The 134,990-nt window shown below is 31.6% G+C and overlaps 8 protein-coding genes and 1 pseudogene across 12 annotated transcripts; 3 read left to right on the top strand and 6 right to left on the bottom strand.

The window, feature by feature from the left end:
* Positions 1-2,478: 2,478 nt before the first annotated feature.
* Positions 2,479-6,421, bottom strand: LOC129314125 (cation/H(+) antiporter 28-like; annotated as a pseudogene).
* A 22,779-nt stretch (positions 6,422-29,200) lies between these two features.
* On the top strand, positions 29,201-33,986 carry LOC129312557 (peptidyl-prolyl cis-trans isomerase FKBP42). 3 transcript variants are annotated; one of them, XM_054955210.1, is made up of 8 exons: positions 29,201-29,355; positions 29,531-29,613; positions 30,280-30,462; positions 31,348-31,437; positions 32,277-32,461; positions 32,531-32,653; positions 32,735-32,887; positions 33,404-33,986. In XM_054955210.1, the coding sequence occupies exons 2-8, from the start codon at positions 29,577-29,579 to the stop codon at positions 33,737-33,739; spliced, it is 1,107 nt and encodes a 368-aa protein (XP_054811185.1). In that variant the 5' UTR covers positions 29,201-29,355; positions 29,531-29,576; the 3' UTR covers positions 33,740-33,986. The 3 variants fall into 3 exon arrangements, with proteins under 3 accessions (XP_054811185.1, XP_054811184.1, XP_054811186.1); XM_054955209.1 differs by having other exon boundaries at positions 29,201-29,359; XM_054955211.1 differs by lacking the exons at positions 29,201-29,355; positions 29,531-29,613 and having other exon boundaries at positions 30,341-30,462; positions 31,288-31,437.
* A 1,112-nt stretch (positions 33,987-35,098) lies between these two features.
* On the bottom strand, positions 35,099-35,755 carry LOC129314632 (uncharacterized). The gene has a single exon (XM_054958114.1). It carries the CDS (start codon positions 35,558-35,560, stop codon positions 35,198-35,200), a length of 363 nt encoding a protein of 120 aa, XP_054814089.1. The 5' UTR covers positions 35,561-35,755; the 3' UTR covers positions 35,099-35,197.
* A 16,833-nt stretch (positions 35,756-52,588) lies between these two features.
* Positions 52,589-57,935, top strand: LOC129313324 (protein OBERON 4). The gene is made up of 2 exons (XM_054956286.1): positions 52,589-56,098; positions 57,130-57,935. Exons 1-2 carry the CDS (start codon positions 53,062-53,064, stop codon positions 57,681-57,683), a joined length of 3,591 nt encoding a protein of 1,196 aa, XP_054812261.1. The 5' UTR covers positions 52,589-53,061; the 3' UTR covers positions 57,684-57,935.
* Positions 57,936-60,750: 2,815 nt separating this feature from the next.
* LOC129313588 (DNA topoisomerase 2) lies at positions 60,751-67,852 on the bottom strand. Its single transcript, XM_054956828.1, has 19 exons — positions 67,147-67,852; positions 66,393-66,685; positions 66,239-66,305; positions 65,865-66,135; positions 65,534-65,733; positions 65,244-65,453; positions 64,999-65,112; positions 64,814-64,924; positions 64,539-64,703; positions 64,110-64,451; positions 63,877-64,010; positions 63,439-63,787; positions 63,049-63,235; positions 62,911-62,960; positions 62,364-62,819; positions 62,115-62,280; positions 61,936-62,009; positions 61,761-61,851; positions 60,751-61,671 (listed from the first exon to the last, which is right to left on the bottom strand). Exons 1-19 carry the CDS (start codon positions 67,690-67,692, stop codon positions 61,022-61,024), a joined length of 4,476 nt encoding a protein of 1,491 aa, XP_054812803.1. The 5' UTR covers positions 67,693-67,852; the 3' UTR covers positions 60,751-61,021.
* A 7,153-nt stretch (positions 67,853-75,005) lies between these two features.
* Positions 75,006-76,029, bottom strand: LOC129314263 (small polypeptide DEVIL 10). Its single transcript, XM_054957649.1, has one exon. The coding sequence runs from the start codon at positions 75,967-75,969 to the stop codon at positions 75,787-75,789; it is 183 nt and encodes a 60-aa protein (XP_054813624.1). The 5' UTR covers positions 75,970-76,029; the 3' UTR covers positions 75,006-75,786.
* Positions 76,030-88,903: 12,874 nt separating this feature from the next.
* On the bottom strand, positions 88,904-101,182 carry LOC129313469 (uncharacterized). The gene is made up of 14 exons (XM_054956615.1): positions 101,087-101,182; positions 99,782-99,831; positions 99,607-99,660; positions 99,367-99,419; positions 96,513-96,585; positions 96,125-96,186; positions 95,611-95,679; positions 95,043-95,148; positions 94,330-94,394; positions 94,004-94,131; positions 92,979-93,074; positions 90,259-90,326; positions 90,073-90,118; positions 88,904-89,303 (listed from the first exon to the last, which is right to left on the bottom strand). Exons 1-14 carry the CDS (start codon positions 101,141-101,143, stop codon positions 89,223-89,225), a joined length of 1,008 nt encoding a protein of 335 aa, XP_054812590.1. The 5' UTR covers positions 101,144-101,182; the 3' UTR covers positions 88,904-89,222.
* A 17,374-nt stretch (positions 101,183-118,556) lies between these two features.
* LOC129314124 (mannosyltransferase APTG1-like) lies at positions 118,557-121,472 on the bottom strand. Its single transcript, XM_054957496.1, has 6 exons — positions 121,402-121,472; positions 120,419-120,558; positions 120,129-120,285; positions 119,925-120,068; positions 118,736-119,014; positions 118,557-118,644 (listed from the first exon to the last, which is right to left on the bottom strand). The coding sequence occupies exons 1-6, from the start codon at positions 121,470-121,472 to the stop codon at positions 118,557-118,559; spliced, it is 879 nt and encodes a 292-aa protein (XP_054813471.1).
* Positions 121,473-121,482: 10 nt separating this feature from the next.
* LOC129314379 (uncharacterized) lies at positions 121,483-129,458 on the top strand. Of its 3 annotated transcripts, XM_054957811.1 has the most exons (6): positions 121,483-121,589; positions 121,676-121,838; positions 123,714-123,807; positions 124,494-124,693; positions 126,286-126,441; positions 128,963-129,458. In XM_054957811.1, the coding sequence occupies exons 1-6, from the start codon at positions 121,530-121,532 to the stop codon at positions 128,980-128,982; spliced, it is 693 nt and encodes a 230-aa protein (XP_054813786.1). In that variant the 5' UTR covers positions 121,483-121,529; the 3' UTR covers positions 128,983-129,458. The 3 variants fall into 3 exon arrangements, with proteins under 3 accessions (XP_054813786.1, XP_054813785.1, XP_054813787.1); XM_054957810.1 differs by lacking the exon at positions 128,963-129,458 and having other exon boundaries at positions 126,216-126,401; XM_054957812.1 differs by lacking the exons at positions 126,286-126,441; positions 128,963-129,458 and adding an exon at positions 125,681-126,006.
* Positions 129,459-134,990: the final 5,532 nt, after the last annotated feature.

Here is a 134,990-nt window from a genome sequence, read left to right as displayed (position 1 = left end):
ACATATTAGACCATTTAAACCCATTGAAACTTAGATTAAACCAAACGCATATCAAAAAACAGAAAGCAGAAACGCTTAATAATACAAAGGACAGAAACAATGGGCAATTAAATGGAACCCATTCCACGGTGTTCCAAAGAATTAAATTCTATCATGAAGTCCAGAGATGGAAGAGAGCAACGTGGCAGCCTGGCATTGCATTGGCAGCATGCAAACTCTCTGACGTGGCTCTCACTCAGCCTCATTCTTCTCTGCTTCCCCACCATCATCCATATCACATATATGATATGTCCAAATCCTACCCATTCGCCGTCTGATAAACGATCAAAAACTCAACGTCTCTGTCGTTTACCTTCCCTCCCTCGAATACGCGGCAACGCCGTTTGCGTCCCCCTCTGCCCCCTGTCCATCCTCTCCCCTATATACAAACAACCAGCCTCTCGCTTGTTTACTCCCAGCAAGCACGAGCAGCTTCGTCGATCATGGCGTCATTGATGAACTCATGGGCCTTCTTCATCCTTCTGATCTCCCTCCTGTTTACGCGCCCTCTTATGCTAATAGAGGACCCCTTGTGGGAGGGAACTGACATTCCGGACGTCAAGTCCAACAGCGAGGTGCAGGATCTGGGGGCAGATTTTCGGTGAGGAGTACAAACGCAGCTTGAGACTGTGGTGGAATCCGCCGGACGAGCCGCTGGATTTCAGACGAGTGGTGGAGGCACAGAGGCAAGTGGTGTCGGGGATAAAGTACTACCTCAAGATCTCGGCGTCGCAGAACAGGAGAGAGAGGATGTTCGATTCGGAGGTGGTGGTCAAGCCTTGGCTTCATTCAAGCAGCTCCTTCACTTTGCTCGTTCTCGTTCCAGTACAAATCTCAACAGATAGCAAAAAGACTCATCCTTTCAAGTTTCAGGCGCTCATCAACAAATACTGGAAACTTCAGGCCAGGTTCGGATTGTACAATATTATGGGAATTACTTTCTGATATACTTTCGGTCAACCTCAGATCTGGAATCCTCAAGGACCTGTCATAGTTCTACAGAAATGGTGTCATTTTTCACTACTATAAAAAATTTAGAATAGCCATGTGCCAATATGCTCTCATGCAACTTGTCTGCAATGGATCTTTTCACATTTGGCATAGTGCAAACGATTGGAGAAGCTCTTTGTTCTTTCTTGCAGTTTGATGAAGGCAGCTTATAATATGGTTTATGGTTTTGGAGTCATTTTCAATTTAGAAATGAGCCTTCCTTTACAAGTTAGAGGAATAATTTCATAGCCAGCAGGTTGTTACGAAAGGTTGTTTGGATATGTTTCAATTTACAGAGAGTTTTGGGGCATGTTTAGTAGTGTTGTTTCCATCAACGTTCATGGTTTACAACTTTTACTTCAGGATCCATTCATTTTGTGGCTCAGTTTTCTGTCGAGTTGGCTATTTAATTTTTACCTATCTATAGAGTATTTTTTTTTTTTAAAAAAAACAAATTATAGGAGCTTTGTTGCTCTTTTCAACGTGTAATATTAATAAAAATATGTGGAACATTAACTTGTATATAAAAACTAACTCAGCAGTGTCTTTTGTTTAGGAAAAAAGAAAATAATATTTGAAGCAAAATTTTGGGAGGGAAATTTAAGAACATGCAAACGAAGCAAGCTGATGTCATCTACTCATCGAGACCGGCATATTTTGCTTTCAACTTTTTTTCCCCCAAAAGCTTTCAATTTCACTAACTTCACATATTAAACAACTAATAAATTAAATGAAAAACAACAGGAAAATACCCATCCCAGGGAAAAAAATAAAAAAACCTAAGGAGGGTATAGAGTTCTGAAAAAAGATCATTATCAGATATAATAAATTAACAGAAGAAAAGAAATTATGTAAAACATTTTACAACCATCATCATAGATGCTGTAGAAGGAATAGTACTTAAAAGCTAAAACATTATGATTATATATAATATATATATATAAGATGTTTGGATTACTCAATTGTTTGCTTATATGAAATGAGAACTTGGACTTATGGGTATGATTCTCATTAGAAGACATGTGAAAATTCATTTAGAAAAGGCTAGATTTTAAACGCGTTCATAGATTTGCATTGCTTTTGTTCAAGTGTAAAATTAAATCAAATCAAGCCAATCAATTCATACATTAGAATACTAATTTAATTTTAACATGCAAACTATCTATTGTAACATTATGATACTGATCTTTCAAATTTTACATCATCTTTACACTCTGCATATTTCTTTCTGCTACAATTAGTATCTCCTTCTACAATGTCTATACATCTGATGCACTACATGACAACTTTAAAAGCCATATAGTGTACAACTAGCTACAGAGTCAATAAAAATTTATCAAGGCGGATGTATAAGTACCTTCCACTATCTGAAAAACACTCACTAATTGAGTTTTCATGCAACTCACTTGTATAGCCAACTTATAAACTAGATGTACTCAAAAGTTTGTACTACATTACAGAGAAATCTTCATCAAGCCCTTCTATTTCTCCTCTAAGTTTGTGCGGCTGGATTATCAAAACAGAGACGTTCATAGAGAATTCTGGTCCCTGAAAGAACATCTCCAATTGGTCCTAATTCGGGACATTGTTGCCAATCATTCATCCCTTTTGTTAAAATAGAGTTCACTCCTCCTCTCGCCCCACAATCACAAGTGAATATTGACCCTCAAATGACCTTAGAGTAGAGAAGGTCTCTGCTGAATTTGCAAGATGCTTCTCCATGTACGAATCCGACCTCCAACCACTGTCTTTCATAGAATTGCGCGCGAAGTACTCGTCATCTAGCTGGATTTCTTCCTCCTCCTTCACTGAAGGGACCTTGTGGCCTGCATATATTAAGACAATCTGAACCAGTATCTACCAGAAACCTTATCACTGTGAGTTTAATTCCTGGATGCTTTGATACTCTAGTAGCATAGGCCAAAGCTTCTCTATCATCTTGTCCTCCAACAAAAATGACTGCCACTTGTACTGATACACAAGATTTTGAATCTTCTCAATGGATCCATTCCTCTGTCCACTAGAATCCCCACAGAACAAGGAGCATTTGACAATAACTGTTCCATAAAATAGCTATGCAGTGAGAATTAAGATAGAAATGTAGAGAGTAAAAAATTTCTTCTTGTGTAAAAATTGAAAAAAAAAAAAAAAAACTTCAGTTAAAGAAGAAGATGAAGAAGAACCTAGGACCTTTAATTTTCTATTGATTCTAACAGTTGAACAAACTCTTGTCTTGGATATATTATACCCGAACTAATATTACTTCCTTTCTTCTTTTAAACCAACAATTCTGTCTATTTTATTTATCAAAGTCTTAACTGACTAATTCTACATATTGTCTTTAATTATTTGAACCATACGGGGAAAGAACATCTTTTTCAGGTTCTTCAAGTTCTTACATTATAAAATAAATGTTCTATATTCTATGGATTATGTTACACATAACATGTTATATTATTCAATATAATGCATGAAAATATGCGTCTAGTCAAATATTGTGAAGCATGTAAAGCTTGGTTTTGATTACATTACCTTTTTATTCACATGTCTGAACCCTGGATTGCCTGAATCCAATGTTCCATTTTCACGCTGTGTCCTATGAAATGGTATTATGATGAGGGCAATCATCAAGTCCTCTGCTAAATTGGCTATATCTTGGGCCATATTGTTGAAAGTTGAGAGAGCCAAGGTTCTTCTAAGTGTTATCCCATCACCATTCTTCTACATAAGCTTGGAACAATAAAGTCACCTTGTCTCTCATTTCCACCACACCTTTGTCCTTCACAATCAACGTGTCTGCTCCTTGAACTTCCTCTATTGTCGCTGCGATTCCCCCTGTGAGCTCTATCATGTCTGTGACGTATACGAGGATTCCAGGATCTGCTGTGCCTCTTGTGATCTCCATCAAGTTAATCGCCGATCGAACATGTTGGGGTCCATGGACGCATAGAAGTATCCTTAATTCCCTCATTGGATCGAGCAATTGAAGAGCCATTCTATGGGTAGGTGCTCTTTTCTTTGCGCGTTTTATGATCTGTGCTACTACTGCTGGGGAAGGCAAAATTGTGAGGAATATAACGACTATCATCACTATTCCGGTGGATGTACTGATTCCACATTGCATCTGATTGCACAAGACCAAGAGTAAATCAATGATTAATGCATGTGTTTTCTGCTGTGTTTGTCTTAACTTCATAGAAAATTGATGGGCCTACTTGATGCGGTGTCAGCTTATTAAAATGTGCCTTCGGCTATGACAAGATACTAATTTCAGCAATAGACGATCATTTGCGGAGAAATAAAATTGAACTTTTGAGCACTTGAATGTATAGAAGCAGTGGAGAAGCCAAAGATACTAAATCACGTTTGCTTATTAAAATAGAATGCAATAGAATGGATTAAAAAATAAAGATAAAAAAAAACTAAATCACCCTTTTCCCCATAATAAGCATGATAAAACTCATTAATATATATTATAAATGTGGGAATATTATAATTTCAAAAATCTTATGTATTATAATTCTTAATTCCATGAACTAAATTACTCCTCCCCCTCATGAATGTGCTCATCTATCTCCTTTGATTATCTTAGTTTTACATTTATTTTTTCAATCCATTCCATTCTAACAAACAAACTGATCTAAGGATATCTTTTGGAGGACCAACAGGTGCTAATGTTCAAGTCTTGAATTTTCAAATGAATGGAATGAGTTCCTACTTGCAAAGCAGGCAATATTTAGATGTGACATTCTATCATTGGGACTTTGGTTTGATTCCTATTGGTTAAATCTCAGAAATTGTATATCCATGCCTCTCTCAATCTTAATATGTAGAACCATTTTTACCCTCACACATATACTGCAGCCATTACTATTTGAGTCCCACCATTTAGTCGATATATCCTATTAATAGTTTCAATGTGAGTCTTAAGATGTTGGATTTTTTAAATTTCACAAGGTCCCGATTCAATATACTTGTACATTAATGCTAATCAAGAGAATGCTGGAAATACCAATTTACAATCACAGAGACTTCATCTTTTGCAACTTTGTAGCCCTGGAAACTGAGAAAGAGGAAAGAAACCATGAAATCAAAATTCACTTACTGCCTTGATGGCCAAATAGATATGAAAATGGCCCTTGATGGTGAGGAGCAACCCATTGCAACTGAATCATTCCAATTGAATCCCATTATTATCCCTAAAAGAAGTATTCCTGCAACTTTACCTAACTATAACTGTCCCAATAAGTAACAATAGTCTTGCCCATGTATCTAATTTTCCAGGCTCAAACTTCCTTAGATCAGCTGCATAACCCATCCACAGGAAAAATATGGGGAAGAAAATGTGGTCAACAATAGTTAATTTTGCTGATAACCCATTTGGAAACTCTTCCTTCTCTAGGCAAACATATCCCAGCCATGAATGCACTTAGAATTGCATTATAACCATAAGGGGGAGATATGGCACATGCTAAGACCATGAAGGCTATAACAAGCAACCAAATGTGACCCTTCATGGGTTTCCCTTTCTGGGTTTTCATTATTAACCCAGTTCACAAACCAGGGCGAAACCAAGGAGTAAAAAGCACCTGCACTAAAAGTGCACAACTTGTGGCAATGATCCTTCTCATGTGATTCTTCTCATTCAAGTCAATGCAGTAATTGTGCATTGGTATAGCAATGTAGCCAATTGAAATGATCAAAGAGCATATGAAATCTGAGTGCATCCCTGCTGCAATGACAAGCTTCCCTATATCAGACTGCCTATTTTGAGGCTCGTCAATAGACGGGTCAGCACTGGCGAGGCCGTGCTGGAGAGAAGCGTAGAGAAAGAAAGGGTGAATCCTATCTTGTGTTGGTTAGGAAAATAGTGAAGAAATGAAGTTGTAACACATGCTATGATGAATGTAGAGATTATCCCTGCATAAGTAACTTGAGCATCTCTGGTAGGTTTCTTGATGAGCACAAGAGGATCCATTTCTATCCCTAAAGCAAACATGTAACATATCATTCCAATATCAATGATGAATCCAAAGGTCTTGTTGAATTGTTCATATTCATTACGTAGAAACCCTATGTTCCCCACAATCAGTCCTACCTGCATCATTGTGAACAGCATTAGAAGCATTCAATCCCTTTGATTTCCAAAAATTATTGGGAAAAATATGTCCAATTCTGTTGGTAATTTTAATGAGAGGGAAGCTTACAGTATGTCAGAAGCAATGCGTGGTTGTGAATAAGGTTTTAGTAGGTAATGTACACCATTGCAAATAACTACCATCCCCATAAAGATGGCAAAGTTTTTTCCTACCGAAAACATGAGTGAACCCAGTTTCTCAGAACATGGGTCTAACGCAAACCTGAAACTGTTATTCATGGTAGAACTTGACATCTTGGCTGGTTTGATTCGCACTAGCTTCCTCTGTTTCTTTCTTCTTTGAATACAAACTCACCAAAAATTTCCTTTTCTTCTTCACTTTCATTTTTGTTTCAGTTATCATTAATTCTCAATAATTTTTTTCCTTCAATTTTTTTTGTCAAGCTTTTGCAAGGGTGAGTGGTCATCATTTGATAGCTTAGTTTTAGGAGACAGTTGTGGAGAACAATTGTCAATTGTAGGATTTCTAGAGGGTGAGAAGAAGACGGCGAGAAAACGGAAAATATGGATAAGCCAAAGTTATTTCCTAATTATGTTTGACCTTTTTCTTAATCAATTTATTATACATATTATATTCCTTTAATTATTATTCAAAAAACCAAAATCTTATCTTGTTCTCTATTTGTTCTGAAAATTATGTTATTCTTTTTTTTAATTTATTTGTTGTAAATGAAATTAATTGTTGACATAATACCTATTTTATACAATTTAATTGTTAGCTTATCTTTGATATCACGTTAAAAATTAAATGATAATTTCATTTGTATGGAAATTGGAAGAAATTTTTTCAATATATTCATAGAAATAAAAAGTTTAAGAGGATTCAATGTAATTTTTGACATGATTTCTAATGGAGTAGAATGGATAATGAATAATTTGAGTATTATTCCATGCGCGCGTTTTACAATGAATAGTGTATATATATTTATAGTGTGGTCTAATCAATAAGAGAATGATACGTGTTACAAAAGGAATGATCTAGAATTGGTAGTGTGTGAAGATCATGTGATGTGTTTCAACATTCTCCCGCAAGTCAAACTGGAACAGAAGAATAGTAAGACTTGATCTTAAAGCAGCAAAGTGAGAAGAAGGAAGAGATTTGGTGAGGATGTTCGCTAATTGATCTTTGGAAGAGACATGGAAGATGTGGAGCAGGTTGGCTACCATACGTTCACAGGCAAAATGATAATTAAGGGAGATGTTTTAGCCAAGAGTGGAAGACAAGATTGGCAACTAGATAGGGGCACCTAAGTTGTTACAATAGAGAAAGGGTGCTTGAGGCTAGTCAATGCCAAGTTCATAAAGGAGACTTTGAAGCCAGATTAGTTCACTGGTAGTGGTAGCAATAGCTTTGTATTCATCTTCTGTGCTGGATTATGCAACTATTGGTTGCTTGTGTGAGCTCCAGGCAATGTGATTTAGACCAAAGAAAATGGCAAAAGCACCTATAGATTGTAGGTCATCTGGATTTCCACCCCAATTAGCATCCAAAAATGTAGAGAAGGTAAGTGAAGTTGATGGTCGAATGTGCAGAGTAAGATGAGAGGTGCCTTGCAAGTAATAAAGTATTTGTTTGACTGCAGTCCAGTGGGTTTCCTTTGGGTCATGCATAAATTGACAAACTCTATTTATAGCGAACGTGATATCTGGACAAGTGAAATTGAGATATTAAAGACTGCCAATAATGCTATGATAGAGTAATGGGTTATGAAATGAAGGGCTGTCATAAGTGGAAAGATGCATATTAAGTGCCATTGGTGAAGAAACAGGGCAATCTTTAGACATTTTAGCCTTGATAAGGAGATCTTGAATACATTTTCGTTGGGATAAAATAAGACCAGAGTGATTGGATAGTACTTCAACACCTAAAAAATAGTGAAGATTGCCAAGATCTTTAACAGGAAAAGATTCTCCCAAAGCAGAAATCAAGTCTTAAACAACAGTAGTAAAGGAGCTAGTGATAATTATGTCATCAAAATATACCAGGACATACACAGTGTAGAAGGTATTAGTACAAATAAATAAGGAAGAATTAGACTTGGAGGATTGAAAACCTAATTGTTGAAATCGAGAACTCAGCCGAACAATCCAAGCTCGTGGAGCTTGTTTCAGACCATAGATGGCACAATTTAACTTGCAAACATAGTGGGGATAATCCGGATGGACAAACCCAGGAGGTTGTTTCATGTAAACATTTTCTTGAAGAAACTCATGTAGAAACGTGTTTTGAACATCAATTTGTTTGAGAGGCCAACTATGAGAGATAGCAATTAAAAGGATGACTCGAACAGTGCGGTTTTACCACTGGAGATAATGTGTTGGCAAAATCAATGCCCAATTGTTGGTAGAAATCTTTAGCCACAAGGTGAGCTTTGCATCGATCAAGACTACCATCGGCATGATTTTTTTTTGAAGATCCATTTGCATCCCACAACGTTTATGGATTTACAGGGAGGAACCAAGATCCATGTGTGAGTAGAAAGTAAAGCATGAAATTCTTGGAAGAGAGCCTGATGCCATTTTGGAAATCGAAGAGCAAAAGTGACCAAATTGGGGGTTGGTGGTTCAGTACCCGAGGAGTGATGGGCTCAAGAAGGTGGCGCAAGATAAAGGCATCAGGTAGAGCTTTGCATTTGAAGATATTGGCACGAGATCTGGTGATCATGGGATGTTTAGGAGGTTGCGGTGAGGTTGGTGCTGGAGAGGATGACGATGAGGTGTTGGAAGGTGAGGACTAGGGAGATGGGACAGCACTGGTGGACTGACTAGAAGTGACAGCATTAAGAGAAGATGGGGGAGTTATTGTGTTTGGGGTGAGTACTAGGCTTGGTATAGTTGGGCCTGGGAAGTAAGTAAAAATTAAGTGAGGTGTAATAGGGGTTGGTGGGCTGTTAGTGACATAAAAAGAGAAGGGGTATTGGGCTTCATCAAAAATTACATCTCTAGGTGTAAAGTCGGCCAGTGGGTAAATGGAGACAAAGATAACCCAAATGGTTGGAAGCATAGTTGAGAAATACACAAGGGAATGATTGTGGAGCTAATTTGTGAGGTGTATAAGGTCTGAGATTGGGCCAACATGCAAAGCTAAAACTTTTTAAGATACAGTAGTTTGGTTTTTGGAGAAAAAAAAAGTTCAAATAGGCTTGAGCCTTGTAGAGATGGACTTAGGAGTGTATTAATTAGATAGGAGGCAGTGGCAAAGGTAAAGGTCCAATAAGTTTGAGGGACAGATGTGCATGTAAGAAGAGCGAGACCTTTCTCAACAATAGTACAATGACGATTTTCTACTGTTTCATTCTATGTATGTGTGTGTGGATAGGTAATATGATGGTGAATGCTTAAGGTAATGAGATTTTTGTGTAGTGATCGAAATTCTCCACCCCAGTCAAATTGAAAATAACGTATTGTGGAATTAAAAAAGTGTGAACAAGTGATCGAAATTGATGAAAAATAGAATGAACTTCACTTTTGGAATGGATAGGATAAAACCAAATATAATGAGAGTAGTTATCAACAAAGGATACATAGTAACGAAACCAATAATGGAAATGATTGGGGAAGGACCCCATACATCACAAAAAACAAGTTGAAAAGGTAAATTAGAGCGGTTTGAAGATATTGGAAAAGGTAATCGATGACTTTTGGAGGTGCAGCATGCAGGACACAATGTTGGTTATGATGACTTGGAAAGTGGGGGATTGTATTTCTTGATGACATGATGAACAATGTGTGAGGCTGGATGACCGAGATGATTATGTCAGTGATAGATAGTTGTGCGGATGCCAAAGTGTTCTTGAGGTTGTGATAAGGATGTAGTGAGTGGGTACATGTTGTTATACCTTGGATCGTGAAGAAGTGGGGTCATTATTTGCTTGTCCTTTATAGAGAAAAAATTAGAGTGAAATTCATAAAATACATTATTATCACGACAGAATTTATTAACACTTAGAAGATTTTTTATAGAAGAAGGAGTGTGGGGAAGATTAGAGAGAAGAAACTTGCCATTATTTGTGGTGAGGGTGCCAGAGCCTTGGTGTTGAATGGTCATTGGTGAGCTATCAGTAACACGGACAGCATTAGAGCCATGATAAGGAGCAGCTGAGAGATTAAGGTTGGACAGATCATTAGTCATATGATATGTGGCCCTAGTGTCAAGATACCACAGAGAATCATATACGATAGAGTAATCAGAGTAATGTGTTGTAATGGATGGTGGTGGTGGTGCTTGAAGGGCTTGATTGTACCGTTAATTGCAGGTGTGAGTAGTATGGCCATAGCGATCACAAAGTTAACATAGAGGATCATTGTTAGGTTGGAAAAAGTAAGAATGTCCTCCTTTTCCTTAATGAAATCTATTGCCACGTCCATGAAAGGTGGAGTACCTATTGCTACATCCACGAGCAGAGGGATGATATGATTGTCGACCGTATTCACGACCACCTCGTGACAATAATGTGTTAGGGTAAGACACTCATGATACAACATTAGCTGTGATTTCAACAGGAAGTTGAACAGAATTATGATGATTCATTCAAGCTTCATATTGAAGTAAATGATTGAGGATTTCCTTAACAGAGAGAGCAGAGCATTGAGTAGTTACAGATGTGATTATGGTGTTAAACTTAAGACCTAAGCCAGCCAAAGAATAAGTGATAAAATCGTTATCAGGAATAGGTTTGCCTGCTGCAGCTAGAGAGTCGGCCAATATGGTAGCTCGACGATAATACTCAAATATGGTTTCACCACCCTTTTTGATGGTGGTGATTTGTTGATAAAGGTGAACAAGGTGAGCTTGAGTTTGTTAGGAAAATAGTGTTTCAAGGGCAAGCCACAAATTTCAAGAAGATTTGTGACAGAGAACTTATGGAATGAGTTTTTCAATAATAGAGACTATGAGAATGGAAAGAATGAGTTGGTTGGAACCATTGAAGGTAATCTTGATTGGGAAGTCTGGCAAGAGTTTTAGCCAGAAGTGATAGTATAGAAACATTAATATAGCTAAAAAGTTATTGGCCATAGAGGTATGGCATAATTTGGCCGTGCCATATAAGTGAAAAAAGTTAATGGCGATATTGGTGGTGGATTTAAGAGGAGGGTTAGTGGAGGAGATAAAAGAACCAGATGAAGGTGAGCCAGACATGCCTGACAATCTTACAGCTCTGATACCATAATAGAGCTGAATGGATAATGGATAATCTGAGTATTATTCCATGCACGCGTTTTACAATGAATAGTATATACATATTTATAGTGTGGTCTTATCAATAAGAGAATGACATGTGTTACAAAAAGAATGATCTAGAATTGGTAGTGTGTGAGGATCATGTGATGACTAATGATATTTTTTCTTCTTGTTATTTGACATGAAGTCTTTTACTGAATTGGTGATGGATGTATGCTTATGTGTTTCAACACTTGTGATATCCTTTGATTTGTATGGATTGGAATGAGATTCCCTCAATCTTGGATTGACATGATAATGTAGTGTGTATCTATAATGACCTACTAAATTTCTATCAATGGTCAACTATCAAAGTCTTTTTGTCCATTAAAGGATTAAGGCAAGGATATCCTTTATTGCCTTACTTGTTCATCTAAGAGCTAATGTTCTCTCAAAATTATTGAAGATCTCAGGCCAAAAAGGAAATGGGACACTATATCTTTAGTAAGAGGGTGTGATCCAATTTCACATCTCATATACGTAGACAATATAATTTTCTTTTTTAGAGCAAATTTGGAAAATTATGATACAGTCAAGGTACTTAATATATATAGGAGGATGTCGGGGTTAATAGTTAATATATTTAAGTCAGAAGTAACCTTCAACCAAAATACTCCTTTATCTCTCAAACATAGCTTAGCTGCAAGCTTGGGTGTCAAGTATAGTCCCTACCGAAGGAAGTACTTAGGTGTTATGATTGATGCAGGCAAATAAAGATTACATATATATCATGAACTACTAGAGAGGGTGAAGAAGAAAGTGCAAGGATGGAATGGTTTTTTATTATTGTAGGCGGCCAGAGTAACTTTGATAAATTCACTTGCTCATTCATCTCTTGTTTATCAACTTTCATGTATCAAGCTACCTTCTTTTTAATATAAGCAGCTAGATAGTATTTGTAGAAATTTTTTTTTAGGATTAAAGGATGGCAAAAATAGATATCACCTCCTGAAATGGAAGGATATCTGTAAACCCATTAAATATGGTGGCTTAGGTGTTCATCTGTTTAAACCTTTTAATGATGTCTTACTTGCTCAAAATCTCTGGAGGCTACTTAAGACAGATAATGGAAGTATCTTGAACAAAGCTTTGGGGAAGAAGTTAATAAGTAGTCAAGGAGCTTTCATCTCTTGTGGAGGAAATGGTTTATCTTGGATCTGGAAGGGGATATTATATTCAAGATATCTCATTGAATCACATCTTTCTTGGAAAATTAGATTAGGAGTTAGCATACCTGTAAACCACATCTCCATTGTCAGATATCAAGATGGTGTCGAATTAGATTAAGCATAATTTAAAAGGTTGGAATATTAAATTTTTGTCATGATTGTACTCTCCCCAAGCTTGTGAAAATATATTGTGCTTGTATTTCTCGATATTTGAAGAAAAAGACTCCATAATTTAGGAAATCTCCAGGATAGGCTATTATTCAATTCAATATGGTTATCACTTGGCTACTAACCATGAGGATATGAAGAATCCGCTCTATATCTAGGAGGTCATATGGAAGACTAAACTACTTCACTATATATTGTTGACAATATGGAAAATTGTTAATGTAGCTATTCTAGTTGGGAATGTCATCAAAAATCTCCATGTCCTTGGTATTCATTATTGTCCTTTTTGTTCAGCTACAAAAGAAAGCATGGATCACCTCTTCCTTCATTGCTCCTGGTCTAAGGCAATTTGGTTTTCAAGCCCCTTAGCCATTAAATCTACTAATATTTCTACACCTTTTAATATTTGGCTCAACAATGGTTTTCTAGAACTAACCTTAAAGATGATCATTGGAGGGAATCTATAAGGTGCATCTTAATCTTCCTTTCACTCATATGGAAGACTAAACTTAGTTTATGTGCATACTAATCTTCATCTCTTGTCAAGGAAGAGTGAAAATTGAAAAGTATCACATTAGGCAGAGCAGAATGTGAAATATTGATGGAGATATTATGGAGTTATTTAATGCTATCAATAGCCTTAAGATGGCAAACTTGTCACTTGATGAACTCATTTTAGAGCAAGAAATTATAGGAGAGCCTAGTAACATAATGGAAAATGAGGATGATGAAATGTAATGTATTTGGTAATACTTTATATTTTGTTGAATTTCTATGCACTTTTAATAGTTGACGTGTTACTTACATTTATATAAAAAAATTTATATATTCCCATACCTATATCCTAAAATTTTTAAAATTTTCTACATCGCCATATCATGTCGTGTCATATATGATACTCATACTCGTATCTATACAACTTAGGTTAGAGTTCTATTGGGATGACTACTATCGCAAGATGGAACCAAAGTTTGGAGATGTCAAAGATGAGAATCCTATGATAGCTATTAAAAAAATTATAGATGCAAGACTCAATAGAGGATTATGAAAATTCTTTTTAATAATATCACATAGCCCATAGAAGATACTTTTTAAATTGAATTAGGTTTAGCAGCTAATATAAAATAAAAATGAAAGACATATAAACTTAAATATTGAGTTTTTATCTAAGATAAAATAAGATGTGGTATCAGAACTTTCTTTTTATTCCTAACAAGTAGTATCACAACTTATTTATCATTCCTAATAAGCAGTATGAGAGCCTAATTTTGTCCAAGACATGAATTAGTCTTTTTTGTCCCTCTTCTTCTTCTATTAACACTCATTTTCTTCTTAACTTGTTCTCTCTTTCTTTTTTGTTTTAGTTATCATCTTAGAAGCATGGATACGTATCCAACACAAACACACATTCAGGATGTAGAAACGGTGCATCTATTTTCCTAGATTCTAATGGATAAGGGCCAAACCAGGCTGAGATTGGCAGACGCGGGTCAGACACAGGAAGAAACTAAACTCTACATTTTTCCTTCTTTTTACTCATTCCCACCCCCAAAAATTGAGTGCCTAAGATTCCTAACTCCATTCGTCTCATTTCTCGCATGCGCTGCTCTCTATCGATTGCTCTCTCGTCATCCTTCTTCATCGATGCTTCTTTAGTCACGATCATCTGAGCTTTATCTCAGTGTCTCTTTACTTTAGTCTTTACTCTGAGGTTCAAATTCGACCAAAAATATTTGACTCTTTGATCTAAGTAACTCACGATGCTTCTTGGTCAGTTCATCTTATTCTCTGGCCGAACCTCATTCTGTTTCTAAATTTATGAGATTATGATAATTATGCGCTATTATTTAGGTTTAGTATTGTTGAAATATAAAGATAGGTATTGCTGAACTTGAACAACGATAATTATGTGCTATTATGAGAATGTTTTTGGCTGTATTATGCACTATTATTTTGGTCCATTTTCCCAATCTGAGATGGCTGACTTATTGACTAATTTGAGAATGTTGAACGTCTGAGAATGCTAAATTACTGATTTAATTTTTTTATTTGGATAGATTATTTTGTTGAGTTAAACATTGAATTATTTTAAATTTTTATTAGTTCTCTTCATGTTAAAATTTTAGAAAATTGTTTACAATTTTTCAATAGAAATTAAATCTACAATGGCTTCTAACTCTAGACTCAATAGTAGTTCAGGAAGTATGAATTCTCAGTTTTAATCTAGCAATGAAAGACAAAAAGAGAGTACTCCTTTATGGGCTTATGTAACTTTAGTTCCTCAAGAAAATGAAGGGGAAGGTAAGAATAGAACTTGAAAGTGTAACTATTATAATAACCAATATAATGGCTCTTATTCTAGAGTTAAATTTTATTTATTGAGATGTCTGAAAACGGTATTGCTATATATTTGAAAGTTGATGATAGTTGTTTAGGTGAAATGCAAAAAGCTTAGAAGGAGATTGAGAATAGAACAAAACCAAGACAAGTGCCATTGCCAATTCCAATTGAGAGCTTGTCCCCTTTATGTTAAAAGGGTTCTACTCATGCTCAAAGTGAACACAATCAGGGAAAAAGGAGGGCAACAAATAAAATAGAAAAAGCTTTCCAAGAAAGAACTAGAGAGAATTTAATTGTTGAAATTGCTAGACTATTCTATTCGGCTGGCTTGTCTTTCAATTTGGCATATAACCTATATTTTATTAGTGCATTTTAATATGCTGCCAATAATGTAATTTTTGATTTTAGACCTCCTGATTATAACGTACTAAAATCCACTTTGTTGTAAAAAGAAAGGGCCAATGTTGAAAGGCAACTTGAATCAATCAAAGGGACTCAGAATCATAAAAGGGTAATTATAGATGGTTGGATAGATGTACAAAGAAGGCCATTGATTAATTTTATGGGTGTAAGTAATGGAAGTCCTATATTTTTGAAGGCAATTGATGCAACTAGTGAGTATAAAGACAGATTTTACATGGCTGACTTGATAAAGAAAGTAGTTGAAGAAGTAAGGCTTCATAAGGTTGTCCAAGTAATCACTGATAAAGCACTTGTTTGTAAATCTACTAATAAGATGGTGGAAGATGAATATCCTCACATATTTTGGACACCATTTATGATGCATTGTTAACCTCTAAAATTTTATATCATTTCATCACATTTTCCTCAGATTTTAATCCATTTTGCCTCATTTGTATATATTTTTATTGTCTAAATTAGGAAAATGTGCATTTTGCTTTGGGTTTGCATTCTTAGGTTTAATTTAATATTTTAGGCCTAATTTTGTATTATTTTGGTTTAAGATCTGATTAGATGCATTTATAGAGTTTTGTTGATATTTTTAAATGGCTTTTAAATGAAGAAATCAAGTGCAAAAGGATAAATTTTGTTAATTGTGAAAACAGTTTAAAAATGCCAAAGTCATCAAAAAGTCGCGACTTTCGCCGCTGTCAAAAAAACAATACATTTTATTTATCAAAAATTAGTTAGCTAGAACATATATATGCTGAGAGCTCGACCTAGAACTCATTCTAACACTTAAAGACACTTTGAGAGCTTTGTTGTGTTAAGATTTGAGCTTTGGATGAGTTGGGTTCAAGAGTTAAAGCTTTAAAAAGATTTGAAGCTCCATTTCTTTGGTTCCTTTGCTTCTTCTCCATTCTCTTCTTGTAATCTTGTAATGGCTATAAATATCTTGTGTATTTGTAACTTTTTAATGTTTATGAGTAGTTAAACTTTTTGCTATAAGATTATTTAATGTTTATGACGGCATAATTCAGTAAGAAAATTTCTTTAGTATATGCATATAAATCAAAAGTTTAAGAGCATCCAATATAATTTTTAAGATAAAAATATTGAATATAATTTGATCAAAAAAAAATTGGCAAAATCATTTGGTCAAATTATTCACATGTTAAACAAAAATTATCCCAAAAAAATCTTTTTAATAGTTGGAATGAAGCTCTTAAAAGTTAAAAGAGATCACTGTATACAAGTCTGGTTTCTTCCTCCAAACTTGACAATTGTAAAGAAGTGATTGCTTCAAACATTTTGGGAGAATATATTTTCTCTTATTAATCTGTTTTACATGCATAGATTTATTAACTATTATGTAAAGGAAAAACTACGTTTTAATGTAAGAATGTTTTGAATATAATTCATTTGTTATTATTCTTTTGATAAAAAAATATTTAAATGAGTTGAGTTTTGAAAATTTATTAGGTCAAGATAAATCTTTAAGTTTAAAAAGTATTTATAAAATATTTATAAATCACTAACTAACAAGATTCTCAAATTATCATCTAGATTTGACCATATCATCTTATAAGTTATGGATAAATCCTTATGGATCAACTTTTTTTTTTGTTCATTTATTGTTTTATTATAAAAATAAAATTCAAAAAACTTTTTTTTCCCTCATAAAGAAATCATTTCTGGAGGAAAGGCATAACAATTAAATTAATTAATTGATAATTGACTCTCTAATTTATTTAGATTTTCAATTTAGTTTCTACCCTTGCATCTTTTTTAGTGATTAGTGATATAAATCACCATGATTGAACTCAAAAAACAATGAAATAAAAATATGTTTTGAAGGCAAACGTAAATTTTACCTTTAAAATAAAAAAAATAATATAGTTATTGAGTAATAATTATAAATTTAAAATAAACATTACATAAAAGAGATTATAACAACTCATCTTTTTTTTTTTTTTTTAAGAAAACAGAAGTTAAGCAAATTAATATGAAAGGATTTTTTTTTTTTTTTTATCGTCGTCAAGAATCCCTTCCTATAAATATTACCGTTCGAACTCATCCTTGACAATTAGGGTTTTTAACGATTCAGTTCTTCCCTTTCTCTACTTCCTCGGCCGCCTCTTCTCATGATTTTGTGCTAGTGATGTGATGTTTTCGAGCTTCTCTTCTTTCGTTTGATTCAATTTCGTTTTTCTTTCATGTTCATTCTGGTTGCTAAAAAAAATCCTTGAGAAGGAGTAGTATTTATCTTGATCTGTAATATTGTGAGATGCATTATTCTCGTCATTCATCTACTGGGTCTGCTGATACACTAATAAATAATAAACTGTGGATTTCTGTTTCAAAATTGAACAATTTATTGTACTTTTCACCATCAATCGCTTATTGTTGTTTGGATCTCCCTGTGTTATAGGCTTTTGGAGCCACTTGATCAGTCAACTATGAAGCCACTTTGATTTGTGTCAACCAGACTTAGTCAGGTGTCTACCTTCATTATTAGTCTGGTAGAGACTGTTACAAGTCTGGGAAACAAAATATGGAGAAGGATTTTGATGAATGAGATTCTCATTTATCTCAAATACTTCTCTTGCAGATGTCCATCGTTGCCCAGTAATATGCATTTCTGCATTTCTTGTTATTTGAGCTACATCTGGGCTTCACATCACAAATCCCCCCTTTCCTGGGGCCAACAAAGTTGTGTTAATATTATGTTGTGCATTACAATAAGATAGTGAGATCTTTGTTCTGTGATGTTGATACTTGAAGTTAAGCATTGTAAGTTTGACTTTGTTTTCACATTCTACTGATTTGAACTATCTGGTTTTTGGCCCTTTTGAAGCCATTTTATCAGTCTAGTATGGCAGTATTCTTGTGAAGTCATTTTTGTTGTGATCCAGACGTTGTCAGCTGCCTACTTTTTCTTGTTGAGTTGGTGGGAACTGTTACATCATTACATGTCTAGTAAATGAAATATGGATGAAGTGTCTGGTGAATGGGATTCCCATTTATCTGATAAACTTTATCTTGAAGGTGTTAGTTCCCAAATATATATGCTGTGTGCAATAAGATAGTGACATATTTGTTTTATTGTGTTGGTTTTTTAAGCTAAGCATTGTAAATTTGACTTTGTTTTGACTTTCTACTGATTAGAATTTGAACTCTCTGGTTTCGTTTTGCCCTTTTGAAGCCGATTTTATCAGTCTAGTATGGCATTATGCTTTGTGAAGTCATTTTTTGTTGTGATCCAGACATTGTCAGGTGCCTACTTTTTTTTAAGTTAGTAGGGACTGTTACATGTCTGGTAAATGAAATGTGGAGGAAGTGTCTGGTGAATGGGATTCCCATTTATCTGATAAACTGCCTCTTGGAGGTGTCCATCGTTGCCCAATAACATGCCTTTGCTGCTTCTTGTTACTTGAGCTACATCTGGACCCCACACTACAAAGTACAAACTCAACACCTCTCTCAATTCTTAAAAATTTGAACCTTGAAAATCCCAAATGAGTGTTATGTTGAATCAGTTGAATGTAACTTTTGCATCTCTTGTAGGTTTCTTGAAGGGAATCCGTTTCTGTCCACATCATTCTTAAGACAATTTATTCTTTTACATGAATGAATGAGATCTGCTTTAGAAGCAATGTTTAAGAAACTGGACTAGATAAACTAGAAAGATTGGTGGGTTACTGTTTCCATGGTTTAACGAAAATAGATGACATAATAATTAAAAGAAAAAATATTTATATGCATATGTAAATTAAACATTAAAAATATCAACAATATTATTCACAGTTTAGAGTTGTTCAGATAAAATATATTAAGTTTTAAGTTCCTCAATTTTTTCATGTAACTTATATATGTGTGCGTGTTATTTATATTATTCGTTCTCTTAAAGCAAATAAGTTTTTAACTTTCCAGTTTATTTCATATAATGTTAATAAATGAATCATATCAAAATTTTACTATAATAATTTAGAAGAAAGTTTATATTAATATTTCTAAGTTAATGAAAAAATATTACTAAAATAAGTGTAATAATAAAGGAACACTTCAAAATGGTCTAACTAGTTGTTCATATTTTGGGTTTAAGTGGTTAATGAGTCAAATCAAGTTGGTTTTGTATTCGCATGGGGTTTGCGTCAGGTTGGGTCTTAATTAAGTTAAAACACCGAAAGCAATGAGTGATTGTAATGAATCAAGCCATAGGAAAATTCTTGAAAAAGACCTCAGGGTAAAATTATTTAAGGTTGGATGAGAAATTTCTTGAAAAAGCCAATATCTTAATTCATTTGAAGAATCTTGTTCTTTTTTTGTCTAAATAATTTTAGCATTTGATTTTTTAGCAATTTCTCCTAAGAAATTTACAGGTAATGTATGCCATTGCAAATTATCTTGGGCCGAAGATTCATTACAATTATGCAATACAAAGAAAGGATTGAAAGTTTGGTAAGGCTACTCCGTTGGTCAGTCACCTCCTCTCGCTACCCTTCATTGCGAGTCTGACTAGCAATGTTTCAAGTCCGAAATATATACAAGGGACATTTTTCTCGATACTCTGTCCCTCAAAAAATATAATAAATTTTTAATTAAATTATGCCCTTTAATAAATTAGTTGATTATTTTTAAATTAATATTATTTTTTATGTTTATTTTAATTTAATATGATTGTTACTTAAAAGTGAATGATTGAATAATTTATTTATAAAAAGTATTGCTGGAGAAAAAACTCATTAATTATATATTCAAAAATTAAAAATGCCTTATATTTTTAAAAATTTAATATTAAAAAATGTCTTAAATTTTTTAAGAGAGGTAGTCCTTCTGTCCATCATTGGCCTGCAATAATGAAAGACGTTTTAATAAGTTAAAAATGAAATTTAATAAAGAACCATCATTAGGAAACATACAAATTGTTAAACATGCAACAAATTTGGATGTTTATCATTGGGCAAATTATATATACAAAGTTGTCATTTGCATCGGAATCCCAAAGCTATTGAGAAGTAGTTGCTGAGGATAAAATTGGGTTGGGCATTCAAATGATTCACAATTTCATCTCCTGTCTAGCAAGGAGACAACTTGGATTGCACTGTATTTACCATCCTTGAACTTGCTTAACTTTGGTGCCATTCAACCTTGCAATATTCAAGCGTTCTTCTCCTCCGTAATCACAACAGCAAGCAACTCCAAAGGTATCAAACCTGTCTCTCTAGCCATGACTCTGCTGGAGAGGCAATCCACTGAATGCATTGGCCATCTCGAACACTGTTTGGAGATGCAATCTACTTTTCTTCAAAGCAACCAACAGGTTTTAGAACAACACACCCAATACATTATGATATTAAGCAGATGATGACCTAGACTCCTGTTGATCAACGTATTTGCCTTTTGAGCATTTACTTAGAGAAAAGGGCCCTATATGGCATCTTGCCTTCATCAAACAGAGGTGTTTGTTGGAGTTCTCTAGGGATGACTGCTATCACAAGGCGTAGTGAAGTTTGGGGGTGACAAATTACAGATGCAAGGCTTGTAACGCTACAAAATTTTTAGGTATTTTTGCACCTCATATTTGTTTCCTTTTTCTTGACAATCAACATTAACAAATGTTAGTCAAATCTAATGAAATAGTGATTTGTTGAACTTATCATAAGAAGTTTACAAGTATTCTTACACCATTATTTTAAGAATACTGGGTGCTATTAGATGAAAAGTTTGAAGTATTTTTGCTCTTTAATCTTATAATCTAATTACTTTGTTGTGGAGCAGGAGGCAGGATAGTAATTGCCGCTGCAATGTGATTAAAATTTGCTGGAATGTTACTTTCAATATCAGGAGCTGGTTTCATTTTCTAGCAGTGTTGCCCAATTCCAATCCATGTTATCAAAAATGTTGGCAGAGATGTCGCCCTATATTTGAAATGTCAAGGAAAAAGACAATTATGATAACCATGTGAATTTGAACAAAAGGAGGACGGCGAAATGAATGATGATAGGAGATCGAGAAAAATTTAATCAATGAAAAAAGATTAAAAAAAAGATCGGAGGGATTAATGACAATTGGGGATAGAAAATTTTAATATCAATAATTAAATGAAATGAATTTGAATTATGAACTATTAAATATAATTTGAAAAAGCCTTTTTCCAATGAGGTTGCCCTTACAACTTTTAAATAAAAATATATAAATATAAATATATAATTAAATGTGTATATATATATCATAATATATAAATATGATATATAATAAAAAAGTTAGTTGATTGATTACAACAAATACTACTATTGGGCTTATTTCTTTAGTCTCATTTCACCACTTAACCCCATAAAAATTAGACACCTAATTATATTAACATTAATAATTAATTATTAGATGTGAAATGATGCTTTGAATTACAAACTTTACTTGGAGAATTTAATTACTGAGAGTCCCGAGAAATAAAATTAATTCAGAATATGAGAAAGTAAAAAAATTAAATAATTAAAAAATCAAATAAAATATGAATGTGATAATAAATATAACCAATCAGATTTTTCTTTAAAAAAAATTATCTCTCTTATTATTTTACAAGAATTAATAAAGGTTTTAAATCTGAAAAAGTGTGATGATAAATGTAATTGGCTAATCAAATTCTTGCTACAAGATTTGAAGATATAAATAAATAGATAGATAGATTGTTTAGGGTGTTTTTAGTAATTTTCATTATAAATACATGAATCAAATAAAAATTATACTAGATTCTTTTTGCATAAATAACACACTTTTAAAACATAAGGGACAACATAATTATTAATCTCCATAATTTTATCAAGCTTTGTTCTTAGGCTTCATAATTTGCTTTCAATTCTTATAGTCCCTGTTATTTAATATTGTTAGGGAATTGAAGAACAAATATCACTCAATCTCGCTTAAATTACAAGGACTGAAAAAACTATAGTGATTAAAAATAAAACCCAACAAAATTACAAGAATCAATAAATATGTTTTCCCAAAACTAATTCTATTCTCTTTCCTATTTCAAAGCAGCCGTTGCAACTTTAGTTATGTCATAATCCACAATATTTCAAGTCCTTTAAAAAAAAAAAAAAGCAGAAGATACTTAACTTGTCGTTATCTGATAGTGATATTTTAATCTAGCTTGTTCATGCTTCTCATAAATAATGTCATGGATTTTTGGTCATGTGATTTTATTTTGCTGACAACATATATTGTGGATTATGGTATTATCATGTTAATAACTTGACCTGTATTGCAGAATTTTTAAAAAAAATCATTTTTGATGTTTTGCCTTTTAAACGTGTATTGTTATGTACGCATATAATATTATGTTTATTAAATTATAAGGTTATTGGTTTGTTTATTAAATTATAAGATTATTAGTTTGACAGTTAGTTTGACTCGTGAAATCATGAAAATCATGACTCATTAGCCTTTTCAATTTGACATCCAATCCAAATTTTAAAATATTAAACAGTACATATTTAATTCTTTAACTTAATGTAACGAATTCTTAATTTTATAAAATATTGTTGGGTTCAAATTCAACCCTAGCGTATGTAGCAAACCATATGAGAGGTGTTCACCTCCCTCGATACTTGGAGGAGACAATATATGCGGTTGACGAGAGGCCTATTTCTTAGACTCACAGAAGAATGTCAACATTAAATTTTTAAATAATAACTAAATATTTAGAATTGTTACCATATTAAATTTAATTTTTAAAAAAGTAACACCATACATAAAACCATCATTTGAACTAACAATATTAAGGTTAAAAGATTAAAAATATAATTTATAAAATTAAGGAACAAATTGAAATTTTATATATAGTTAGAGGATCAATTATGCACTTTTGCAAAAAATTAATATTCCTATAAAAGTGTTAAATTATATCAAAAGATGAGATTTTTTTTTTTAATACATGCTTTGCTTATAAAATATTGACAAAAATATATAAAACTCTCTAACCTTTTATTTTCTTGGCATAAACTTATCTACTATTATTTTTTAGTTATCTTACTAACAGACGTTATCATATTGTATTAAAAAAAACTAAATTATGCATTACTTTTTCAAACTTTGAATCACGCACATAATTTCTTAACTTTTGAAATTTTACAATGAATTCCTCTCAACTTTACATTTATGTAGATAATTCTATGTGATTAATTTTATACATTAATTATACATATAATTTAAAATTTAGGGGGTTATTCATGTATCAATCAAAGTTTGGGGGCTTGAAAGCACAAAAAAAGTTTAAGGGGATATATAATTAATAGCTAGGGGTTATTTGCATAAACTTAAAAAGCTCAATGAGGTTTATTATTAAGTTTTAAAGGCCAATAGAGTTATTTATATATGGTTCAAAGTTTATAAGAGTTTTGCATAATTTGGCCTGAGGAAAAAAAAAAAGGCATAGTAGATTATGTGGTATTCAATGCAAACTAATAATAAAAGAAAAATATTGATAAAATATTCATAAAGCTATTATTAGCTTAGATTTAATGCCACATAAGCTGTTACATATTTTTTTTAATATGATATGACAACTTTTGTTAGTAAGATAATTAAAAAATAATAATAGGAAAATTTGTGATAAAAAAATCAAGAAGAAGGTCAAGGACGTTAATGTTAAACTTTTAAAAATAATAGGGCTTTGTACAACTGCTTTAAAATTCAAAAAAAAAAAATTTGTATATTTTAACCTAAAATGTTGGTAAAAATACTTATAATAATATACTTTTTATTTAATTCGATGATTAATTTTTTATTATTTTATTTTTAAGTAAATTATAATTATCAGCTTACGATTATTTGATCTTGACTAAGTGATTATAAATTTAGTTGATACTTAATACTTACATTATTATTTTTTCATTATTTAATAAGTTTATTAAGATCAAATAATCAATCAAATTCACATAAAAGAGGTCTAGAAAGCCAACTTCCACAACATAGCTAATGAAGAGTATAAAAGGATACCAATTAAAGTTGACATAAATAGTAAGAATTTTCATCACTTAAATAAGTGATTTGATCTTTATTATAGGCTATATTTTCATTCATCTTTTATTTGGATCTCTCTATTGGCTCTATATCATTTTTATTTTTTAATAAATCTGATATTTTTAAAATATATTTCTTTGAATTGAGTTTTTTTTAATACAAAAGGGGGACTAGCCCAAACTAAAAAACTAAAATTAAAAGGTAGGGGAATTGAATTCCAAAGTTTCTTGCCGCATCAAGACACTTAAGAAGGAAGGTGCCGTGTCAAATATTCCAGTCTCTAGTGATGAGTGAGAAGGGTGAATGGATAGTTGGTTTTTCACATAATATTGGATACTGTACAATCACAGAGGCAGAAATGTGGAGCCTACTGAGAGGTCTCCAAATTGCCTCTGATATGAGTTATACCAAAGTTATCTTTGAATCTGATTCCTTGTCACTTGTTGAAGCCATCAATGGCGAAGCTTTCTGACCGTCAGATGGGTAGCATGGTTATGATAGAAGTTAGAGAAATGATGCAATCTCATAGGGATTTTCAGCTAAAGTGTACTCCAGAGGCAATTGTGATTTTTATGAAGAATATGAGATGACCCCGTAGATTTTTTTTTTTTTTTTTTACAAGCAGAGAAATGGTCCCCATTCTTTGGCAATGATTGTTTTCACCAAACTATCCTCAGTTAATAATTTTTTCAGCCAAAACTACCCCTTATAATTTTTTTCTCAACACCCCCTTCGGTTCCCTCCACTGACTTCTCTGTTCAGCTTCGTTCGACGGCAGCCAGAGAACTCGCGCTTTCCTCTATACAGCCCCAAAGCCGGCAGCGTCTCTCTCTCTCTCTCTCTCTCTCTCTCTCTCAAAACCTCCGATTTCTTCAATCCATTTGCCTCTTGACCTTCTTGTGCTACCTCTGGAACTTTCTCTGACTGAGCGAAAAGACTAATATCGCCCGACTCTACCGAGTCCTGTCTTTCACCGTCGCTGCTAGAACTCTATCGGCGATCTCATGAACATCGTCTGAGGCGAGGCTTGCCCGCGGTAGAAATACTTTGGCGAAGAACGAAGCCGAGCGCTTGGAGGAATAGATCTGCTGCTTTGTCTTGGATCGTGGGAAACGGAGCAAGCGAATTCTGACCATTGGCACCGTGCCCAATTCTCCCCCGCTTTTTTTGATTGTCTTCCTTGTGTGTTTCCGAACTAGTGGAATCTGTAATTGATTCCAAAGATGCCATATGGATAAAAACAGATCAGTCCTCTTTGTTTGAGTTTTTTTATTATTGTATGTATAGAATCAGATTAATTTTAAGAACACGGGTCGAGGGGAAGAGCCCAGGAGAATGGATGTAGAAAAAAAGAGAGGCGTAATGGAACGGATGATCAAATATAAATAGATGTGTAGAAATTAGGGGTGGGCATCTGTTTTGGTTGGTTCGTGCCAAATTTTTCAAAACAAATCAACTGAATTACATAAAATGTTTGGATCAAATCAAACCGAAATAAAATTGAACTGAATTATTACAGTTGAGTGCAGTTGATTTATTCAATTTTTAGATTCTAAATGCATAAAATCAATAAAACAATCAACCAATGTCAAGCATTCAAAAAGGGATATATTCAGTAAGCCACTATTGCAAAGCGTTCAAAAATTAAAGAAATCAAAGACAAAAATCAAGGCTTGAAGAAACCAAACATTAAATCAGCAAAACTTTCAAACACCAAAGGCAGAATAAAAAAATATTAAAGCATAAAGAAACCCAAAACAAAAACTCAAATGACAAATTACAGAGCTGTAAAAGCGATGAAGTTTTCAAGAACTGAAGCACAACAACTCAATGAGAAAGAGAGAGAGGGCAAGATGGAATGAGTAGAGATTATGAGAGGTGAGAGATGTGGTGAGTTAATCATTGTTAAATCGATAGAGATCAATGGTGTTGGAGCAAGAGATTGCGACAACGAGGGCACAGGAGCTCATTGGTAGCGTGGGTAACAACCTAAGGGAAGGAACTTGTCAACAATATTGAGAGGAATAAATGTCGGCTAGAGAGGGGTGAACACGAAAGAGAATCAGGGAGTAGGAGAGGTCACAGGGAAAGGGAGAACGCGGCAAAGGGATTGAAAATGTGGGGTGTGAGGAGTAAGGTTTCATATATTCTTATTAGTTAGTTTATATATTTACTTTTTTAAGTATAAAATTAAAAAGAATAAAGTAAAGTAAAGTAACTAATAAGCCATATACTCTCTTTGATCCTATTTATACGATATATTTTAAAAGTAATTTTTAATTTAAAATATAGGACGCCTTATAATAATTAAATCATTTTTTTTTAATTTTATTCCTTATTGATTAACATGAAAGTATTTAATGCAGTTATATTATTAGTTAAAGTCAAGGATAAAAATAAAATTACATCTTACTTTTTTATGATATAAAAAATTAATTTTTCTTAATATGCGTCAAACGGTTGAAAGTTTCTTATAATAAAAACTGAAGGGAGTATAATTTATAAATTAATATTATTTATATATATATATATAATAATTTGTTTAATTTGATATATTTAATAGAATCAATCAACCAAAATCTTCTTCAAAAAAAAAATCAAATTGAACAAAAAAAACCTAATAAACTGAATTAAATAGATAAAACTTGATTCTATTTAGTTCGATTCGGTTTTGTTCACTACTAATAGAAATCATACATGTCTTTTAGAGAAAGCAGAGGGAGGAATATAAGGGTATTTTGGTAATTGAATATAAAAACAAATCTACATTAAAAAGAGCTTGGAGTTCAAGGATATATTAACATTTCATGAAATTTTATTGTATTTCATTTCTTTTTTTCTGTGAGGCTTTATAATAACTAACCTGAATTCCTTGCAATGCATGGGTTGGATATAAGAAAATTGTAAAAAAAAAAATATTTAAATAACAACATTTACAAAATTTTAATTTAAATAATAATTTTTATTAGACAAAATAAATATTTTTTATCATATATATTCAATTTCAAAGTTATAAAAAAATGAATTAACTTTAATTTTTTAAAAATTGAATACATTCTATTAATTAATTAATTTTTTTATTTTTTGTCACGCTTCATGTGTGAAAGATATATTTCATGTCACAAGAATCATTTGTATCCATTAAAACAATGACTGCCCTGTACCAATTGTGGTTATAATTCCCATGATAAACATTGATTAATGATTAGAACAAATGCTCACGCTACTAAAGAAGGTTGCTCTTTCCAAGATGAAAATAAAGAATGTGGATGGTAGATGCCTTAGCATCATTATCAATGTCTTTGGAAATATTTGATTATCTGTCGTGCATAATTGTTTCCTCAAAACTGAATTTTAATATAAAAACTTAATGATGAAGGTTTAAACTACCATCAATAGATGATTCTTTTAAATAAAAATTAAAACAGTTGCTGCATTTAAAAAAAGGGTTCTGTATTTTTTTTTAATGGATTTATTGGGTAATTGTTGTGAGTAATGAGAAGGTGAACAGATTGAGAGGGAACACTTCGACAAAAAAATTTCTTTAAAAAATTACACAGAAATTGCAAAACGCTGAACATAATTGAAGGGGGTCTTGATGTATGTCTCTGTTTAAAATAGTCATAATGCAGAAACATATTGAATAATTAAAGACTTCCTACACATTTCACCCCGCGTGAAAACACTGCAAAGATGAGAGTTTCAGAGATAAAAACAAAGAAGAAAAGAGACCTATGAATGAATTGAAATAATAATGAGTCATAGAAAGGAATGAAGAACCTGACTAACTAAAGGAATTGAGAGAGTCGAGCTACACTGAGTGAGATGTGGAGAAATTGAAACCCTCGACAACCAAGGAAATTGAAAAAGCATAAAAAAAAGTATAGTGAATATGAATAGAAAGGAATAGGCGGATGAAATTAATGATTCTTGAAGATTTCACATTCGAAATTTAAAAATGGGAATGCGCCTACCCTAAAATCAATGCTCTTGTAAAGTTAATCCTCACGTAAAGATAAATTTAAAAATATATGAAAATAAGAAAATAAATTGATTGAATCCCTTTGACCAATCCAGACAATTTTTCAATAAAATTAACTAATGAAACAGGAGAATTAAAATTATACTAAAGTTGATTGACAAATGAAATGGAAGAAATTCTAGCTGATGAGTAGTATTTTACAAGTTTCCTTAGTATATATTGATGATAATTTTATAAGATTTGTTAATATATATTGATTGATTGATGATGATTCTCCCTTTTATTTTTTAACCTAATAACATATTGCACTAGTTCTAGTACATTTGTTGTCAAAAAAAATTAATAATACATTTGCATAGGTTTATACTATATAATTCATGTAATTCCTGTAAAAGGGAAATGACAGAGAGGTCCTCTCCAAAAGATTAATTAATTTAATTTAAATTTTAAGTGTTGAATTTTAAAAATTTATAAGTTTAATTTTTAATTTTATAATTTTATTGTAATAAATTTATAACTTATTTTTTAAAATTTAACATGATTAGAGAATAAATAAAATTTTATTATTATCATAATAAAATTATAAAATTAAAAATTTAATTTATAAATTTTTAAAATTCAACACTTAATCCTAAATTCAATTAATTGGTTCATTTTGAAACCATATGTCATTCTCCCTCCCTGTAATTGCAATTTTCCTTGTTGGGTCAACCTTGTTCTAGAAAGTCATTGTCTCTCACTCTCTCTGGCCGGCTCTCTCTCCCTCTAGAATCTTCTTCGATCGTTGAAAATTGAAGCCTTTGGCTCGCAGCTTCCATATCGGATAACGCGAACAGCTCGCTGCCTCAGATCACACTTCCTCTGTGTAGGTTGGTTTGAACAATTTCCAATTTTGCTTGCAAATTTTCTCAGCTTGGCTCCTGGGAAAAAATTGTGCGGGAAAATGGGTTTTAGAACCCGATTGCTTTGAACTTTGAAGTGCTTTCCCAACGATTTTTCTTTAAATTTATTCGCGGACTGGTTTTTTCTGGCCTATGCAGAATTCCAGAGATTCTGGTATCTTTTTGACCCGTAGGATTTTGCTGAATGGAGGAAGTTCAGGAGCCTCAAACTCAACCACTAGGTATTCTTTTTGGCTCATTTTCACTTGTTGATCACAAAATTATTTTCTTATTCGTTTCAAATTTTCAGTTTCTTCCTGCTGCTCATGGCTTGATTCTCCTTTGTTTTATGATCTGCGTGCATTTTCTCACATTCAAGTTCGGAGTTTTGTGAACAATGGCCTATGACTTTTCGCGCTTGAGTGCTTTTCTTTAATTCTTCCCTATATAGTTTCACATTTACTCTAAATTCTGTTAAGTTTAGGCTCAGGTACTTTGATTTGATTTTTATTATTATTATTATTATTATTTTGTGTCGGAACTTGATGTTTTCTGTTTAGTATGCTAAAAATGTAATGTTCTTCGAATAGCATCTATTTTTATTATTAAGAGTTTTTTGCCCTTCCTATTGATGATTGTATCTTTACATCATGTTTTCATTAACTTTGAGAATCTAGATCAGCTCTAGTATTAATCTGATGAAGGATGTTATGCCATTAGTCCATGTGTAGGGTGTTGCTACTGTAAGCAAAACCACGGGATCTGGCGAGGGATATATTCTCACCATGTTTTTTGTTGATTCAAATTGGGTCTTTCTTTAATGATACATAGTGTTAACATGTACAAGTCTTACAAAGAATGTTCTAAATGTTATCCATAATTCATTTTTCTGTTTTTATTCTTTGAAGGTGAAGAAGATCAGAATGAAATAATTACTGAAAGTTCTGCATTTGTTAAAGGGGAACCTCCACAAGAAGTGAGTAATCCCCCTAAAGTTGACTCAGAGGTTGAAGTCCTTCATGAAAATGTTACAAAACAAATAATTAAGGAAGGTCATGGTCAAAAGCCTACCAAATATTCAACATGTTTTTGTAAGTACTGCAGTTCAATTACAGTTTTGCGCTGGCATACTTGTTCATTCCAGAGTTTGAAAAATCCATTATTCATTTCTTGAATAATATAGGAGCATAGTGCTCGATATTGTCATGCTATTTCATACCTGGATGTGCTTATATTTCCATTATGGCATCATGTACATAGGTCGTGGCATTAAATCTTTGGGTTTACAGAAAGTTGCACTCCTTAATTGTTGGTGAAACTTGATTTTTTAAAGACTTGCATCTACGGTCATTTCAAAATTTATCCAAGTGCGACTATTTTACTCTATATTGTTGATGAGCTTCTGTTATTTTTTGATGTTATCTGATTGCTTATATCTCATTTTATTAGTTAAGTGAACTGCTAGGGTGAGGCTAAGAATGAGACTAGTTACCCTCAGTAATAGATAGTAAATAGAGGTGTGTGATCTCTGAACTCTGAAGTTTTGTCTGTGATATGCCATATGTCATCTAACAAAAACGTATCAAAGGCTAAGCCAGCTTTCACCAAATATAGTATGTGTTGGGTGTTGATGTATTTTAGGAGGTGCATGCTAGAGTTCCTTTGCAAAATTATGGTTAAATAGTATGATGTCAGATTCATCCTAGAAATTGATCATGTTTACCTAGGTAGCTACATAAACATTGCTGTAATATCAAAATATAACATATTTGGACATCAAGTGCTGCTTAACCATTAAAAGTACTTATTTGCAGAGTCTAGGTAAGGATAAAAGCAGTGATGGGCTGAATTACGTTGAGCATCTTGTCTTCTTGTATTTATTCTTATCCACGCCTTAACATGCATTTCTTCCATAGGTTTTGTCTTTTCCTGCTTGTCAAATTCATGAATCTAATCTAGATGGCATGTGATGGTAGTTCACTACAGAGCATGGACAGAGACCACACAGCACAAGTTTGAAGACACATGGGATGAGCAACGACCCATTGAAATGATATTAGGAAAAGGTATCTTCTTGGTCAACATAAAACCTATGTGCTCTCTTTTCTCCACTGGTCAACAGCATACGTGCATCAAGACGCGTAGATTTTGGCTGTGTGAGATTGTTCTTATTGTGGAAATTCCCATATTAATTAGGAATTATTTGTTTCCTTTTTCCTCTTATTTGTTTCTCCTATTTATATGTAAATAGTCAGAGATAGAGATAGGTTTTTATTTTGATTTTATTCTCCCCTTATTCCATGCCTGAATAGGTTCTTACTGCTTAGTCATTTGTGTTTGCCCTGTATATGTTTTAATCATATCGGTCAATGAAATATACATCCTTTTGGAACTCCACTTGCACTTTGTTGATGTTTGTATCTTATTTTCTTGTGTGTTGATAACTTTCTGGATATGTGATGTCCAATAGTGTGGTCATCTTCTGGTATTTAGGCATATTAAGAAATGAAAATAAGTTGCCCTAAATGATGGGATGATTTGGGTAATTTCAAAATATTTTAGTTTGTACAATTTGGGAATGTAACTAACCCCACCTAGTAGGATAAAACTTCTTGTTATTGTTGTTGTGCAATTTGGGAAGGACTATGCATGATAGTTCTGGAAGTGATAATATTTTGCTGCTCTATGAAACCTCCCTTAAGGGTATAGTTAGAATGTGCCAAAGACAAATGACTACAAATCCCTACAAACCTCCCTACTACCTTTTACTCATTCCTCCAGCCTAAAAAAGTTCTCTCTTTAATTGCTTTCTAATGTTTGTGATATTTTATTGGCAATCTCTAGTTTCCAAGTGCAATAATGTGCCAATACAATATTAAATTTTGATGGAATTGGTGTGCAACAGAAAAGAAAGAGATGACCGGCTTGGCTATTGGTGTGGCCAGCATGAAAGCTGGAGAGCGTGCCTTACTGCGTGTGGGCTGGGAATTAGGATATGGAAAGGAAGGCAGCTTTTCTTTTCCAAATGTTCCACCTATGGCAGATTTAGTTTATGAAGTTGAGCTCAGAGGCTTTGATGAAACAAAAGAAGTAAGTTGCTTTAGAATTGTTATATGGCGTCAGGCTTCATCAAAATGCTAATAGCTTGTAACTTTGCAGGGGAAACCTCGTAGTGATATGACCGTTGAGGAAAGGATTGGTGTGGCAGACCGAAGAAAAATGGATGGAAATGCTTTGTTTAAAGAGGACAAACTGGAGGAGGCTATGCAACAGTACGAAATGGTTACACACACTTCCTTTGCTCTTCAACTTCATTTTCTTCTTTCTTTTCTGTGTTGTAACAGGTCAATTATTTCTTGTCAGGCCATAGCATATATGGGAGATGACTTCATGTTTCAGTTGTTTGGGAAGTATAGGGATATGGCTTTGGCTGTAAAGAATCCTTGCCACCTTAACATGGCTGCATGTTTGATTAAGCTGAACCGTTTCGATGAGGCCATAGGACAATGTAGCCTTGTAAGTATATGATAATACAAGTCTATAATAGACCCCAAGTTATCAAGTGATTTTTGCTTGCCTTTCTTCTGACACGTTTTTTTCCCCCTCTTGGATATCATGTTACTTGCTTGGGATTTCAATTAACATTATATTTCAGTTCATTTCCCATGTTGTGGGCAGTGATTGGAATATGACCTTTAAAAGCCACGATGAACTCTGATAATGTTAACAATGGCAAGAGAGTAATTTTGGCTGCCAAGTTAGCCTGAGTGATGTTATATAAACAAAGCTCTTTTCACAAATGCAGAAGTGGCTATATCCTAGTTTGACTGGTCCCACCTAAATTCAGTTTTGATAGAGCCAGTTGCATTTAGATAAAGCTAGTAAGTCTGCTGGGGTTTCTCTGGAAAAGTGTATTCTGATGCAAATTGAATTTAACAATCCTGTCAAAAGGAAGGATTTCTCTCTTTGCATACATATATGTAGGTCATGGTTCAATGAATTTTGTTTGATTAGATAATATTGACCCTGCAGGTGTTGAGTGAGGATGAAAACAATGTGAAGGCATTATTTAGACGCGGTAAGGCTAGGGCAGCACTTGGCCAAACAGATGCTGCCAGGGAGGATTTTCTGAAAGCAAAAAAGCATGCCCCAGAGGATAAAGCAATTGCAAAAGAATTGAGATTGCTTGCCGAACATGACAAGGCTCTTTATCAAAAGCAAAAAGAGATATATAAAGGAATGTTTGGACCAAGGCCTGATCCAAAACCTGGGCGAAGGAATTTTCTGATTCTTATTTGGCAGTGGTTGCTGGCAGCACTCCATCGCCTCATTACTATCTTCAAGCGTGAAAGGCAAAAATCTGACTAATCAAAGCTGTTGAATAAACTGAAGAATGGTGACTGACAATGGATGGAGTTGATTCTATAGAGTCCAAGCCTTGTGCCTATGGTAATATTTAGGTGTTAAAGGTTCAAATCTTCGGGGTAGGATGGTCATGTTTGTTTAGAGTTCTTTCAAAATACAATTTACAAGTCATGAACTCTGGTTTGAGAATGTATGGACAAGAATCTTAATGAAATCCAATCAAACTACTGGTTGGAATTTATCTCTTCCATAGCTAAGGCTTTACTTTAAATTGCTGTTATATGGGTAATGCTTTAGTCACAGGTCGCATAGTTGCTCTTAAGTGCAGCTGTTACCATTCAAATAATTTATAAAACATAAAGTGCCCCGTATATATCATCCTTTGGTCTCACTCTGCCCATTTAGTTTGGTTTCATACCTTTACTCTTCCGGTCACCTTTTCTACCAAAAGTGTTAGGGAAACTTGTTGAGAAGTCCCACGGAAAGATTTCAATTATCTTAAAGATTCATAAAATGTATAAATTATTGTTAAGTCTTAAATCTTATACAATTTGAGCAAAGAAAAACCACAATTTGATATTAAACTCATATTAAGTTGTCTTTTTTTTTTTTTGTAATTACACAGGGTTTGAGATTTGAATATATTTTATATATTTTTTGAGATTTTTTATAATTAAAATCTTTATAAGGGACTTTGGAGTGATTTTTTCAAAATGTTAGGTTTCTCTCAAAGTAAAGTGAGATTCTTTTCTTGATCTGATGAATATCCTCAGTAATTTTCTGGTAAAAGCCAGCATGTTTACCTCTCTTTTGTTATTTTTAAAGAAATTCAAATCAAATTTAAAATTTAAAAATAAATTAAAATTAAGAAAAAAAATAAAATAGGGAGAAGCACATTTAAAAACTTGACAAAAGATCTATTCGCAGATAATGATCAATATAAAATAAGTTGATTATTATTATTAAAATAAAAATACAAACTTGTTTTTTTTTTTTTAATACGCACGTTACTAGTCTTTGCCTGTAAATAAATTTTTTATGTGTGATTCTCCCAAAAACCAAAAAAAAAAAAAACCCCGGTTTTGGTAAGAGCTATTGTAATTATGTTCGACGCTGCTTAAATTTGATTAAGTCAGTTTATGTTAAAAAAATTAAATAAAATATCTGAGCTGTAAGATTCATAGATTAACAATGAATAGAGAAGGAATAGAACAGAGAAACAGAATCCAAATAACTGTTTACTTAGGCCACTGAGAGATCCTTGGTTATTAAAATAGATAAATTAAATCACTGTCTCTCTCTGTGTGTCTGTGAGTTTTGTGGGCGATCAAACCGTGAAGAATTGAAACTGCAACAAGTATGTATAGCAGCAAAAGGGAATAAATAAGATCATATTTCTTCCTTCCTGAGATAGAAAATGACTTCGAATCTGATTATAAAGATAAAGAAGCAACAACTAAACTACCATGGTTGTTTGGGGATGGAAGTCCAAGCACAATAAGCACAGACTAGCTTCTGGGAAATATACACATAAACAGCAAAAGATAAACTCATAAGCAACAAGTCTTTCCAATCACCCTTCTGCTGTGGGCTCAGATTCTGCTTCACCCTCTTCCCAAGATTCTCAAAACTGTTCAACAGTTTCAGAAACCCCAATTTCTCTCCCAATCCCATTATTTTCTTCTCTTGAGAATTTGATTCATTCACAGGTCCTCTGCTCTGGTAGGATTGTAGAATCAGAATCCTGGCGCTCTTTCTGCTTCTGAGTTCAGTTATGGGTCCCCCTCTGGTGTGGTAGTGATAACCCACAGGAAGAGCCGCCATGTTTGGAAAAGAAGAAACCTCAAACTTTCAGGTCAATAGAGGCAAGAATTATGAGCTGGTTGGAAGAAGAAGTTATTAAGAGAATTTGAGTGTTAATTAGTGGGGAAGAAGAAAGGCTATTCAACTTTTGTGTGACTGAGTAATCCGTTGGAATCAGAAGATATTTCTTCAAAGAGCTTTATGGATAAGGGACGTGGGAAGGAAGTCTTGTGTGGACTCTGGAGTACATACACGAGAGGTTGCGTTTGGCGTGTGGGATGAAGTTACTTTTTTTGTTTTTTGGGCGAAAGTGATAAAATTATTTTTTTATTAAAAAGTGAGAGAATTATTATTAACAAGTTTATACTTTGAATAACAACTCATCTTGCATTAACAGTTCAGGTAAATGTTTGGAAATTAATTTTATATTATATAGAATATTTGTTCTTAGCAAAACAATAAATATCAAAGGTGTGAGTCTCATAAATGAAAAACAACAAAAGAGTGTTTCTGATTAATAAGAATATAATGTAAAGTATAAAGTCACAATAATCACAACTTAAAAAACTGAAAATAATTCTAAGTTTAAATCATGAATACGTAGTAAATAATTTGGGAAAGTAAAAATGGGTTCGGTGAATACTGATATGATGTTGTCGTTTCTTGCTCTCGATCCTTGCGATCCTCTAGTTTTTTTATAAGCATTCAATCAATACTGTTGTATTCATAATATTTGAACTTCGTTCGCAAAATATCAATGACCATTTGACACAACCTTGTGAGATTTGTGGCACATAAAATGATAATGCTATATCCACTCAATAGTCTATATCGTCCAATTGCCCCAAGTTTTTAGGTTTACATTAAGCTCGTGTGTGGCATGATTGTTCTCTAGGAAACAAATCAGGCTATGCACCCTGGGCTAATCGTGTCATTTTGTCTAGCTCCTCCTTCTTGTCTTTGGGCTCATGCTTCATTTTAAGCCTAAAAAATATTATTTTATTTAGTATAATATTAGTAACTTTTCAATACTCAAGAAATAAGTTGTAAAAAATTGAATAAGTTAATTTTTAAAAATTGACAACTTGTTTAATGAAAATTGAAAAGTCATGTTCAAATACTAACAATTTATTGTTTGGATATTAAGAACAACATATTCAAAGTTAACAACCCATGCAAATACTTGAAAACTCAATTTATAATATATATTAATTTATTTAGCAAAATATTAATAACTTATCAATATTTAAAGAATAAATAATATTTAAAAATTAATAACTTATTTTGTGAATATTGACAAGTCATGTTCAAATATTGATATGTTATTGTTAAGATATTAATAATAACTCATGTAGAATTGTCAATAACTTATATAAATGCTTGAAAACAAAAGATGGGTTTTAAGGGATTGGAAATGTAATTGGGACTAGGAGTGAGGGTGGGAATAAATTTTAAAAAGCTTGTTTAATATAATATGGTAATGCTCAAATAATTTTCATTTAATATATATGATTATAATAGTAAAAGAATATGATACCTTGCTAAATAAAAGGTATTCAGTGTCCTGTGCAAAAAAAAAATCAAATATGCCATAGTCATTCATCCTTTAGGCTTTGTTTGGTTAGAAGTGAGGGGAGGTGAGGGGAAGAGGAGGGGAGGGGGAGGAGAGGTATAAAATCTCACTTTACTAAATATAATTAACAATAAAATTCATGATAATCAAAGGATTAGCTCATTAAGTAGATTACCAAGTTTTAATTCAAAATCAAGAAATCCCAAGTTTTCTTAATCAACATAAGTTTAAATCAATCATAATTTCTTATATCAAAGTAAAAATAAATTACAAAAGCATGGAATATCTCGAAAGAGTGAAAGAAATCAAAAACAATTGAAAAACAACTCATTTGCTGTGAAACAAGGCAATGCGCTATAGCTTGTGTACGCTACATCATGATGTGTTGCTCTGTGTGTCACGCTCTACGACTCAGGCATGTTGCACGTAAATGATCGCAGAATCAGGGAACTTTTAATGCGTCTCGATTCTCTATCCGACATCCAAATGACTTGATCTAAGTATCTACGGAAAGCTCTTTTCATAAACTAGTTAATGACATGATTTTTACTTTCAAAACAAGTCACACCAAAAAGTTGGACACTCAAACACATTTTTATCACTTTTTATAACTTTCACACAAAAAGGGTGTCTAAAACCCACAACAAGTACTAAAAGCCTTTTCTAACATCTGGACCATATTCATTGAATCTAAAACTGTCAATACAACACGTCACATACACTTAAATTTCAGTATAGTATAAAATTACTCCTTAACCCCTTCTTCACTAAAAATAAAAAGGGGAGGCAATTTCCATTGCATTGTATTGAAAACCATTGTAACATATTTAAAACATCATTTTTATACTTGCATTAGTATTTTGACCTTATAAACATATATATTTCTCCATACACAAATACTCAGGGTCCAAAATACAATTCAAACCTTTACAACAATAGAATAGCGCAAGTGCGATGATATGCAAACTAAAATTGGCAATCATATTCCATTACACAAAATAAATATAAACTAGAGGCATACATTAAAAATGAACTAATTCCTAGTCTCTTGAGCCTTCTTCCTCTCTATACCAAAGCTAGAGCCTGTAAAGTGTTAACTGAAAGGGGTGAGTCTAGCCACTCAATAATGAAGGTAAAACTTACCCTATACAATTATATATCAATTATAAATCAAATGCATACATATGAAATTAAGTATTTAAAACATGCTTTAACACATATTATAACTTATTAATCCAATTAATACGTTTTCATCTCACAAATACTAGGTATATAATCACAAGACACTCAGATATGTAGTCATGACCCGCCACAAAACGCGACTTACCACAACTCAAAAACATGTGACACGTCATATATTTATATAAACAACAATCAACCAACCTTACACTCTTCTTATTTTCTCATACTGAAACTGCGGGCTATAACACTAAATAAGGCTCCATCCGTGTGACTGGACTATCCAAGCTCATTAATCATGAGGTATAACTCAACTAAAGATCACATGACTCATTCTCAAACCACAGCTTCCCCCACTCTCGAATCTCTGAGATGTCTCATATCCTAAGCTATTATCCTCATTGAACTGGTGGAGAAAATTAGGTTCTAGTCTCTCGATAAATTATGGGATAAGACTGTACCCCCATGCACCGAAGGGCATCCTAAAATACCATATGAATTTTATCTACTCTCAATCCCTAGGTGAACTCCCATCCATTGATCATGCCATATATGATGCTAACTCATTTTCACATTTCAATTATTTAATATCAAGTCAACACATTGGGCTCACGATCAAATGCTACCCAAGTGAGCATCAATTCTTATTTTCACTTATATCACATAAAACCTATCATTTTTAATCTCATATATTCATCTCATCAATCTCATTATCAATTACTCATCTCAAACCATATTATAAAATTGACAATCATTTCACAAGCATTTTTCACATGTTTCATACTCGTAAAAGCAATTATATAATTATCAATTTTATTGCATATTACACCATTCACAAATCACAATTTGTATGTTTAACACATAATTCACCTCATATTATAATTAATAAATACTACCTAAAATAAGGTTCCCCTGGTTACCTCAAACCTTTGAAAGATTAAAGATTTATCTCTCAATCTAATAGCTTTCAAGTTTGAATTCCCAAGCCAAATAGATGTCCAAGAGCTTAATCTACAATCAACCAAGTTAAATTCCAACAACAATGTCAATCACACACAATTCACAAACTCACTTTCTATCTCTATCTCACCCAATACGCACATTGCTTATATTTAAGCCTACCCATTAGATTTATTATCTATCTTTAACATTATATAGCTTCACTGAATACCTACATTGCCATTAATACCTCAACAACCATAATAATGACAAATTTAATGTCCTTTTTGGATATTAATGGAACTCACCATCCAATAACCACTAAAAATTATTAATACTAGGTTTAAATACTCTAAAAAACTCTCATTAACTCTATTTGAGTTAATAAATTCGAACCCACAACCTATATGAATTGAAATTATCATCCTCATTCAAACCCTAAGTCAAATCCTTAAGAAAATAGAAGCAAAAAGGAGAAAAGGGTTTAGGAATATTATCTTGAATGATTTGAAGCTTAAAACCCTCTCAAATCCTCCCTTATATCGTGCCCTAACAGAGCAAATACAAGTTTCCATCCATTTCCTTTTCTTTCCCTTCTGTTTTTCACATCAGTTCGCGACTTATTTTTGCAGAATTTGCTCCGTGTGCCATGACACATATCCCCACGCCGCAGCATATGGTATAGAGAAATAACTCTTACCTTGTGCGTTGCAACGCACCACACACAAGCTATGGCATATGGCACAGAAGCTTTTCAACTTGTTTTTCTTTGCTTTTTATCTCCAAGTGACCCAATTTTACTTTAGGCCTAAATTATACCTGAAATTTTAACTAAAAACACTTATTATTCTTCTTTATCCACAAACCACGTCACTTACTTAATTATTATAATCAAGCTTAATAAATCAGGAAATTAAAAATCAAGATATTACAGAAAGGGAGGGGGAATTCCTCCAATTTTGAAGGGAGAAAAATTTTTCCCTCCCCTCCCCTCCAACCAAACACTACCTTAGATTTGTCATGAAAAATAGGAGGATTTGGAAAGGCCACAGTCCCTTGACTTTTTAATTTTTTTTGTTAATAATTGGGCTCCTAAATTAGCACGTTATCCTTAAGATAATAGATGAAAATCTCATTCCAACTGTACATGTAATCTTTTATAGTATAACTATTTCAGTAATTTGAAAATATAGTTATCATATGATCTACTTATTTTCAATAAGATAATGCTATACATGTTTTCAAAGCATTAATGTCACTTGATTTTGATTTCATTTATATTAGATGAAAGAAATTATGAGAGTGATTACCAACAAACTTTGTCAAGCATTATAACAAAAAGATATAATTGACATAAAGATTTTTTAACAATTGAGCATTATTACCATATTGATAAATTTATTCACCATAATTTTCAATTAAATTAAATAGAAAATTCAATAACTAATTAATATAACTTCTTACATTGATCATAATTTTAAATACCAATGATGCATTTAAATCATTCAATGCTTGTATGGAAGATAAAATTTTTACCAATTTAATGATAGTTTACATCAAAAAGAAAATTGTTAAAAAGTTTATCATACACATGAAAAAGAAAATTAATGAACAATTCAATGCTTATATGATAATTAATTATTTTTATGCAATGAAAAATTGATGAGCAAAACTTAAAAAATGAATATATACATATATATCTATTATTATATATTTATAAAATTAAATATAAATATATAAATTGAAATATTTATATTACGTGAGTAATATATATAATTTAACTTTTCTTTGGTTATTATGCATGCTTTGCCATCTCAACCTCTCTTAATAAAATTTTTAACTCTATCCTTGATGGAAAATACAAGCGAAGGTGTTGATGGAAGCTTTGCAACAACATTCTAACTTGATGTGCTTGCTTTGTGCTTTGTGCTAAAGACAGACCTATTGTAAGGTAGAGGGGACAGTTGTCCCTACAAGCCCGGAAAAAAAAAAAAAAAAACATATAAATCCTCAATATTTCATTTACCCCCATTTAAAAATGTTAGTTGTCCTTGCCCCCTTAAAAAAATAAAAAATTCATGGGCTCCATAAAAAATTTCACTAATTTTTTAGAAAGTTTATGTAACTGAAATCTTATTTATGTGTTTTAATCTTAAATAATAAGAGTTTTAGAAAGAAGGGAGTAGTAATTTAGAAATTAATTTTCTTTGATTTTTTTATCATAAAAAATTTATACTATACAAAAGAGTTAAGTTGTTTTGGCATAAAAAAATTTAGGTGGATTAGGTTCTAAGGGATTATCACTAAATCCTCACAAATTAAACTCACCTATATTGGTCAAAACTCAAAAGAATTAAGTTTTATTAATTAAAATAAAAGGCAAAATTCTAATGAATATATTTTATGGTTTCATAATTTTATATTCTATTCATAATTATTTAGTATTTAATTTAATAAATTTTATATTTAATATAATCTAATAAGAATTTATAATTAATTTATTAACAATGTTAATATTATCTTATCTACAAATTTTGCCCCCACAAATTAATTTTTGTAGGTCCGTCACTACTTTGTACCCTATGATCTTGCTCTGTGCACGCCATCACTGAATGTTGTCTCATCATGTGTCTTAACATCCAAATTAGAGAATGCCACTACTCTCCATTTTTTATGAGCAACCACCCACCATGCACCGGATTGAAAAGGGAGGAGAAGGAGATAGAGGCTATGTTCTTGGCGAAGGTTTGATGAAAAGGGAGGGTATTTTGGTTTGAAAAGTTTTAATTTTAGAATTAAATTTTTGATACCACCTTCCATGAATTTCTTCAATCCTATCTACATGGGTTAATCAATCGTAAGTAATAATCAATCTATTATACCAAATATTATATTAGTAGGCTAGTTCAATTTTAATTTTAACCTTTCAATACCACCTATCAAATAGGGCGAAAGGGTCATGAATTGAAATGCCTTTGCCTGTTTGCAAAATCAACCATTGTTTGACAACCTTGCTAGCGAAAAAAAGCTCCAAAGACGACTTCAGCAATCTTGGTGAATTTTTTTTTTATAAACTAAGGTAGTGTCTGAACTAATAGATTTAAATTTAAATTTAAATTTAAATTTTTAATTTAAAATCTTACGATTTGAAATCCCTTTGCTTAAATGGTTTAAAAATTCAAGTGAATAAGAGGGATAAACTAAGATTTCAAATGAAAATTGAAAATTAAAAATAATGAGTTTATTTTTATTTTTCAATCGATAAGAAATAAAAAAATATATGAGAGTCATAGAAAATCGATAGTGAAAAAGCGAAAAAAAAATAAATGTTTTGAAGTAATTAAAATTTTAAATGACTATGATGTAAAGGGCATTGAAATTACAAATAAATTATAAATTGTAATGGACTTTCATAAATTTTTATATATCTAAATAAAAAATTTGCTTCAAATTCAAATCTAAATCCTCATTAATTTAAAACACCATGATAAAAATATTTTAGTAATTGAGTCAAACAATTAAATTTTATCTAGAGGCTGGTAGAAAAATTTTAGATTTATTTGAGCTTTAATTTTTAAAAATACAAAATCATGTAAAAATGTGCTAGGAGAAAAATTAGTTCATGTTAGTGAATAATAATTGTGCATCCTATATAGGTGGTTCTACAAAATTGTAATGTCTAAATCATTGCTAGATACACGACCACGAAATAATTCTCACATTATAGTCATTCTTATCTAGATTATATGCTTCATTGGTTTAGTACACACCTTTCATTTTTCTATATAAGATATTTTGTAAAATTTTATTTTTATTACTAAACATAAAGATGTCATAATATTTTTAAATAATTAAATAATTTTTATTCTTGTTTTAAAAAAGAAAAGAGATATTAATTGTGTGTTGTATCCACCACTATTATAATATGAATTATGATATTATTAGGATTAAATTTAAAAAATTATTATGATTTTTATAATCTAATAAATAATAAATTTTTATTAATATATAAAATTTAATTAAAAATATTTTATGCTCCTCTTCATTAAAAAATTTAAGGCATTTTTAATAGAATCTCATCCTCTAATAAAGTAGTTATCTACTTTCAAACTAATCTTATTTTTTCATATTTATTTCTATTAAACACCTTATAATAAATATAAAATCACTATCAATAAAAATAATTTTAAAAATTATAATTATACTTTAAAATATTAAATATTTTATACTTTTAAATATTAATTTTTTAAAAAATATTTTTTATTTTTAAAAAAAAAGAATATATAAAACGAGGGAGTAACTTGTAAGTTGCAAGGATCTTGTTGGGTAGTGCAATCACATGCGGTGATATGCAGGAGGGGAACGGCCGGAGGGGATCAAACCAAACCGTGTGAAAGAGCGTCAACTTGGAAGCGATGAATAATGACGTGACGTGGAAGTCAGTGACAGAGTCAAAGAAAGGCAGCTTTTTATTTCATCCTTCACTTTCATCACGTGTCACCGTCCTTGCTGCTGCTGCAACAGATAATTTAATATTTTCAGTCAAATCAATAATTGCTTCCACGTCAATTCCCATTTTTGACATGGGACCATATCTCCGAAGTAAAGCAATAATTTGAATTAAATCTGACGGACCAACTCAAAACAATGCTATTAAACTTAAGTTTGAACCTCAAAAAAAATAATATTTAAATTATTTTAATGTAATTTGAATAAGCTTGAAAAAATTCTGATCAGCTCAAATAAATAAGAATTTAAAAAATATAAAATAATAATAAATATTATTACTCACTCTATTTAAAAATATAAAGTATTTTTAATTAAATTTTACTTCAATAAAAAATATTTTATTTTAATAATATAATGATAGTTATTTTTATCATATCTTCAAAACAAAAGTACAGTTTACCCAAGAGTTTTTACAAACTTTGAACTAATTCGGACAATAATTTTAAGTTAGTAATTTAATTATGATTGAATTGAGATCAAGTTAATCATAATTAAAATAATATAATTTAATTATAATATATAAAATATTTATATATAATCAGAATAAGAGAAATATTTAAACATAAAAAATTAATTTAACAAGTAAAGAAATATTTATGAATAAATTACGTATAATACAACAAAACATAACAAAGTTTAAATATAAAATTGATAGTTATTATTTTTATTTTATTCTTTTAAAAGTAAAATACTATTTTATACTTAACATAATTATTAAAAATTAAAATTAATTTAAAAAATACAAAAATATTTTTAAAAGTTTTAAGTATTCGAGCTAGCTCGAGTAAACCTAAAACCCAAAAATGCTAAGGTCGAGCTTAGCTATATGAGCTTTTTAAAAAGAGTATGATACTTTAATTTCGAACTAAATTAGCCCAACCTGCCGAAATTACCAACTCTACTCCGAACCAAGCCAACGTATTCACGTGTTTTGTTTTGATTTGGTTTAAAACAAAAATAAGCCGAACCAAATTAATTGGTTCACTATAATTCCAAACTCAACCTATTAGGTTTTTCATCTAATCAATTTATTGATTCAGCTTTTAGACAATTTGATTTAGTTTGGTTTAAAATTCAGATCAAGTTTAAACTATTTTTTAAAAAATATTCTTCAAATTATCAATGTATATTTATATTCATCAATAATTTTAACTATTAATTCTATTTACAATGAAAAAATTTTCAAAAAATATTTTTTATCAATTAATTTGTACATTTAACTATTAAAAATTAATATATTATCTTAAAAACTTGATTATAAAATTAAAAAGCTACCACGAGTAATTGTATATAACATTTAGATAATCGTAGAATAATTTTTTTTGACAAACAGATAAATTAATTTTAATTAAAAGGAAATATTGCAAATATTAATAATTTTTTTAATCTATTCAATGATACAAACCAATTTTAATTATTTTCTTAATCTTTGTGAAGGTAGTTAAACGTATTGTATTTTTGCAGAGGGGGGTAATTTTTTTTCCCAACCTTATGCCTCCTTAATTGCAATATTAAGTTGTGGGCATATTTTTTAATTTTTATGTAAAATTTTCAATGATAATTAATTTTAATGAGAGGGACGTTAGAAAGTCATTCATTTTTATCAAGCTTAAAGTAACCTACTATAGATCTGGTAAAAAAATTACCACATCTTAAAATTGTGAAATTAGAACACACGCAACATTTATACTGGAGAGGGATGATTGATTTAAATTAGTGGGGAGACTTTTTGGAGGGGAGAAATTATGATGTTTGGAGATTTTTTAAAATTAAATTTTAAAATGTGAATAAAAGATTGGAAGTCACAATAAGGATAGGTGGCTTGTGAGTTTTGACCTTTTTAGAGATTGTTATTATTTTAATTTAAAAACATTTTTAAGAGTTAATGATAACATAGATACCTAGATTTTAGAATGGCAGCATTTTCAAACCACCAAGTACATAACTCAATTGATAAAGGGCTATGTTAGTTTAACTAATTGTCTTGAGTTCGAATCGTATATTGTCAAGTTCTTGACTTGTTGTTGGCATAAATCTTCCTTCATTTCCCATGTTATTTAGCAACTTTTGAAGGAAAAAAAACAAAAATTTCATAAAAATAATATATAATATAAATTTATTTATAAGTAATATATAATAAAAACTCATCTATCATAATAAAAATATATATAGATACAAATATCATAATATTTATAAAATAATAATATATGCATGCACTTTTTAAGAAAAGTTTTGAATTTTAAGCTAGAAATGGGGTAAACATTTATTCAATGATTCTATTTAGGAGTTTTGGATGAATTTGAATTCAATATTTTTACATTTATTATTATTATTATTATTATTATTATTATTATTATTATTATATTATTATATCATCATCATCATCAAGGCTCTTATATAGTATTTGATCTTATATAGTATTGATGATGATATGAATGAATAAGTGTAGACATTTTTGAGAATTTAAAGTTTCAATTAATATTGTTCATAAATCTTGAATTAATTAACTATACTTATATTGTGATTTATAATAAACATGTATTTGCTTGTTATCATAAAAAAACATTCATTACAAAACTAATATCTTATGGTTCAATTTTTTAGAAAATAACTATTTACAAAACTATTTAAAGTAATTCAAATAAATTACCCTTTTGCAAAAGATATTAATATTATTCCTAATTATGTCATGGGAAGAAAAGATGGAACAGCCAGCCTGCTTGGTTTTTTCATCAAAAGTCTATTTGATCCATAATTTGAAATGTATTTTTGTCAGATCAAGAAAAAGTTGCTTCATACAAATGAATTTTTAAAAATAAAAATTGAAAATCAAAGATACACATCATAATTTAAATAAAAATTGGTAAGGTAGATAAATATTTCAATGGATATATGACATAATCACATTAAAATATAAGGTCAAAAAAGTGTCATTAAGAAGCTAAACTTAAATGAAGGGGCTAGATTTGCTAGAACCAAAAAAAAAAAAATGAAATGGCTATACTAAAGGTCGATGGCTGAACAAAAAAAGTATAAAAATTAATTAAGCCTTTCTCTTAAAAGTTTATGCCTTTCTCTCACCCCCCAAGGTCTTGAAGTGTACTCATTCCCTACGCATTTTTAAATATAAGTAAATTATAATTAACTAATACAATTTAAGAAAGTTAACTAATATCATAATTGTGTTTGAAATTGAAAGTTTGAATTAAAATGTCCTTATAATATGTGATTAATGTTTATTTTTATCTAATTTAATAATATTGTCCATTTATAAGGGGCAATTTTGGGAAATATAATAAAAGCTTTTTGAAATTTATAGTTTTGCTTATGAAAAAATAATAAAACATATGGTAGTTTATCTTATATTAAAAAATGGGGGGAGCACATAATAACAAGTGTGGATTTTTTTTAAAAAAAAGCAGATTTATACAAAATATTTTTTTTCCATTCACCCTCTATTTTAAAATTCAATTATAAACTTTACCCCATTTATAGAATTCGAATTCACAATGAATGCTTTTAAAATTATAGTGCCCCTCCGGTCCTATTTATTGAAGGTAGAAGCAAAAGGATTTTTTGATGTACTCATAAGACATGTTATTGACTTTGTATTACAAATTTATTCCTTATTTTTTATTAATATTAATAAGAAAAATATATTATTAAAGCATGTATATTTAATAAAAAAAGAGTTAAACTTGAAAACTTATTAAATTAATTGTTTCAAGTGACAAATTAACCTTTATTCTTCAATTAGTAAGAGATGAGAATAAAAGATGACAGAAATGCAAGAAAATTAGAAGTACCAATAATTAATAAAAAATTTCAAATATTTATGATTTAGAGGAAATAAATTTAAACTTTATTAAAGAAATTATAATAAAATATGAAATCAAATTTGAATCAATATATCCAAATGAGATATTTGGTTTAAATCTAAATCCCTAAATCTAGATACTCTATGGATCTAATTAAATTATTAATTATTGACCATAATTAGCTTGATCACCCTATACGTAGATACTCTATGGATCTAATTAAAGTCATCTAACCGAGGTGTAGACATTTCTTATATGGTTTATTTTATTTTGTCAAGCGTTATAATTAACTAATTAACAAATTGAGTTAATCCAATACTTGATTAATTGAATTAAGCCTAACACAAAGTAAAGTTGATTATAGTGGAATCTGATGTTTGATTGCGATTTGACCAACTCTTCTTGAATTCCTCGGCTTTCTTTGTTTTGGCCTTTAACACAACTAATACGCCATTTGTTGCTTGTTAATAACTGGAAAGGCACTCGTGCAATAGGCGGAGGATTAATTTTAGAATAATTATAAAAAACAAAAATCTGAATTATAATATTGAAACTAAAAATAAACACAGTGGATATATTCATTGAATAATTTTTTTAACATTTTTCTGAATTAAGTAAATACTAGATACGGACGAGATGAGAGTGCAAAAAAAAATGTATTATTTATTTTCCCTCAAAATATAATTTACTTTAATAGTTACTAAAATTTAATGGTAATTCTAAATAAAGAAAGTCAATACACTTAATTTATTAACAAAAAAAGCATACTTTCCATCATCTAAAATATTTTTTTAAAGACATAGTGATCAAAAGTAATATTTTCTGAAATGATAATGAAACATTTAGTGTTTCAAATTTATTTTATTTATCAATTTAATTCTTTAAATTTAATTTTTATCAATTTAATTTTATATACTAGCCATTGATAACAGAATAAAAATTTAATTTTATTCATCAATTACATTATATTTACTTTACTTTTTTAAAATAAAGATGATGTAACATGTTCAAAATCTGCTGATATTGATAATGAAATATTCATACCAGCCATGTAGATTAACAAAAAGAAGTGTGATTATATAAAAATTAAATTGATAAAATTAAACTAATTTTGGGTGAACTTGTTCTCATTTAGTTACATATACATGTCAAAATATCAACATACTTTATACATTAGATTAATTTGAAAGTCAATTTTTATTTTAAAATTTAAAGAACTAATGTGATAGATTAAAAAAATATAAAGAATTAAATTAATAAAAATTACGTTTGAGGAACTAAAATTTTTATCATCCCTACTGAAAATATGAATATTAGTATCATGATAAAGAAAAATTTTATATTTAATCAGCATTGATTGATAGGTCTTCATCTTGCCTAACAACACCCTGGAAAATACGTCGCACATTCATATTCATGCTAAACGAATACTGTTCACATTATATATGTCGATAGTGTCATTGATTAATTATATTTTTCACATGAATCAATATAAATCCACTTTGAAATCTACTTGGATTGTGTTTGTTGCAACATGTTTGTGAAAACACACATGGAAGCGAGTGATTTATATCAAAATCAAACATACACCAAAATTCTCAGATCCACTTTGGATTGTTTGTTTATGATCACAGAAACATGTGTTGTCATGTGAATGACATACATGATCAGTATAAATACTTGAAGTAGATCACCATCTCGTGCAAGAATCCACAGGTTGTCATTGGAAAAATCACATCTTAATTAGTCTATGAATTGAGATCGGACATAAGAAAACACATTCATTTGCATAAATGAATTGAAAAACGACAATTTAATTTACACGCAAATGAGGTATTGAAATCGTGAAAGGCCACCCGACAAATTATATGCATAGTTGAGCCATTGGCAAATATTAATCCAATTGTTAAGGAACTAGCTTGTAATACAAGATCATGAGATCAAATTTTATTATTGATATAATATCTTGTTAGCAGGCAAACCTCGGATATTGGGTGGTTCAATTAAAAAAAAAAATTTTAGATTCAAGCTTTAAGTATTTAATTGTGTTAAATACTTATTTGGAAAGTTTCCAATCATATTTTATTATCGTATAAGTTAGTTTCAAATATAGAGGTGGTAATTTGGGCAAATTTTATAAGTCAGTTTGAATAAGCTTGAAAAAACTTAAAGCGAGCTTGGGAGTTTAAAAGATTTTTTTTCACTCCGAGCTTATTTGAGTCACCCAAATAAACTTGAGCCAAGCTTAAACTTGAACGAGTTTAGGTAGAATACTCAAATATCTTTTTTTATTATAAAGATATTATAAAAATTAAAAATATGAATTTTTAAAATAAAGTTGAAATTAGATAAAAAATAAGAAATAAATAAAATAACATTTAACAATTCAGGTATTTGAACTTACTTGAAAGCTCAAGGGATTAGGGTTATACTTGATTATATGAGCTTTTTTTATATTATATGATATTTTAAATTTGATCCAAATAAACTTAACTCGAATTGAGTTCGACCTAAATAAGGCCGTCCTACTTGAATTATCAGCTATACTCAAATGTCAACTTATTCAAATCTCAAACATATTGTCCCTCTTTTTTTTTTTTTTTTTACAAAAGAGAAGATGTAATTTATATAAATCAAGTACAAATTAAAGCCAACCAACACCAACTCTACAAACAAAGTGCATCATTATTTGCAAAAGGAAGATGGTGTTCTTCAGATCCAATCCCACAAACTCATCTCCCTATAGAAAGCTTGGCATTATCAAAGCCAATTTGCTGTTGATAGAATCTAGAACTGAACCACTGAAGGAGAACAAAAGTTCTCAATGGACGAAATCAACTACTTAATTTATATATGTGTGTGTATTATGCCATCATAATAATTCATTGAATTTTGAGAGACACACACAACTTGTTCATACCTTAAAAAGAGTCCAAAAGACATAAAAAAAACCTGTCATATCAAGTAATTTAGTGGTGAACCAAGCCAAGAAGTTCTCTTATCTGCTCAATTCCTTTTATGGCATCTACTTTAATATTTTGGATCCTTTCAATTGCTGAGTTGTTGATGGGAGGAGAGAAATGTAAATAGAGACGGATTGGAATCCATCATTGTGGGTCTCACATGGCTCCCACCCTGTTGTGTCTTTTTAGCCCCGAGTAGGCCATACGGTATTATAAGTCAAAACTTGATTTGTTTATATTGAGTCAGATTTGAATAAGAGTTCTACCACTAAACCTCCCCGTATTTTAAAGATTCAAACTTGAAACATCTAGTTAAGTTGATATATCTCATTTACCAATTGAACCAATAGTTTGTTGGTTTCACTTGAGCAACAAAGATTTGGATTGATTAAGTGATGGGAAGAATTATTGTGATATGATTATTTGATATTTAATATTATCTCATCATTTTTTTATTGTTAGTAGACACTATATTGTATTTTTTTTAATATTTTTTATTTTAAAATATTTAAGTTAAGGGTATCTATTGATTATTTTAATAAAAGTTGAGAAATAAAAATGACTCTTAACATGATAAAAGAACATTTAAAAAATAGGGGCCCATTAATAACTAATGAATGTTAAGTGTTTTTAATGTCAGAGTAACGGCGGAGGAGATCTTTAAAGCCGAGAAATATAATTGACTCATAATTAAAATTAGGATCATTTGTCATATTTTGTGTATAGTTTAAGGTTAAAAATAATCTTTAACCCTTATGAATGAAAACATAAATTATCATTTTAAATAGAAATTACTGATACTCATAAGAATTAAAAATAAAATATGGCATTAAAACTTTGAAGATACGTACATATATTTGTTGGCCCAAAAAGAAAAAAGTAATATATGTTAACATGCTAAAAAAAATGCCTAATTAAAGCCCCTCTTTTTACTTAAACTTTTAAGAATCATAATCATAGAATTGGTCAAAATATTGATTTAAAGATTAATAGTTAAAATTATATTCAAATTATAATAAGATATTTCATGAATAAAATATTTTATTGAACTAATAATGATGCTAATTTAATAATTTATTAGTTCAACAAATTAAATTGATTTGATTTTTCAATATTGTATATGTTACTCTAAATTATCATTAGCCAACTTTGTTTACTATGAATCTAAATCTTTTCAAATTTGGATTGATGAATCTTTATGACATTTTCCTCTTGGGGGGGGGAAGATAAAATAAGTAAAAATATTAAAAAAAAAAGAAACTTCAACTAAATTCACAAATATTAACTTTAGATGACTTAAACCTCCTTTATTGTACTGGACTAGGCCTAGAAAATACAAAAGAATGAAAGGAAACTGTTTTTATTTGTTTATACACATCAATAAAAAGAACTGCTGTTTTTATTTTAAGATAAAAATATATTTTTGTTCTTAAAATACTTTAAATTATAAGTTGAAATAATTTTATCTTTAAATTAATTAAAATATACATTTTTATTTTTAATATTAAATTTTCTAACCATCAACATTAAAATATTAATTAGCTTATTTTAATTTTTAATATTTGAAAATCTGATAGGAGGAGTAAAAATATTTTATTTTAATCATTTTAACAATAAAATAATTTAAGGTGTTTTGTATTGCTTGAATATGAGGGAAAAAGATTAAAAACCTGTTTGAAATTATTTTTATTTTATTTTTTTGAGAATTAATATTTTATAAAACATGTTATAAGAATAAAAAATAATGAAAATAAATATTTTTTTATTTTTTATCCTCTAGAACACCAATACCAAAATATTTAAAAAATATTTTTATTTTTATTTTTAACAATATTTTTTAAAAATACGTTATTAAATTTTTTTATTTTTTATTCTTAAAAATAGAAAATTATTTTTAGAATACGTCGCCAAACATATCCTAAAAATAAAATTACCCTCATTCTAACTTCATTGAAAAACGTTCCACTATCGTGCGCCGGCTACGCGCGATGCGCACACCCTACTGCTTTTAATTTTACCTTCTCGTCTTCAAGAAGTCACACGCGAAGCGTCCTCCGCACTTTGCGTATCCAAGTCCAACTCTCTTTCCCCCTCAGTGGTTAAACTGCGTTGACTGGTATAAAATCTCTCCTTTTTTTTCAACTTCCTTCTCCAATTTTCTTCTTTCCAACGCACCACCCTCCTCTGCCCTAATCTTCCCCTCCCTTTCGCCGGAGAACTGTCGCCTTTACCCTCTGCCGATCAACGCCGGTTCTTATCTCGTCGGCGACTTCCTTTTCAGCCTTAGCTGTTTCTTGATTTTGTTCTCTGTAGGTCCATCTCCGGCCTTGTTACCAAGATAGGGTTCAGGAAACCCTAGGTATTTTCTTTGCTATTGGTGCTGCTGCGGGATGAGCTCAGAGATATGTTTTGGAGTCCTCCAGCTCATTGGCTTATTTAACCTTATATTTGTCTCGTTGGGTGATTACTGATTAGTTGGCCACTTTCCTTGTTTTTTTTCCCCCTTTGTGGTTGCTGTTTGCTTTGGAGAGTTTTATCGATATGAAGAGGTTGAGGTCTAGCGAGGATCTCCATTCGTACGCAGACAAAAATGGCTGCAAGGATTCGAATCTGAATCGATCCTCGTCCTCTTCACACCGAAGCTTTTACTACAAACCTGAGAATGTACGGAAGGGATTACTTTCCTCATCGTCTTCGGCGTCTCGGTATGACAGGGATCGAACGATGGATGAGGATCGGGAAGGCTCCCGGTTGGTCCGGAAGCGATCAGACCATGATTTTGATAGTTTTGATCGGAGAAAGGGGTTTGATCGTTACAGGGACTCTGGAGATAGTAGAGGATACGGAGCTGGAGGGGATAGGGGTTTGATTCGGTCGGAGAGTTTTTGTGGCTCTAGGAGGGATTTTCCGAAGGGCTTTCGGTCGGAGAGAGACCGGTCCAGGCGGGAAGGCAGCGTGTCTTCGTGGCGGAGATTTGGTGGTGGATTAAAGGATTTTGATGACAGTGGCAGGGGTAGCAGGGTCGGACTGGAAGATAGAGTAGTGCGGTCTCCGAAGAGTTTGAGGGATGTAAAATCCCCGACACGGTCCAGAGATTCAGAGAGTGATCAGTCTAAGATGAGGTCTCCTCCGAGAGGGTCAAGAGATGCAAAGTCGAAGTCGAAGTCTCCATCTTGGTCCAAGGATTCAGAGAGTGAACAGTCGAGGAGTGAGCAATCGAAGAGTGTTGAGGTGAAGAAAACTGAGGAATTGCAGGTTGAGAGCCGGAGTAGTAGTGAAATGGAAGAAGGAGAACTGGAGCCAGAACCCATGCCTGAAACAGAACCACAAAAGGCTTCGAATGCTGCACCTAAGGATGAAGACCAGACCTCTATTCCTTTGAACGCTGCTGAGAAGGAGATCCAGACTGAAAACCAGCTCAATGAGACAGATACTACCATGCATGAAATACCGGAGGAGCTAAATAAAGAAGAGGCAAAACCAGAAGAGGATACCAATCCAGCTGAACAGAATGTGGAGAAAGATGAAATACCGGAGGAGTTGCCAGATCTTCAGAGTGATCCAACTGTTAAAGTGCATGACACTGAAAATGAAATTGAAACTTCTGTTCATAATGATAACAAGGAAGAAGACGGTTTGAAAGTCGAAACCTCATGTAAGGGGGAAACAAAGGAAGGTGGCGAGCAGGAGAAGCCATTGCTTTATGAAGAGAAGCATAAGCAGGACAAGGGTAGAGATCTTGAAACCAGCGCAGACTCTGACAAACCAGAGCTACGGAAGGAAGTTTCAACAAAAAATGAAATGCTTAAAGCAGATGGGAAAATGACGGAGACTGTGACCAACAATGTGAAGGATAAAGGCAAAAGTGTCTCTGTTGCCCCTACTGATATTGCACATCCTTCTGAAGATGGTTTGTGGAATGACAGAGGACCAAGAGATCTCACTGCATGCTCTGGCGACGCCATGGAAGGTCCAAGCACAAGGGGCTTTGAGTTGTTTTCCAGATCTCCTGTTAGGAAAGCGGAGCAAACTGACCAATCAAGCCTTAGCAAACATAAAGGTGGAAGTCTTTCAATGGAGGGGCTTGATCTTTCTCTTAGCTTGCCTAATGTTTTGTTACCTATTGGTGCCCATGAGACTACACCAGCCCCTGGATCCCCCAGTCAAGCTCGTAGTGTACAGTCTTTAAGTACATTTCGTACCAACTCAGAAGGATTTACTGCGTCAATGTCTTTCTCAGGTTCTCAATCTTTTTATCACAATCCAAGCTGTTCTCTCACACAAAATTCTGTCGACTATGAACAATCTGTTCATAGTCGCCCATTATTTCAGGGAATAGATCAAGTTTCTCATGGAGGCTGGCAAGGTCAGTCTCAGACTGATCCCAAACACAAAGAAATTCCTTTCTGTCAAGGAACCTTGATTAATGGCACCGGCACTTTTTGTCAGTCTCAAGCAACGTGGGGTATTTTGGATGGTCAAGCTGTGAAAGGTCAGCCTTCTAGGGTTCTAGAAGGTAGCTCAAAAATGGCCAGTGGACTTGACAGGCAATTGAGTTTTCCTAAGCAGCTGTCAGGACAGTCAAGGCGCCACGATGATGTTAGATCTCCTTCACAGAGTGTTGGTTCTCATGACATTGGATCAAGTTATAGTTTCGACAAGAAGAGAGAAATGAGAGACAGGAGTAATGGTAGTTTATATAGATCTGCAAGCCAAAAGGATCAAGAACAATTTCCAATGGGTGGAACTGAGTTTGTTGAAGCAATCATTGCAAAAATATTTTCTGAACCAGTTCTTGTGATGGCTAAAAAGTTTCATGAAATGACTGGGCAGTCTCTATCATGTTTGAAAGAGAGCATTTGTGAGATTATGCTTAATGCAGAGAAGCGTAGGCAAATACTTCCATTTCAGAAAGTTCTGCAGAACAGGTCTGATATAACCTTGGAGGTTTTACTAAAGGCTCATCGAGTTCAATTGGAAATTCTGGTTGCTTTGAAAACAGGTTTAACTAATTTTATTCAGTTAGACAACAGCATTTCGTCTACTGATTTAGCCGAGATCTTTCTGAACTTAAGATGTAGGAATCTTTTATGCCGAAGTCAGTTGCCTGTGGACGAATGTGATTGCAAAGTTTGTGCACAGAAAAATGGCTTTTGCAGGGAATGTATGTGTCTTGTTTGTTCAAAGTTTGACAATGCATCAAATACATGTAGTTGGGTCGGGTGTGATGTTTGCCTTCATTGGTGCCATACAGACTGTGGATTACGTGAATCATATATTCGAAATGGACACAGTGCTACTGGGGTACAAGGGGTAACTGAGATGCAATTTCATTGTATTGCCTGTGATCATCCTTCAGAGATGTTTGGTTTTGTCAAGGAAGTGTTTCTAAATTTTGCAAAGGATTGGTCAGTTGAAGCTCTTTGCAAGGAACTTGAGTATGTGAAGAGAATATTTTCTGCCAGCAAAGACTTGAGGGGGAGACAGCTGCATGAGGTTGCTGGTCAAATGCTGCTAAGGTTGGCAAATAAGTCTAACCTTCAAGATGTTTATAACCACATCATGTCTTTCCTAAATGGTAAGTATTGGATATCTCGATGATTAAATAGTTTTACTGTCTCTTTTGATTCCATGTTTGCAGTCTATTTTTGCAGCAGTTAAATCTGTGCCTTTTTGTCTACGGAAAAGCAAGCTTAGTGATTTATGAGAACCAAATGGGTGTGTTGGTTTATCTTCACTTTGAGCAATTACATTCCATAGTGCTTGGTTGCCTTCCATTGAGTTGGGCCAGTTGAGAATGCATGCCACATATGCCTTTTCTTTTCATAATGAGATAGGGTCAGCACTTGTACTGCAAGCTGTTCTTGCTGTCTGCATAACATACATGAAACAAATTGTTGGTTGAAATCTGAATTGAGTAATTGTCTGAAGTTTTGTATGGTGAAATTGTCGTTCTATTTTTTAAATTTGATATTTTCCTTTTTTTACATTAAAAATTAAAAAAATAATACTAAAACTCCAATGCTGACTGGTGAAGCCTGACCTTCACTTCAGGGGGTATACGGGTACGTCAAACTGAACAGCTTTAATAAGCTTAACTAGTGTTCCCTGTGGATTTCTGGAATGTTCTTGGTGAACATTCCACATTGTTTCAAGACTTGGTAATCTTTTGGCCCTTCATTAATTTAGACCACCATCAACATGCAATATAAAACAGCTTAAAACTTTTCATTAAATCTAATTGAAGGAGCCAGGACTGAGTCGTTTTGCTTCAGCAGGTTTTTCTTTTTCTCTTTCCTTTTTTTGAGTTTTGGGCATTATATGGAATTCATCTACTGATATTATCACGTGTTATTTTCTTTCTATTGAGTATAAATAGGAGTTGAATGAAAATAGGCTAGACAATATTTCGTGGGTGCAACCAATCTTTTATAGGAAATTAAGAAATCACACATCATCATGAAATTATTAAATATTGTTTTTTGAAAAAAAAAAAAAATCTATTGGCATGTATTTCCTTCATTGAATTTTTGCGACACTAGCAACTATAGCATTTGTAGAACCGAGTTTCATGGAGCTGATTTATGTTTATCATTATTGTTATTGCAGATGGAGATTCTTCCAAATCAGCCTTGACACACAACTTTCCTGCGAAGGGACAAATTAAAGAAAAGAATGCAGTTGCTGAGCCCAGTCAGGAAGCTGCCTGGATGAAATCTATTTATTCCGAAAAGATGCCTTTGTTAGAAAGGCCAGCAAACATCCTTTCGAGCTACGACCGGAATGATAAACGGACTCCACCACAAGAGTTGCCGATGAATGTCCAAAAGGATTATTGTTTTGATGAATTGGAGAGTGTAATTAAAATTAAACTGGCAGAGGCTAAATTGTTCCAAACACGTGCGGATGATGCCAGAAGAGAAGCTGAAGGCCTGAAACGCATTGCTCTTGCAAAGAATGAGAAAATTGAAGAAGAATATGTTAGCCGACTCTCAAAGTTGCGATTGGCTGAGACTGAGGAAATGCGTAAACAAAAATATGAAGAACACCAGGCATTGGAAAGAGCGCATGTGGAGTACTTTAACATGAAAATGAGAATGGAAGCAGACATTAATGATTTGCTACTGAAAATGGAAGCGACCAAAAGGAGTCTTGCCATGTGAAAATTTTTAGTCTAGCTCTCAGGTAAATGAAATGTTTGATTATGAAAATTGTAGGTTTTAGTTTTAGTTCATCTTATTATTGTGAGTTTCTGTAGTTCTTGGTTTCTAGGTGTATCTATTTGTTGTAGTAGTTCATTTTAGTTTTGTTCTGCTAACCAGAATCTGCACAGAGATCACAACAGTTATTAGTCTTATAAAAACAGTTCCATTCAAGAAAGCAATTTAAAGAAATGATTATGAAATTTGAACATATGCTTAAAAGACTTCCCAACAGTTATTACTCAATTCACTGCATGGATGTCTCTGTATTGCAAATCCAAGGGGTTATATCTACATTGCTTCTGGAAATGAGAGCCTGTGATATGGTCTGATCCTTGCTATAACTTAATTTAAAACAGCCTGTCAAATGAATATAAACATTATTTTAGCCTCTGTCCGTTTGGCAACGTGTTAGTGTGTGTTTAGATAGCATCTTAACTTAGGTTGGGATGTTAAAAGTGCAAGTAATCATGTTTGGATGACAAAAAACACTCAACTAATGTTAGGATCCAAATGAGTGTATTTCACATAGCTAGATGGGGTAGCTTTTACTAGGGCTGCACAAAAGACTGGACGGCACTGGACTTCACCCTAACCTGAAGTCCGGTCTCTTTCATGAAAAAGATTGGGTTAGGCAACCCGTAGTCCAGTCTTGTCTAGTAATAACCCGAAGATTAACAGGACCGGACTTAGTCCATAGGACTGGGAGACTGGTCCTGTCAGTCCAGTACTCACTTAGCTTTTTTTCCCTCTTTTTATTCTATGAGAGGCAATAATCCATTCCAACATAATAAACTCAATTAAGATAGTAAAAATACTTATAATAATAATAAATTCATAATAATTTCTAACGATAAGAAAAAAAATATTTTTGTTATAGTCTAAATTATTTAAATTTATAAATTTTAATAAAAACAGTACTCAAAAAATTCAACAACACTATATTACAATAACAATTTAGAAACAAACTTAATAAATCTTTATGCAATCATCTCCTTAGCATCAATTACACTTTAAACATTTGTCAAAAATAATTAATTATAATTATAATAAAAAAAATTAATAGGACTGGACTGGACCAAGTGGTCCGGATGCCTGGTCTCTTGTCCAGTCCAACCCGAAAAAATAGTCTGGTCTTTTTAGTCCTTTTGGTCCTGAAGGACCAGTGACTATACAGACCGAACAAGACTGAGACCATCTCGGGTTGGACTGGACCAGACAGGACTGGGAGACTTTTGCACAGCCCTAGCTTTTACAATGAGCGTAGGCAGACTAATGGTCGTTGGGGAGCATTTTATGCTTCCAAACGAGGGTCCGTCTACTTCCTTCCATGCTCCTTTTCAGTTCCACGCAACTCCACTCCTGGGGACAACTTTTTGACTTGTAGTGATATGTTGAGATGACTGTTGGTTGAATGAGAATAAAAAAGAGGACAGGAATAGGAAGAAAATAAGTTTGGTAGTGTTAGACCATAGCTTAGCCCATGTATATCAATTCATAATTTTGCTAGTCCATTCATATCAATTCTTTTAGAGTTTATATAATTTGGACTGGTTGGGCTTATTTTGGTAGATTTAAAATATTTTACCTTTTTTTAAAAAATGTCATAGTTAAGTCTGATTTTAATTTTTTTCAAGTAAGTTTGAGCTGGCTTGTTGGGTTTAACTTTAATTACTGATTCTAAATTCTTTTGCCATCAACTTATAGTTCATATTAATTGAGTATTTTGTAATTTATGAATTTATTTTAGCTTTTTATAATTGAATTTTTAAGATTTTTTACTTATTAATTCTAATTTTAAGTTTAATATTTTAGACTTATTAATTAGTCAAAACAATATATTCAAAAAAATTCATGTTTATTTTTATCATTAAATATTTTAATTAACTTTTGATCAAATCATTCAAATAAATTTTAATTTATATAACTAATTTTTTTAAAAAGGTATTTAAATATAAATTAAATTACATTCACGGACTATTTTATTAGCTTCAGTTGAATTATAACTTCAATTATAATTTTTTTAATTCGAATACACACTTAGTCATTTGACTGGCCTCACTAGGATTTGCGTTTTCTCAAGACAGTTTCATCTGTCATTTATTTATTTTTGGTTTTTATTGTCTATTATTCTCGTGTTTAATCTGAGTTCCATAGCCTGGGCCAGTCACATCGGGTGGGCGTTAGCTGATATTCTTTCCGTTTAATATTATTTACTAAATTTCTAATTGAATTAAATTCAAAAGGTATTTTCTTTTCAAAATACCATGTTAAAAATATTAGGTATTTTGGGCTTTTCATAGTGTAATTATAAGGTGTAATTAAAAATGTAGTTAATAAAATTTTCTAATTAACATTAAATAAGAATAAATATAAAAATTCATTTGGAAGTGTAATTTGATTGAAAATATCTATAATTATGGATGAAGGGAGTATTAATCTGATGGATTATAAGAAGACTCCAAAGGAAATGGGATGAAGGGAGTACTAATCTGATGAAGGGAGTATCTATAATTATATTTTTTTTCCCAATTTCTTTTTTTCTTTTTTTTTTCCCCAATTTCTGGTAATAATAAGTTGTTGACTCACAGCCTGTTCGGTTTTTCGTCAAAAGTCTATTTGATCTTATATTTGGAATGTATTTTTGTCAAATCAAGAAAAAATTATCTATTATGTCAGGTTTAACTTGCGTTCTTTGTATTGTCATTTTGGGATGGCTTGTTCAGAGTTGATTTAGATGGTTTACATTTTATTATTTGAATTAGAATAGAATTATTATTATTGTAAAAAAGAATTAAGGATAGAAAAACATAATTTTTAAAATTGATATTATTAAAGATAGTGATTAAAATGGAAGAGAAGAATGATTCAATTTCAATTTGTTTACCAAAATTTTGCTAATATCAGTGGTACGTATGGGTTTAACTCACTCGAAATAGATGGCTAAAAATGTGTTTTGGGCCTTGAACAAGACAGATTTAAACTGACAAATTAATGAATCTAACTAAAGCTCTTCAAAATAACCATATATTCTAATTCAAGTGTATTAATTGAACTATATTCTGGTATCAAATCTTCGCAATCTGTGAATGTCAAGAATAATGCTCAAGCTCAGCAGACAGACAAATACACGGTTAGGAATGGAATAAGAAATCATTTCAGTTCATGTAGTACAAGGTTATGAATGACAATTGCTAATAAGAAATCATTAGCAAAATTATGTTATTTTTCAGTTCACATTCAGTTAAAAGTTGTCGCAAATCTTAAGAACGAGCTGACAGCTCACTTGAGCAAGATACTCAAAGACTGTCTTCTCCATCAAAGTCAGAATCCTCACTAGCCTCACCATCATCTTCAGGCTCACCGTCACTTTCGCTTTCACTCAATACATATGTTTGTGGTCTGCGAATAACCCTCTGAGGTCTAGCTCTTGGTGCTGCTGAAACTTCAACTACCTCATCTGCACCAGGCGATGTAGAAGCAGAACCAGACATTTCTTCACTTTCAGTTTCATTTTTGTTTGAAACCTTGGCCAGCATGGAACCACTTTTCTTGTTAAATGGGGATTCTCTCATCTTCCTTACTTTCTTCTCCGGTGAAATCCCTGAACCATCCGCTGCTGGCTTCAACATGTCAGTAATAAATTTCTGACTCAGCATCTGAGTTTTCTTGTTGGCTGCCACACCTCTCTTCCTGGTGGCTGCTGCTGGCTGCTTTTTGGCAGCATTCTGAGCAGCAGGTTTCCTACCTCGCCTCTTTTTCTCTGGTTCTGGGACAGGCTGCTTCTGCAACTCAAAATCATCATCTTCTTCTTCATCATCGCCACCAACGTTTTCACTATCAGAGCTATCCAAAACTGTGACAGCTGAGGACTTATTTTTTGCGGCAGCCCTTTTGCCATGTTCTCTCTTTCCAGCAGCAGGCACATGGGGTTCTTCAGTTTCCATGACTGCTTAAAGCAGATAATTAAGTTAGCGTACCACTATATCAGGATAAGCAACATCCTCATACAGAAGCTATCGCATGAGAACATTTTACCAGTAGAATTATTACTCCCAGATGGTCCAAGGTTATATGCAGCAAGGCGTTCTTGAAGGGATAGCACTTCATCATCCTCATCATCCTCGTCCTGATGACAAGTTTCAGGTCAGGTTAATGCTCACAAGGGCCAAGGCAATATACATGGGAAGAAAAGGTAAAATACTTTACATACCTTCTTCTTAGTCTTAGTAGGAACTTTCTTGGTAGCTCCCCTGCCTTTTGGTTTAGCAATCTCAGCAGGTTTCTCTGATGATGCGAATGAAAAGAAACCCAGATGGACATTAGAATTCTAAGCTTCTACTCATGGCATTCTAATATGCGTTCAAGATAATACTAGCAATTAAAACTTACCAACTTCCATTGAAGTAGATATTGTTTCAGTCTCTGGCTCAACGACTTTATTGTTCTTTCGCGGTCCCCGCTTAGAAGGAGCTTTTGTGGGAACAGCCCGACCAGTCCTTTTATTTGCTTGACTTGATCTCTTCTGCTCCTCCTCTGCCTCCTTTCTGTCCAAATCCTGAAAAATACCATCACATTAACAAATGAAACTCAACACTTTCAAGTATAAGAAAATTAATGAGGTTGGATATTGTCCCCTACATCAAGTTTCTTCTCCAGCTCATCCAGATCCGTCAACCACATAGTCGTTGGTGGTGTGGCCTTCAAAATCTCATACTCCCTGGTCTTTTCATCCTTTTCATTTAGTAGCTTCTGAACACTTTCAATAGTCAAAGTTCCTATTGACATTGACAATAGATAATCGTAATCACCAAAACTTGCTCTTTCAGCATTAGCAGCCTTTGAGCCATTTTCCTGCTCTCCAGAACTGTCATTCTCCTGTTCTTCTGAGTTGTCATCATTCGCCCCAGCAATTTGTGGTTCTGCTGATTTACCTTTCCTTGGCATGGGAGTGAAACCTTTCTTCTTCAGCTCCATCAACAAATCAGCCTTTTTTCGGTTACTCACAACAATCTCTCCGCTTACGACCCCTAAGATAAACCTGACTTTGTTGTCCAACACCAACAAAAGTCGTTCAAGATTGCCTAATTTATATTTCTGCATTTCAACCAAATTGAGTATAAGTTCTTCCCTCATTAAAGCCTAGAGATGAAAATATAATCTTATGACCGTCATAATAATCACTTACCTTTCTTCTCTCATAATACTCCAGCCTTAGCGGAAAGAATTCCTCGAGAACTGCATAACAAAACACATGAACAATTACTACAAAGGAGCCAAAAGGTGGGGGGGATAACATTCCAAGTAGATGCTCCGAGTCTCATACTTTGTTCTGGGGCGTCATATTTCTTAATCTTCCCCTCTGCATCAAAAAGGTGCATGTTGCTTGTGCTAATTGTACCAGTCAATTTTAACTTCTTTAGCAGGCCTTCCTGCATGATGGCCGTTATCTTGTCCTGCTTCAACCTGACTTCTATATTTACGGTCGCATCGTCACCATTTTGCCTGAAATCCTGCAGACAAGAAAATATTGTTCTGAATAACATAAAATGAGACAAACAAAATTACTATGAATATGTTTTATTCTTTATCTAGGTTGAGGCATAGACACTTCTAAAAGAAAGAGCCATGCCTGTGCCTTATGCATGGGGTGCTTGTATAAATCACAACAGATGGACAATTAAGCTAATCACACGTCATGATTATGTTAGCTTACCTCGATGAGTGTATCCTTGGCATTAGGTGTCCCATCAGTAACAGATTCAAGGAATTGCTTATAATCTTGAGTCCACCTACGGATAGGCAACTCTGTAATCCTGAAAATTTGCTCATCTTCTTCCTCTATCATACCATTGACGATGTACCCACCTTCCTTAGCACTTCTCTCGATGATTCCTTTAAATCCTTTGTACCATGGATCCATGGGCACAACTTCCTCACCATTCAACAAGCGCCTAACATTAGCGATGATGTCTCTTGGGTTATAATTCGGAATGAAGGAACTCCACCCAGTGCCAATTCCTTCACTACCATTGACAAGAACCATGGGTATAACTGGCATGTACCTGTACACAATCATTAAAGGGATATAATTTGGTTAGCTGGTTCCTAACTCAAAATGATTCATTGCAAAAATTAGGAGAGAATATAATACCAGTTCGGCTCAATGGACTTCCCATCTTCATTAAGATAGTCCAGAAGCTTATCATCATCCTCTGAGAAGAGACACCGAGTTATAGGACTAAGTTCAGTATAGATGTACCTAGCACTTGCATGATCTTTGCCACCCTATAAGAAGCAATTGACCATCAAAATACAAAATATGAAGTTAAAGAAGCCTCAGGTTCTAGGCTGCTAGCACAGGAAGGATAGATTAATTTGCCTTACCATGTTACGAGTACCAAATTGACCGTTTGGTTTAAGAAGGTTGATGTTGTTACTGCCCACAAAATCCTGTGCCATTCCAATAATAGTGGTAGCAAGACTCTGCTCTCCATGATGGTAAGCTGAGTGCTCAGACACATAACCAATGAACTGGCCTACTTTTATTTCTTTGAACAACTTTTTCTTGAATGAGCAAAAAAGAATCTTCCTCTGACCAGGCTTGAGACCATCAACCATTGAAGGAATTGACCTTTGAAGATCCGCCCTTGAAAACAATATAAGCTCTTTGTTGACGAAGTCTCTGTAGTTTATATATTTTGCCATATGATCACGGTGAGTACCAGGCTGCAAGAACAAATGAGGTTGAAATGATATTACCGATGAGCATCATATAATGGACAAAATTAATTGATTAGTCGAATTATATCAAACCTCAAAGTTACGGATCCAGGTCTTCCTATCTTCTGCTTTCTTCTTGCTGAATGCCAGCTCAATTGCAGTCCCATCCTGCTCATCTTCCCAGACAAAGTCTTTCCTGTGCTTATCAAGATCTCTAAAGTATTCTCTTCCTTCCTGGGGAGAACTTGTTCCCAAACCCTGTAGGGAAAAGAAGCAGATCAGTGCACTGAAGCAAAAGCTAGAGCAGATGGTGGTATTTCAGACATTAATGGGGGTTTCATGCTTACAAATCAGATCAGACAACAAACCTTATAGTACTTTATCTTCCACCCATTAGCATTACTCCCCAAGTTTTCTTTCCATGATTCGAACTCTGGCATGGAATAAAATGATAATTTTGTCCCATTTGTATGGAAGGCCTGTCGAAATTAGACAAAATTGAATAACCAATCCAACAAAGTGAATGTACTGCTGCTTTGTCCAGAATACGAACCCTTATAATTGGAGTTGTAAATTCAACCAAGAAAGATGGAACTTTCAGCAATGAAGGCCAGAAAGAATGAATGAAGTTGATCAGAAGCCCTTTGATGTGGGAACCATCATGATCCTGCACCAGTAAAATTTAATTCTCAAACTCCCAAAAAGCGCCGAGACCATTTACTTGCTTGTGTCTAAAGGAACTCTCAAGGTTTTGTAAAGAGAGAACAAAAGACAAACCAAAAGTCCGAAGTGGCTAACCTGATCAGCCATGATCATCAAATGACCATATCTCAAAGACTTCACGTTGTTATACTCCTTATTCTGCTGCAGTCCCAGAATCTTCTTGATATTTTGAATTTCTTCATTCTCACCTATCTGTTTGCTGCTTGCCTCCCGTACATTGAGCAATTTGCCCCTTAATGGAAACACACCATAATAGTCACGACCCACGACCGAGAGCCCAGCCATCTTCACAGGAGTTAAAATAGGTCAGAATTATTGAACATAATGTGTTTAGTACTATTGTTGTTAATGAAAAAAACCCTTACCGCAAGAGCCTTGGCAGAATCTCCTTCTGTCAATATCAAGGTACACTTCTCGGAATTTCTTCCTCCTGCATCATTGGCATCCTCAAGCTTTACAATCCCACGGACTCTCTGAGTCTTAGTTCCATCAGATTTCTTCAGATCTTTGCTCTGCTTGAAGTCTGCCCATGATAAGAGGGTGTCCACAATTCCAGAATTTGAAACTGCAAGAATTTATTTCAACAAAACGCCAATCCTCATCAGTTTTCTTTTTAAATAATTGGTGCCATAGGCCCATAAGCAATTTTTACTTGTCGAAGGTATTGCAAGATAACAGTGTTATATCTTGACGAACCTTCCTTCAGCATTGATTCTGGAACATCACATTTGGAACCAAAACTATTTTGACGAGTGGTAAGAGTTTCTTTAGTTTGAGAATCAAAAGCAGGGTTGTCAATCAGAGCATTGACGAAGACCCATAAATGATTCTTCACATTGTGCGCTTTGACATTGGCATCCTTTTTCTTCTTGTTAACTTTATTCATCACATAATTTGTGATTTGATTAGTAATGTAATCAACATGAGTTCCACCCTTGATTGTATTAATTGAATTCACAAAGCTGACCTGGGAAAACCGATTCCAATTCAAATTACAAGCAAGAATAGGTATTAACAACAACAACAACAACAAAATAGCACGCTTCTTTACTTGATAAATTCTCCAATACCTGTTGAAATTGTCCATCACTTAAACTGGCACAGATTTCCCACCTGTCACCTGCTTTTGCATGAATCCTAACAATATTAAAAATAAGAGAAATGAGTATGGTTGAAATGAAAAATCATCATAACAATTCTCAAACCCAGCCTCAGAAGCCGAACCTTGGAAGGGGCACTGGTCTGGATTTCTCAGCTGATTTCAGATAAAGATCAGCATAATCACGGAACGATTTTAATCGAATTAAGCGCCCATTAAGTTCAACCTTCACGGTCTTTCCAAGACAACCAGCTAAGTCCACCACACGCTTCTTCATTAAAGCAACAACATCTTCTTCCAGATAGCTCATTTTGAACTTTTCTAAGTCAGGTTTAAAGGAAACCTTCGTCCAGTTCTCACCCTCTTTACATTTTGTTATGGCCGGCTCAGACTTCTGCCCCATGTTGTTGGAAAATACCTTTCACAGATAAAGAACCATTTAATTATTTTAGCGACAAACGAACTCCACGCTTGAAAAATTTGGTTGCATACGGAATTATAAAGCTATACAGAACATGAAATATCCATCCACGGCAAATTTACGTAGATCAAGAATTCAAGATGAAAAACATATTAACCAGGAAATAAACTTTGGAACACGAAACTATGTCAACCCAAAGGAACATAAATATATTCTGATTTCACATGTCTCCCCAGCCGAAGGACCTGGTGCAGTTCAAAGAAAGACGACCAAGCTCGACATGTTAAATTGAATAAACAGACACATTGAAGATTTCGAGTTTTTTAACCACAAAATGTTCAAGTTTGTCTGTTAATAGAATAGAACTAAAAATTGAAAATGAAGAAATATGCGCTACAACATAAATTAGCACAAATTTTCAAATTCTAAAAGAAATGATTTATTAAAATCCGCAATACCTGTTTATACTTCTTCTGGCGCTTCCCATCAGCTGTCTCGATCACGAACTCCGTCGAGAATATATTAGTAAGCTTCGCACCATACCCATTACGACCACCGGTAGTCTTCTTCACGTTATCGTCATAGTTACTGCTGGTTAGTAGATGCCCGAAAATCAATTCGGGCACATAGACCTTCTCCTCCTGATGGATCTCCACAGGAACACCATCCCCATTGTTGTACACGCAAATCAAGTTCTGCTCCACATCGATCACAACCTTGATGGAGTCCATCTTCGGATCCCTCTGTTTGTTATCGGCTGCATTGACCAATATCTCATCAAAGATCTTGTACAGACCCGGGACGTAGGTCACAGGGCGATAAACCATCTCATCGTTCTCGTAGACCCAAAGGGTCTGCGTGTGTTTCTCAATAGATCCAACGTAGGTATCGGGCCTGAGAAGGATGTGCTCGAGCTGGCTCTTCTTCTGGTACATCTCCTCGATTGTTTTCCCCATGTTGACATTGTTACTGGTCTGCAAAGGGCGACTCGTTTTCCCTTCCATGGCGATTGATTCAGAGAAAAGGTGTTCGAGATTTGAGCGAAGAGCCTCAATCAGACACAGAGGAAGTGTCTGAAAGAATTGGAGTTGGAGAGAGCAAGCGAAGCGAGATTCAAAACCCTGCGAAGGAGAAGAGAAGGGAATATAAAGTGAGGGTCTAAACTAAAGCGGCCATGCCCAACGGTCATGTCCTCTGACGACTGACGAGTTTAAATTTGAATTTGAATTCGACTTTCGAGCGGGACTCTGCATTTTGAATGCGTAGGATTTTGTACATTGCAGGCATCCAACGGTTGTAATTAGCGTAGAACTTTTTTGTTTTTATTCCAAAAAAGAATTGGGCCTTTATGGGCCAAGTTATTGGGCTATGATTTCTGTGGCTTCCACATCAACTTGAGCTTTTAAGGCCTAAAAAAAACCAACTTGAGGTTAGCCACATTAGATTCTAACTCCATTTTCTTATTTTCTGTAGAAAAAATCACAGTCAAAGATATTATCAATGAAAACTAATAACAAGTCTCATTCAAAAAAATAATAATAAGTTTGTATTTTTATTTTAATAATAATTTATTTTATATTAGTATTTTTTTGTGAATAAGTTTCTTGTCAAATATTTGAATGTAATTATTCCTATTCTTTATGTGGCCTTGGCCAGGAAGGAAAAGGATAAATGAAAAAATGCCAGGTAACAAATTAAAGAATCTAAAAGTTCAACTCAATTAATAATGTGTTAGAAAATTGATAGAAGGATCTAAGTCATATAAAGCCATATTTTAGGGGGCATTTTTCCTTTTTGAAAGTCAAAAGGAATCTTGACAAAAGTGAATTAAAGTGAAAGGAAATATTTATACATATTTGATAAACTCAATATTATATTATAACAGCTCAATTTTAAACATTGATATAGGTTAAATAGCTCTTTCATTATCAACGGCTTGTTGTTCTAGTGACAATGCCATATCTCCTTTTTTAAAAATGTTTGGGGTTTGAACTTGGAGTTGGAGTTGACATGTTTGTATGTGTAAGAAAGTGTATGAGTCTCTCTTTATTACAAGTAAAGACTTAGAGGTAAAATCTAAAAAATAATAATTCCTTTGCAAACTTAAGATAGCATTTGAGAATAGAGTGGACTCAACCCCATATTTGTATACATGTGTGCGCATACAGATCTCAAAATTATTCATATTGTTGAATTGTATGGTCGTATTTCTAGAGCAAAAAAACAAAAAAACAGAGAGGATTAAGAGCTGTTTGAAACTGTTTTTATTTTATTGTTCTGAGAATTGATATTTTATAGAACATGTTTTGAGAACAAAAAAATAATAAAAATAGGTGTTTTTTTCATTTTCCTTATTCTCCAAAACAATAATTATAGAACACTTAAAAGTTATTTTTATTTTTTTATTCTCTAGAACAATATTTTATTTTTTTGTTCTCTAAAATAATTTTTAAAAACACGTTATCAAACAGATTTTTTTGTTCTCTTGTTCTAGAAAATAGAAAATTATTCTCAAAAAAGATTCCAAACAAGCCCTTAATTTTTGTCTTATTTATAGAGTACTTTACTATTTTCTATGTTTATCCTTATATTTCTGTCCTTATTAAATGGTAGGATAAAATTATCAAACATAATTCTTGTTGTCCCTATTAGAGGGTAAAGGTGAAAATTCATTAAATGTTAAGAAAAAATTAATGAAGTTTAAGATTTTACTTAATTTTAGTAAAATATATTAGAAATAATTTATAAATAAAACCAACAGAGACATAGTGAAAATAATGTTAAAATTAAATCTCAAGTTATGCTTATGTGATATTGGTACATCTTCGATCTTCTATAGTTGGATTAATTTACCCAAAAAACTACGTCGTTCAATCCAAGGGAGTTTTTATAACCACGATGTTGTTAATAAAAAGTTATGGATGGAATGAAAATGGACAGCTGGCTTGCCTTTACATTCTTGGATCAGTAGCTCTTGATGTATTATGTAATGTTTTTTTTTTTTAACAATTATTTAAATAGTTATTGATAGAAGATAAAATAAATTTTAAAGAAATTGATATTCAACCCATGAAAGGGTTAAATTATCACTAATATTCATAAATTAAACAAGATAATGCTTGAACGTACGTGTCACTTTTTTAATCAAAAAATCAAAATTAAATGCATACAATATCCAAATTAAATGCTAAGTGTTAACCACAGTCTAAAGATAATTTGAAATTGACTTGGAGAATCTATGTAGCTGACAATTAAGATCTATGTTGATAATAAAGTGACACTAATAGTTGTCTTGTTGGTAGAAGAATATCAAATTAAAGCAAGTAATGAAAATGTAATGTAACGAGATCCTCTCGTCCATTACAAAGTTGCAAAATCAAAAGAGAACATAGCAAAGACATTCATTTGCAAAGAAAGGATGACTATATAATTTCCTAACTTGCCTGCAGGTTTGACTCTACAACTCTTCTCCATTCAAATAAATTGCTATGCCAATCTTATAAAAGGAATGATCTTTGTTTTTCTTGCATATGATAAATCATCCTGGGAGGTGGAAGATGTGAGATATATTAACTTTTTTTCCCTCTCTCTTAAGGATTGGATCATCCTTGCCTTGCCATATTGATAGTGAGACCTTCACCACAATAATTTTACATGATCTACCCTTTGGATACAGGAATTTTTTAAACACTAAAATGAGTTAGTTTGTTGTTTTTAGCATGGCTTGAGTTGTGGTCTTGCACTTGAAAAGGGGGGGAAATAATCATGGGAGTTAAGGGTAGTAGTGGAAATTAGCATAAGGAACTGTGGCAACTCTTCTTATTGAAGTAGGCGTGAATATATAAAATATTTTTTAAAAAATACCTCCAACTTGAATTTAATCCAAAAATATTAGATTATTGGATCTTGAATAGTATAAAAAAGAAACAAGTGTAAGAATAGTCAAGGTATTTGGCTCACAACTTTATTCTATAAGTAAAGTGTAAGTACATGAAATTAGTATGAATAAAATGACTTCTTGACATTTTCTTGTGACAAATGTGTTTTAGATAGAAATGAAGCTAATTAACTTTTGATATTGCTTTCATGGGATAAACTCTTGTGTTATTGTGAATGATGCAATTCCTTTTTTGCCACAAAGTGTGCAAGATTATATTAGAATGAACTCGATAAGTTTATCCTGCATTTTTCCTTTCATAAGATGTTTAAAAAAATAAAAAAAAGATTATTTAAATTTTCACTCACTGTAAAAGAATCTAATCTAATCGAGAGACAATCATATACCATGCCGTCCTTGAGAATGGACAAGTAACAAAAAAAATAAGGTAGTGATTCTACCACTCAACATCCAAACCCACATAGTTTAGAAAAAGGCAGATGATGTTATGATAAAACATCACTAGAGGAAAGAGCATTATGGTAAATTTTTCAAACAAGCAAAACATATCTGTGTAGAATCTTTAGTTTTTGTAAGACTTTCCAATTAAATTCGGAAAGCAAGAGTCACTTGCCAGTTCCTACGCACCCGAGCTTCTCATATTTTATTGCATTTTTCACATTTTTTCACGTTTCTTCCTCTCACATGCATGGACCATATATATATATATATATATATATATATCATCGATCATAAAGCTAACTCATAACTAAGCAACCTAGCAGGTCTTGGAACTTTCCAATATTCTTTGTTTCTCCCTAAAACTGATCTCAAATTTTCAAATATCTCGCAACTATACAAGATTGAATCACAGCTTGAAACACCAAAAATTAATCATATTGTAAAGATAAATTAAAACCATTGAAGAACTAATCTTAAAGTTACGATGTAGGTTTAGGGAACCCAATTTTTATACTCACTTCTTAGCTTAAAATATTCTCTTTTGCTTAGATAGTTGGTATGTCTTTGATCACCCACCTCTTATTGTATTAAAATGGTGGGTGATAAGAGAAACTCATCTTTTGTGAATATTTAGCTGTACTTTGTTACTTTTTTCAGTCCATTTGTAATTCAAAAAAAGAAAAAGTTACCATTTTCAATCAAAATCAATAACATAATATTTATAGCAAACTCAAACATGGTAAGTTTTGAATAGTTTAATTTAAGGGGGAATGACAACTAGGTACCTCATAAAAAAAATTAATATCAAATCATAATATTATCATAATTTAAGTTTTCAAATTCAGTACTTATCATCTTAGGTTTCAGCGCTATTTTTTTTAAATCTTAATTTGATTTTAATCTAAAATTAATCACCTAGTCCCTAGCTATAGCTTATATGGGATTATAACTTAGGCTCTCTAAATTTTTTCTTAGTTCAACTTAATCCCTCAAGTTTTAACTTAATTGAGACTTAGTCTTTAAGCTCTAACTCAATATAATTCGGTTTCAATAGTTTTAGTGATTTAAAACATTACTTCCTTAAGTTTTGAAAATAATTTCAGTCCTTATAATTTATTTTATAAAATATAGGGACTAATATATTAAAAGGATTAAAATTATAAAAATTAAGTTGCATCAAGTCAAAATTATAAGAACCCAAATGATCTATTTTTCCTTGTTTTAATTTTTTTTAAATCCATGTAATTTACATCACTAACCTAATTATTAGTAATTACAAATTCATTGAAGTTTTTCCAAAAAAAAAAAGGGAGAAGAATAAGAAGTTGCAACGTCATGTGACCAAATTTTATCCACACACTTTCCAATTCCAACCTTAGCAAATAATTTTTCCAAACAAACAAAAATAATTTTTCTAAACAAACAAAAAATTAAAAGCAAAAGGAAACATCATGATTGATTCAGATTCCAGATAATGGGAATGGCCATAGTGTCCACTGCCAGATGATGTAGTCCCCATCCAAGAAGTTTCAAAGAACAAGCTCAAGTCATCAAAGTCGGTCATAATAACCTTTAGGATTAGGAATTAATTAAAATTAATTAATGCTAATACTTTTGACCAGACTGGCATACAAATAAGCTGAGCCTTGACCAACAGATACGTAGGCTGTTGAATTATATATCCCCAAAAAAATCTTTAATTGAAACTTAGGCAACTCATTATCCCATTGTTGATTTTTTTTTTTGTTGAGAAAATATAAATATTGATTTCTACACTAGTTCCTATACTTTTTTTTTTATTACTTTAAGTCTTTTAAGTTTTATCTGCCTATAACGTTAGTCTTTATCATTGATGGCGGAATTAAATATACTAATATGTACAAAACTCTGTTCATTTTATTATTGAGTTAATAAAATTATAAGAAGTTTAACATTGCATGAGCAAAATGACTACTGACGTTCCTATTTGTCTGCTTTAATTATCGTGTATTCTTCTTTCTAAAGCCTTATCCATTGCACGTTTAAGTATTCAAACTTAACGTCTTTTTCCCCCCCCCCCCTTTGCCTTCAATCATTTTTTTTTAATAAAACTCATTCTAATTTTAAGAAGTTAGCGGAAAAAGTAACGGAGTTTATGTATACAGTAACCACTATTAAATCCTTATGGTCATATTGAAAGACATAGAAACTAATATTACAGACAAATAAAACTTTAAGGTCTTGGAGTAATGGGGAAAAAAAGTATAAGGACTAAGATCAAAATATGCTAAAAGAATAAAGACTAATAACTATATTTTCCCTATTTTTAAATATAAATTTACTGTTTTTCTTATTCTCATAGTTTTCTCTAAATCTAAGTTTAAGATATAATTTATTATTTCACTTGATTCTCTCAATTAACACCAAAGTTAAGGCCTTCTGTTTTTCTATAAGGGAAAATCACACACAAAGACCACTAAAATATATTATTCCCATATAAAGACCAACAACAAGTTATCATTTCAAGAAAAAATAAGTTTCTGTTTTCATTTTAACAATGATCAATTTTTTATTGTTTTTTATTTGTGAATAACATTTTTCAGCAGTTCTTGTGTGCGCGTTTCCCTTTTTATAATCTCGTTCATCTACTACTTCAAGCTTTTCTTCTGATCTTTCAGTGCTATCCTCTCATAGGCCTATTTTGTGTACATATTGGAGGAGAAATGATTATTTGATCTGGGAAACAACCTGAATTCTGAAACAAGAAATATATAACATGATAATTCCAAACAATGAAGAAATTAAGGTCTTTTATTGTAAATCTCAATCATTTCAGCTAATATGAGATTAACAACGGAGCATATATCAGTACGGAAGATTGATTATAACAGAATGAATTTACATTTACTGCATCTATAAGCCACTCAGTTTTCCCATGTGAGAACAAGTCATTTATACTGTGAGAAGCAATATGGGATTGAATCCATGGAAAGTTATGTATCGACTAAAAAGTAGGGTCAATAATTGATATTTTCAGACAAAAGCCCCCACATGATCAGAACCACATTCAATGCGGCTGTAATTTGGCATCATACATACATACATACATACATACATACATACATACATACATACATTAAAAAAAATGGAACAGAGCAGAAAAACATTGCAGACTGAACTGGAATTTGTGTTAGATTTTGGAGCATTCTGGCAAACAAACAGTATTAAAGCAACTTGACATATCATGGGATTAAATTTCAAGACCCATATCATTGAAGATTGAACATAGACAGGATTCTAAAATTTCAAGTGCGTTAGCAATATGTGGGTGTGAGAAAAACATATGCTTTTTATGCAGATGTTGGGATAATGGGAACTGCAGAAAGAAGTTATTCTTTTTTGTATGTTCATGGTTTACACTTTACACTGGCATTCTGAACTTTTTTCTTTTGACCAACCAACGTTTCAAAATTGATTATCAGAGCTGAGAAGATTGGACAACAAAAGAATGAGATTGATATGATATATGAACACTTGACACGATAAAATATTTAACATTCTGGTGTACTATGAAATGCCTGTCAGTCATATCAAGTAAGAGGATTATGTATAAAAATCAGGTTTATATTCTTCTTACATGAATCCACCCAATGAACAAAAACTAAGAGTCTGAGCAAGATTTTTGTTATTCTTTTTTTGCTCTATTTTTGCAAAAAAATTGAGTTGGCTTAGTGCGTGAGAGTGATGATATATGCAGCATGCCATGTGAGGTCAAGCTCAAATCTTCAGGAAAACACGTGTTTTGTCAGACTTCATAGCATGAAACCAGAGAAATTCATATGGCAAAGAGACATGGTGGATCTAAAAGGCCAAACATCAGTTACCATCACTTTTTCAAATCAAAGTTAACAGCTAAGTACACCAATGCTTGGTAATTTTATAGAGAGAGAATCAGAATAGTGAGATCTCAAATCTCAGATCATTCATGAATGAGTGATGGAAAGCAAATTTTCCCTGCATTGTTGAAACAAGTTAACAGCCATAGTTTTTATTTGGTATTCCAGTCTGGTTTCTAAAGACATGCTCGTGAAAATCAAGCCCTGGTTTAACAGACTCAGAGTATTTCTATTTTCTACCCTCGTGGACTTTTCCTCAAACTAAAATAAGTAAACAAGTGATTAAAGACAATGAGACACTTTGCTTTTAGCTCAACTGAACTGATTTCTTTCAAACAAGATCAGGTAATTACAATAATCACAGATTCACGGCACTACGGATAGAAGACCTCAAATTTGACACTCAAATCAGTTAATTAAGTGCCAACTTCAATTCCCATAAATAGTAAAAACGAAGGGGCAATTTCGATATTTCACTTTCAGACACTCCTCGATTGGCCCTTTTCACCATCATCTTGAACGACTCTATTCTCTATCTTTTGTTCCCCTGTTCTCCGATGACTGCTCGATTCAACCTCATGGTAGAGAACCTCATTCGCATGAACCCTCCATCAAAGAGATCTTCCTCGTCTTCTCTTTCTTCTTTCACTCTCGTCCTTAGAAGCGATTTAATAGGACAAGATAAACACACACGCACACATACACTGTTCATGTGCAATTTAAACTATATCATGTCCTGTGTGAGATGCTTCAGGAATCTCGCCTCGTTGCCGGGATCCACCAATTGAGGGAACCAAAATCCACGGTTGTCAATAGATCCAAATTAACCGAGAAATGAAACTCTTCCAATTGTTGCGAAGCTGAAACGCGACCCAAAGGCATCTCTAATCGGAGATTGAATGATCATGCCAGCAAAGGAGCATGGTGATACAGCGTCCGAAGATGTAGAAACGCGTCTTTTGCTGCTTGGCCATCAGAAAACACCGCTTACGGAGGCTCCGTCGGGATTCCCGGTCTGAAGGATGGTGAGAGAATTGGGATTTTGCAGTGAAGTGGGAGACAGCCATAGCCACAACAGAGAGAGAGAGAGAGAGAGAGAGCGCGCGCGCGAGAGAGAGGAATGAGAGGATGAGGTAGACAAGGCGAAGAGGCAAGCGTGGGTATATATTTATAAAGCGTCGGATGTTCGTTGGGTCCCACTTGCACATTTTACAAAAAAAATCTATTCATGGACTCCAATTTCATAAAAAGTGTTTAGGAAATCAAATTCATAATAATTACTCATCTCGTGTATTTTTAATTAAATTTTACTTTTAATAAATTTTTTAATTAATTTTATTTTTTTATATGTATTTTTATTAAATATTTTATAATAAATATAAAATCATTATCAATAAATCACTTTAAAAATAATAATAATTACACTTTAAAAATTAAAAATATTTTATATTTTTAAATAACTGACTTTTTAAAAAATACATTATACTTTAAAAGGAGGGAGTATATAACTATTACTTTTATAATTAAAGTTCTTAAGATTTATAGGCTCAAATGCATGTTAGAATGGGAAAAAAAATTGGTGATGAGAAATAATGTTTGCTATCTTCTACTCCAATAAAAATAATATCAATAATATTTCTTTTTTATTTAACTTAAGTACATGAATTTCTTCTTCAATAATTATTAGAATTAAATTTTTAAAAAAATTTAGTTTAAAACCCTTTTGATAATAAATTTCTTCAAACTTAGAAATAAATTTTTCATATGAAAAAAAATAATTTGATTAAAATCTTAAAAATAATTGTTACTCCATTCTAGCCACTAAAATTAGAATTAGAAGTAACAATAATAATTGTAATGTTTTTCAATATAGCAATAGTCAATAAGTTTGGGGCTCATATGTGTAATTTGTGCTTTTATTTTAGGCGCACGAACTTAATACTTAATACTCCACGTTGAGTGGTCCCGCTTGCTTACGTCAAGGCCAATTCATGCATTATGTAGCTCCTTGCTTGATTGGGTCTTATAGCCCTATAGGCTTATAGCTTCTGTCAACCTTCCTATCCTGACATGCAAACCGTGTGGTTTTTACCTGTCTACTTCTAATTCTAAATTCATGTGCATCACATTTTTTTATATTAAAAAATTTAGATTAGTTGAGTTTGAAAATTCATTAAATTTTAAAAAAAATTATTTAATTTTTATAATTTTAACTCAATTATAATTTAATTTTTAAATTTTAATTTATAATAATTTAATTTTTAAAATATTGACTTGATTATAATTTAATTTTTAAATTTTAAATTTTAAAATTCAGTCTCTATAATTTTAACAACTTAAATATTAGTTTCTATATCTTAAAAATAAAATTATGTTAAAATTTATTACTAATATTTCATATTACTAAACCTTTTTAATTTTTATAAACATTATAACTATTAAAAGTTTAAAATATTTTTAAACTTTATAATTTATTTTTTAAAAAATATAGGGATTAATATTTAAGTGGTTGAAACTATAGGGATTAAATTACAAAAAGTAAAGTTCAGATATTGAGTTACAATCGAATTAAAACTATAAGAACTAAGTTATAATAACTTAAAATATAAGAATTGAGTTATAACTAAGTTAAAAATAGAGGGATTAAATAATTAATTTTTTCAAGTTAAAAACATGCCTTTAAATTTAAAAAATATTTATAGAGATTCAAATTGTTTACCAACAAGTTTTTCACATTAATAATAAGATTTGCATCGTATTTTTCACATATATCAATATCAATGTTAACTTTCATTTTTTTATGCCAAAAAAAGTTTTTGTCCATAACAATGTGGTAATATAAGATAGATAATATTTTTTTTCAATCAGTATTTAACATAAATTTATGTTAAATTGTAATTGTTCATTTATAATCAGCAATGTAATTCATTCAGACTCCATCCATTCATTATCATAAAATACTTTTAATTGAACTATACTTTCAATAACTTAATTAATTGTCTTTAAAATTATTGTTTTTTCATGTTTACCCTTATTTAATATGGTGTCTCAAATAAAAAAAATATTGTTAATTACAACTTTTAAATTAAGGGTATTTAAAAAAATTATTAATTATATATTAAAGGATTCAAAATATTTTTTATTTTTTATTGTGCTACTACTTTAAAAAATATCTTATAATATTAAGAGGGGAGTACTTATTAAAAAATCATTTTTAGCTTATTGGAAAATATTTTACCCACATGTCTTACGACTAAATTATAAAGTTAATCCTTTAATAATTTACTCCCCCATAATTTTTTTATTGCAATTTATATTTAATTGTTGGGAGAATCGCATCTACGGCTTCTAAAATATAAAAATTTACATTATAGGGCTAATAGAATTTGAAAACATATTACAAGCTCGAGGGCCTTTCTTTCAAATTTGGTTATGGATAAAAAGACACAATTGCCCTTATCTTAAGGGCATGTCCATATATGCACAACACAATATTCATAAAATCTCAACACAATATTTATAAATACACAACATATCAGGTGAACATAATTTAACTTGAAGTGAAACTTGAAGTAAAATGTACAAGCAAATAAATGATGAACAATATAATATTCATAAATACACAACACAATGTCCATCAATTCTCAACACAGTGAATATATATGGACTTGCAATATTTGTACAACATAAAATTCATAATGAATAACATACTTTTATTGGAACAACATAATTCAAGTTAATGCCCACCAAATACGTTGTGCATTTATTAACATTGTGTTAGAATTTGTGGACCCCGTAGTGTGGATATATGAACATTCTATTGAGACAAGGACAAATGTGTCTTTTCGTTTGCAACAAAATTTGTGAGAAGGGAATTCAAGCTCGCAATGCATTTTCAAATTTTGTTGGTGTAAAATCCTTCTTTACTAGATACAATTAAAACCATAAATCTATAGTAATCAAGGGATTAACCCTTAAATAGATTACTAAGTTTGTAAAACTCTCATAACAAGTTGAAATATCTTGGAAGAGATAAGTAAGGTTACCCTTACTAATCCTCCCTAATCTCCACACATCATGGTAATTACCAAATTTAATAAATTATACAAACAGGATTCTAAGATTTCAATACTAAAAACATCCAAAAAGATCTTTACAGACTGTTTATCAGAGTTCATCTTATATGCGAAAGTATGGGATCACAAAAAGAATCAATGCATTTGCTTAAAATTAAAAAACAATGAAAATGTGCAGGAAATGAAGCATGCACCATGGCCTGTGAGCCTTTGTGCCATGCGCTGCGATGCATTGCACACTTTTTAATAATAGAATTCTGCTGTCATTTGACAATAACTGGAACAACTTTCAATGCGTCCTCTTTCTCCATTTGATGTTCGATTGACGTGATGTAGGTGTTTACAGAGAGCTTTCTCATAACTCTAACTAATGGCTTTAGTTTCACGATCAAATTATTTCTCAATGAAAAATTAGACATTCATTTCAAAATATTTTATTTTTCACTATTTACACATAACTTGAGTGTCCAAAACTCATACCAAAAGATAAAAGTTACAAACACCACCCAAATCATATTCAATGGATTATAACGGACCTATACAATACACCACACCACTAACAATACTCATAAAACACATTTTCATTACTCAATTTCTTAATCTCAAAAATAGAAGGGGTAGCTCTAATATTATATTACATCAATTAATCATCATTATTCACATGTCATACAAGACTCTTACTTGCACTAGTATTTTAGCTTTGCTATAGGTCTCACAATCAATATACATACATCCTAGGGCCTAAAATACACTATATAATTTATAAAACACATAATGCAAGTAAGTCCCAATTTGAATTATCCCTAGTTGGTAATATCATGCAAAATATACACATAAATACTCAAAAAGTAAAGGAAGCCTACTAATAAGATCTTAATCCTATGCTTCAGGTTGTTTCCCTCTGTATTGTCCCCTTGAGCTAGTTCTTAAAATATTAAAGATAGTGGGGTGAGTACAACCACTCAGTAATCAAAGTCTATCTAATTCATATTAATGCATGTCAATTAATTTAAATGCAAGATGCAAAGATAATCAATTTCAAGTCATTTAACATATTCAAAAGCATCATTCAAATTTTCATTCATAATACACATGCTCATGAGATAATGATTGAGTAACACATTTTCATATAGAAATAGAATTCATTAGATGATTTGTTTTACTAAGGTCACAATACAAATAACCATGTGTCCTTTTTAATCACTATATGCATGATCACACCTCCTTTATATCCTTTTTATTCCTTTGACATAAAACCGCAGGCTATAACACATTGAGATCGTCTGTAAATTGAGACTACCTTAGCCAAAATACATGTGAAAGGTTATCCAGCTAAGATTTTCCAACTCACTTGTGAATACCATTTTTTTTCATTTTTCACACTATGGGGTGTCATTCTCTATATACTAGTTTCCTCATTGAAGAAGTTGATAACTAGCTTGGTTCAAGTTTTTTTTTGAACCAATAAGACTGTCCCTCGTTGAATAAGTGGGATAATATAAATCATAAATTCAGGCTAACCATCAAACTCTGATGGAAGCCTTAACACGTGAATTTTAATTTTCTATCGGTGAACTCCATAAATATTACTTCATTGAACTCTACAAATTCTATTTCATTGAACCATTCACACATCAAGTTATTGACTCCTTTAGCACATAATTGTTGAACTCCCTACTAACTCATATCATTGAATTCTAAAGAAATCATATCATAGCATTCCACTAACAATGTTTCATATAATTTTACATACAACATGTCATTGAACTTTGCAAAATCATTATAGTCGATTTTTCAAGTAATTAATGTCACATTTTCATTTCATTTAATTTCACACATTTAAATTATCAAATATCAATCAATAAATCAATTAACACACAAAAGCACAAGAAAGAATTTCCCCAATTATCTCAAACCTTTGAGAGGTTAAAGGTTTTATCTCTCAAATACTCATTCCCAAAGCTTCAACAAAGCTTGAACGATGCCAAGTATATTCACTCTATAACTAATCACAATATAATTCATCAATACTCCTTTTTAGATAATTTTCACTATTAACTCAAACACTTCTTCGCTCTTAAGATTCAATCTCTTCCCATACAAGGACACCTATAGAGTTTCTTAGCTTCTTCTAACTTTTATTAACTTCATTGAACTCTTAAATAACCATTAATAGAGTCATATTGTTCCAACCACTTTTAATGATGAATTTTTAGATATTTATGACTTTTAACAACCAAAAGTGCTTAGAGCCATAAATGCTAGGTTTAACTAACTCAAATAATTCCTATTAACTCTATTTAAATCAATGAGTTTAGACCCATAGCCTCTATGAATTTAAAATTATCATTCTTAATCAAACCCTAACTCCTCAACTAGAGAAAATGAAAGAGAAAGGTAGATTTAGGCTTGAGAAACTTACTTCTAGTGTTTAAAAGTTCTAAAACACTTTAAATATTTGAATATTCCAAGCTCTAGCAGAGCTCTTCTGTTACTCCTTCATTTTTCTTTTGTTTCTCTCTTCTTCTGTATCAATTTTTGCATTCTTATTTCTGCAGAAAAGTGACAATGCGCCACGGCGTATAGCACGGAGAAGCCTTGCCCTGGTGCATTGGCACATATGTGTCGTAGTGGATCATTCACAAGTCGTGGCATGTGGCATAGAACCTCACTCTTCTGATTTTCTCTCTCTTTTATATCTGGGTGACTCGACTTCACTTTGAACTCATATTTAAGGTTGAAATTTACAATCAAACATACTCATTAGAACTCTTTAACCACATACCTCACTAATAAATTTAATTACTCTACTTAGACTTAATTAATCAGGTTTAAATTTTAAGAATGTTATAGTTGAGCTTACAGTGTAAATTTTTTTATTTTGAAGATCCTAAGTGAGATTTTCCTTTAAGTGTTCAGTTAGAAAATAATTTTTTTCCCCTCATGAGGATGTTTAGTAAGTGTGAAATAACTTTTGGAAGTTTGAAAAGAACAAAATTAACGTCTAATCGTGGACAAGAGAAGTCAAAACAAAGGTTTCTTGGAAGATAAATATACGCGCAAAGGAGCTTAGCTTTTGAGTCGTGTCAAATCAAACAAACAAACAGTGAACTCCACAGGGACTGGTCCGTTGCATTGTGCCGATATTTAAGCAGTAAATCTGGACCGTTCATAATTAGTCCAAAGATCCAAATTGCTGTATAATTATAATATACTTGTACGTTTGGATTTTTTTTAATTTTAAAATATGTGGAACATGGAGATAAAAAGTAAAAATATTTACATATATAACTCATATTATAAATTAAATCAAACAAACAATCTAATATTTATTATATTTGTCATACTGTTGATATTAGTAATAATTAATAACAAACTTTTTAGATATTAATTGTATATCAATGATAAATTCATTGCATATCAATATAAATTAATCATATTTTTAAATTTTAAAAAAATTGGTCTATATTTTCTGGATGAGATTTTTTTCTGCCAGCCAATTTATCCTAAAATATAATCCATAAGAAAAACAAAATAGAATGGAAATAAAAATATAAATTTTCCATATTAAATCTAAATAATCCAAAAGTACTACCAAAAATACAGCAAAGAAATCGGATCGATATTTATACTTTGAAATTGCTACTTTATTTTTAAACACTATGGGTGTTAATTTTGGCATTTTTTTTTAAATGTTATCTTTCTCAAAGCTATAATTTGAAGAAAATGTATTGCACTCAGAGTAAATTATAGTATTGAACTAGACTTTTTTTTTTTATATCAATATACAATTGACGTATAAGTCACGTAATTTTATCAGTAGTCTTATGAAAACTTTATTTTAAGTGAAAGGTAGAGAGTTTGATCCCATTTATAAACTAAGCCATTAGTACTTTCACCTTTAAATAAAAAAAATAAAATGCAATCCTCAGTAAATTTGGAAATAATTACCATAACATTAAAAAAAGAAAAACCAAAGCATGTAGGCTGAAGCAAAAGCACCCAAAATTATAGATTTTTTTTGGTCGACCCCAAAATTATAGAATAAAGTTATGAAGAATAAATATTTGTAATTGTCAAACAGATGAATAAAAAAGTTGATTACAAGTAATAAAAACTTGAAATGTTTGGGGCGAAAAAAACAAAATAGAAGTTGAAGTGAAATTTGCTTGGGACATGTCATACAAAAATAAATAATGAAGGAAAATGTGGTCAACAAGAAGGGCCAATAAAGTAAGTTGGTCAAAAAGACAGTGGAAAGATGACAAGGACACTACATGGAAAAAGGAAGAAGCCGTGTATGTCATCAACTCTTGTGTTAACTCTGTTCATTTCTTGTCCATATTCAATTTTGAATTTTTCTTTTTAGCCTCATGCCTATTCTTTATTGTTTAATAATTTGATGATAATAGAATTAGGTCGGAGTTATCTTTTAATATTTGCATATATAAAAATTAGATCAGATAATATTTTTATATAACATTAGCATTATATAAGGCTATAGAATGTTCTCTCGTATATTATATAAATTTATAAGTTGTGAAATTATTGTGGTTGGTTATAAATTTTATGCTTTGTATAAGTGTATTGGGTATGGTCCAATTTGCACAAGAAAAAAACTTATATACTTAATATTATATATTTAATGTGCTTGTTTCTAATTAAATTAAGATATGTGAGTTTTGAATAGATTATTTATTTTATAATAAATTCTTGTTATTAATTTTATTAAGATATTAAAATTTAAGTCTTACCTTTTGCATAATGCTAAGATTTTGATTTGGAAAAAATGATTGTGATTGGTTTAAGGCTAAATGGGTTCTTTGCTATTATTTTTTTATAATTTTTAATAATAACTATTGTCCAACTAATTTCTAAGGTCAGATTTTTTAAATATAATTTGCTCATCAATTTATATCAATTGGCTCAATATGACTTGTCCAACCATTAATTTAGATAAACTCGATTAATTATTTCTAGCCCAAAGAGTTGGCCAAACGATTGTTTGTTGTGTCTTGAAAATAAACAAATAAAGGGAATTACTTATTTTATTTTATTTATTTATCACAAATAAAATTTATGACAGAAATTAAATTAAAACATAAATAAAATATTAAAGTATATTTTTAATCCTTTAACTTTATATAAAATTTTAATTTAATTCTTTAATTTTAAAAAGTATTTTTTAATTCTCTAATTCTAACACATTTAATTTTAAATGACTATTTTTTATACTAATCATTATTTTTTTAGAAAAATTAAGATTAATATATCAACATTTAAAAATATTTTGTTAATATCTTAAAGTTTAATACTTTAATATAAATTTTTTGGGATAAAACTAATGGTGTTATGGTTAAAGGATTAAAAAATATTTTATAAAATTAAAGGATTGAAATAAAAATTTTTATAAAGGTAAAAATATTTAAAATATATTTTAACTTAAATAAAATAAAATAATACTTTCTTTGTTTTTATTTATGAGAGAAACTATTACTTTTAACTTATTTTTATATAAAAAAATTGCATTTTTAATAAATATCTATTACAAATTTTATAAATTACTCCTCATAATTTCATCATTCACAATCTTAAAAAATAATTAATGAAATTTAATTAACACAATTGATGAAAGTTGTTTTAATCAGTTTTTATTTTCAAATATAATCAACATAATTAATTAATTTTTTTAATTTATGTAATATACTCCTCTGTTAAAAAATGTAAGACATTTTTAATCGAATCTTAACACTCAATAAAGTAGTTACTTACTTGTAAACTAATTCTATATTTTTATATTTATCCATATAAAATAACTTATAATAAATATAAAGTCATTATCAATAAAAATATTTAAAAAAATAATAATTATATTTTAAAAAATTAAAAATATTTTATATTTTTAATATTTAACTTTTTTAAAAAATATTTTATATTATTTTTAAATGGGGGAATAGTGTTTTACAAAAGAAGCTGAGATTCATCGACATCCGCATATCCCCCCATACAGCGAACACACAGTCCCCACCACCGCGGTTTATAGCTAATGCTTGCGGATTGTGGGTCATCCCACGTGGCAGTGTTGTCTTTATTATTCGGTCACGTTCTTATTTTAATGAAACAGAGGAAAATAATTAAATAAATAAATAAAAACAATGATTTTCGCAGGGCGTAGGTTCGTTTCTCGGCGGCCGATCTCTTTCATGACCGACGTGGAAAGGCGTTAGTTTTGTGATAAGGTGGAGCCATCTTCTGCCGACTTGCTAGTCATTTCCTCATATTCTTCATGCTTTAAGGGGCGCCTCCACAACCACAACTATCGTCATAACATGCTAACAATAATAATATAATATTGTTGTCGTTTTTTTTTTTTTTTTGCTGAAGACGTTGGTGTTTATATTAGTGGAATCCATGAAGGCTCAAGTTTAAGTTCATGTGAACGTAAAAAAAATTATCTGAGAACTATTTTAATTAGGTTTGGTGATGCTCCAACCTTACCCACTCATATGGTCATATAAAAAAATAATATTGATAATTAATATCATCAATATAACAATTAAAGTTGGCATGATAGGATTCTCATCATTTACCCTTCGTTTGAATTAGTAGCAGACTAAATTTAGTAGGTGCAATAATTTAATTTAAAAATTAATAATTTTTTAAAAAATAATATGATTACATTATGAATAAAATTGTAAAATATAAGTAGATTAATCATTATTGTTTTTTTTAAAAAATATATTAAATAGGTTAATATGATCTTTTATGTAAGATATATTTTTCATATCTTTTGTTTATCATTAAAAAATTACATATCTAATAAATTTTAAAGACCAAATATTTTTTTATTTAGTTCAAAGGGTGTAAAATTGCAAAACTTACTCACACAACTTGTAATTTTTTTTTTTTCAAAGTGAGGGGTGCATTTGCCCACCCTCACCAATGAGTAGCTCCGCCACTAGTTTGAATGAATAAAAAAATAAAGATAAAAGAAAACAAAAAGAAAAACTCTTAAAAATGATAAAAATTTAATATTTTTTTTAAAAAATTATCATCACTTTTCCTTAAATCTAAACCAAGTCTTAATAGGCCATTCAAAAATATAAAATATTTTTTGAAAGTTAGATGTTAAAAAATATGAAATATTTTTAATCTTTCAAGATATAATCATTATTTTTTTTAAAAGTGCATGTATTGATAATAACTTTATATTATTATATGGTGTTTAATATGAATAAATATGAAAAATAGAGTTAGTTAAAAAGTAATAATTACTTTATTGGGGGGTAAGATTCTATTAAAAATGTCTTATATTTTTTAATGAAAGAAATATGTATCGACTTAGCTGAAAAAGACTTACCATTTAACTTCAATATCACAAAGAGAATAATTTCTTCTGTTCAGCAAATATACTCCTTGACTATAAAAAAATATCAATCTAGAATTTATTATAACTTTTTACTCATTTCATTAAAAATGTAAGGCATTTTTTAAGTTGTTGAATGTTTAAAAATGTAAAATATTTTTAATCTTTTAAGATGTAATCATTATTTTTTTTAAGTACCCCTATAGATGAATGATTTTATATTTATTGTAGAGTATTTAATAAGGATAAATATAAAAAAATAAAGTTAGTTGAAAAGTATGTAATTATTTTATTAAAAAATAAAATTTAATTAAAAATATTTTATATTTTTGAATGAAGGAAGTATTATATTTGAATTCATATTCTCAACCCTACACGTCATTTTATGTGATTGGGGCAGAGCTTTTTTACGTTGAAAAATTACTAGAGTTGTTGTTATTCCCTTTCTGTAAAAATAAAACATATTATATTGAATGAACAGACCCCAACGCCGTCTCTTGCTCTCCCCCCCCCCCCTCTTTGTGCTCTAGCTTACTCTTTAAACTCAAACAAATGCTGGAGTCACAATCCCCTTTTTTTAATTTAATCTGACGGGCCTTGCTCTCTATTATATTAAAAAAAAAAAAATGCTAATAGCTCTCTTTATGAATATTCAAATTTTGAATAATACACAGCTGATATCGGTCCATATCAGCAAACTCAAGGAGAAAGTGAAATAGGATATCAATAAAGGTTAATGATTCAAACTTTCTAATATAATAAAAAATATATATAGTTTAGTTTATGTTAATTTGTGATCATAATGAATTTAAATTTATAGTAGAGTAAAAATTTTTATACCTACAAAATATTTAAGCAATTGTTTACAAGTGGTTGGGCATAACAATTTAAAATAACATTGAGCTCCTTTACCATATATAAAGGTGAAATGACCTAACTTCATTATCTATTATATTTAACATGGTTATTTATTTATTTTTAATTTTTGCATAATTTATTCTTAAAAACCTAAATTTAATGCACAGACACAGGGCGCTACACATGAAAAGAGAAATCCACTGCCAATAGGAATTATGTCTAAAAGAGAGGGCTAATACTTCATCGTACGATGAACTAAAGTTTTAATCCAAGACAAAGTGTTCACATTTAATATTTGATTGTACTACAAATAAGGTTTTTTTTTTTAACAGTAAAGTTTAGGTGAGTTGGGTCTTTGAAGTTCACCTGGATATACCTTTAAATTCAAAGAACACTTACAAATCGCTCGCCAATAAAATTCTCAGATCAAGAGCGAAATTTGAGGGTGCAATCTTGTGGATTATGGGCAAATTCTTACCAACTGAATCCACATTTGTTGGTCAAACAAGATTATCTTTAATAAGAGGACATCTTTGTCAGAGAAACCCACCAAACAAGCAGAAGTCCTGATGAAACGGTGATAACATACTAAGAAGACAAGGAGCGGAGGCCTATTCGCTGAGTAGTTTTCAGTTATGAATGGTCAAATGTTGTCTCCAAATCGCACAAAAAAGGGCAACGATTAAGGGTCCCATTACTCTGCTGTTTCAAAAGCTAGCACTTTTTTCTTTCTTGTTTGCTTTTTCAATGGAAAAGGCCAAACACTTTTGAGCTGCCTAAGGGTAAAAATTTCCATATAGTAGAAAAGATTTGATTTCCTTGGAAATTCAAATTTGTAAATAAAAATCATGTTAAGAATCACTGCAATAAATCTAACAATACTTGATGCTATTTTATGAAATACCAAATGAGAAAATCACCTACCATGGGTGGTACCCAAGTGATAGAATGTTATTGTACTTACCTTTCTGGCCAAAAAAAAAAAGGTACTTATCTAACAAAACTGGAATTTGACTTGCAATTACCAAATCATATAGTCATAAATTAAATTTCCTTTGGAGTGAAAGTGCAAGGAAAAATGACAATCAAGAATAGCTTGTAAGAACACTTTGTAAAAGTAGGACATGTTTATAACTCAGACCTTAATTTTTATATTTTGCCAGAACTCAGACCTTAATTTACAATTCAAACTTCTATATTTACAATTTAAAGATCCTAGACTCAATATATTCTTACAAGATCTTTCAATTATCATTCTCCCAAGATGTAATTGGCAAAAAGGAATATCGCAATACCCCCAACGTGAACCAAAACTCAGTACATTGGTGCAAGATGTCACTCTGATTGTCTCCTATTCAAGTGCATGAACAGGACTCACCACTTCTGGGTGGTGGTGTCCCACTAACCATTTTAACGCTATCTTTCTTAACGTCTTTTTCCCACAAGGTGGGTGATTGGGGAGCCAAGCCAATAGAGATTTCGATATGTGACTTTTGTTTGCTTTTTAATTAATATAATATATGAGATTTCTTGATTTTTAAGAGAAACGCGGGATGTGACTGAAACAAGATACAAATGCTAACACTTCACTTTTTACTAGAGAATTATGTACTTGTTATCTGTGACTAAATATTTTCCCCTACAGGAACAAGGGTTAGGATTTGCCAAAATACATTAAACTAAGTTTTATGTTTTCTCCCATACCCACTCAACTCCACTTCTATTTTCTTATAACTTAACAAATATTTTAGTTCAACGGAATGCCATCATAATATTACAAATTACTTTTTATTCATGGCATTATTTCTCTTCCCTCCCAACTAGTTCTAGGCTGAGAAGATACTGACATTAAACCTTAGGTCCTTGGAAGGAAAAAAAAAAAAACCAAAAGGCAACCTGATCAACATCAACTAAAGAACCAGATCAACTAGCAGCTAGATTTGAAACCAAGAGAAAATCTACAAAGGCAAAGGAGTCCAATTCATAATTAGACATCAATAGGTAAGGTAAAATGGTAACGTTACTTCTTTTGGTGGTAATATTTGTCTAGCAGCATCTCTGAATACTCTCCAAAAGTAAGGGCAGCATTTGAGGGTATTAGCTGCAAAATAGAAAGAATAAGCACAATCTAGCCTCTAGAAATCCAGTATACTAAACTTATATACAGGAGGAAACAGGTTGAGGCTTTTTGATCCGGATTTGAAAGTGATATTGTATGACATTTTCTGGATAAAATTAGTATGCGTAGTGCTCACTCTGCCAGGTTCAGAATTTGATCAACTAATAAAGGAAAGCCAAATTGGGCATATGGGTTGTGTGAGAGAATACAATAAACTATTCACGGGTCTTCATTTAACTGTTTAGCCCTTAACTTGAAGAGGTACTTAACATGGTGTTACAACCTTTATGACCACGTTGTTTAGTGCTCCATCATTAGTACCTCCAGTTCTCTTAGTTAAAATTAAGTTTTAGCATGCCATACAATAGAATAACCCTTTGTCATTGCTTAAAGTCCGATGGATTTTCGCCTAATAGAGCATGTTAGAGATCATAATAAACTATTTATGGGACTTGATAGTATAAGCTCTCTTAGTTGAAGATGCCTGTGACAGATAATATATTTAATTTAGATGAAAATACTCCCTTTTCCACTTTCCCCTAACTTCAGAAATTAGGGAGAGCCCAAACGCATTTGGTGGCACTGACAATATTATAAGCTGACAATTCCATTCCCTCTATCAAGCATTTTTTTGTCTTAACTGAGCTCTAGACAATCGAGCTTTCACAAGGTCAATTTCTATCTGTTTTTTTAAAATTTAATGGTTAAAGGTAATTCCCGTTGTGAAGGGTCATGACTTCAGAACGCATACCTCCTTATGAATATGAACATCCTCAGGAAAATTGAGCTTTTCATCCCTGAAAAGCAAAAATGTTAAATCATAATTGTAATGATTAAGTTTGGATTCATGGTTAACCTCACTTTGCCAGTTTATTCAAGCAGTACTGACTTCAGCATGGTCAAGTAAAAGATAACTGTAGCATCTGATCATACGTACCAGTCAGGTTGCATGAAGAGTGCAAATGTTGAACGTTCGATACCAGAAGCCTCCTCTCCCTTGGGAGCCTAAAAGTATCAGAAAATCCATATTAAGAGTAGATGCCGGTAGAAACCCAAAATCTATATGCAATGCTACAACTCGAGATACATGAAGGTATCAGATGCCAAAGATATGTTGAACATATAGTCAAAAGCTCATTTACTATCCATCTGTATATGTTACAAAATTTCTTCACATTTATCTTTTAATCAAATCGCAGCATTCAAAATCCTCATGTTTGACTTCTAAGCTGGCTTATCCCATATTCAAGCCCAGAAAGATGACGGGGAAAAAGAAAATTGAGCTCTCAACTGAAAGACCCCAGAAAGCATTTGCACATTAAGCAAATGATAACAAAAATTGACAAATGTTGATGACGACTGCTCTTGAAGAACTCTAAATATACAAAATGAAAGACTTTCAGAAAAATAATAATAATAATAATAATAGGGAAAATACAACTATTAGTTCTTATAGTTTTATTGTGCTTTATTACTAGTCCGTGTACTTTATTTTTGCTGCTCCAAGTCCCCTATAGTTTTCCTCGTGTGTAATGTTAATCCTTCTATTTTTAAATATGCTCAAAGAGACAATTATGTGGCACTAACAGTATTAAATTATCTGACGTATAACTAACAGTGTTAAATTGAATACAACAACAACAAGCCTTTATCCTACTAGGTGGGGTCGGCTACATGGATTGCAAGACGTCATTGTGCTCTATCATTTATCAAGCTTTTAGGAATATTATTAATTAACAGATCGCGTTCAATAACTTCCAAAAGTGTTCTCTTAGGCCTTCCTCTACCTCTCTTAATCGGACTCAAAGTTATATATTCGACTCTTCTTACGGGTGCCTCCCTTGGTCTTCTTTGTACATGCCCAAACCATCTCAACCGATTTTCTACCATTTTTCCTCAATAGATGCCACCCTCACTTTTTCGCGTACGTGCTCATTTCGAACTTTATCTTTACGTGTATGTCCGCACATCCATCGTAACATTCTCATCTCTGCTACTCCAACTTTATGCTCTTGCTATCCCGTTAGAGCCCAACATTCACTACTATATAACATTGCCCGTCTGATAGCAGTGCGATAAAACTTTCCTTTAAGTTTATTAGGCACCTTACGGTCGCAAATAACTCCTTTAGCTTTTCTCCAATTAAACCACCCAGCTTGAATTCTATGTGAAATATCTCCACTGATTTCGCCATCATTTTGAATAATGGCTCCCAAATATCTAAACTTTTCCACTTGAGGTATAATTTGATCTCCCAATTTCACTTCCAAATTATTGTTGAATAGTCCTTTACCAAATTTACAATATAAATATTCCGTCTTACTTCTACTCAGACGAAAACCTTTCGACTCCAATGTCCTCCTCCATAACTCAAGTTTGCAATTAACCTCTTCTCTTGTATCTGCTATAAGAACTATATCATACGCGAAGAGCATACATTTCGGAATTTTCCCTTGAATATGTTCCATCAAAACATTTAAGATCAAGTTGAACAAATAAGGACTCAGAGATGATCCCTGATGTAGTCCAATCTTTATAGGAAAATCCTTTGTTTGACCACTAGGCGTTCTTATACTAGTTTTTACCCCCTCATACATATCTTGTATGGCTTTAATATAAGCAATCCGTACTCCCTTTTTTTCCAACGCTTTCCAAAGCACTTCTCTTGGTATACGGTCATAAGCTTTTTCCAAATCAATAAAAACCATGTGTAGATCTTTATCTTTACAACAATACTTTTCCATTAATCCCTTTAGTAGATAAATCGCCTCTGTAGTTTATCTACTTGGCATAAAACCAAACTGATTCTCAGAAATACTTGTCTCCAATCTCAACCTGTGCTCAATTACTTTCTCTCACAATTTCATTGTGTGGCTCATGAGCTTAATCTCTCTATAGTTAGTACAATTCTGAATATCTCGTTTATTTTTATAAATAGGAATTAATGTACTTCTCCTCCATTCATCAGGCATTTTCTTGGACCGTGTTAAATTGAATGTTGCAATAAAAAAGAAAGAGACAAAGCAATTACAAAATACATAGTAACAAAGATCAGTTGGAAGAAATTGAAGACTATGCCTGATTGCACGAAGACAAAATAAACTCCAACATCAACATTAACAAAAAATTACGACCAATGGCTTCAAAATCAGCAAAAATAAAACAAAATAAAATAGAGCATTTTGGTGTGGTGAACGAAACCAAAGGAGAGGGGAAGAAAAATGTTCAAAGTCTGTAAAAATGAACTATATAAAACCTACATTCGATTAATGTGCAGTGGAATGATATTAGTTACATGTCAGAGAACTTAACATTATTAGTGTTGCATCATCATCCCTATGGGAATATTTGAAAATAAAGGGACTGACATTGTAGGCAGGAAAAACTATAAGCACCTGAAGCAACAAAAATAGAGTACAGGGACCAATAAAAAAATACGATAAAATTATAGCAACCAATAGTTGTGTTTTTCCATAATAATAAAAGAGAAAGATACTAGTACGTAATCAGCAGTTAGCATGGAAAAAAAGAAACCAAAGCTGTACAATATAAAGACAGAAAAAAGGAACATGCAGAACATGGTTTGACATAGTAAGATTACCAGAACACATGGTATGCTTAAAAGTAACGACAAAGTAATTCTGAGGCTGAGTTTACCTGAACACAGTGAGGTGTGGCACAAAGATAACCTCCAGATAATATTTCAGTGGTTTCGCCAATTTGGTAAGCTATATCATCTTTTCCAAACACAACCTACAGGGTAAAAAAATCAAATGAGTACATACAATGTGCTGAAGCATGATAATTCTAAAGCTTCATGAGCTAATTTTATGAAAAGGAACCTAGCAAGCTTCAATTAGTTTCCAGTTGAAGATTCATTCGCACTTAAAACCTAAACAACAGAAAATCTTTTTTTTTTTTTTTGGTTGAGAAGAAAAGTTTAAAATTTACTGGACAGATGCTTTCACAATTTACAAGCAACCATCATTCCTAGTCAGAGTAGCATGTCTGTCAAATATGCTTTTATCTGGAAGGAACTACAACAGATTAGAAATTAGTAATTAGTAATTACAAGCAATCTATTGACATTGCTTCACTAGAATTAGAAATTCTGGACAGGAGACCAGTTGGGGTTAGTAGATCAGACTTCAAATCAAAATATACATAAAGTAATTAACAAAGACCACAATAAATATAAATATGAAACTTATGCTCCATTCAAGCGCATCATATATCAATTAAATTTCTCTTCAAATACTGCCAAACATTTCTTGGAGAATATTATCCACAAAAAGTTTTACTTCTGATATTTATTTTCCCCCATGTCTATTGGTCTTAAAGAGCTTTATGCATATCAAGACCTTCTTATCAGTGTTTCTCACAATTAAAAATCCATTCCATTTAGGTACAATGAACAGCGCAAGTTTTTCTAATGAAATTGCAGTCATTTAACTCTTTACTTTTCTTAAATAAAAGAAATCACCTTCTTGAAAAATTATTAAAGTTCTCTGATATAGACATAACTAGCACGCAATTTTGAGTTTTGGAGAATCAACATTATCTTTAAATAATAAATATCGGAAAATATTCAAATACTTTTATGTTCAGAGAGAAGTGGACCAAGAAGAAATTTTAGGTCTCAATGATGATAATTTTTTATATATTGTGGGATCTTGTATTACTTGCAATTTCAGGAAAAGAATGCATACTTTCACAACTTGGTTACTTCGTGTTTGAATGTATAAGCCAGCAGCACTGTCAGGGCAAGGTACTTCCACGCCATCTCTCTTAAACATACCACAGGTCAGACCTGCAAATTAAAATTTGAATAGAAAGTGGAAAAAAAATGGCACGTGAAGAACAATAATATCAGTTCTCTTCTTGACAATTTAGAATTTTCCCTATGCTTGTCTTATCAATTTCAATAAAGAATATGACGTCTTACTAGATAAAAAAAAAAAACACATTATGTTAAAACCTTTATTACAAAATAACAAATGATGGTCACCTGTTAGTGAACCATGGTCTGTGTGCCAACCACACCAATCAGACATGGAGCTACCATCCAGAGCGCTGTTAAAGCAAGTCATTCACGACATTTTTAATACTGTTATGCATACATAAACTTATAAACTACATAATATTGCTAAATATAAGATTAATTAAGTTTAACTTTATAAATATAATATTCTCTAAACCAAATTTTTATAAGTACAGTTTATACTATATCATGGAAATTCTACTCTGAACTGAAATATCCGGGCCCATAAACAGAACTAGAAGTAACAGATATTTGGGAGATAGTGTTGTGTGGAGAAATTTTGTGCTTTTATCCATCAACCGAAAATGTGCTAGTTCTTCCAATACCGCCAAGGAAGTAAAAAATTTGGCCAAAAAAAGGGAAGTAAAAAAGATAAACCAGTTAAGCTAAAGTGAAAGACAAAACAAATGAATATCTGGAGTAAGTTTTGAACTACAGTTTTCAGTTCTTAAAAATTTGCTGTCTTGTCCTCAATAGACCAGAAATTTGGGCAAATCAAATTTAGCATGTAAAATGATTTTACATTACACCTTTAAAAACTTAAATTTAGCATGTCCTCAGCTGTATCATATATTCATGGGAAAAAAAAAAATCAAACTTCAACTTTCAGCTTACTGCTTTCATCAGATATTGACACGGAGAATTTTGAATGCGCAAAAGAAAAGGAATATCAAAATTACCCTTGCTGTGCAGGAAAATAATAAAGCAAACGCCCTTTATGACAGCGGGAGCGGCGAAGTATTGGCTCTAGACCCTCATCTTGGTGCTTTTTTATCCCTTTAGATACTGACAAGCAAATTGGAGATGACAGAAAATCATTCCTCCACCACATATCAGAATAAATATGTAAAATTGTTAAAAGACCTTTTTCATGAACTAAAGGAAGCATATCCATATCAGTATCATCTAAGATTAAGCACGTCAACACTCATAGATGATCCTCACAAGTGAAAGCCATAACCTGATAAGGGCATGTGTCTAAAATCTTTTACTGGGCCGGTCTTAGAACTGAAGGCCAATTCCCAGCTTACCATGGTATGTTAAAGGGGAACAAAAAATAGGCCAAAAATCCACTTTTAGGAAATCCACATATAACATATCAACCATTTCACATATTATTGGAGATGCTCTTCGTGTAAAGAGATTTTTATTTGATTTAAATGTGCAAAGAATTAGAAGGCTATGGGCTCAAGAGGCCATTCATAGGGTGTTTGTCTGAGGAAGAATATACACTGAAACTTGTTTTACCATATTGATCGCAGTGATATGCCAACATCAGCCCAACATCAAACATCAGCTTCCCAAGTGCTTTGAAAGCTACAAGTTCAAAACAAATGAACATTGATTGAGTAATCAGGTAACAATACGGCAAAACATAAAGATCACAAAAAGTGGACACTTCTCTATCACTATCTCAAGTAGTGATTTACAAGACAAACATAAGCATAAAATGTTCTTAACCAAATTTAAATGTAACATCTAGTAATCTAGGAAAACAAGAGAATAAAGAGGTTGCTCCATAGATAATATGCTGCAACAGAAATTATAAAGTAGCATGTATGGAAAAGTGTCAGACTATCTGGTAGGAAGAACCGCAAAAATGGATAAGGATGCGATCAAGAAAACAGCAGTAGTGCTGCATGCACATGTAGATAGCAAATCCATAAAAACAACTTAGGGTCTACAATCATCAATTGTATGATAATTCAATAATATCACAGGAGCTACTCCCAGCAACATGTAATATCAGTTTAGTTCATACCCACTTCAAGTTCTGGTAATGCATTGCTGGGCCATATGTTTGATCCACAGTACGAGGGGTACCTACAGGACATCAAAAGCTGAGATGATAAATGTGCTCAAAAACTACATATTTGAAAGCACTTCCCATTTTGGTCATTAAGAGTAAACATATGCTTTTTCTGAAGTGATAAGAAAACAGAACTTAGTGTGACTCAGATGATAACTTGAAATAATCATGTAACATATTGGCTATAGCTTAGAAAGAGAATAATAATCACTCATTTCAAAAGTAAAGAGTATAGTAAAGAAAAAGTTGACTCCATATCAACCATTTTATAGATCTTATAAATAGCCTAGGGTAAGAAACAGCTCAATAAACAAAACGGTGTGTTTTTATTCACTTTTACCGTTGTATCAAAGATGCCTCTGTTGTAGGCCTATCTAGTATAGGATTTGCATAGAAAGAACCTTTTAATAGATCTGCAGTTGGGGAAGAAAGAAGTAGATAAAGATAAAAAATAAACCTCTTTTAGTTAAAATATGAAGATAGTTAATTAACAAAATACTAGCTATTACTTTTTTCCAATATACAGGTAACATAACTTTTGAGAGAAACCATATAATTAGAGCTACATTCATATATGGTGGAAAAAAGGTAGATTCACATTCAGAAATCATGTTAACCAGAAATAACAACTTTTGTTGTAGAAATTACCTACCCATATTGGTGTAATAAATTATCTTTTGTGTTGATGTCAGACAGTCAACTCCGCCTATGTTTATAGCCGGTCCCAAGCCCGGGTAAAGGAGAAGGGTTGTGTTAGGCCATCAACAGCCAATGTAAAAATTTGTTGAATCTATCATGAACATGGACAATAGACGTTATAATGTTAATGCTAGGTCGTTGCCCGTAACGCGCTGCATGGCTCGAGTACAGTGATAAGTAACGCGCTGCATGGCTCGAGTACAGTGATAAGTGAGTTAGAGCCGCTGCATCGGCGTCCGAATGTAGTGTTAAATGAGCAAGGGCTACCGCGTCATTCTGGACGCACGCGGCTAAAGAAGTTAGTCCATAAGAAGCAAAATTAGATTTGGTACTTGGAATGTTGGGACATTAAATTGTAAATCTGTAGAGGTTGTAGGGGTTATGATTCAAAGGAAAATCAATATCCTTTGCTTGCAAGAAACAAAATGGCGTGGAGAAGGAGCTAAGGATATTCAAGGTTTCAAACTTTGGTATACAGGAAAAGTAAGTGCACGCAATGGAGTAGGCATCATTATAGATAAGGAGTGGAAGAAGAACGTTGTAGAAGTTAGCAGAATTGGAGACAGAATTATTTCTTTAAAAATGATAATTGGACGTGAGACTGTTAATATTGTTAGCGCTTATGCGCCGCAAGTCGGGACAGAAGCCAATCTTAAGGAATTATTTTGGGAGGATCTGGAGGGGTTGATTCGACACATACCACAGAGTGAAAAGATTTTTATTGGAGGAGACTTTAATGGGCATGTCGGGAGGGAAGTTGGTCAGTATGCGAGGTGGCATGGTGGTTTTGGTTTTGGAGAGCTAAACAATGAAGGGCAAACTCTTCTTGATTTCTCATTGGCGTATGATTTTAAGATTGCCAACACTTGTTTCAAGAAGAGAGATGAGCATCTCATCACTTACAAAAGTGGAGCCTCAAGGTCGCAGATTGATTTTCTTTTGGTTAGGAACACAGATAGAAAACTTTGTAAAAATTGTAAGGTGATCCCTGGAGATGCTGTAACGACACAACATAGGGTCCTAGTCCTTGATGTGTGTATTATGAGTAAAATCCAAAAACGTCGAAAGTAGTAACACCAAAGATTAGGTGGTGGCAATAAAAGGTGAGAAGCAAGATATTTTCAAGCGAAATCTTTTGGATAAAGGAATTTGGGATTCTCAGGGAAGTGCTAACATCATATGGGAGGATATGGCTAAAAAGATACGGGAGGTTGCAAAAGTAGTTTTGGGAGAATCGAAAGGTTCTGGTCCGAGAGATAAGGAGTCTTGGTGGTGGAATAATAGTGTACAGGACAAAATCAAGTATAAGAAGAACTGTTTTAAAGCCATACATTTGTGTAACAATGAGGAAAATTGGGAGAGGTACTGTATGGCTAAGAAGGAAACTAAGAGAGCTGTGGGTGAAGCTCGTTCCAAAGCTTTTGAAGAATTTTATAAGAACCTTGAGACGAAGGAAGGAGAGCAAAATATTTATAAGATTGCCAAGAGTAGGGAAAGAAAATCAAGAGATCTAGAACAGGTAAGGTGTATTAAGGATGAAGAGGGAAGATTTTAGACTTTTACAGATGATGAAATTAAAATAGATGGGGAAGGAGACTTATTTTTCTAAACTTTTCAATGAGGAGAGGATTCATCTATGGGAGACTTATTTTTCTAAACTTTTCAATGATGGAGAGGATTCATCTAATAACTTGGAGGATTTAGTAATTGGGGAAGAAGAACAAAATTTGTCATTCTATCGAAAAATACGTGATAAGGAGGTAAGGAAGCTCTTAAGAAAAATGGCAATGGTAGAGCTAACGGACCTGATTGGTAATAAATTATCTTTTGTGTTGATGTCAGGACAGTCACTTTTACAACATTGCAGACCTGTTAAAATACATATTATTTTGATTCATTTTAAATCCTTCTTCAAAGCCCCATTATTGTTCATCAAGAAGTAGATCTTCATGGTGGTGTTATTTCATGCTGAATAAAGCATGGCGCCTTGCCAGCAACACAAAGCTGCCTTAACCATTTCTTATCTCAGATCAAAGATTAACCCAGCAGGAAAACTAAGAATGCTTTTCTGTTGAGACCGTATAATTCCAACTTGACCTTACAGAAAGTTTTCTATGTGCAATGCTAAAAGTAGACCAACAAACAAAAGACTTTGCAACTTAAAAGATGCATGTGGAAAACAATGTAGGTCTACGCACACATGTAATAGTACATGAGAAGCATAGGTTATTGCGACCTTATCAAGCATCTCTCAGAAGAATATAAGATAGCCTATGCAAATTCAATTTAGTTATGTTATGTTTTCATGTACATATTTTTATCGCAAATCAAATCTTCAAATTTATACTAATTTATATTTCTGACATAAGAAATAAAAAATATAGGTCCTTTAGTTCTCCATTTGACACAACTCAAATCATTTTGAAGCATAAGACTTCAGAGCTCGTTTGAATTGTAAATAGAATTTATTATATTTTACAGATGAAAATTTTTACCAGGCTTCCCAGATTCAAGCTTTTCTTTCCCATGACTCCAGCCAAAATTGTACCTGATAATTTGTGGTGGATAGAAAAAAAAGAGAAAAAAAGGTTATTTTCCTCTGTCAAATTCAAATATCTAGAAGTGAAAGCATTGGACTGATGGCAGATGATAGCAATATGCCTGGATGACTAAGTAGAATATATCATGAAATTGAAAATCAAGTTGTAAGAACTTCTAATAACAGAATAAGTTACCTACTATGAGGATCCTCAAGTTCCTCCTTCACCTTTTCAGGAAGACTAGCCAATCTGACAGAATGCAAAGAAAATCTTCTCAGTTGCAAAAATAGCACGCTTCTATTAATTACCTTTGATGTTAGACTAACACATCTACAATAAAAGTTGTGAAATAGTATTTTGAAGCACTTACCTTGGTGCAAGATGCAAAAGATTAGTCCGTAATGAAGAGTATCCAGGGACCTAAAGTCAATTAAAGGATTATGAGGACACAAAGTACAATCTAGCCAGAAAACAAAATATCCAGTTCCAGCACAATTAACTAAACCATATTAAAATGGATTACTTTAGAATACAAAACAGAAAAATTTATCACGAGAAACAGAAAACTGCAAGTGGTGAGAACAATCCCTAGCCTCCTTTTTCCCCTACAATGATGGATCATATGAAACCACGTACAAAGATAGTCAAAACCAAGGAAGTCCTTTCAACAAAAAGTAAACGTTGCCATTGATCCATATTAGATAGCAATTCATGAACACTAATCTCACAAGTGAATGCACTTTTTGAGCAATGAGAAGCCAAGAAAAAGAATTCATAGTAAAATTTGTTCAGTTGAATCAAATAAGTTTTCGGATTTGTGTCACTGCATCAAGTCATCAACATTCAACAGAGCAGTAGCGAAGTTCAGTTCCCCCCCTAGGACAACACAACATACATATAGCCATCTTAATAACAACATGCGCACATGAAGTTGCATTTGTTTCTCATTTTTATGCATTTTAATATTTTTTAAACTTCATTCAAATTTACTTTCAAGCATCTGATTTATCTCATCCACACAGCTACCTGAGCTCACAGTAAGTTTGGTCAGTTTGAGTCTAGGGAAACACTAATAGGGGGGCAAGAACACTAGAGGAATGAAACTATGATTTAGACATGATGCACCCATTCATTTCCTCTATTTCCTTCTCTTCAACTTTGATTTCCAAAACTAAGCCTACAAGAACACAAACATGTCTAAGTGCAATTTCCACATCAAGAATAGGCATTCTAAGTTCCTGCAGTTGATTGGTGGGTGTTTGACCTCTTAACCTTTTCATTAATATCGTCTATTGTGATAAACTTAGCCAAGAGATCCCAACCCAAAGACTATGTGCAAGAGCCTCAAGGCTTGAGTACCACCCTTGGTCTCAGGTTAACCATCTTAGATCTCAATGGCACCCCATAAGGGGAATAACACCATGGCTAGTCCCACCCAAGTGATACAAGTGAATGATTTCCTAATATGTAAAACCAAGAAATATTGTTTCAGATGGAATAGCCAAACACAATGCCCCAAAAATTCAATGCCAATTTTTGTGCAAAAAAACAACTACAAATAATAAATACCTAAATCCAACTCTTCACCCCCTCCAAAATTTGAAAAAAAAATTAATCTATCAAGGCTGGAAACATAAATACGAATAGATTATATAAAAAGCGGCTTTGCACGGACATCTGTGACCGATAGAATTCCCAGTCCATTGGGCCCAAACCCTTCTTCAATCTTCATCGACAAGTCAGAGTTCTTATCCTGCCATAGCAAATTAAAAAGAACAAAATCAATAATAAACACTAGTCACATTACACTCTTAGAAACACAACTGTATCGAGAATATCTTCCCTATTGCACAAAACTAAGCATCAATACTTCAACAACCACCATAGCATGCTCAGAAACAAACACATTTAACAACCGCTATTTGCATGGTGGCAATTAGAAATCCATTTCATAATTAGTTAACTCGCTATAAATAATCATCACAAGGTAGAGAAGAGAGAGAGAGAGAGAGAGAGGGGATACTTAAGCTCCGAGAAAGATACGCTGACAGTGGTGAAGGTAGGGAGGGAGGTTTGAGAGGAGCAGGACATCTTCTGGCACAGAATCCGACACCGTTTGGGGAAACGGAGCGAGGACGAGGAGGAAGCGGGAATAAGAAAAGGGTCAACACGAGAGAGAGTTTTACAGAGAAAGCACCTCGAAGACGAAGACTCGAAGAGGAAGGTCGCGGAGACGTAGGAACTCATGAGACTGATTATTCTCTGAATTTCAAATCAAAGCGTGAACAATACTTTCTGTGAAGAAACGCGAGTTGAGAAAATGACAAGGAATCGAATAGTAACGAACCGAAGGGAGAAAGGTGTGTGACGTGGATAAAAAAAAGACTTATTCGTCTTTTTATTTCTCATTTCTGAATCTATTCTCCCTGTCAATTATCAAATATAAGAAAAAATATATATTCTCTCTATTAAAAATATAAAATATTTTTATTAAATTTTACTCTTTAATAAAATAGTTACCTACTTTTTAACTAACCCTATCTTTATATATTTTTTTATTAAGCACCCTATAATAAATACAAAGTCACTATTAATAGAGGTACTTAAAAAAAAGACAATGATTACACTTCAAAAGACTAAAAATGTCTTACATTTTTTAACATCTAACTTCTTAAAAATACCTTATATTTTTTACGTAGGAAGTATCTACAAATCCTTATATCACTCAATTTTAAATAATTTTTTAAAATTTAGTTTTTTGATCAATTAAATTTTTAATACCTAAAAATTAAAATCCTCAACTTTTTATTTAAAAAAATAAAATTAAAACTTTCATATTTTATAAATAATTATATAATTTTAGAATTGATTACATAATTTTTATAATTCAAAATTTATGATTGTCCTGTAAATTTTTTTATACATATAGAATTTACATTAAAAAAGTTAACAAAAAATATAAATAGTATATTAAATCATTTTTATTTCAGTTAAAAGTACCAAATTAAGTTTTTTGCAAAGTTTGAAAGTATTTTTATTTTGTAAAATTAATAATTTATTATTAATTTTAACCCCTAAGATTACAAAATTTAATTGATCAATTATAAGGGCTTAATAAAAATAAAATAAACTATAGCGATCTAATTTAAAATTGAGTAAAATGAGTAAGAACCGGTGGGTAGTTATATTTTTCCAAAAAATATTCACTTCATCAAAAAAAAATTCAAACTTACATCTTAAAAAAAATTAAGTAGTAAGTATAATAATTATGTTTAAAACCAAAAAATTGAATTAAATTGTCTAGTGAAAATAAACATTAATTTTATGAGGGATAATTGAGAGAAAAATATAATTTCTAATTTTTCTTATCAACAACAAAGAAATACATGGTAGTTTTTTTTTATAGTTGAAAATGGAGATCAATGGGCATTCGTATTTGATATTGAGTACTCACGGTGGGAGTAATCATAGCCCTTCATTTCACTTTAAAATAATCTCTGTTGTTCATTTAAATTAATTTTTAAAGATATATTTATTAATATAAAAAAATATAAAAAAATAATATTAAATATGAGCTATCTAAAATATATTAAATGGTTAATTCATAAAAACTTATAAACTTTTTAATATTAAATTACATCATTAAGATTATATCTAAACTATTCAAAGTTTATCTAGATAATCGAATGGCAAAATTATAAAATTTTTATATTAAATTAAACTATCTTGATTAAATTTGTATTGGTCATGTTGGTAATAAAAAAATTTATAAAAATTTTATATTTTTCAGAAATTTTTATTTAATAAATAAAAAATAAATTTAAATTTAAATGGCCTAAATTTCATCAAAAGTGATCAGTAACATGGTACTCATTTCTTGATGAATGCTAAAGACAGCCTAGATATAATATTAAATTTTTTATATTAATAAATATAATATAATATAATATTAAAAATATTTAAAAAATTAATTTAAATAAATGACAGATATTATTTTAGAATAAATGAAAGGTCAGGATTGCTCCTAAGCCTAACAAACACTCGATGAGCGCTGAATACATACACAATCAATGGGGGTTGGGTCAAGGTTCAGCAATCAAGAATGGAGGGAGTGCTCTGTGCAATGAATATTAAATTAAAATTAATATTTTAGCCCTTATATTTATGAAAAGATTAAATTATATTGATTCTTATTCTTTAACATTTATCAATTTATTCCTTAAAAATTAACAATGAAATGAGACATTGTTTATACTTTAGAAATTATCATTCTATGAATTTTATTATGTACAAGTGATTTTTTTCCGTAAATACCTTAAAAGAAAATCTTTGAGGACTTTAGGTATTCAAAATCCAATTTATAAAGAATATCTGAGAGATATATAACTCTTATAATCAATTCATTTGTATAGAAAACTATAGAAGATGACAGTAAAAATTAATCCAATAGGTAATGATGTTGTTTATACAAGCATGAGTTTAGACATGAGAACTTGTTATAGTTGTTAATCTCAAACTCATGATTATGCTCTTTGAGCCTTATTAGTTTATAGTATTTGACTCAATAGATTTAAACTTCAATATATATAAATTGGCCAAATGGCCAAAAAAATCTTCTATCCAAAAACTATGGATTAATTTTTCAAAATTTGAGAGTATGGCTAATTTATATGATATACAAAGTTTGTTTGTTATTCATATTCAAAGAATTCATTATTAAAAATTTAAATTTATAGAAAATTTATTATTGATATGCAATATTATACCATTGATAAATAAAATAAACTAGCTATAATATACAATATAATAAATAGTATACTATTTGCTTGGTTTAGTTTTATAACATGGATTATATATGCAAAAGCCTTTAAACTTTTACAATAGGGTACAACTTTTGAAAACAAAAGGAAATGAGAAAATAATTACGAAAAGATTAATAGAACAGGTTTTTATATATAATTAATAAAAGAAGTTCGTAGTGTGTGTTTGGGATAGGGCTGTTTGTAGTACTCAATTGCCCAACATGCCTAGCCCAACCCAATGAATTTTTGCCCTACCTAGCTCTAAAAAGAGCTCGACATGATTTGGGGAGAAAAGGGTTGGGCTAATGTGTAAATTAAACTATCTTGATTTAATTTGTATTGGTCATGTTGGTAATAAAAAAAAATTTATTAAAAAATTTTATATTTTTCAGAAATTTTATTTTAATAAATAAAAAATAAAATAAATTTAAATGGCCTAAATCTCATCAAAAGTGATTAGTACTATGGTACTCATTTCTTGATGAATGCTAAAGACAGCCTAGATGTAATATTAAATTTTTTATATTAATAAATATATATAATATAAATATTAAAAAATATTTTAAAAAATTAATTTAAATAAATGACAGATATTATTTTAGAATAAAATGAAAGGTCAGGATTGTCCTAAGCCTAACAACACTCGATGAGCGCTGAATACATATGCAATCAATGGGGGTTGGGCAAGGTTCAGCAATCAAGAATGGAGGGAGTGCTCTATGCAATGAATATTAAATTAAAAATTAATTTTAGCCCTTAATTTATGAAAAGATTAACTTATATTGATTCTTATTCTTTACCATTTTATCAATTTATTCTTAAAAATTAACAATGAAATGAGACATTGTTTTATACTTAGAAATTATCATTCTATGAATTTTATTATGTACAAGTGATTTTTTTCCGTAAATACCTTAAAAGAAAATCTTTGAGGACTTTAGGTATTCAAATCCAATTTATAAGAATATCTGAGAGATATATAACTCTTATAATCATATGAGTTTAGACATGAGAACTTGTTATAGTTGTTAATCTCAAACTTATGATTATGCTCTTTGAGCCTTATTAGTTTATAATATTTGACTCAATAGATTTAAACTTCGATATATAAATGGGTCAAATGGCCAAAAAAATCTTTACCCAAAAAAACTATGGATTAATTTTCAAAATTTGAGAGTATGGCTATTTATTATTGATATACAAAGTTTTGTTTGTTATTCATATACAAAGAATTTATTATTAAAAATTTAAATTTATAAAAAAATTTATTATGATATGCAATATTATATTATGATAAATAAAATAAACTAGCTATAATATAAAATATAATAAATAGTATACTATTTGTTTGGTTTATTTTTATAACATGGACTATATATGCAAAAGCCTTTAAACTTTTACAATAGAGTACAACTTTTGAAAACAAAGGAGATGAGAAAATAATTACGAAAAGATTAATAGAACAGGTTTTTTTATATCTAATTAATAAAAGAAGTTGGTAGTGTGTGTTGGGATCGGGCTGTTTGTAGTACTCAATTGCCCAACATGCCTGGTCCAAACCCAACAAATTTTTGCCCTACCTAGCATCGAAAAAGAGCTCGACATAAGTTGGGAGAAAAGGGTTGGGCTAATGTATGAGAGAGATATGCCACCCTATCCAAGATTTATATATTGTATAATATTAATTTATATTAAAAAATATAATTATATTTTTAGTTTAAGTCTTAAAATGTGCGTTTTATGTTGCATTTTTTCTCTAATAATATGTATTCCCCATTCATACAATAAATTAGAGATTGTTGTATTTCTTTGAAGATTTAGGATGTTAACATTACCAGCAATAGCATTCCATCTCATTCAAGTTATTTTCCAGCTTACTGCTTTATGTATCATTCATTTTTAAATTATTAAGTTGCATATGTAGCCCTCTCTTTTTTCATTCATAAATATTTGTATTCAATGCCATGGCTAACCCCCAATTGTTTTTTGTTTTGTTTGTTAACTTCTTCTATTTTCAACCAAAACTTGTTATTTTTATTTGTTATATGATAATAGGGTTTCTATCTTTTATGATATGAATTCATGGAGAATGGATGTTATTTTGAATTGAATTATTAAATATATAATAGATATATATATATATCTATATATATTAAAATGATGTCTATTAGGCTTGGTTTGGTTTGGGTGAAATTTTTACAAATATTGGACAATATGCTATTACCTAGACTGGGCGATTCAAAGGTGCTCAACTCTTTTTGTCTAACCCAAAATGTTTGGGCATTTAGCGAGCAGGTTGGGTAGTAGGTTGTACTTTGCAACCTGTTCAAACCTTTGGGTTGGACATTAGACAAGGACCTTATTTAATCCAGCTCTATTCATGTGCCATCATAATTTGAAGAAAGTAAAAAAAAAAAAAAATGACATGTGTATCTTGTTCAAAATTTATGTATTCATCAATGAAAGCACATGTGAAAGTTTGTTTCTAGATAAAATAGTTTGGATATAAGTCAACAAAATTGCATATATAATAATGGTGCATTTAAGACGTTAGGTTAGGTTATACAGGGGAGGCAACACTTAAATGGGAGCACATTTGATGCCCATTAATGCTCATCACCCCTGAAATAATTTAAACAGTTTAAATTTAATATTAAATAATTTATATATTTAAATACTTTTTATTTTTAAAATAAAAAATTATAAAATTTAATAAATCTATTAATTATTAATATGTATAGTTCATATTTAATTAAGTTAGTTCAAATTTAATCTTCCTTATTTTTTACACTTTTTACAAATTGATTGCCAAATCTATTTTGAATTGTTTAAAATCTGACAATATAACAAATTAAAAGTTTTGAATTTGAACAATATAGAGTAAATCTGTACGTTCTATTTATAAAATTATAAAAAAAATTAATATTAAATTTGCACCAACCTAATTAAATAGGAACAGCATATATTGATAATTAATAGATTGATTCAAAATTTATAAATTTGTATTTTAAAAAATATAAAAAATAAAAAAAAATTTTAATCAAGACTATCCATATTAAATTTGGACAGTCCAAATTATTTTAGGGGTGATGAGCACCTTGTGCTCCCACACTTAAATACATTTGAGTTTGAGCACAATGGAATAATGGGCAAACATGGTTGATAATAAACATAATATAATATCAATGAGGTCTAAAATTGACAAATAGTTAGGTTTCTGAAACATGTTGTCATGGATTCGAAAAAAAAAAAAAAACAAATTAGGAGAAGCAAAGCCTACTTTTGTGATCTCTTAATTTCAAAAGACAAAAGATGCTTTGATATTTAAAAAAAAAAAAAAGAGAGAAGAACAACAACAATGAATATATGCGGGAGCAATGGGGTCAAAATATTAGAGTCGATGAAGTTAAAAGAATTATTTGTACGTACTTCACATATAATTATGCAAAAATGAAAGAGGGGAAAATGCCTCACCATAGGTCCGCCCATGTTATTAGATGCCACTAGAAACTGAAAATCTAATATATATATAATATATATATATTAATCTGGTTCCTTAATTATTCTTCGAGTGTGTGTGTGAATCAAAATTAATTGACATTATATCATGATTCCGTTTAAGTCATCAGACAAGCTTACAAGTACTGGACCACCTTGATGTACACATTTTAGTCACCGATGAAGCTTATTAGTGTCGGATTACCAACAGCATGGTTTCTAGTAAAAATGGGTTGTAATATTTTGGTTTAAATATGTATGAATGTTTAAAAAAAAAATTAAGAGGACTTATCTCTAATTAAGTCTAATAATGCTCAAATACAACCTAATCATATAAATAAAGCATCGGAGTGCTCTCCAAGTCATTGTCAAGCTTTCTGGCCACTAATGGCTGACCTTGATGAAGGAAAATTGGAAAAATCCAACCTCTGACTGCATCAACCCAGTAAATTATCTTCTGTTTTCCCCATAATCACTTTCAATAATATTTCATTCCACTAGATTTATCAACTCCAGTTATACAAAACCAAAAGGAAAAATATGATTATAATCCTTATAATTTTAACATGTTTTGTTATTGGTTCATGTACTTTTTTTTTTGGGCTTTAGATCACTATAGATTTTTCTCTATAATATAATTTCTCTATTTTTAAATATACCCAAAGAAATGATGATGTGGTACTAATAGTATTAAATTATCTAGCGTGTAAATTGTCATTGATTGTCAAATCGAGGTTGGGTTTCAATTTGTTTGTTTTTACAAACTTCAAACGCATCTCTTCATCCCTGTTTTGGTTTCATTCACCACATTAAGATACTTTATTTTATTCTTTTTCTAATTTTGAAGCCAGTGATTGTAATTTTTTGAATGTTGATGTTGAAGTTTATTTTGTCTTTGTCTAGTTGAGTATAGTTTTTCAGCTTCTTCCTGTTAATTTTTGTTACTTTGTACTGGTGATTGCCTTGTCTCTTTCTATCTTTTCTGTCTTATTTTAACATTTGGCATCAGATTTAACACCGATTAGTTACATATCAAATAATTTAACATTGTTAGTGCCAGATGGTCATCTCTTCAGGTATATTTAAAAATAGAGAAACTAACATTATAAATGAAAAAACTATAGGTACTTGGGGCAATAAAAACAAATACATGGACTAATAATAAAACATAATAAAATTATATAAATTAATAATTGTTGTTTTTCCCAAACAAAAAATATTTACATTTGATTTTACTTTGGTGTATTGTGAAGGTTTGAAGGAGAGTAAAGCACTCAAACTACACTGAGAAGCATGATAGGAATATGAGCCAACTTAAACTATATAGATTGAAAGAAATGTATAACTTATTTTTATATGAGTTGAAAAAATTTAACCCAACCCTTGACAATTGACGGGTTTAACGAGTAACTTGCTAACCTATTTATTTTTTAATTTATTTTTTCATAAATTTTTAAAAATACACTTAAATAATGAGTTTCATTTTGATATTTCTTTATGATTCATTCTAGATATGCCAAAATACTAATTTATAATGTTTGTACAAAATATATGAATTGGTTCAGTTAAGTAAGTTATGCCCAAATAATTTATACTGACAAAAATTTTCCCTTTTCCCTTTTTATTTTTTAAAAAATAATATGAGTTAAACGGGCCAAATTTAACTCATCAGAGTTTAACTTATATAGTTCACAAGTTATATGGTTCTATTAAAAAAATATTTTTATTTGGATCAATTTTTTTCCATACCCAACCTTTATGATTGATCATTCGGGCTAAGCCATATTCCTAACTCTACATGTGGAGTTGATGATAGGAAAAACGATTAATGTTCAAACTTAATTATGAACTATTTTTCGACAAGCACTAAGTAACTTATCCTATCGAGTGATGCAAAAATAAATCAAGTATAAAAAATATAATGGAGCATCTAGCACCTTCCTTCAATTAGCTTTTAACTGCTATTTACCATCCTCAATTCTCTCTGTTCCTCCCCCAAAGCCTCTTCCTCTCCTGGCCTCCTTCACCATTCAATTCCTCAAATCCAACCATGACTTCTTTGCCTGAGACCAACTCTCATCCCTTGTCTTCCTCTTCACCTTCAATTATCCTCAATGCTTTCTCGCTCCAAGCTTCTCTTTTGCGCTACTCTCCTCATTATTGTCATCCTTATCTTCCTCTTCACCTTCACTTTCTTCTTCCTTTTGAGATTTGATAAACAATAAAAATGTGTGGTGGTGGAAACTAGACATGTAATTATAAAAGCTTTTATTTGCTCTTCTAGTGGTGCCTTCAGTCACACCCTTTATGTGCATGTTTGGATTAAGAATCAGCCCAACTAAGGTTAGAACAAAAAAAGCCCATTTTGTTTGTTTGGATTAAGAAAAAATCTCAACCTCAGTTAGCCATAAACGAGCATTTTTTCGAAAGCCCACTCTCTTGGCTTTTGCGTCAGCGTTCACGTTGCAAACCATTGGAATCATTAATGATGTTTTAAAATTTCCATGCTTTCTCTCTCCTCTTAGCTTTCAACCTACCAAGAACGAGGTATCTAGTTTTTTTTAAATTGCTTTCTTCCTCCCTTGACCTCCTGTGTAGCACCTCTAAATCTACTTCGCTTCACCTCCTGAGCTCCAAACAACCAGCACCAGACATAGTTATAGTCGCGTTCAGATCTGCTTCTCTTCTACCTTAGTTGAAGCTCCAACATCTCCACGTTGAAGCACCAAGGTCTGAGATGAAAGTGTAGTTTCTTGAGCAGTGGTTTCTTCACGTTACAGTCGTGTCTCAATCTCCACCATCTCTACCAGATTTGAGGTTGCCGTCACCGAATCTACTCCTCCTCTACTGTCCTTGGCAAGTAAGGTTCTTCCTTTCATCTCATTCGTTATCTTCATTGCTGCTATGCTGATTTTTTTTCTTCCTTTTCATCATCTGATTTTGCTCTGCCTACGTCGTCTTATTCCTTGCTGTGCCGTCATCGCTCTGGTTCTTTTTTCTTTTTTTAATGAATTGTGAGCAGCTTTCATTTTTTGCTTTGGTTTCTAAAGTTTGAACTATTTGCTCTACTTTCATTTTTTCCAGTCACCTTCCATTTTTTGTCTTATGCTTTGCTTCTAATCTGTGTTGATTCTGATATAGGTTGCATGAGAGATGAGTTGGGTCAGGTCTTATACTTGAGGATGAGAGTGAAAAAGAGAGAGGAATATCGATGAGCACTCTTGCTCACTATGACGCGATGCAGCATCAGAACCTTTTTTAAAGATCTGGAGCCCACCGTTTGGTCGTGGGTCAGGACTTGGGTTTGGGTTTAGTGGAGAATTGTGATGATGGATGTGTCTTTGTGTTATGCAAGACCTATGGCTCGATCTGGGTTTAGACAACTTGGATATGAGTTCATTTGAAGCATTTGGTTATTGCTCTTTACCCATTTCTTCTCTTTATCACACACCCCCAATAAATTCAGTATCATGCCTGTTACCTTCTCTACTACATTCTTCAACTGTTTTTGAATTTCTTTCATTTTTTCACTACACCAACAATATGTATTTTATATTTGCACAAACTCAGCTTTTGTTATAATATTTGTTATATCTCATTTTGGAAATTGATACATATATGTATAAATATTTATTGATTTTGCATGTTTGTGATGGCCAGCTAGTCTATAGAACAACGCATAATGACAAAGGAAAAGCCGTATGGAATTCGACCTTGACAGAGATTTTCATTAATGAATGCTTGGAGCAAGTATACAGGAAACAAAGGAAAGGAACTGCTTTTAACAAAAATGGGTGGCAACCAATAATTAAGGGGTTTGAGGCAAAAACAGGAAAAAGGTATGAGCGGAAGCAACTAAAAAATAAATTGGACAACATGAAGAAAGAGTGGAATATATGGTATAAATTATTTTCTAGTGAAACCAGCTTAGGATGATACAGTGTTAAGAATACTGTTGATGCTCCGGATGAGTGGTAGGAGAGAAAAATCTTGGTATGAATAAGTTATTAAGTGTTTTTTAGATTAGAATTGAATTTGAGAATCTTAATTGTTGGTTACTTGAATGCTTGCAGGAAAATCTCCTTTATGAAAAATTTAGACATAAAGGTTTGAGGTTTGCAAGAGAATTAACTTTGATATTCAGAGATGTCTTGACAACTGGGGAGATACTATTTGTACCGTCTGCTACCCATACCCAAATAGAGGAGGAGGATGATGATGAGGATGTGTACCGCCCCACCATTGACCTTTAAGAAGGATTCAGTGATAGTAAAGAGGAGCTAAATTTATCAAACACTGCAGTACCTATGGGGGTTACTAATGATTTGTTAGGCCTGAATGTCACCACAAATACTGGTAGAACTAATGGTGATGGAAGTCAAAGCAAGAGAAAGAGGGTTGAGGGAGTTGGTGGGAGAAAAAAGCAAAAAGTCCCTGCCTCAGTGAAAATAGCAGATGCGATGAGTGAAATAACTTAGGATAATAAAGTTAGAGCAGAGACAATGAACAAGATTTTGGAAAATGACATAGGAGTTTCTGAGGTGGTGGCTCACCTAAATAGACTTTCAAAAGTTTTTGGTGATAAAGATTTGCATTGGAGATGTGTTAAACTTGTTCTGTACAAGCCTATGCGAGATGCTTATTAGCAACTTAAAGATCATCCTGATCACTTGGTCAATTGGTTGAAGTACCTAGTCTACCATTTACCAAATTTTATCTCGAAGAATACATCTAGATGAATTTTTATATAGACTTATGATGACTTGACTTGTCTTTGACTTGTAGTAGTTGCTTTATTTTGATTTATAGTTTGCTATGCTTATGATGACTTGGTTTGTAGTGAATATTTAACTCTCATCTAATGCTTATCTTATGCTTTTTTTTTATGTTGTTGAATGATATTTATATACTATGAATTTTATATTATATACAAGTGATATTTACATACTATTTTACCTCAGGTTGAAAAATCATGGAAGATTCCAATGAATATATGTTAGGTTGGAATGAAGGTTGGGATGTAGATGTGGCTCATCAACTACTTCCCTTATTACAATAAGATATAACTGAGCAAGAAGAAATATGTCAATTAGTTGGTGAATATATGATGCCATATGTGTGTAAAGAGCCACGAAAAACTAGCAGGCAAATAGGGTAAATGTGGGTCAATGAGATTTTGCAAGGTCATCTTGATCATTGTTATGAAATGTTTCGAATGAAAAAATATTTATTTAGGCAACTATGCACGACACTAGTTAATCTTGGTATAAAGAAATCTAAAAAAATAAGAGTTGAAGAAATGGTTGGAATGTTTTTAAATACAGTTGGGCATGGAGTTGGTAATAGGATGATTCAGGAACGGTTTCAACATTCAGGGGAAACTGTCCATAGAAAATTTCATAAAGTATTAGCTGCCTGCCTTAACCTTTCCAAAGAAAACATAAAGCCACTTGATCCTTTGTTTCAACGATGTCATTCGAAAATTTAAAATGATCCATGATATTGGCTATTCTTTAAGGATGCTATAGGAGAAATTGATGGCACTCATGTGCCATGTGTGGTTAGTGCTGTTGATCAAATCACATTTATTGAAAGAAAGGGATATGCAACACAAAATGTCATGACTGTATGTGATTAGGACATATGTTTTACTTTTGTCATTGTGGGATGGGAAGGTACGGCTCATGATGCTTGAGTGTTTGATAATGCCCTATCAACTCCTTTAATGCATTTCCCGCATCTACTTCCAGGTATATTTTATTAAAGTTACTATAATTATTATATTGATTTAAAGTTGGTAAGGTTTACAACACTTCCTTTTATTTAATAGGTAAATATTATTTAGTTGATTCTGGTTATCCAACAGTAAATGGTATCTTGGTCCATATCATTGTGAACGTTATCACCTTTCAGACTTCAGTTGAGTTGCAGGATTTGCAAATAATAATGAGGTCTTCAATTATTATCATTCAAGTTTGAGATGTATTATAGAAAGAACTTTTAAAGTATGGAAGAATAGGTTTGCAATTATACGAAACATGGCCAAATTTTAATATAAAACACAAGTTCAAATTATTTGTGCAACAATGGCAATACATAACTTTATCAGGAGAAATTCAATTATTGATGAGCAGTTCATACAAGCTAAAGATGAAAGTGTAGATGTCCATGAGGAAGATACCGATTTTGGTGAGGCATCCTTGTCAAATCTACTTGGGTCGTCAAGACAGATGCAACGTATTCGTGATATAATTAGAGATCAACTTATACTTTACATCAATTGAATATTAATTTATTTTAGATTTTTGTGGTTGAATATTTAAGATATTTTACTTATTAATTGTAATTTAAAGTTTAATATTTTTTACTTATTAGCTAGTCAAAAAGTATAAACATCCTATTTTGTCAACTGACTTTTGAATTAAATCATTCAAATGAATTTCAGTTTATCTAACTGACTTTTGAAAAAAAAAGGTATCCAAACATAAATCACATTACATTAACTGACTTTTTTTCTAACCTTAATTTGCTAATATCAATTGTAAATTTTTTAATTCAAACACACCTTATTTCCCTCGCCCATGACCAAGTTACATGGAGGAGGAATCATGCATTATCGACGAGATGATGCTAGTGACTGATCAAGCATAATGACAAAAAAAATTCTACTTTAACTCACTGTGCTGAAATTTAATATATCCTCATTTGTAAAGTCCACATGGAAAAAAGAGAAGAGAAAAGTGTGTCATTCCATTGTTAAAAAAAATCTTAAACAAAAAAAAACTATAAATCTCTGTCTCTATCAAGAAAAAAAAGGGAGAACAGAGACATGAATGATTAGATTTAAAAATCACTCCCTTGTGCTCTGCAATGTCTGTTCAACTACTGGCTGCTTCTTTACTTTAGCAGTTTAGCTGCTGCTTTCATTCAACGTCCATGCTTGTTCACCTTTACTTTCTCGCTTGTACTCTCACTTGTCAGTAGCTTCTAAAAACTAATGTTTTTGAAACAAGATCGAATATTGAATCAAAAATATTAATAGTTTATGATTCGTATGGTTCAATTGAGTTGGATCAACAGTCAAACTGATGACATAATTAAATTAAAAAAATTATATATGTATATAATAATCTAAATATAAAAATAAATATAAAATTTTTATTTAACTTAAAAAAATTAAATATTTTAAGTTTATCATGACTTAACAAGTCACGTGATACAACATAACATCAAATAATTAAAAAATTGATCATTTTCTTAAAAAAATTTTAATAAAAAATAAAATGGGTATTTTTTTAACAGTCCGGTTTTTAAAAATTAAATTCAGTTCTCAGCTTGATTTTGATTCTTGGTCTGACTGTTGGTCCAAAACTATCCAATTTAGCTCAACTTTTCAAAAGGTTTTTTCGGCTCACTTGAGCCGTTAGCCTGACCGATCGATCGGTTTGGTTCAATTTTCTAATCATTGCTAAAAACCTCTTCTCAATCCCACACTCCGCCATTCCTAACCTTTTGTCTGTGGCTTCTGTTGCACTTACACACAACAGTGTTTAAGGCTTGCTTGAAATTGGGGATGTATGGCTTCTACTTGGGGTTGAACATTTTTTGAGTGATCAATATGAGAAGAGAGAGAAGCTATTTGGAAGCCGGTAGAACCAAAGGCCCTATGGTTGTGATGTTCGATCAGTGAGTTTGGACTAGTGTTGATCTTCTTTGGTAATAGAATGATGATGATGCTGTGGTTGAATTGAAAGTTTGAATGTAGGAGGACTAGGTTGGCGGCGAAGGAGAAGATGAGAGGGTAAAAGAGAAAACATGAGATCTAGAGAGAGGGAGGAGGTAATGTGAAATTTGAGTAGACTCCAGACAAAAATAACAAATAAAAAATTAACGTTTGGTCAAATTTAATAGCAAGCATTGGGAGCTTTATATTAAATAGTTGATGATTTATTTTATACTATTTAATAATATAGGTTACATGTTCTTCAAAAAAATAGTTCATAATTAAATTTGCATTTTTCCTCTACAAGAAAATAGTGGCAAGAGATAAGAATAAAATCAAGTAAAATGACATTTTGGGGTCTTATAAAGAGGATTAGTTATTACAATCAAAGATTTTGACTTAAAAATGGTTGAATTTCAATTGGAAATACTGAAATTTCAATGGAAAATTACAAGAGTTTCCGTAATTAGAAACAACCCTTAATCATACTTAACCTTTCTATAAGATTCTTATGTAAATCTCCTTAAAATAAAGTAATACAACTTTAATTTTTAATATAAATCACTTTTAACTCTATCATTAGAACTAAAAAAATTAATTAGCACATCATTAAAATTATATGAAAATTATTTTGGTTTTCCTCTTTACTCATAATAAATATTACAAATTTTAAAATATATATATTCTTTACCTTCCCATTAAAGATTGATAAGAATGACATCTTTGAAAATAAAACAATTAATATCATTCTTATAAAATGACTTATAGATTATTTTAATATGAAGCTTTTTCCCAACCCCTCTGTACAATTGTTAGGGTATTCTACAACATTTTCTATCTTGTAATTAATGCACATCTCTTCACAAATGTATTATTGTACTAGAGGCTAGCACAACACAAAAGTGTGTCCCCCAAAGTCTGGCCATTGGTTTGCTACTCTCCTTCACATAAAATTTCTTGAAGAAAATCTCAAACTATTGACTGATACAAATATACCCGTTCACAAATTTAAATCGAATACACTCATTCTATTTAAAATATAAGTAATTTTTCTAAATTTATTTATTTTTATTTTGCCCTTATGTACAATTGAATATTTTGAATAATTGATGTAAACTAGGGTAGTTTTGAAAAATATTACAACTTTTTCCCATTTTTAAGGTAGAATATCAACAAATGACATCTAATAGAATTTAATATTTGACAAGAACCTTGAACTGATTGAATATTTGTTAAAACAACAACTTCACTTGTTAATTTGTTAATGTTTACTTGTTAAAAATTCTTATTGAATATTAAATTCTTTTAAGGCTTCTTTATTGATACTTTACTCTTTCCATTTTTTTAAATAAGCCAACTTCCATTCATTTACTCTGGTTGGTTCGTGTGCAGATAAGTAAACTGGACCTCTATTGTGAATTGGAGAGAGCATTTCTTTTGCACGTATCCCATTTACAAGAATGCTGCAAGTGAGGTCTCATTTCAACCATTAGAGACATAAATGGGACAATTTCATTTACACTTCAATTCCAGATTTTGTTTTCGGGGGTGTTAAATAGACATACAGTTATATTAATAAGTGTAGCTTTGGCAAGGCTAGAAATATTATCCTCGACCAGCAATAGAGACTAATCTCCTTCAAGATATTAAAGGAAAATGGTAGGGGGATAGACAGTTTTATTAAGTGTAGCTTTGGTAAGACTAGGAATATTCTCAGCTGGCAATAGAAACTAATTTCTCTCAAGATACTAAGGGTAAATGGTAGACTACAATCAATTCAGTTTGCTCTATACACAAAGATTAGGAATTAAACTTTCAATTACTTACTTAAATGACAAGAGCTCTTACTACTTATTTTATAGTTAGTACCAATGTTGCCCACTTCTTTGTTTTATAGGAAAGGTTGTAGGATCAAACCTTGGGGGTATGCGTTATGCCAAGTAGAGCTAGGAAAACGGGTTGAGCCCGCAGGCTAGCCTGTTTAACTTGCACAATTTGATGAGTTGAGTTGAAAAAATTGGCCCATTTTTTAAAACAGATTGGGCTAACTCAACCTGCAAAAATAGCGGGCTAAAACGGACTAGCCCGTGGGCTAAATGGGCTAGCTTACGGGTTAGCATATTTTTTTAAAAATATTTTTTTATTTTTTAATTACATTATATTTTTTTTATAAATTTACAATAATAATAATATTTTTTAAATATATAATTTATGACTTTCAAATATGTTCTTTACATTTGAAATATAGTGTAAATCTTTTTTACAATTTACAAATAAAATTTTTGTTATAGTTTGTGAAGATGATTTATTAGTTTTTATAGAAATATTTTGAATATATATTATTTATTAATCTCATAAGATCTATTGATTGAAATTATAAATATAAATTCACTGAGAAAAATAATATGGATTTTTATTCAAATTTTCTTTTATAGTGACAAAGATAGCACACCTAGGCAAGAAGATGATTGATAATAAAAATCTAGCAAAATAAATTTGTTTGGTTGAATTTTATGTTTATTCTATTTATTTACAAGTTTTTTAATTGCTAATTTGCTTTAAAATATGAAATAAGTATATATATATATATAAATATATATATATATATATATTATATTATATAAATTTTGAATTATTAAAAAAATTCTGATAATTTTTTGCGAGCCAGCCCGCAAGTTAGCTAACCCGCTAAAAAATAGGTTGGATTGAATTTTTCAGCTTGTTTTATCTAGCAAGTTGGCCCAACCCAACCCGCAAAAATGCCAACTCGTGTGGGCTAGCCTGCGGGTTGACCCATAATCCATTTGTCCAGTACTAACGCCAAGCCCTTAAGAATTCAATCATTGGGAAGGTTATACTATTAGTACACCCTTGAGTAAACGGAGCTTGAGAAGGTCTCACTTTTCACCCCATCAGGGACACCTAGGAGGTAAATTCTAAGAAGAGGGGGGAGTGAACAATAGCAACCAGAATTGTAATATTAAGTCTAGCTTTGATCATTCTATGGTGTAGGAAAAAACATAGCTGATGAACCAAACTCATGCACAAGGTCATGGGAATATTGGTTGCAAGCAAGAATAAGATATAAACTCCGAACTTTATAGGGAACTTGCTATACTTCTTCAGGGATCCTTTTTACCAGAAGCGTTCATAATGGCTAAAGAATAACCAGAGAACATAAGAGCTATAGCAAGAACTGGCAAGACAAACCTGAACTCCATGGTAATTACTATGACAAATCAAACAAACCAATGGGTCAACTGCATGTTGAGATGCAGATGTAGACAAATCAGAGATATACCTGAATTCCTTGTGACCTAGCACACTGTAAAATAGTGAAACCCAGGTGATAAGGCCAGAAAATTTCCGTTGTTTGGAATAAATTATGCCAGCTAAGGAAAATGGTAGGTGAGTGAAGATCATGACTGTAAATCCCTGAATGAAGTACCAGTGCCACTTGTGGGTTCCATAATAGTCTCCTGAGGAAAGAAAATTGAATTTTAGAAAATTAAGAGGTACCAAAATCCACTTGCCATACATGAAACGATCTAGCAAGCAGGTTAGTCCAAGCAAGAGGGCCCTGATTTAAAAAAAAAATGAAAATAAAACTATTATTGAAAGATGGATTTTAAGGAAAAGACAAGAGAAAGGAAATAAATATCAGTAGTGTTAAACTCTGGTTAAAGGGGTAGATAGTACCCAACAGCTAACAGTATTATAACGGCTTTCTTTTATTCACAACCATCAAGATTTACACTCAAGATTTCACACATTCATGAACATTATTCTGTACGATCTAACTTATATAATTAATGTGTTGATCTCAGTAACGAATTATTTGATCTTGCTAATGCATAACTTCATTTACTAGAGTCACAAATAACCCCAAACTAGAAAAACCAATAAACATCTTTGACTTTGCAGGTAAGTCAATACTTTGTTAAAAAAAAAAAAAGTGAATGAATTTTTCCCATATAACTTGTGGGAAGATTTTCTGTGTATTCAGCATGAAATATAGAAAGACAACCAATCCACCTTAATGCCCATGCTATACTAGAGAGTAACTAATGTTAACCTATACCCAATAGCCTGCTGTACTTTGATGAATGTATTTTCTGATTTTAGAAATACACAACTGCATTCACCAGAGGTTAAAAATATTGTGAACTAGAAAAACAGAAAAATGTACCAAAAAAACAAAAAAATTGACGGTGGCAAGTCAATGCTTCAGAGGAAAAAAAGTTAATGAAATTCAACACCCACAAGCCATATGAGAAAGTTTTTCATTTATTTAATGTGAAACATTGAGAAGGCAATCGATCCTTCTTAACGCAGAGGCCATGCCATAGTGAGTAAATGATGCCAACACATACCCAATGGGAGCCATCTCTAGAAGGAGGAATCACAATCTGTCATGTAATGTTAAAAGGTAATCGATCCCTCTTAACGCAGAGGTCATGCTATAGTGAGCAAATGATGCCGACACATACCCAATGGGAGCCATCTCTGGAAAGAGGAATCTCAATCTGTCATGTACTGTTAAAAGCTTAAGAAGGCCAACATACAACCATGTGATTGCACTTGTTGGCCGAACAGCAAAAGCTAAAGCTGCTAAAAGTAAACCCCACTTCCTTGAAATGAAGGATCATTTTCCAAAGGGTCTCATGCTAGGCGGCCAAAAGTATCTGGGCTACCCAAAAGCAATGCGATGTGCAACTTCAGGCCCTTGCCAGTGTTCATCCGAATTGAAACATGTCTGCAGTAATAGAGCATTAAGCGTCCGGAATGCCAAGCAGAAACAAAAGATTCTCTTCTCTGACGAGAACAGAGAGATGGAGAGCAATCCCGAATCTTTTGATTCAGAAAAATTTGGGAATATTTAGCTGCTGATGGACGTGCCGCGCTCTGTCTCTGTCTTGTTCCCGAAGAGTTCTGTAAAATATAAAATGCATTGTATCTCTTTTCAAAAAATGGCAGATAATACAGTTATATGTGATTGGACTCAGAAGACAGTAACCAGTTATTGGTGATCCATAATCGATCGAAGTCCATAGTCTGGGGTCCTGAATCAAACTCCACCGGTCCACCCAAACCCATTCGATTATGATTTGAACTTCTTGAGTACTTTTGAACACAGATGGATACAATCATGATCAATACAAAGCATGGTAATGACTCACGGCTCCACAATCATGATCAATTTATCGTTGATTTTTTTTTAATTTTTTTTGCCAAAGAATTTATCATTAAAATTTGAAGGGTTGGATGATAAAAAATATAAAATATTTTTAATTTTTTAAAGTATAATTATTTTTTTACAAATATTTTTATTGAGTAAATTGTTTATAGTTTTTTAAATAAAATATCTTATTAAATAAGGATAAATATAAAAAATAAGTAATTATTTTATTAAGAATAAAATTTAATTAAAAATATTATACATTTTTCAACGGAAAGAATATTAATGTATTATATAACAATTCATTTCATTATTTCAATAATTTGAATGACATGTTAAGAGGTCCAAGTTTATCTTCATTTATACTAGTGATTCACATTGACAAATTTTAATAGAAAATTCATTTCACCATTTCAGTATCAATATTTAATTTAATATGAATATTTAATATTCATTCAATAAAATTATAAAATTTATAATAAATTACATTATTTATTATCCATAATAATTTTATTCATTTAAACTTCATTTTTCTGCAAAACTTTTTTGGCCAACATTAAACTTTACATAATACATTGTTGATTCATTAATTTGAATTACATGTTAAAAGATCCAAGTTTATCTTCATTTATATTATTGATTCACATTGACAAATTTTAATAGAAATTTTTTTAATAAATATTGAACTTATAAAAAAATATAAAATGAAACTAAAAAAAATTATCCAAGCTAACTAATATTTTGAAATTGGGGAAGCATTATTGTTGTTTTTGTATTTATTTATTTACTTGCCAACAACAATGTCAGTGACCAGTGACACCAATTTGAAGCGCGGGAAAATAGAATTTGGCGCAAGCATTGCCTACAAATAGCCATATAGCGTTGCATTCCCTCTGTTTGAAACAAATACAGAGCAATGGAGGATTCGGGATCAATTCTTTCTCACATTTCATCTCTAAAGGACATGCTGGATCAGGTTTTTCTGCTCTTTGTCTTCATCTATTTCGATCGCTTCGTTTCTTGACTAATCCGTTGTTCACCTGATTTTCTTTTGAGAATCAGGTTAACGAAGAAATTGAGGCTACTATACAGATCACGCGAGAGATAGAATCCGGGATCGTGAAATGTGAGGAAATTGAGAGCGGTTTGGCGGGAAGAGAAGCGGAAATGATGAAAACGGTTTACATGTTGCAGTTCGAGATTGTTGGATATGTCACCGTCGCTGGTAATCTCGGTCCTGCTTATCTGTTTCTGGATGTTGAGGTTCACAACTTCATTTGAATAATGGAATGCTCTGTCTTAGTGTCTGCTTTCAAATTCTATGAGTTCTTCTTTTGTTTGATTGAAATGTGATTTAGGGGAAAATAACTCAAAACAGGCGAATCAAATACTTTTAGCGGCATGCTTTGAATTTAATTATATTGTCTTCGATTGATAGTTATTTTATTCAATACCTAATTTAACAATACTGATCTCACTCACGGAATGGTCATAACTCATAATTCACTAATCAGTGAATCTATATTTGTGCGCGTGTTGAACTGAAATGAACCAGTGTTTCAATTAAATCTTCATTTTCTCAGGATGCTTTACCTTCCGTTTGCTTGGGGTTTTGAATTTATTCAACACAGGAGCTAAAAGATATACTATTTGTTGAACTGACAGGGAATTATAAAAACGAAAAAAAGAGTACATTGATTTTTAGATTTCCAAACGAAGAAGGTGTTTCGGTTATCCTGTAATATCATAAAGCAGATAAAATTATATTTTTATTATAGCATCTAGGTTGTCAGGATTGAGAAAGAGCTCGTGACCAAAAGAAACAAGATTGAGAAAGGGCAGGATCCTTTTTCTTCTGACGAAAGATATTTATAAATACACAAAATTCTCTGATAAGGATAAAACTATTGAAATCTTATCATACTTTAATAAAGTAAATAAGTTTCTAAATTTACCAAATCTCGTACATAAATACAACCTTTAAGTTATTAAAATGTCACAGAGATGCAAATCAAAAGATAAAAACTTAAAAATACTCGGTCCTCTAAACACATTTAATAATCAAGTTCGTTGGACAAATTTAACAGAATCAATAGTCAGGACGCAACAAAAAGCAATACATCAATAACTTGGTCATAGAATACATAGTACATACACTAATATCGGCAAGAAAGGGGCATCCGGCCTTGAAAAAAAGTTACATTTGGAGTTAAATAAGGAACAATATATAGATATATATATATTTGTGAAAGATTGGGCAGGAATATCCTGCGATCTTGATCACGAACCCAGTAATTGTCAATCAATATAGGATTGGTATAGTTTTTGGGAAGTGAGATTGTAAGATCTTAACGGTGAACCTGAGAACCATGTATAGAAATTTCCTCTTTTAAGAATTTTAATAATTTTTCATGCTCTGGAGCCACATCCAATTGGAATCATCAATGTTCAATTTTTTTCTTATTGGAAAAATTTGTTATAGCACAAATCCACTGGCTATTTGCTTGATACATATTACGACACCAAGCTAAGGTACCCTTTGCTTGCTTTTTCCCCCCGTCATTTTTTTTAATGCTTGTGCTGCTGGCATGCTCTTAGTATCCAGGTCATGAGAAAGAAACATAGGAAGAAGACATGTTTTCTATATGAATTTGAGACTTAGCAAGAAGCATGATTTTATATTAAAAATATCAAATCTAATTTCTTGTGACCATGCTATCTTACATGCATATTCAAGTTGCATGAGTCAAATGTGCCTTAAAGACTTACATGAAGACTGAGCAATATGTGCATACTTATGATGAAAGCGGATCGTTCCTTCCCAGATATTCAATCTATTTGCTGCTTCCTTTAAATTTTCTGGTTTCAAATTTTTATTTGACATGCAATAATGCATGAATGATGACAAAGAAAACTTGTGCTAGATCCTAAAATCCCTTGTATATATTCAGAACCAGTATACCTGGAATCAAAATTAAATTAACCGAGTGTTGTGTTTCCTGACCAGAAATTGGATGGTGATTTTATCTTTACTGTTCCCCTTTTCTTGTTCTCTCTGATGCATTCAAATTTTCTATTTCATTTTCCTCATAATGTTTAGACCAGTTGAAGGCCTCTGTAAGTTCTTTGGAGAAAGAGATATGTTGTCTTAAAATGAAGCGGGCCGAAATTGTTAAAAGAATGACTGAAAAGAGGTATTGAATAGTCCTAATATTTGTAGACGTAAATATTGATCTCGTATTTTGTTTTGGGCCCAAATTGTGTTGTTTGGGTGTCCGTATCTCCCTTTAAAGAAGCAGGCTGAGATGGCTGTCTTTAAAAACTATGCTATTTTGTCCAAAATGAATCAGGCTGAGATGAGAAAGAAAACGAGTGATGACGGATTTGGAACAATTCTTCATATTTGTAGATATTGATATTGAAGTTTGCTTCTGTTATGGGATTTTTAATTTCTGCAATTTTTTTTTCTAATGTCAGAAGAAGGTGGAATTATGTTAGATGGCCGCTTTCTTCTTCCTAAAATGAAGATAATGTCAGCTATTATGTTTGCGTAAAATGACAGTTTTTAACTAACTTTTTGGCTAAAAGTTAGCCATATACCGTTGATACTTTGAGAAGTATTGAGATTTCCCAAAAAAAATGTAGCAACTCTCAAGAAGCGGGGATCCTATATCGTTTGATGAAAACCTATTTCCGAAATTCCAATTTGGTTCTCAGGTTATTTTTTCCCTAAATCAAGTGTTTATTGGCTCATGAAACTGCATACATGATAGAATTGACCATATAATGCAGCCATATCTTTGTAAATCATTAAGTTGCCGTTATCTTATGCAGCATTGCAATTTAGATACTGATGACTGAGTGATTAGTTTCTGTGCAGGGAAAATTTTACGACCATGTGCCTAGAATTTCAGGCTGACATTGATGGCAGAAAAAATTGTGAAGCAAGGACATTGTTGTCAGAGAGAGATTCCCTTGAAAATGAAATTCAACTTATGGAACAAAAACACAATGTTCTAAAAAATTCAGTATTGGCATTTGTGGAGGAAATTCTCGAAGATCTTAATAATTCCAACTCAGGTGATGTTGTTTTCCTTTTATCCCTATAAATTTGCGACGTGATTGTTGACAACAGAGTTACATGTAGTTCATGCCCGCTAGTTCTCCCTTTTGATGGCTGTGTCTGATGTTTTCCTTGCGTGTCTGGAATCATTTCTTGGACAAATAGTTGAACTAGATTTCACATACAGTGCTTCCCGGGAATTCTTTTGCCTTTTTGTGTTCTTATTTCAGTTCAAGTGATTTTGTCATGATTATTGTGTTTAATGGGTTCATAGTGTTGCTTAATGTGGAGTACTTGATATGCCGTCATCTGTAAGTGACTAATAAGTAGCTTTTGCATAGCTTAAGTTATTGAGCTATGCAAAAGCTACTTATTAGTCACTTACAGATGACATCATATCATAGATATTGACCTCCAGGTAAAGAGGACAATAGTGATATTGCATAGCTTTTCTTTTCTTTTATGTTTTATCTTGACAGATGAACTGCAAATTCAAACAAGTAAGTAGTAGCTTTTAAACTCCAATTTGTATGGCCTTAAGTGGATGATATAAACATCAAGTTGAATGGAAATATATCCATGAATCTCCGAAGACTTTAGGAAGCTGCTTTAACAAGTGATATCAAAATCTATGTATAAACTTATCTTAATGGGGAAAAAATTCTAACTGCCACAACTACAGGTACTTACCATTGCCCGAGATGAAAATATAGTTTTTCTTAACTAACAAGGATTCAATAATTGTGACACAAGTCTGCCTGCATGGCAGGTTGTTGGAACAAGTGACATGATAACATCTAGGTCACTTTTTTCTTCAGAACTTGGAATAACTGAATCACTATGAACGTTCATATCCATATTTTATCTAAACTTAAGTTATTGAGTTAAATTACTTGAGTGTAAGATGAGTGGTCGACGTAACTTCCCATGCTTTAGTCTCCTCTTCTGGATGGACAGTGATGTATTGCAACCTTTTCATCCCCTTCCCGCAACCCCTACTGCAGCGTTTGAAGTAGAGATACAGAGGAGGAATTGGGAGAATCAGAGATTGCTCAAGGATATCAACGATTTGAAGAATACGCTGCTTTCGGCTATTGGAACCAGTGATGATCTACCGTAAAAGCTTTCCTCTAATCTTTTGATTCATAGACCTTTACTTTCAGACGTTAGTATTATCAAATAGGTCACATTAGATCTTTAAGTAGGATTTAGTTACGTACGTACGTTCACACACTCAACACACATGCGTGCGTGTGTGTGTGAAATTTCTCGATGTAAAAACGCCTGCCTTGAATGAATGATATGACTCAGGCTCAAGTAGTTGTCTGTTTGTTTGGTTCAACAATATTTAGCAACGTGATGTGTCATTTTCATCCACTTGTGGCCAAACTATTGACTTCTTTTAGAACATTTAAAACATTCATGACTGAAAAGAAATGGTTACTCACCGCATGTATTTGGAAATTGGAAGCAAAACTAAAAATTATGATCCCCGAAACCTTGCAAGACAATGAATCTGTAACTGTTGCTCTGTAAAAGCTGGCAGGTGGAAGTAACTGCAACTATGCTGGTCAAATCTTTTTTTGGTTGAATTCTCTATTCCTCACAGAGTGGGAGCTTTCCAGGCAACAAGCTTCTTGCAATGATGCAGCTTTTCGTGCTTGGATACAGTTGGCGCCTGGATATAATGTTGTCATGAATGTGTCCAGAGGCGGAGGTCAAACTTCAGACTCCCGAGACTTCATTTCATGCCTTTTTAAATTTGGTAGGTTGATTCAATAAATCTTTCGATTTGGTGCTTTCTGCATAAACTATTTGGCTTTGTTCGTACTTGGAAAGAGACTTTCCCTTTAATATATATTCTGGCTCACAACTTCATCATTTAAGTAGCTTGGATGGGGGCCCGGTACCACTCCTTAAGTTTCTTTGTTTCTTTACCCATTTTATTGCAGAGATTGCATGTGATTGTTGTGTCACTGTCCGTTCTAGTTTGGGGGTCCATTGGTTATTGCTCCATGGTCAAGTATGAACAAGTTTTGCAGCTTATTATAATCATTAATGTTATCAATAAAATGAAATATCTACAAATCAAAATTGAAACTGTTAAACAATTAGCCTCGGCTGCCATTATAAGATTGTAGATGTTATAAGTCTCACATCAAAGAACCTTGCAAGATAAGTGGGGTTTACTAAGTTCAAATGGCCTCTCCTAACATGTCAATTTTTTGAAAGAAGCTCTTTTTTAGGACTAGTACTTATAACATTGGTCTTTTCATTGAAAAAAATTGATGTCATGGAAAGAGCTATTCACGTGGAGAGTTTTGACTAATAGTACGTTAAGTGAAGTGTTGTGAAGTGAATGAATCTCATATTAGGAGCCTCGCAAAATAGTTGAGATTTATAAGTTTAGAGACTCTTTTACTCAACAAGTTAGTCTTTTAAATTAAGCTCTCATTTTTTTATGTTCGCAATAGTAGAATTTAATCAACCTTAGCATACAGGCTGTCATTCATGAATGGGTTTTAACTTTTTTAAATTGAATGATTTGGCTGCTTGAGCTGGCCCTGAACAAGTAAATTCATAGTCAATTGACTTTCAATTCTACTGTAGTTGTAACATAATGTCTCTATTTATTTATTTTTTTGTACATTACCCGTAATTCATTTGCATGATTGCAATGTCTTTCTCAATCATTAAAGTATTCAACCACTTGTATCCCACTAATGCAGATTTTCTAGAGTATAATCCAACTAAAGTTAGAAGTGGAAAAGAGTGAGTTGAGATTAACTTTCTTATTTGTGAGTTCTGCAAAAATGAGTTTTTTTTTATAACTCTTTTTTTTTTTTTTTACTCTGTTGAAGTCAACTTTAAAGATCAACTTTTTTTATCTTTTTTATAAATTATTTCTAGCTAGCTCACCAAAATCAAAGTGAATTAGTCAGAATAATAAAATTATCTTAAAAATAATTCATTTTTTAATTTTGCCCCTAAAATTAAAAGAGTTATTTGATATATGAGAAAAGCTTTCTTGAAAATTTAAATATTGCACTTTTTTTTAAGAATTTATTGATGGTATTTTTAGAACTGTGTACAAGACAAAGTGACTTGTATAAAAGATCAAGAAAACTTTATAGAGTGACTCGTCTTTGGGAAACTACCATTAAGTTCAACCTATGACCATAACGTGTGGGACATTTTTGCATGGCGAGTCATTGTTACCTTGTTTTTGACCTCGCGAGTCATTATTATCTAGTTTCACTGGCATGTCAAAATTGAGTGCAGCATATGAACTATTGAGATATTAGGACAATTAATTACTTCATATTTGGATGTGTGATGAAAAAGTGATTTTGCAACTTTTGTTAACTCCTATAGTACTTTTTTTTTTTTTGCAACTACTCTTATAGTACTTTGGTCAATCCACCGGTCGCTGTAAGGAAAGTATAATAATCAATATACTAAAAATCATATTAGTAATTAAATTGGTTTAGCTACTAGTTCATGGATTAATCCAGTAAAAACACTAGTTTAATACTTTATTGGCTTAATTGGTGGGATTGACTGGATTCTTAATATTGTGATAATAGTATCAGCCTGCAAGATAAGATTTCATGTAAAGCTTCGTGCCGGGCTTCAACCAAAGGTTCACTTGGCAATTGATTTTTGCCGGGCATGAAAAGAATGAAATAATAAGCCTCTTTTGATTGCACAATATAATTTTTATAAAAAAAATTAATTTTTTAATCTCTCAATTTTTAACTCACTTATAACTCAATTTTTCGATTATGACTCACTGTGACTCAATTTTTTAACTATGACTCGCTTATGACTCAATCCCTCAATTTTTAATTTACTTATAATTCAGTATCTCAAGTTTTGTAAATTCTCTTTTTTATGTTAGTTTAGATCTCATATTAAAGAGCAAGAGAAGGGTATTTTTGAATAATATATAAGCACTTTTTTATCCCTCTTATTTGATAAGGAAATTTTAAAAAAAATTGAAAAATAAAATCGAATTATAGGTGAATCAAAAGTTGAGAAATTGAGTCGTAGTAAATTATAATTGAAGGATTAAATTATAAGTGAATTAAAAGTTGAATGATTAAAAGATTAATTTTTTTATTTTTTTTATTGTAAATGTTTAGCAAAATTTAGATTTAATTTATTTTTATATTCAGATAAAAACTCTTTATGTATGAAATTATTTTTTTATTTCATTGTATTCTATTGTCAAACATGTCTTTCATGGCAATGTTGCTAATTCATTTCAACTATTGCTGAAACAGGGCAAGAGACAATGATGTGAATGGTCGGCCTCGGTCATGTTGGTTTTGGACTATAAAAATATATACATGGCTTCAATCTGTACGGTGGTTGCAAGAAAAAGGGATAAGAATACAAAGATGCCATATTTGTCAATTCCATCGCAAATCATTGTAAAGTCATCACACGGCAGCCCTACAAGCTAAGAATGCAGAAGTGGTTGCTTCAAAAGCGAAGCCTGGAACCCAAAAGAAGGAAAACAACATGAAGCTCCCTCATAGCCAAGTGAAGTAAATATAATAACAACCACCACCAACAACAATGAGTTTTGTTTCTCTATTTTTTTTAAAAAATGAAAATAAGTAATTAAGTATAGAAAGTTCCAAAAATTAGTCTTGTCCTTGTCTAAGTATACTTATTAACTATTTTATATAGATTAAAAAGATTAGTTCAAAGTAACTAAGTGCCAAAAAATCTATAATTTTTAAAAATTAATCAAAATGAGTTGAGAAAGGTTATTAGAGTGGTGAACACAAGGCAATTTGAAAATAGTTTATAAATAATTAATTTTTATATTAAGGATCATAAAGATTTCTTCTCATAAACAAGATCAAAGATAGAGTTGATAATTTGGGCCATACCTGATGGACTAGCCTAAATTCGTTCAAAAAAAGTTAGGATCAAGTTTGATTATATGGACTTTTTTAAGAGGGTAAAATATTTTAAAATTGATTGGAATTGAGCTTAACCTCTAGAATTTTTAGCTTTATATGTATATAGAGTTGATAATTTTGGCTAAGCTTGACAGGCTAGCTTAAATCGGCTCAAAAAAGTTAGGGTCGGGCTTGACTATATGAGCTTTTTAAAAGGGATAGGATATTTCAAACCTGATCCGAATTAACCCGACTCGCCCAAATTACTAGCTCTAATCAAAGGGAGTGGTTTTTAACTTTTTATGAGTATATGATTCCACATTGTTCTCTAATATTTCTCCAAAGACTTAAATATTGAGTGTAATTCAGTATTTTTCTTTTCAGGGAATCCTCTTTAAATTTTTCTTATTTAGTTGTAAATTTAAAATTGACATGTCATGACTTCTAGTGATTAAAAATGAATACAAATTCAATAATAATAAGAAGCAAAGATTGTCTTGTGTGTTACAGACAGTGATCATGCCTTTCACGTGAATGTCACGTGCAGAGATCGATTTGTTACCGTACAGCTATGTCTCATCTTTTTAAATCGTGCTAACAAGATAAGTTGTGGTCCTTTTCTTTATTGCAGGTGCCCGTAGAAAAGAAAGAAAGGGTTTGAATTTTGAGCCACGAGTAGGTGAGTTCTATAATATTCTGTCTCTGCTGTGCTCCATTTTCATGCTTCCTTCCATCACTTGTCCCCCTTTCATATACATGGGCCATATATATATATATATCAGAACCAAATAAATAAACTTACATAATAATATATAAATATAGAACAAAATAATTCTAATAGTTTGAGGCGTGCACGAGCACTAACTCATTATGTGGAGGAGCCACAGTCTGGAACTATATCCAATGAATGGATGGCCAAAATAGTAGGACTAGTGAATGTGATGTGATAATTTGCTTTATGCCTTTATAGTAATTAGTTTAAGTATGTGCTTATGTAAAATAGATCAAGTGAACTATAGTTGATTCAAATTCAGACCGAAAAAAAAAAAAATTGTTGATTGGTATGAAGTTTCTCATGTATCATAAGTCGACTTCCTTACTAAACAAGTCGTTCAATCGTTCATGTATCACCTAGATTAGATTAGATACGTTTGGTTAAGTTATTCTTGATAATTATATATCATGAGTTGTGAGCTTTTAAAATTAAATTTAGGAAAAATAACAATTTGAAACTTTAAAATGCCATAATTTCCTTAAAGTCCCTTAAGACTTTTTTATCATTAATAAATTTATATAAATTATCAAATTATTCTTGTTGAAAATAAATAATTCATAAGTTTTGTTTAAATATTCACAACTTTTTTTTTATATTTGCAACAATGTAATAACAAAAAAGAAATTTAACATGCGAAGTTTTAATTTACTGTTATATTGTTACGAATATAAGAAGAAAAATTATAAATATTTAAACAAAACTTATGAATTATTTATTTTTAATAAGGATAATTTGGTCATTTATATAAACCCATTAATGACAGAAAAGCCTCTAGGAACTTTAAAAAATTATGACATTTTAAGAGATCAAATTATTATTTATATATTTCAGATGGATTTTATTGTCATTTCCCTTAAATTTAAGTGTAGGTCATTCGATATTTCAGTCTTTTATCTATTTTCAGCATTAAAATATTGAAATTTCACAAAAGTTTGTGTAATATTTTAGTATTTTTGGAACAATAAAATTAACAAAAAGTTTCTAATAAAAGAGTGATTAAATTTTGTTGGTGAGTCACTTAAAGCTATTTATCAATACCATTATAAAATGTAAAATCTATAGTAAGTTTCATTGTTTATGACTTGGGCTAAAATATACAGAACTTCTCATGACTTTAAAATTGTTATACAAAACTTTTCATTTTTAAAAGTTTAAAATCAACATTTCTAACTTTTTTCTGACAGACTCCTATACTATTATTTTTAGTTATTTTATTAATAGAAGTTGTTATGTTATATTTAGAAAAGATACATAGAAGTTTGTGTGGCATCCAATATAATTAAGTTAATAACTTTATAAAAAATTTCATCCATACTTTTCTATTATTAGTGGTGCATATTTTTCTTGTTTTAAAAGATAAATTTTTATTTAATGATTCCTCATTAAGTTGTGTTGAAAAATACTTAAAATATTTTCCATTTTAAGTGGCTGTTAACAAGATAGCATAGTTATTGAGAGTAGAGGTTTCGAAAAAAATAAAATAAAATATTAAGGTGGTTAATTTTACATGGTTAAAAGTGAGGGGAGTTATACTTAAGTTATATCAAAATAAAATTCCAAGAGGTTTGTATATTTTAGCTTATAAATTTTAAACAGTTTACCTATTTTAAAATGCAATATCTAGATACCAACCTTTAGCTTTAATCTGAGTTCCATGCATTAACAAATGATGACATTCAAAAGTTTATGGGATTTTACTTATAACCTATAAAGTTGTGAGATTAAATCTCGTTGTTAATATAAAAACTTTGTTAGTAGGCAATCTATAAATATTTTTATAAGTATTTTTTTAAGTTTGAATGTATGCCCTACCTTAGTAAACCATGTGATCTAGCTTATTATAAAAAAAAAAAAAAGTTCTATCGATTTACCTTAAACCTAATATTAATTAATGTTTTGAAAGAGGGATCAGTTAAATAGATTGATTAAGTAAACGAAATAGCGATTGAAACTGGTTCCGTTACCATTGAACGGCTTGAGATTTTCAACAGTTAAAAATATTTTTTTCGTTATTGTTTGGTTGAAAAATTAGATAGCCTTGTATTACATCAAATGCCGAAAGTGAATTGAAAGCCTCTATATTTCTTTTGAAATTCTAGCCACTAGCAATTAATAAACCTCAGCCACTAAGTACCAAGTCAATTATTTTACCTTTGGCTAGACTACATTTTTTTTATTATTAATTAATATTTGGTTGATAAATACGGTGGCTTTTTTATGCCCAGTTGATTAGAAGATAACCCTTTCATGATTATAATAAACATTGATCCTACAACTGTGTTATTTAATATTACAATAATAGTGTTTTATAGAATTTATAATATTAGTGTTATGAAGTACTTTATGTGGGATTTTAAACTATGGATGCCTATAATTTATATTAAAAACACATCATAAATCTTTTGAAGAAATTTTTATATTGGGTTATTCTTTAAGTTGCTGAGTCTCTTATCTATTGAAATTCATTAACTCAATTATCTCTCATGCACATCTACTTATTTTGGGTTGATTCTGTCTTATTGCGTTTAGAAATTCATAAAGTTTCTACTGTGATTTTCATAGTTCACAAATTTGAGCCTAATCTTCTGCTTACATAAATGCTGTGATTGAGCTATTAACTCCCCAGAAATTGAATTCATTATTCTAACTATGAGCTTGGGTTATTGCTTTTTTGAGAGATTGACTTGCATAATTTTTAACTCTTTTTTCGTTTTGGCCTATATACTTTTTAATCTATTGTTTGCCATATCGTGAGTAAAGAAAATTAAAAACAAAGTGACTATTATTATTCGTGTGTCATAAAAATTAACAATATAAAAAAGGATGTTTCCCTTGCACCCATACCTATATTTTTCAGCAAGATTAAAAATTCAAGATTTTCAATTAGAGTGTCTCTTTTAAGACAACCGTGAAGTTAATATACTTCTCCATAGATTATAAGCTAGAATGTTAGTACTTCCAGTCTTATTTATAAGGCAAAGATGAGGGAATATTTTTTGTTATATTCATAAGTCATATCGTGAAATTTTTATCACAATTTTTTTTAACCTTTTACTAAATGTTGGAAAAAAATATATTATTAAAGTATGTATATTTAATAGGAGTAAAATTGATAATTTATTAAATCTTTTAAATAAAGTTGATGAGTTTTAAAAATTTTTAATCCTGATGTAACATGTTGGAAGTGACTTATGAATAAGATTAAAGGAGTATTTTCCTTTTGATTGTTCACCATGCTATTCATTCTTAATTACTACCCACTACAATCACAAATATATATGAGGTGATGAAAGTTCTTCCCTTCAAAAGCCCAATTATTAATATTTTTATTTATATGGAGCTTAAAATTTGCATTCCTTGGAATATGATAATAATCATTCAATTTAAAGAAGGGAAATAAAAAAAGAAACGCAAGAAATTAGGGTAGGTTTGGTTTATGAAGTGTGTGTTTAATATGGGTTTGAACATTCCTTTCGTTTTTTGATATCATTGTTGCTTTGCCAGTGAGGTTTGGGACCCAAAGTGTAAACTGCTTGGTGAGTGTACTGGGACATATCATATGATCCACCACAAGCCCCACGTTCGGTTCCTTTATTAGCGACCAAACATACATGACCATCACCATAGCACCTCCACACAACCTCTTCTTTCTCCCTCCTCTATATAACACCTTCCTTCTCTTCTCTCTCTTTTCATCCTTCACTTCATCATTCAATCATCACCTCCCAAAAACAAAAAAGCCCTAATAGTTCTACTGTTTTTGATATCTCCGGAAGGTTAAAGCAAGAGACCAGAAGACTTGAAGAGAAGGAGGAGGATGAAGTTCATGCAAAGAGATCATCAACAAAGCATTAGATCAGTTTCTAAAACAAGTGTTTATGGCAAAAGAATGGGAGCTCTTCTCAGAGAAGGTAGGGGTAGGTTTTATATATTCAGAAGGTGTATCATATTGCTACTTTGCTCCCATGATTAGTTAGTGCGTGCGTGCGTGTATCTTCTTGTAATGAATATGGAAGAGGAAGGGATGAAAAAGAAACCTAATAAGTTTGGGTTTAATTTCCTTTATCCTTCTTCTCTTCTGGTTCTTATTAATTGTTTCCCTAATAGAAGAAGAGAGGAAAGAAAAGCAGTATGATCGAGTTATGTACATCTTTAAAGTTCTTTCTCTATGATCTGATCAAAAATGAAGCTCCCTGGACAATTTAAAAGCTTTAATTACAGAATTCAAAGAGTTTTCTGTAATTAATCTGTGTGTACATGTGTATGTAATGATCATCCTGTAAGAAGGGCTCAGGCAGAAATTAAACCAAGTCGGGTTTTAACTTCTTTTTCTTGTTGTATTTCTTATTTTCTTAAATTGAAAAATTAATGGAAAGAAAAAGCTCACGATTTATTGTGCATCATTTGTCTAAACCCATATGCGGATATCGAATTTACTCTCTCTCTCTCTCTCTCTCTCTAAATTTTGTTAGTTGTGATCTTGTCTCACAGTCAGTACTTATGACTGTGGATTTGCCTATATATATCATAGTTAGATTTGATTTCCTTTCTATCTGATCTTATACATGTTATGGATGGGCTTCTGGAAATTATTTATACTAAAAATTTAGTATGTGTTTGTGG

The sequence above is a fragment of the Prosopis cineraria genome, unplaced genomic scaffold (genome assembly GCF_029017545.1).
Source record: "Prosopis cineraria cultivar Desert tree isolate PC_DT_omini unplaced genomic scaffold, ASM2901754v1 PC6, whole genome shotgun sequence".
In the NCBI taxonomy this organism is placed as follows: domain Eukaryota; kingdom Viridiplantae; phylum Streptophyta; class Magnoliopsida; order Fabales; family Fabaceae; genus Prosopis; species Prosopis cineraria.
The sequence above is the reverse complement of the archived record's forward strand: the minus strand, read 5'-3'. Positions and strand labels throughout refer to the sequence as shown.

What these genes read in the sequence shown, in the direction of transcription:
- LOC129312557 (XM_054955210.1), top strand. Translation starts at nt 29,577, where the DNA reads ATGGAGGAAGTTCAGGAGCCTCAAACTCAACCACTAG. An exon ending in GCCTCAAACTCAACCACTAG is followed by an intron (nt 29,614 to 30,279) that starts GTATTCTTTTTG and finishes TATTCTTTGAAG; the next exon opens with GTGAAGAAGATCAGAATGAA. An exon ending in CTATGCAACAGTACGAAATG is followed by an intron (nt 32,654 to 32,734) that starts GTTACACACACT and finishes ATTTCTTGTCAG; the next exon opens with GCCATAGCATATATGGGAGA.
- LOC129314632 (XM_054958114.1), bottom strand. Translation starts at nt 35,560, where the DNA reads ATGGCGGCTCTTCCTGTGGGTTATCACTACCACACCAGAGGGGGACCC.
- LOC129313324 (XM_054956286.1), top strand. Translation starts at nt 53,062, where the DNA reads ATGAAGAGGTTGAGGTCTAGCGAGGATCTCCATTCGTACGCAGACAAA. An exon ending in CATCATGTCTTTCCTAAATG is followed by an intron (nt 56,099 to 57,129) that starts GTAAGTATTGGA and finishes TTGTTATTGCAG; the next exon opens with ATGGAGATTCTTCCAAATCA.
- LOC129313588 (XM_054956828.1), bottom strand. Translation starts at nt 67,692, where the DNA reads ATGGAAGGGAAAACGAGTCGCCCTTTGCAGACCAGTAACAATGTCAAC. An exon ending in TTACAACTCCAATTATAAGG is followed by an intron (nt 64,925 to 64,998) that starts GTTCGTATTCTG and finishes TAATTTCGACAG; the next exon opens with GCCTTCCATACAAATGGGAC. An exon ending in ATATGACGCCCCAGAACAAA is followed by an intron (nt 62,961 to 63,048) that starts GTATGAGACTCG and finishes TTTGTTATGCAG; the next exon opens with TTCTCGAGGAATTCTTTCCG.
- LOC129314263 (XM_054957649.1), bottom strand. Translation starts at nt 75,969, where the DNA reads ATGGCTGTCTCCCACTTCACTGCAAAATCCCAATTCTCTCACCATCCT.
- LOC129313469 (XM_054956615.1), bottom strand. Translation starts at nt 101,143, where the DNA reads ATGAAGATTGAAGAAGGGTTTGGGCCCAATGGACTGGGAATTCTATCG. An exon ending in TTCTTTTCCTGAAATTGCAA is followed by an intron (nt 93,075 to 94,003) that starts GTAATACAAGAT and finishes TTTACCCTGTAG; the next exon opens with GTTGTGTTTGGAAAAGATGA. An exon ending in CCACACCTCACTGTGTTCAG is followed by an intron (nt 90,327 to 92,978) that starts GTAAACTCAGCC and finishes TGATACTTTTAG; the next exon opens with GCTCCCAAGGGAGAGGAGGC.
- LOC129314124 (XM_054957496.1), bottom strand. Translation starts at nt 121,472, where the DNA reads ATGCTTGCGCCAAATTCTATTTTCCCGCGCTTCAAATTGGTGTCACTG. An exon ending in ACTGACATTGTTGTTGGCAA is followed by an intron (nt 120,559 to 121,401) that starts GTAAATAAATAA and finishes TGTGTTCAAAAG; the next exon opens with TACTCAAGAAGTTCAAATCA. An exon ending in CCAGAGATGGCTCCCATTGG is followed by an intron (nt 119,015 to 119,924) that starts GTATGTGTCGGC and finishes TTTTTAAATCAG; the next exon opens with GGCCCTCTTGCTTGGACTAA.
- LOC129314379 (XM_054957811.1), top strand. Translation starts at nt 121,530, where the DNA reads ATGGAGGATTCGGGATCAATTCTTTCTCACATTTCATCTCTAAAGGAC. An exon ending in TCTTAATAATTCCAACTCAG is followed by an intron (nt 124,694 to 126,285) that starts GTGATGTTGTTT and finishes TATTCCTCACAG; the next exon opens with AGTGGGAGCTTTCCAGGCAA. An exon ending in TTCATGCCTTTTTAAATTTG is followed by an intron (nt 126,442 to 128,962) that starts GTAGGTTGATTC and finishes TTGCTGAAACAG; the next exon opens with GGCAAGAGACAATGATGTGA.